At 36.8% G+C, this 144,179-nt stretch overlaps 4 protein-coding genes and 1 pseudogene across 8 annotated transcripts in view; 2 read left to right on the top strand and 3 right to left on the bottom strand.

Moving 5' to 3' along the window:
* The window catches only part of Pkhd1l1 (PKHD1 like 1), a 150,919-nt gene extending 122,204 nt beyond the window's left edge, over window positions 1-28,715 (bottom strand). For 2 of the 4 annotated variants that reach the window (XM_087190687.1, XM_087190688.1), the window contains exons 1-10: window positions 28,587-28,715; window positions 26,665-26,754; window positions 14,824-14,968; window positions 13,799-13,907; window positions 10,766-10,823; window positions 9,414-9,507; window positions 6,684-6,737; window positions 5,942-6,015; window positions 4,781-4,823; window positions 1,134-1,204 (exon numbers count right to left, since the gene is read on the bottom strand). In XM_087190687.1, coding sequence (XP_087046813.1) covers window positions 1,134-1,204; window positions 4,781-4,823; window positions 5,942-6,015; window positions 6,684-6,737; window positions 9,414-9,507; window positions 10,766-10,823; window positions 13,799-13,907; window positions 14,824-14,968; window positions 26,665-26,754; window positions 28,587-28,659 — 811 coding nt within the window. In that variant the 5' untranslated portion in view covers window positions 28,660-28,715. Of the gene's footprint in view, window positions 1-54; window positions 206-1,133; window positions 1,205-4,780; window positions 4,824-5,941; window positions 6,016-6,683; window positions 6,740-9,413; window positions 9,508-10,765; window positions 10,824-13,798; window positions 13,908-14,823; window positions 14,969-26,664; window positions 26,755-28,586 lie in introns of those variants that run through there. The other 2 variants (XM_087190689.1, XM_087190690.1) reach the window with 2 other exon arrangements.
* A 26,043-nt stretch (window positions 28,716-54,758) lies between these two features.
* Eny2 (ENY2 transcription and export complex 2 subunit) lies at window positions 54,759-64,586 on the bottom strand. Of its 2 annotated transcripts, none has more exons than XM_004850177.4 (5): window positions 64,405-64,586; window positions 62,878-62,954; window positions 59,475-59,545; window positions 58,218-58,292; window positions 54,759-55,720 (listed from the first exon to the last, which is right to left on the bottom strand). In XM_004850177.4, the coding sequence occupies exons 2-5, from the start codon at window positions 62,943-62,945 to the stop codon at window positions 55,644-55,646; spliced, it is 291 nt and encodes a 96-aa protein (XP_004850234.1). In that variant the 5' UTR covers window positions 62,946-62,954; window positions 64,405-64,586; the 3' UTR covers window positions 54,759-55,643. The 2 variants fall into 2 exon arrangements, with proteins under 2 accessions (XP_004850234.1, XP_004850233.1); XM_004850176.3 differs by having other exon boundaries at window positions 64,333-64,508.
* A 92-nt stretch (window positions 64,587-64,678) lies between these two features.
* Nudcd1 (NudC domain containing 1) lies at window positions 64,679-138,617 on the top strand. The gene is made up of 10 exons (XM_087190686.1): window positions 64,679-64,914; window positions 72,335-72,489; window positions 83,248-83,433; window positions 86,713-86,893; window positions 89,719-89,901; window positions 92,251-92,458; window positions 98,792-98,936; window positions 111,486-111,611; window positions 135,309-135,468; window positions 137,996-138,617. Exons 1-10 carry the CDS (start codon window positions 64,797-64,799, stop codon window positions 138,286-138,288), a joined length of 1,755 nt encoding a protein of 584 aa, XP_087046812.1. The 5' UTR covers window positions 64,679-64,796; the 3' UTR covers window positions 138,289-138,617.
* Window positions 100,471-108,290, bottom strand: LOC110348423 (uncharacterized). Its single transcript, XM_087190684.1, has one exon. It carries the CDS (start codon window positions 107,076-107,078, stop codon window positions 100,911-100,913), a length of 6,168 nt encoding a protein of 2,055 aa, XP_087046810.1. The 5' UTR covers window positions 107,079-108,290; the 3' UTR covers window positions 100,471-100,910.
* On the top strand, window positions 112,384-135,302 carry LOC147824088 (protein CDV3 homolog pseudogene; annotated as a pseudogene).
* Window positions 138,618-144,179: the final 5,562 nt, after the last annotated feature.

The raw sequence follows: 144,179 nt of genomic DNA, 5'->3' as shown, positions 1-144,179 counted from the left end.
GTGAATATGCCATATAAACCCAAATGCTTCAATTAGAAAAGATTTTCAAGTCACCTAGCCATAACACCACACCTAATGGAGTGCCAGCCGAATGAATTAGGTATTTCATTATCTTGTCTCTTGTGCAATGCTGCAAAGCAGACCATGAACAACTTTCACTGAGACCTGCATTCCAAAGGGGACCAGGCTTTAGTGGTGACCAGTACTAAAGAGATATGGGATAGAAGGTGTTAGGAAAACCTGAGCTGAGTATAGATATTTAGCACAAAACAAAACAAAAAACCAAGAAGACAGGTTCAACCACCTCTTACTCCATACACTCATGAAGAATGCATCTTATACTTATGGACCAAAATCTTATATTTATACTTTCTCATACAATAATTCATTTAAGTATGTTTAGACTTTTGTGGCTTTGTACATAAAAATTTTATGTATATCAATAAAATAGTCCAGTATATGACAGATGGCAAATTGTTACTAAAATATTTTCTTGTTAATGATATGAAAGTTCTACCTATTACTGCACACAAATTTTGCATTAAATAAATTTCTAAGAAAAGTTGGGGTATTTCCCATTTAATTCATTCCCCCCAAGGCACACTGTTTTTTACATTTTAATATCTTTGAAATCTGAACGTGCCTCTCCATCACTCTCGCCGGACCAATACAGTTCTTCAAGGAGAGTTTCTGTTGGGTTCTGCTACCCTCCTAGGGGCACTATCACATCAAACCGAGAGGAATTTGAAATGAATAAATTAAATAAAATTAAAAGCTGCTTCAGGACTCTTCTAAATGACACTGACAGCATAATTACAAATTTTGGCTTGTGACTCAAGCTGATATAGGAAACTTTCTGTCTTCCCTTCACCAACCACTAAAGTTGAAACATACAAGCTTCCCTGCTAGTGTTGTAAGTCTGGTTTTCAATCAATCTTGCATTAAGAACATAGTTTTTGGAGTTCCTGGCTTAATCTTGCAGCATCCTCCCCATCTTAGGTATTTTTCCTTTTCCAGCAGTACATAAAATAATATGGTACACCTTACAATCATTATTATCTTTGACTTGATGGAATTAAGTATACACCACCTCCCTCCACCCACATGCACATTGGGAGAGAAATGTCACATACCTGCAAACGTTTGAAACATTGAAATTTTATTGAGAGAAGAAACAAAATATGCCATTTTCTGTGGGAAACTCCTGTGTAAAAAAAATAAACTCATTTACATTCCTGACTCAAAAAAATAACCTTTATTTTAGGATTTTTTAAAACAGTAGTGATGGAAATCATCCCGTGGCTTACAAGGAGCATGACAGAACAGTTGGGCAAAGACAAAAACCTTCTATATCTTGATTTGCTTGTTGGTTATATATGTATATTCATCTGTCAGAACTTAATAACTGTATACATTGGATATGTACATTGTCTATGTAAACTATTCCTTAATAAAGTTGATTTTAAGATACTGTATGGACAAAAACCAAGCAGACTAACAGACAGTAGGACAGTCCTACATAAGGCTGAGCTCTTCTGCTGACTACCCCCCTCCCCCGTCTCTTCTCTTAGAGCCCCTTTAGGTCCTAGGAGAATCCAGCTAAGAGCTTTCAATTTCTTATGCCATTTGATCTTCCATCGACCCCATGAGGTAGGCAAATACTAAAGACTTTGCCTAGCTTACTTAAGATCATAAAGCCGGTAAGTGGTAGACACCAAATAGGAATCCAGGCACTTTGAGTCCAAAGCCCTGGTCCCTAGCCTGTGTGCCACACAGTACTCCTCGCTACCCACTAATATACTATGCAGTAGTGCAGATGGATGGGAGCAGATTAACAATGATCCACCAGGTTTATGTCATCCTTAATAAACACAGGGACTTAATATGTGTGCATATTTTCTGCTAGATATATACTTCCACTTCCATTACCTGGAGGTTAGAAAGGGAAAGAATCCTAGAAATTAAATGTTCCTCCCTTAATTAACTCTATGAAATTCCTAGCTTGAAAAATTAAGAAATTCAAATAAGAATTTTAAGACTCAAAACCCATTCAGGAAAATTTTAATACGCTGAACTAGAATCTAAAAGAATAATATAAGTCTTGTGATTGAGACAAGCAATGAACGCTCCTAAAACTTAACCCAGGCATTACAACATTCCTGTACAAGACTAAAGAGCCTTTGGAATTATTTTATGATAAATTGAGTTAAGACATTCATACGAGATTATGTATTTTTATGTTGTAAGACTTTAAGTTGATTTCCAAAGATCTGAAACCATGCTATCTTCAGCAATGTTATTTCAGGCCAGATTCTACATCTCAAAAATTAACTGTTCCTCTTAAGTGATTAGGAAAATTGTCTCCTGAAATAAAAATTTGAATGTAATTTATTTTGGATGACAGTGGGGTGATTTTCACTAATTCATTGATAATGACTGGGCATTCCTCAATTAAGACAGTCTCATCTAAACCTTATCAGTTTGAAACAGCTGTCATTTGAACTTGGGAAAAGAGCAGAGAGAAGGTTGGCTATTAAAAGAGACCCAGAATGGGTATCTCACTGGTCTTTAATTGGTTCATTTGATATTCAGGAATGCTCCTGATATTGGTAAAATATGAATTTTATAATTTCATAATTTCATTTTTTATAAAGATTTAACAGTTTAAAATGCCATGTAATCTTAAAACTTTGTTTTCAAAGTAGTAAATGTAATATCTTTAACAATTATCTTAAATTCCTAAGAATATTTTGCATAGAAACACAATTTCCTCAATTTTGAAACATTAATATTAAAGGTTAGCCATTAGGTAAATAAGGAAAAGGGCATTATAAATCAAGATCACAGGGTCAACAGTTTAATGCAGGTATATTGTCTATATTGAATGTTAATTTGGTAGTGTTTTTACATGGAAAAGTTCTGCGCCTATTAACAAACCATATTGATTTATGTGCACTCAGCTTTAACAGCTGTAACACGCTCAAACCACCTATTTTTGGATGATTATTTATCTGAGAGACATACGATGGATTTTGCAATTAATACTTTTCATACAGACTCAGAACTAAGAATCTATTTTCTTTTCACCTTAGGAAGAATGTGACCGAGAGCCTAAATGAATCAGACATATTTCCAGAAATAAATTAAAACCTAATAATTATTGCTGCTACATGGTTTGCTAATATTTTTGGTATAATTGTATTGCTGGATCTTAACAAATTATATGTAAATAGTGTTGTCCTTGAAGAAAACAGCTATTAAAATGTAAGGCTTTAGTCATTTGCTCCATATAAATACAAAGGTGTATCCTAGCACCGTCTGATATCTTCCACTCTGATTTGCTCTTGAATTGTACTATTCTTCATGGTTTCAGTCTAGTCTGTATTGGTGTATAAGAAAATGTCCTGTCTAGATATCACTTCATTCAGACTTTTTGCTTCTAGATGCCTAGCATTGGATGTTCTCTAAATACAATGACTGTGAATTTTGGTTCAACTGGAATTGCAGTTCCATGTAGGGACCAAATCTGACCTTCTCGTGCAACCAGTGAATATTGACCAGGAAAACAATACTCTTTGATCATAGCATTGCCATTCTTTTCAAACTTCTTATCATTAAGTCTCTTTTCAGACTCAAAAAAGAGAAAGAAATCAACAGATCGATCCTATTGTTGACCTACTATAGCCACATTGTACAATATTGTACACTAAATGTAAATTTATTTGGCTTTCTGACAATTCATTTTCTCAGTAAATAACATTATGACATTTTGGACAGAATATTTCATTTAGATTTGGCATATCATCATCTTGACCACTAATGCCATTAACATCCCAGTTACTGCAACAGTCAGGCAATGCCCTTACATTTGCAAAAGCTCCCAAGAGTGCAGTAATCCTATATAGTTAAAAAAAATTCTGGATCAGGACCATAAGTAGTGACGAGATGTGGTGTGCTGGTAGCTGGAACCTTCCAACAGTCATTGTAGAGCTTTGGAATGAAATCCTCAGTTCATGGAGTTAGACTACAAGGATTCACTTACTTTCAATGCGTCTACTGGCTGAATATCCTGAGGCAAATTACTTAACATTCTTCTCATTTTGCCAGTGGGTATCATGGGGTGCATGAGAGCATTCAATTTATAGGTTCTTTGAAGGATTGAACTAGATAATGTGTGTAAAGTCCTTACCACCATGGCTGCCACTAAATGTTTGCCATTATCATCTATAACATGAGATTTGCAACATGTGTGGTGATTTACATATTCTGATAGTTCCTTGAGCACTTGAAAATCTTATTACAATTAATATGCAGGATGTTCTAGTTTCTATTAAATGTTATAAATATATGTTATTAATATTTTGGTGCTAAGATCTTGCACAACTCTGTCTTAATATAAAAGAAAATATCAGGGAATATTAATCATGAGGTTCTATTTATTTTTATAGTAGTTCAAATCAAAATTTAATTAGTTTAGCTGTCAAAAGAATTATAATTAAATCAGAAGAGCCACAAGACATAAAATAACACATTTCAATATCACAGCTAAAGACTTTTTATTTGCTATTTTAGTTAGTGCTAGATTCCCAATAATTGAAAGGTCATGTATGAGACACAAATTATAAGTAAAAGGAAATAACTGACTCTTCAAATGCAAATTTTGGGAAGGAAAATGATTAATTCTTTAATCTCTAAATCTATAGCACAAAGTAAACATACCTTTTATTTTATTTACCTAGTTGAATCAATTATGAAAATTATTATTTACAAAATGGCCTACCTTCCATAATCACTGTCTAAGATGAAGCTGACATTGTGATGACCTGGAATTAATTAAAATACATAATTAATTAAATTGCCACCCACAGGAGAATAACAACTATATATTACAAAGGTGATGTAAAAGCAGAAACTGTACTTATAAATTACCTTTTACTCTTCAGAAAAATGAAAACTGAGCTATATATTTTTTCTTTTTATAATTTTTTTATTTTAGAAGACAGTAGATAAATAAGGAGCAGGGAAAAATGCAAATAATTCCCCAAATCACCTATTCCATTGTTTCAAATATATTTTAATATATATCCTAACTTGGTTCATTTACACATCTAATTTCTCTTAGTTCATGGAAAAGAAAGCTTTGTGCTATTATCTATTTGCTTCTTTTTTTGTAAAAGAGGATCTTTTCTTGTCTTTGTCTTGCACTATATTTTATAAGTACCTACACTATAAAAACATACATATGGTTTCTTGAGTTTGTAACTAGAAAAATCTGACAAAATATAATTAGGAATACAGAATAATATGAGAACAGATATGCAACTGAGCCTGAAATCCCTTTCCTTATTGTCAGCCCTAATTGTTTAGAGCCCCTGCTAGGGGTGGAGAGACACAGGATGCACCCTCCCTTCATCTGACAGCGCCTTGTCTGGGAAGGAATCAGTCAGTCAAGGCCAGGGGCACAGACAGAGAGCTAAAAACTGTGACAAGGCCACCAGGAAGAGAAAAGCGAGCTCTGAGAATGAAAAACAGGAGGCCAAAGGAGATTCTCCTGAGGACAGACATTTTATCTACAATTTTCAGGACAGGATGTTTAAAAAGGGCCTGAGAGAAAAGAGGGAAACTCATTCAAGAATCAAAAGGTCTATATGTCTGGAATATGTACAGCAAAGGGGGAATAAAAAACAGTGTGAAGTGAAGCCAACAGCTTAATAACTCGAAGAATCCTCTGTGGGAAAGAAGAAATGTGAAGTAATTTATATGTAAACCTTAAGAAAAACTACTTTTGTATACATTTACATGAGGCGAAAAGAAGCCAAGGAAGAAAGAAAATATTTAAAAAAAAAAAAAAAAAAAGGCCGGAGAGGTCAAGTAAAACACGAAATGGGGAAGTAGAGTCAGGCAACCAAAACAATTATGAAGAAAGACAATCAACACTTACCAATGTAAGTTCCAGTTATCTTACAAATCATAGAGCCCATGTCTCCATTTGGATGATCTAGTTTTAGACCATACCTAACAAGTATATGTGTTAATATCAAAGTATATCTTAACATTTAAAATACTGTTTTTTTCCTTTAAAACATCTCATTTCAGAATATGTATCAGCATAGAAACTATTGCTACAACAAAAATTTCTGTAAATGAAAATATTTCCAAGATTTCATTGAAGATAGTTAAATAAAATGTCACATAATAATGAAATATTTTGTAATTAACTTTGATGTCCACATTGATATCTCTTTTACAGATACTACCCAATGAAACAATGATTTGATAAAGATATTTCTGAAAGCATCTTTTTCTCATAATAACCTAAATATTGGTTCATAACGTACTATATTGGAGACGTATAAAGTATATGTTATAAAAAGTAGAAAAAAACTAAAAACTATACTTATAAATTGCCTATAATCCTCAAAGAAATGGAAACTGAAGTATCTTTAAAAAGTACCTACAATATAAAAATATATACAAAGTGTCTTGGGGTTATAACATGAAAAATCAGACAAAATATAATTAAGAATATTATAACAATATAAATGAATGCTACTTTAATATATAAAATATTATAAATTATACTGTATTTTACAGCATCTAGCTATGCAGTACTGCTAGCAATTATTTAAATTTAGTATGTTTATATCTGCTAATTATTTTTATATAGAAAATTAATTACTCACAAATCATCAGATTGTGGTTTGAGAAGCTCACAGGGCATTCCTCCAACGTAAACTCTGCATAAACATTTTATTTTAAAACATTGTTATGTTTAATAAATTATTGCAAAATACCCTCCTCCTAGGAAGTTCAATGGCCACCTTATATTTTCTCTATCTCAGTTACTTATTATCTGTCACTCATTCCTTCAACAAAGATCTACTGAATATTTTACTGGAAGAGACTAATAAACGTGATAATCCTAACATTTGGTGTGTTAGAAAGTGCTAAATGCACAGGAAAACATAGATAATGGACTTATCCACTTACAGTTCATTCAATTTAAATAAAAACAATATTCTAGTAAGATTCATGCCATAGGAATTAAACAGGGGAGTTCTCACAGCTCTCATGATGAACAGGCATTAACGGCATCTGTGGTCTCTTACACACTTACGTACACGGAGGAGCAGGAGGGGAGGAGGAGAGGGGAGGAGAGAAGCTGAGAAGAGCCAGGATGAGGCGGCAGTGAATGTATCTTCCCATTTCCTGGCTGATGAGCTTTTTAGAACTATCATGTGAAGGCTGACAGGATTCGATGCTATTGGAGCCTCACAGGTTCACAGGTAACTATGGTTTTGTGGTATTCACAACATCAGAATAAACCACTTAGCTTCTGTGATAGCAAATTCCAGATTCAAAATAAGGTCTCATAGATACCTGCACTATGCAAAACAAGGACTTCTGTTTGCAGGAAATGCTGAACTTTAAAAAAATACTTTTATACACAAGTCCTTTCATTTGATCATTGCATGAGGTTTGTAAAGCAAATAAACTGAATTGCTGAACCCATTATAGAAATACCTGGATTCAAATTCTCCTTTTAAACTCTTGCTTTATTTCAACTGAGTAATAAATTTAGCAGCTAACCTGTATAGACTCTTATTATGTTTAATCCTTGCATCCATCCTACGACTTATTAACTATCATTCTCCGTTTACAGGTGAGGAAACTGAGGCAGAAAGGTTAAGTAACTTGCCCAAACCTGCAGCTGGGAGGGATAGAGCAGGAATTCAAACCCAGTCTATGCTCTTACCCACAGCTGATAATTCCCATGACGACGTAGGTGAGCATATCTGAGAATACCACCCTATTTGGACTTAATGATGTATTTTTTTTAAATTTCACATAACTTTTAGAACAAAACCATCTTAGTAGACACCAGATCCTCTATCATCAGCATGTCCTCTATAATCTGCACCTAGAGTGAATTTGGAGCATCAGCCAAAAGGAAAAATCTGGCTTCCTGCCCAGTGCACAGCCCTTGGCTCTAAACTCCCTACTAATGAAACAGGCACAGTAAAATGACTTAGGAAGCCCAGGGTCTTAGTGAACATGGTGTAAATGACATCGAGTTTCTAAGAACATCTCATCCTCCCCTTAATAGGTGGGTAAATATTTTTCCTATACTTATATATAAGATATCGGGATTTTCAGGGTACAAGAGGTGGATATGCTCATCTTTGAGGTCCCTTTTAGGTGTGATTTTATGATTTCATAAGTTTCATTGATTCCATTGGTATGGAATAGATAAATTCTAGCCACTGTGGGAGAAAGGGACCGTGGGGAGCAATCTGTTTCGGAAACTTATCCATCAATATGGAAAAAAGATAACTGAAAAAAAGTCATCTTGGAATTAGTGTTCATAGCACTTAACTATCTTGAAATAGACAAAATCTTTACTTACACTAAATTGTATATATAAAATGTTAAATATGTTTTATTATATATAAGGAATCGATATGAACATTTTCAGCTGCATGTAAATGGATTTAATTGGAAATTCTACCTCACAGGATGTCAGCTAAGTCACCTTTGTTTCATTTAATAAAACCTTTTAAATTGCTTGTTTTATAAAATTATATATGCATACATATGTAACATATAGTCTTTTTAGCATTTAACAAATCCTATAATTTCAGTCTGAATTGTGTAATTTATCCATTCTTCTGTTTTATACATGTATTTAATAAACATGAAACATCTTGAAAGCCATGGTAGTATATCCATACTTCAGTGGGAAATGAAGAGGACTTTCAGTTTTCTGAGGCAGGGCTGATAGAGCCCCATCATGCTACAGAAGGATGCTCCAGGGACATTAGGTCCAGTACAAACTGTGAACTACTGCTTTCAGATGTTAGCGAGCTAGCCACGTAACCATCTGATCTACAGCTAGCGAACAGAGGAATCTTGCTTCAAACCCTGACCTGTCAGTGAGTTACTCTTTTTACTCTTTTCAGTTTCACACTCTCTCACAGTGCAATAGAAAAAGTGCCAAGGTGTGTTAGGAGACTTGGATCTACTACTCACTTTGACTAAGCTATGTGACTTCCAGGCCTCAAGTATTTTTAAATAGAGGCAGTTAGAGTAAATAATAGAGTCTTCCATTAGCAAAGTTCTATGTCTATAACTCAGTTACTATTAGACTTGCATTCATGTATTTTCTTTTAATAAAATCCATCACAGAAAAAGAAGAAATTATGTCTGAAAACACAAAAGACACAAAGGCGTGTGGACAATTGCTTCATGTCAAAGAATAAACCAATAGTCTATTTTTCCTCCTACAATATGGCTGAACAAACATTGGTTAGTTCTTTCACATCATAGTAGGTTTAAGATCATTGAACCGATTATTTATAGAATATCATATTTCATCTATGAGTCAGAAGAATATATTTTCACATAAAAATTACCTCAAAATCCTAACATTTTTCCCATTTGAGCTTAGTGCAGTGTTACTTCCATAGACATCGGTGAAAATTCTTCCTTGGATTGTAATTAGTGTGCCTAAGGAACAAACAATGAAAACCACACAAAGATTCCATGTAAGAATATCCAACCAGACACTTAATTCCAAAACACTGAAGTTTTCCCCAATAAAACCAGCACCCAGACACTTATATCTGATGTTCACCACTATTGTTTAGCACTGGTCTGAAAGTTCTAACAAATACAATGAAACATCAATGAGTACCTATCAGAATTTATAGAGGGGCCGGGGATTTAGCTCAGTGGTTTCGCTGCCCGCTGTGCAAGCACAAAGACCCGAGTTCAATCCCCGGTACAAAAAAAAAAAAAAGAATTTATAAATTAAAGATGTATGTCATGGAAGACAGGATAAATCGCTTAATAAATACTGGTTGGGTCAAAGAGTGATTTGTTTGAAAAGAAAAATCATTTCTACTTTATACAAAAAACAAATCCTAGGTGAAATGAAAATTAAATATAGGGCCGGGGCTTTAGCTCAGCGGTTCCACTACATGCGTGAGATCCTGAGTTCGATCCCCAGTACAAAAAAAAAAAAAAAATTAAATATAAAAAGTAAAACCAGAAAAAGTTCTGAAAATAGGTGAAAACTTTTTCAGGTGGAAATTTATATAATATTCACATAATAAGGATAGTGGAATTTTCCACAACATAAAAAATGATGGAAGAGAAAGCAAAGGTTAAGATCTATAAATTTGATCATAAAACTAAGAAAAATCACTAATAAATTTTTAAAGCAAATTACAAATTCAAAACACATTTCCACATCGGACATATAAATTGTAAATATCTTTAAAGTAAAAAGAGTCTTAAAACTCAAAGAAAAAATGATAGACTAAGCCAAGAAGATAAATAAGCAATTTATAAAAGAAAAATGCAAATGTTCAATAAATCTAAAATAAATCAAATAATAGTGACATAAATCAAATAATTTTTAAAAATCAAACCTAGTACATGATTCATATGAATACCTGAAAACAATTAGTACCTTCTCTGCCTCAGTTGATATTCTCACAAATATTTGTTGGGATTATAAACTGATATAATCATAGTTATCATAATGAACACTGGAAGATAGTTAAATACCCAACAGAAGAAAAGCTAAACACATTAGAATAGATTAAGATACAACTTTTGAAAATAATTGTTTAAAATATTGTAATTGTTTCATAGTTAAAAATGAGATTTATACATTTTGGGGTATTATAATAATTTTATATATTGAAATATAAATTAATGATCACAAAACACAGAACATTTAGGTTGTCACAGAGCAGACCTGGAGTCCCAGATGAAGGTGCAATGTTCCTTATTGTTGGTGTTCTGAAACTTTTTGCCTGTAAATCAATAATGTCAGTAAAGAATCTCACTGTTTTAATTCTGATTTTATGGAATAGATCTACATTATTTATATTTCAATAATATTACTGTCAAAATATAAATTTAACATATAATAATGTATAAAACATTTTTTATTATTCACTATCTTTCTACTTATCCCTTAAAAATTCTCTTTCATTTCAAAATATTTTTAGCCTGCAATTTTAAAAGTCAAGCGTCGTCTTATTAACAGTGTAACCCAAATCACAGTAATAAAAAGACTTTTAGGAATTTGATGCAATAAAATTAAAGAAATCTTACTTTTGGTTAAACCCCTGAAGATTAAAAAAAAAGAAAAGAAACGAATGTTTCAAAAACATAACACAGGGCCGGGGATTTAGCTCAGTGGTTTCGCCGCCTGCTGCGCAAGCGCAAAGACCCAAGTTCGATCCCCAGTACCAAAAAAAAAAAAAAACCCAAGATATTGGTGCACAAAAAATGGGAAACTTTCAAAAAGCTGATCCTTTATCATAGTTTAAGATAATTCAGGCTAAGAGAAAATAGAGACATGATTTCAAAATCTCAAGAGAAAGTTGTTTCCAAACTAGCATTCTATACCCAACTAAACTTTCTACTAAATGTGAAAACAGCATGCATGTTTTATTATTGGAAGGGTTCCAGTTTAATTTAGTAATAGAAAGATTTTACTTTCTAAGGACACTTCATCAATATAAAGAAATAATCAAGAAACAGGAGGACACGGGATTCAGGAAGTAAGCAGCAACAGGAGAGAGAAGGAGAAAGCACCCAGAAAACTTGTGAAAGGTGGCTATAGGATGATCCACTGCCATGCAGCACACAGAGAGCAATTGTACATATTGAACAGTCATGCAACTGACCCATGGTTGGATGAGCAACATAAAATTCCTGCTGCTTGAAGTCACTACTTTAGAGTAGTGTTATGTGGTGCTACAGATGTACGGATGTAGGATTCTAGCTACTAAATTCTCATTAGCTACACTTTCAAGATTCATAAAGAGCAACAAGGAAATTTCTAAGTAATAAGACTATTATTTGGAAATATCAACATACATAGCCAAAGCTTTTGGAAGTGGGTGACTCTAGAGAATGAAAATGAGGTAGGGTGAGTTGTCAAAGAACTGCTATTGATAATTATCCTGGGGGACCTAGCTCGGTTTTAAATTATGTACAAGTAAGGCTTCCTTAAATGAAGTTGTTAATTTTATGGATTATGTTTTCAGAGCACAACCCAATAAATTAGAAATTATTAAGAAAATTACTGTAAGTAGATTTAATTGCTTGGTATTAAATTTTTCTTTAGTTTTTATCTTAGAGAAGGAACATAGCACATCATGTAGAAAGTACAGTCTGTGCTCCTACTAAGTGCTAGATATTATGCTTATTCTTAGAAGCATAAAGATTAATAAAACCCCCAGCCCAGGGCAACACATTAAAAAATAATCACTGCTCAATTGTTCAAGCACTAAGATAGCAGGACATGGAGTAAAAAGGTAGAAAAATAAGTAGATAAAAACTAAAATTAGTACTTACTATAAGCCAGGTTCTTTCTGATCACTTTATTAATTTTACATCATCTAATTCTTACAATGCTATGAATGGTCTCCATTTTACAGGCTGTCAGTTTCATTCACCCACGTCACAGCTAGTAAATGACGGAGCCTTTCTCTAAACTCTGGATCACAGCATTTAGCAACTTTACAGCTGAAGAACCCAGTAGAGGAACTCTTTTCTCTCTGCCCGGGGAAATGCTAATGGTCCTGAGTGATGAGAGATGGGTCACTAAAGAGAACTGAGAAGTGTATGAATCCTTAGGGAGAAATTAAGAAGTCACATGGTTCCTGACGATGGTACAGTGAAGAAAACCCAAGACAATGGGTGAAGGAGGAAAAATGGGTGAAGGCAGGGAAAGACAGTAGTCTTCATAGTTTTGAAGGGTAACACTGAACACAGCAGTTACGAAGGACAGAGAGACACATTAAGAGGATATTACGACAACCAACCCAAGCAAGGAATGCCAGGAACGCTATCGAAAGAAAGGCCATATAGGTTAGAAGCCAGGAGGGTGAATTTGAGAGAAGTTCAGTGCAGAAGTATGATAATGTGGCTTCTGAACAGCTGTGGCGCTGAAGGCGAAGGCTCGCAAGAAACGAAGGATAGTGACAAGTTTCTAGCTTGAGGCGGAAGAAATAGTCAGACAAAGTGTAGGCTTCAGGAGGAATCCAAGAAGCCCAGCTGGGTGGTGCTGAGTTTCAGTTGTTTAGGGACCGTGTAGGGATGACAGGACTATGAGGAAACAGAGCTTGCCTAAGCAGCTGAGGAGCACGGGGAGGCAGAGGCACTGGAATCATATTTGTACGTGGGAATCAAAGAATCTTTGAGGATGGAAGTCATTACTGTTTTCCTCAGTGTTTCTTCTTAGATTGGAACATTATAGTCTTCAATAATTGATGAGGTAAGACCTAAATACCATTGTTAAGAATATCTGTGATAATGCCTAAAAAAAAATGTATTTTTACAAATACTTCCACTTAGGGGCAATGCAATTTTGAGTGACTTCTATGCTACATGCAGGCTCATTAGATTAGAAATTATATAGAAAGGAAGAGTAGTTATGTTTTTACTAAAAATAAAGTGGTGAGTCCTATGAAAATAGGAAACAGGAGAAATCAAAGTAAGAGCAGAAATTGAGGAAGGAAGATAGCAAGAAGATAATTTGGAAGTACAAACATTTCATTCATTAATAAAATTAATTTAAAGGAGGGAGGAAGAAAGCAGAAATAAAGGAGATTTGATTGCTATGGAATACTGGGGAAAATATTCCAAGCTACCTATGAATATAGTTTTAATATGGAAAGAGATAAGAGTATGTACAATTAAAAAATAAAAACCTAGCTCTGTAAAAAGGAAAACAAGCTCAATTATAGGCAAATTAAGGGGAGGACCCACATACATTGAAGCTGCAAGCCCAGCTGTTGACACGACCTTTACAGGTGTTGTTTTCTCCAATAGGAACCCCATCCACACTGACTCGAACAGCGTAGGAATCTTCTGGCATTGCTCTGGAAGGTAAAAGAAGAACATATGAGGAATGCAATAGCTTTCATTTAGTATATTAATGAAAATACTACCCCAGACTATACCGTTTTTTTAAATAAAATTGCCTAAAATTCTAATAGATGTAGTTAAATTTCATTTTTTATTATGAAAGAAGAGGTCCACCCGAGTCACCCTGTATTGTGAATTCTAACATCCTGTGCACAGGCAAGGGCCTCCTCTGACTCTGCATATTGGTGCTTATTTAAAAAGGACAACAAATGAAATAACTGCAAACAATAGTCCTAATGTCACCTTGGTATATTTAGTTATTTCATGCCATTTTTAAAATCAAGTTAATCAAGCCTCCCCATTCAGCAAGCTTTTGCTGCTGGCAAATAGCCAGCAAGCCTGAAGCAGATGAAAGGCTTTGGAGCATATGGGCCTGTCTCTAAGGTTGATATTGAAAGTCGCAACTGAAAACTATTTAAAATATTTTTCCTAAGTTGCTAATAACATACATCAATTTAGGCTGATAGCAAAGAACTTGAAATGTCATGAAGCAAAATGATCGTCTTTAATCTTAATAGCAATGTGAAGATTTTTTAAAAAATCAAACTGGACGGGAAAGCATAATTTTGGTAATTTGAGGAAGATCATTATAATTTAATAGTAGTCATTTATCTCCTAAAAGAGCTCGATAATAATAATAATTCTAATAACATGAGAAAAAATATAGAATATACTTTTATCATACCAATATATGAAGAGTATTGCAATTGATTATAATAAAGGTCTAAAATAATGTAAAGATCGGGCAGTTAAAATAACTACTAACCAGAAGAATATTACTTATAACAGTAAAACTAATAGAAGTATTAAAATACCAATATGTATAACTGCTTTCTGGCATGATATTATTAAACATACTTTAAAACAGACCTCGTATAGCATGTAATTTGAGTTGAATGACTTGAATCTTTTTCTACATCACAAGCAATTGACTGGAAAGAAGAAACTAATTGTACACTGTTTCCCAGCTCAGCATTATCAACTCCATAGTTAAACTGGTTTGCCTGAGAAAAACCTGCAAAAACAAGAAAACTTAATTATTATTAATAGAATTCTATTTTCAGAGATCTAACAATTATAACTCATTATTAAATCATCAATAAATAAACAACAATGAATAGTAAGCAGTTAGCACATTTCATATTTACCACTATGATTGTAATTTGCTTTGGAAGCATAAGAATTGGCTTTTTAAATCCATTCATTCATGAAAGTATTATATTAGAATATGTACTGTATGTGGTGTATGTGATAAGGAAAACTCTTATTTTTTAAAAAGGCTGAAGAACTAGAAAGAATGAAGGAGAGGAATACTACTTCATAAGTGATGGGGTTTATACCTCAAGTTCCCATAAAACAGAATCTTCAAACATAATTTATTTAGGCAATGATCTTTTGGGGATAAAGGTAAATAAAATTTGAAGAAAGAAAAGGTAGGACTGGGTGTGGTAGTACACATGCCTGTAATCTCAGCACTCTGGGAGGCTGAGACAGGAGGATTGCAAGTTGTAGCCCAACCTGGGCAACTCAGAGACTTAGTGAGACCCTGTCTTAAAATAAAAAAGGCCAGGAATGTTGCTCAATGTGAAGGTCCTAGGTTCAATCTCCAGTACTTCAAGAAAAAGACAAACAAAGGAGAGAGAGAGAATGCGAGAGAAGAGAGGGAGAGCCAGAGAGAGAGAGGAAAAATGGAAGAAAGAGGAAGGAAAGAAGAAAAGGTGAGAGGGTGGGAGGAAAGGAGAAAGGAAGAGAGAGAGTGAGGGTGGGGAGACAGACAGACAGACAACAGACATAGAGAATGGGGACCACTGAGAATGCCTGGGGCTCAATTTTGCTGGGAATTACTAAGGAAAGTACAGAATGTTTCTCCAAATCAAAGAATGGCAAAGCAGGAAATAAGTTTTCCTGCAGTTTTGGGTTCCAATGCCTCAAGTCACTGTATCAGAGAAGACCTTGCACTGTTGACAGACATGTGTGAGAATTTGAAGCAAGAAGCATAGATTGAATCAAAGTGCCACAGCTGTGGCTAGAATTAGGGACAAGAAGAGGAAGTGAGGAAGGAAGCTTCCCCGCCGCCATCCCACACTTCTAGGGCAGAGAAGGTGAGCCACGTGGGCGCCAGAAGCACACCACCACCCCACCCCACCCCGCCATGGAAATGAGAAGACACATAAACAAGCCTCAAAAACAGACTTCTGGATCACCTACAGCAACCCCAAAGGGAAACGAGATGGAACAATCTGACACTCAACCACCTGGTCTCTCTGAACTGGCAACAAAAGAGGATCTGGGAAAAATGAAATCAGAAATAATTACTCAGGTAACAGCAAAGATTTTGCTCATGGTGCAAGACCTGATTAATAAATCTAGAGAGGACACAGATAAAAAAAAATAGAGGATCTGAGGAACATGATGGAATCTCAACATAGGAAACCAATGGAATCCATAAAACAGATGCAAACAGATCTCCAGGAGATTAAAAACACCATCGAAAGTCTGAGCAGCAGAATGAACCAATGTGAGGATAGAATTTCACATATAGAAAAAAAGATTGCAATTAGTGACCAGGAAAAGAACAGGAAGTGAGGCCGAGCACAGAAGGCACCTGATAGTCCACCACTTGGACCACACATATCTGTTTATACCCTACTTTTTAAGCACAATCCATCACTAGGCCTTCAAGGTGATGGTCAACTGAGAGCTCTGCTGAAGAGGGTTAATGTGGCAAGCTATAGGCCACACTGCTATAACTGGCCCCGAGTCTATAGTTCATATTCACCATGCCCCTTTTCTGTCATCCATTGTAGATTTCCCTTACCCTTAGCCAGCACTGTGGCTAATGGGGTCACACTGGCCCTTATCTCTGACAGATCTGAACCAGTGATTGCTTTGCCTGTGTTGGCTTGTGGTTGCTACAACTGCCTAGTTGTAGTTATCACTGAACCTGGAAGGCAAATGATAGCCCCACAGGTACCTGGAATCCCAGGCATTTGCCTCCCTACCTGCATCAAATAAAAACATGACTCTTGCATGATAAGTAGAATTGATATCCACCATAGGATACTAAATATGCTTGCTGAGTTCACATTAATTAGGTAATAGCAGTATTTCAGCTCAGTTTACCATCCATATTATGATCCCTGGGGGAAGCATTTTCTACCTGGAAACTCATTCCGCAAATCTAGCATAACTTAAAAATGAAAGGACAGATAGCACAAATTCTGTGTCGGGATCACCAGGAGTGATGGTAAAGAGGAGCAACCCTTTATTTCCAGTTCCAGGCATCCTTTATAATGGGAAACGACAGAATATGTCTGCCACTGGTTCAGGGCACATGCTATACGACAGAGGACAGCAGGTTATTCCTGGGGTGTTGTTCCAGGCTGGCATCTTAGCCATGGCTTGAGCAGTCTTCTTCCATCATCCTGCTAGTTCGGATGTTTCAGAGTGACACAGGTTTCACGGTCATGTGCCCATTAACACAACTTTTTTCACTATAAAGTGATTTTCTTGTTCTGAGTCAATACTCTGTGGAGCCCCATGGCAACAAATCAGGCTCTGCGAGCTTTCTCAGGTCATGGTGCTTGCAGAGGCACTGTGGAAAGAGAAGGCAAAGCCCATTTTCGGAGTAGGAGTCAGTTTCAGTAACAAGGAATCTCTGCTCTCTATGAAAGAAGGGGAGGGACGCAGTCAACTTGTCACTAAATAACTGCTGGGCTTTGTGGGAGTGGTACCCCCTGAGAGTTCAGTGTGGGTCTCTGCTACTGTCAAGTCAGGTGGTAGTGTAGCTTCAGTGAAAGTGAGTCCATGCTATTGGCCCATTCCCAGCCTCCTCCCTGTGACCACTTTCTACGGGCCAACCACACAGCATTGATCTGGCCACGGAGACAGGCACCTGGATGTGTCATCTAATCAATCTGCTTATTCCACTCCCCTGTAGGGGACGCTTCCTATGGGAGGTAACTAAAGATACGTAGATCTGCATGTTTTGTTCTCATGACCACGAGTCCCTTTACCTACCTTTTCCCAACACTTTCTTGGTTCTTCTGATTCTGTTCCTTTTAGTCGTCTACCCCTGCCTAGGACCCCATGTACAGCCAGCCTTTCCTTGAACCACTTTTCCCTCCTTACAAAGTTACTGCCTGTGTATACTGCACACAGCTCTTCCCATCAAGAAGGCTGACGTGGAAAGTGAGTTAAGAGTCCAGAGACACTCTGTAGCATTGATGACGAAAATCAGAGGTGGCGCCATAAAGATGTGAAGTGAGGGCTGGGATTTAGCTCAGTGGTGCCACTGCCTGGCTTCCAAGTGCAAGGTCCCGAGTTCGATACCCAGTACCAAAAGAAAAACAAGATGTGAAGTGAGACACAAGAGGTATATCGTATAGGTGGTCATGGAAAGGGAGCGAGCCATGAAAGTATCTGAGGCAAGAGTATTTTAGAAAAAGGAAACAGAAGAACTGAGGCCCTGTGTTGGGACCATGTCTATGGATCCAAGTCCATAGAGAGGAAATATGGCAGAGAGGTAAAGGAGACCAGAAGTGGAGAAATTTAGATTATTTTTTTGTGGGGGGAATCACTGGAGGCTTTGAAACAGAGGAAAAGCAGGATCTGACTTATACTCTCCAAGGTTCACTAGCTGCTGTTCTGAGAAGAGACCAGGAGCAAGAGTGAAGACGCTTCTCAGTGAGCAATGGAGAAAATGATGGGATCAGTGTTTGGCCAGACTTCAATAAAAGATGGAAGAACCATACATAAGGGGAATAAGTATTGGTAATATTTTCCAGGAATATCACTGTACAGAGAAGCAGAGAATTGAGGGGGTAGCTAGCTAGAGAGGAGGGTTAATTGAAAGGAAGGTTAATTGAAAGGAAGGTTAATAATGTTGCTTTTATTTGGGGGACTAACAGCTTGTGAGCATACTGACAGGTATGACCTAATAGAATGTGACAAATAGATAATGGAAAACAGAAGACAATTATTTTACTCTTACCATAAATATGTGAAAATTCAAAACTATATTTAGAAGTAATTAAACATAAATGATTTTGTGCCACATAATATTTTATATCTTTAAAAAATATTCAATTTTGAATTAAACCCAAGAAATAAAACATACAAATAAGGTTAACTGGATAATAGTCTATTCATAAAACCCTACAATTAAATATTCTATTCAAATACATGAGATACTATTCTGTTATGCAACATGAAATACACACACCTGTTCAATTATTGTAAAGTTAAACTACTCAACAGTTTTTTTAGGTTATAAGGGATTACTTTAAAATTTAAATTTCCTAAATCCTGAGCTTTAAAAATATATGCATTTAAAAATATTTTTCTATGAATATCACAGAAGCTTAACCCTAAAATAACAGTATGGACAAATTGATGACTAACACTATTTTGAAACTGAAGATTTTCTTTGACAATAAAACATTTGCATCAATGTTATTAATGTAAATTTATAACCCATTTAACTTTTAGAATGTAATTACTACCTACAGATCATATAATCCTACAGTATAAACAACTCAACATCAGTAAACAAAAGAAATGGTAAATGCAGAGATGTAGATTTACCTCTTTAATTCCCATGTATAATACTATTTATAATACTATAAAAATACTTATAACAGAAATGTTTTATTTACAATGCTTTCAGAAAAAGATAACTATTTGAAAGTACTCATGTTTACCCTTAAAATGTTAGTAGTTTCCAAAAACATTTCAACAGAACACTCTTTACTACAATGTATTTCCATATTAAATGGTTTTAGTGGATAAAGGGGCAGAATGGAGCTGCAGTACAATTGTGGTACAACTCCTTTTTGAGTTACTGCACATTTCCAATGTTTTGCAAAGGTCCGTAACGTAATACATACATACAGATAATGTAAATACATATAGCTGAGTTTAGAGTAGGACTGAAGGTAGGATTTCACTGTACCAAATGCTCATCAAATAGCAAAGCCCCTATACTCCAACTCTGGTGAAGCCCCTGTCCACGCCCTTTAATGGAAAGAGGCTGGAGCCTTTCATCATGGGTTGGAACCTGAGCTCCAGCACTTCCTGCCAATATCACCTGCAGCAAGCCAGTCATAAACTCTCAACTTAGCCTCCTCCTCAGAAAAATGATCACAATCTATCTTTCTGGATTGTTAGGGCTACTAAGTGATAATTTCCGTGAAGTGCTTAGTGTTGTGCCTGGCTCAATAAGATAGGAAAAATCTCATTAGATACCTGTTCTTGTTAGTCACAAAAATTTTTGAGATTCATGTTCAGCATAAATATTCCTTTTAAAAAATAACACAGAATCAGTAAATAATCCTCCCTGAATTACCCGCCCCCCCAATTGTAGATATCAATGCTATTATTTGTTAACCCAGTGTCGGTTCTTACAGTCCCTTTCTTCTACACTTTTATCCTGCTCTTCCTTTTTATGTTAGATATGTTAGCAGAGTCTCAACAGAGGGCAGGAATCTTAATAAATACCACTTTATTCCTCAAAGTTTAAACCGTAAACAACAGATTTGTCATAGACTAACACAAATACATAGGTAAGTACAAATTTTACATGTGAAAGATATTTGTATTGAAGTTGCAGTTTTGAAACTAGAAAGATGGTTACTACTAAAGTGAACTGTGAAAAACTCAAGGAAACACTAAAACAAGCCAACTGTAAACTCACTCTTCTTTTGCCAACTTTTGCTTATCTTTGGACTTCACATTGAGTTTGGAACATACAGAAGGGCTGCTGGCAACTCAGTAAAGGATGGAAAGTTTTATTCATGGTGTGTTTCAGGATGTGATATATAAATTTATTTGTTTTTCTATTCAGTCCATGCCATTCAATGATAGGGTAATGTGGGTCTGTTCTTCAGCACTCCTAGTATAACTGTATAATTCTGATATTTTGTTCTTAGCTTAGGAGTAGTTACGATGTCAAACCTATGTACATGAAAATGTCCTATGAGTAAAATCCACTGGAAAATATGAACCAAATCAACAAGTTTGGCAAATATCATAAGTACATATTTTTCTTAAAAAAAAGAACAAAAATACAGAAATATTTTCAATTTTTACCTAATTCCAAAAAATAAATTCAAGAATTTGTTCAATTAATTTAATTAAATAAATTTAATTTTAATTATTTTATTCAAGAATAAATTCCAAGAAATAAAATAAATAAATTTTTAAGAGGATTTTAGTGTAAAAGTATAATTCTAAACAAATAATGGATTACAAAGAAGACACCGATGGAGGCTGAGGCAGGAGGGTCACAAGTTTGAGCCCTGGCTAAGCAATTTAGTAATTTAGCAAGCCAGTGTACAAATAAATAAATAAGAAAGGTACCTCTGGAAACCATGCAAAACACATAGATTACATGGAAGGGTTGGGTGTAACCTGGAAATGGAAAAGGCTGAGGCAATTTCAGATGGAAATTCCTGATGTTTTGATATATTTTTTTCTTCTGAAGAAAAATTAGAGACAGGAACTGCCAAGCGGTCAAGCCTGGGTCTCCTGATAGGAGCGTTCCAAAAGTAACGCCTTAGCTGCCCTAATGGAACACGTCAGTGTTGTTCAAGCCTCAGTTGTCAGGTACAATGCCAGCTATTTTGGTTTCTCTAGTCAAAAAAAAAAAAAACAACCTGGGTGGGAGTGTGGGAAAGAACTTAAAAATTACAACATTCAGGGCTGGGGATTTAGCTCAGTGGTTCCACCACCTGCCTTGCAGGCACAAGGTCCTGAGTTTGATCCCTGGAAACAAGAAAAAAAAATTACAACATTCAAAACAATGGGAAGGAAAGATACACCATGATCCATGGATGGTAACTCCCAAAGATGGAAACTAAGCCTATAACATAAATGCCAAGAATAATAAAAATAGGAAAGCTGTAATTTATACATCCTATATAATATAATGGGTACCATAAATACATTATCTTTTCAAATAGTCCCAAGAGGTAGGAATTAATATCCCGTTTTATTGGTGAGAAAGTCAAGGCTAAATAACTTGCTTGGGTCATAATAATGTGCAATGGTAAAGATGGAATTGAAAGCTTGTCCGACTGTACCAAAGTCTTATCTACTTTACATAATGTTGAAAATCTATACCATTCAATACTTCACTTCAACAAAAATGTTTGTGCCAGATATTGTTATAGGGAAATAGCTAGAAAAAAGACCCAAAAGTAAAATGTTCCTCCTCTCATATTATTGATTTTTTAAAAATAGAAACATGATAAATACCAAGAAAGACAACTGAGAAACAGAAGGTATGAATAGAAAGTAATGAGACCAATATAGTTATAAGTACTCCAGAACTTAACCAAAATAATAGCCAATCAAATTTGTCATTTCAGAAGGAGATACATTATTTGTATCATTCCACTACTCAAAACTTTTATTTTGACATCATAATTGTAAAATCATAAGCAGAGTGTTTTTGTTTTATTTTTTTGCAGTGCAGGTAATAGGAATGCTGTGTCTCAAGCATGCTAGGGTCAAGTTCTACCACTGAGGTACTCCCCTAATCCCAAGCACAGTACTTTTGAACAAAATAATTCAATCTGGTAGAAAATTTTTGCCTTTAAGGTCAACATCATGTTTGGAAATAGCCAAAAATCATCTTGATACATGAAAATGTTAGCAGAAGATTTTCTAGTGGGTGAAATTTCTGAGAACCTAACTTCCAAGTCAATGTTTTCTATAACATTTTACCTTTTATAAAAAGTTTAACAACATGACAGGGTATCACAATCCCCAACTTGAAACTATACTACAAAGCCACTGTGATAAAAACAGTGTGGTACTGAAAAAGAAGCAGACCCAAGGATCAGTGGAATAGATTGGAAGATGCACAAACAACTCAGACATACTCAGCCACCTCATCTTTGACAAAGGAGCCAACCATCCTTACTGAAGGAAAGATAGCCTATTTAATAAATGTGCCGGAAAAACTGGATTTCAACCTGCCAAAGATTAAAACTAGACCCATATCTCTCACCACACACTAAACTAAAATCTAAGTAGATTAAAGATCTAAATATTAAAACAGAAACACTAAACTTATTGGAAGATAAGTTAGTTAGAACTCTTGAAGACGTTGGCACAGGAAAAGACTTTATGAACAAAACCTCAGTAGCATGGGAATTAGCACAAATAATCAACAACTGGGATCTCTTCTTATTAAAAAGCTTCTGCGGGCCAGAGATTTAGCTCAGTGGTTCTGCTACCTGCCTCACTAGTGGAAGGTCCCAAGTTCGATCCTCAGTACCAAAAAAAAAAAAAACTTCTGCACTGCAAGAGAAACCACCAACAGAGCTAAGAGACAACCTACAATGTGGGAAAAAATTTTATCACCTGTTCCTCAGACAAAGTATTACTATCTAGAATATATGAAGAACTTAAAAAAATCAGACCCTTAGCCGGGGATTTAGCTCAGTGGTTCTGCTGTCTGCCTTGCAAGTGCAAGGACCCGAGTTCAATCCCTGGTACTAAAAAAAAAAAAAAAATCAGACCCCCCCAAATATAAAGATCCAATTCAAAAATGGGCATCTGAAATGAACAGACATTTCTCAAAGAAGTAAAAGCAGCAAATAAATATATGAAAAAATGTTCAACATCACTGGTCATTCGAGAGATGCAGATGAAAACAACACTGAGATTCTACCTCACCCCCAAAAGAATGGCTGCTATAAAGAAATCAACAAATAACAAATGCTGCCAGGGCTGTGGGGAGAAAGGAACCCTTCTCCATTGCTGGTGGGACTGCAGACTGGTGCAACCACTGTGGAAGTCAGTATGGAGATACCTCAAAAAAACTAGGATTAGAGGTCCCATTTGACCCAGCTATTCCTCTGCTGGGTATCTTCCCAAAAGAATTAAAAGAATCATACCACAGCAATATATACTCACCCATGTTTATAGAGGCACAATTCATAATAGCTAAAACTTGGAAACAGCCCAATTGCCCATCAACTAGAGATTGGATAAAGAAAATGTGCATTTTTAAAAATAAAATGGAGTACTACTCAGCCATAAAGAATGAGAAATTAGAGACATTTATAGCTAAATGGATGCACATTGAGGCCATACTCTTAAGTGAAATGAATAGGGAACACATGTGTTAATACCAAATAGTTTCTCTGGTGTGAGAAACTGAAAGTGTAAATAAGGATTAAAATGAATAATTGATAATGTGAAATAGGAAGAAAAGGTCCAAAGGGGTAGGGGAAGTAGGAGGGGTAGGGGAAAGGAATGAAGGGAAAGGAAAAAATATGAGAAAAAAATAGAAACAAAGCCTTTGTAAATAGGGAGGGGTGGAGGGGGTGAAGGGAGGGCAGGGGAACAGGGCAAAAATAAGAACCAAAATACATCATGTAAAGGTACAAGTTCCCAATGATGAATGTAATGTATTGTATACCTAAAATGTACCAATAAAAGAATTTAAGAGGAAAAAAAAGTTTAACAAAAACAAAACATTTTAAACAGTCCTATGGTACCAGCTTTTAGCTAATCATCTAGAATTTACAATTCCATTTGGAAATTGTTTTCATTGATAAATCAGCACTGCAGGCAATTATACATAAGGGTCTCTGTCCATCAGAGAGAGCACTGAGGAGTTATGTGAAAGTAGTCTTTACAAATCAATTCTTTTCAAGTTTATTTTTACTTTAGTTTACAGGAGCTCTAGTGTGTCTTGTAAATTCATTATTGTTGCTTTGTACTTATTCTGTATATATCATGGGCACCCCAAAATCTATATTTAAAGCAGTATTTAGTTAAAATTATATCAGGCTGGGGATTTAGCTCAGTGGTTCCGCTGCCTGCCTCACAAGCACAAGGTCCTGAGTTCGATCCCCAGTACCAAAAATAAAAAGTAAAAATAAAATAAAATTATGTTATTAAAGTATGATTCACATTCAAAATGCTGTATATATTATATTTAATGCACTGTATATAACTTGATCAGTTTGGGTATAAGTATGTATCAGTGAAACCATCACCACAAGCAATTCCATAAATATGCCCATCATCTCTAAGTTTCCTGCTGCCTATTTCATTATTTTTAAAAATTTGAAAATAAGAACATTTTGTTAGCAAAAAAGTTTCAGCATACTATATAAATTTCAGTATAGTATTATTAATGATAAGCTTTATAAAATACAGTAAATAGACCTCTGGAACTCATTTTATGTAACTAAAGCTCTGTGCTCTTTGACCAATACTCCCCATTTTGCTGTCTTTCAGTTCCCAATAACCACCATGTTTCTCTGCTCCTGCAAAGTAGTGAGAACAGTCTTTAGATTCAGCCTCTGAGAAACACATATGCCAATGCATTTTTAATCACTGATGATGTATGATTAAAGCAGGGAGAGGAAAGAAAAAATCAAGAAGAGGGTGCAGGTGCCTGTAATTCAAAGAGGATTTAACTGTTCTCTAATTCTCTGTGAAAAGCATTCAGAAAGAAGACTGATAGGAAAAGTAAATATTCACTACACTTTGTGCTTCATCAGTGAGTCCGGAGCCTAACTGACTCAGAAGGTCCACCAAAGAGCTGAGATCATAGCTAGAGTGACACGGGGCTCCTTCTCGACTCCCTTAAGAAGAGCATGCCTTGTTTCCTGTTTCTAACCAGGGATGTTTTGAGTATGTGTACTCAAACTCTAGTCATAGCTCCTGGATCAAAGGAATTTAGGTTTGAAGACACTTAACGGCTCAGCGTTTCAGCTTTCATTTGTTTTCTTTTAACCTGGACATTTCTCTGAAGTATATCATCTTAAAAGTTTACAGTATAAGGGAGATATGGTTAAAGACATTTTTAGAATCATCTTTAACAACTATATTGTTTGCAAGTCTTAACTCTAAAAGAGAACACTTTATTCCAAAGTATATTATTCCCAATTCAGGGGCACAAACTATTCTAATTATATCATTGAAAGGTTGATTCTCTAGAAATACTAGAAATATTATGACATTCCAATACATATGGCAGAATACATGTTTTGTTTTGTCAATGCTCCACTTCAAAAAAAGTTTTTCACTTCTTAAAGAACAAATAATAGATTTTGTTAATGTTTCTAAAACCATTTCTCATTTTTCAAAAATTCATGAGTATCTGAGTACTATCATTTATATCAGAAAGAATTTGTGATTGACAGAACCACATTATTTTTACTGAATCCTAGGACTAACTGCTCATTATGTATATATTTACTGATTGATTTCTATTTTTCCTTCTAAAGACCAGGCAAGGGGAAAGACTCATCCCTCAATCAAGCATATGATAAGAGTTAGGTGCCAGGAGAAACGAGCCAAAGGTTTGCTTTCTGCCACCGTTCCTTTCATTTATCATTCCATTCTGGTATCACCCTTTCTCACTAACATTCTGCCATGACCCTTCCACAATGTTTTATTTAATCTAAAAATAAGTTAAATTATTGTCAGATTCATGAAGAATAAGGCAAATAATTGCAGAGTTGGGTTAAAGATGTTCGTTTCAATTCAACCATTAAATTCAGATCTTAGTGCTTAGCAAGTAATTACAATAAGAACTCAGATGATTAGGGATTTCATTAGATGTCAAAGGCAAGAGAGTTTTACTGCATTGGCCAAGTGCAGAAATCATGCCAGTGTTTTGTTTAAATACCTCAGCCTTGACACAACACACAGACACACACATACGCAGGCAGGCAACCCTACCTTCTCCTCTGATAGTCAGCCTCGTTGCTCCATTTACACTACCATATTTAGGTATTACTTCTGTGACTTTGGGTATTAGTTTAGAGCCATCTGAAAGACATGAAAGTATAACACAGGTAGAATCACAGAGTTCTTCATTTCGAGCACCACATTCTGTACCCTATGTCAGACGTAGAATTCAAAGTAAAATACAGCCAGATTTTATTTTGGGCTCTACTGACCATTGACTTGACAGGGATTTAAGTCATTAACTTAGTTACTCCTCTTTGGTTTTGTGCAAAGAGCATAATGCATAATCATTTTTGTCATTCTTACCTATCATAAGATGCTTAGTAAACTCACAATTTTATGTTATGCTCTGTTGACTTTAGTTATGCTTAGTTATGTTGACATAGTTATGCTTAGCCAACCACATAGCAGTAGACAACAATGACAGGGAGAAATAGATCGTTATAAAATCATCTAATGCTAAGTAGGCTGAACAAATAGTCCTGGTACAGAGAGGAATGATATGTTTTAAGAAGAAATTGTTTGTGGCTGAGAGTACAACAAAGATAACTTCTGGGCTATTTCTAGTGTGCTCATGGTGTTGAATTCTGAGTGTCAAAGTCACTAATTCACTCAAACTTGGTTAGCTTCCTGGGGACATAGATTGTATATCAGTTTAACTTTCCAAAAGTTTAGTTTAAACAGTACAAAGTAATTGGAGGGAACACAGGGCCAGGGGAGACTCAGAAGGGACATTTCACTCACACTGTGTGGCCACACCAGTTTATAGAAAGAAGGATCCCTCACAGCATCTTGGAGAACAAATGAGAATTACTTAGCCTGAACCTCCATGAAGAGACACGAAGAGAATTCTGGACATACAAACACGGGGTGCTCATGTAAACACGGGGTGAGAAGGAGCTGTCTCTTTGAAGTAATTCTTTAAAACAGCTCAGGGGCCAGGGGTCTTTATTTTCTGATTAAACAGATCTGGTAATGTAAAATATAAAACAATTTTTCTGAGTAGGTAGAATTTAAGTGAGGGAAATGAAAATGAATTGCATGAAATGTATGTGTGAGAAAAGATGAAGGCAGTTAGGACAGAGCAATTCATTCCTACCTGAAATACGTGAAGTGTGGACTTCACCAATAACAGCAAAAGCTCCCCCACACATGGAGCAGTCCCAGCCCCCCGCCCCCAACCCCATGCCTCTGTGCTTAGGGTCCAACTTGGCCAAGAATTCGGAGACGTTCCTGCGCCAGGTACCTTGATAACTCCAGGTTCCAGGCAGGCAGGATCAGGCAGCCCCGGGTGGGAGCTGGATCCTATCTCCAGATGGGGCTGAGTCTCGCCGATCTCAAATCCATCCTCCCTTATCTCCTCAGACAACTCCAATTTCTTATCTTCTCAGTCTCCTCCCAGCTCTCTCCTGGGTATTACTTTGAAGACACAGAGCACCTGCCCCCTGCAAGTGACTGACACCCACCACAGAGTTCCTGTCCTAGTGGGGACACTGCCCTCTCTTCAGTGCAGAAAAGACTCCCCCTCGCCCCGGGAAAGGAAGGGAGAGGGAAGGGGGAGAATTCAGGCTGTGTCTGTCCACACTTCCCGTCCTCCTCAGCCTAACTGCAGTCTCTTTCCAACTGTGTCACTTTGAAGGAAGGCAGGGAGGCTCCACAGTTCAAACAGCAACATTTGTGCATTTGTGAATTAAAAGGAATCTCTCTCTCCCTCCCCCCACTTCTCTCTCCCTCTCTCCGTCGTCTCTGCCAGTCTTGCAGGTTCCGGGTCCCCAAGATCGCCCTAGAATCGAGCTCACAGCCTCTGCCCAGGGCAGGTGCCCGGTGGCCCCACCTCTCTTGCGACCCAGGGAGCAGGGCAGTGTCTACGCGGACCTCTCCTTATGTGCAGCCTTAACGCCCCGAGTGGTTACCTGTGTGAGAATCCGCAGCGGAGAGGAGAAGCCCCCAGAGACCCCAGGCCCCCACGAGCCACAGGTGTCCCATCGCAAAGCCGGCGCTGCAGAGTGCGCAAGCCTCTCCAGGTGGAGCCGGGCTGGGGACCGCTGGGCTGGCCCTGAGCGCAGCGAATTGGCCAGCAGGCTGCCCCGCCCCTCCCCGCCCCCAGGACAGGCACGGGAAAATCAGGCCGCGCATCTGTGATCATCCATCAGCCACACTCAGATCCCTGGTGCTGACAACCCTGCCCCACCATGGGGTCAGGGCTCTAATCCCTTTGGCCAGAAGGGTCAAGGGTCAAGTTCTCCGTGGGTCCCGCTTGCTTTTCTTATCCCCCCGTTATTTTCTTTTAAATTCTGAGCCTGCATACTTTCATTTTCCTATCTGCCTTGGTCATTAATCCTCCCCAAGTGGATTAATGGTGAAACCACTAAATACACAAATCCCACATATTTCCCCCTTTCATATTCCTATAAGATCATGCTACCGCTTCCATTGATAATCTTAATGCTATTTATTAATATCTCAGCATGCCCTACACACTGTGCTCACTGCACAGTAGACATAATTCACAATGATCCCAGTAGGACTGCTGTAAGTATTTATCCCCATTGCTCCAAGCAGTACATGAGACGCAGTGACATCAGCATCTTGCCCAGGGCCACAGGCTTGGTGTAGAGGAGGACCCAAGCAGGACTCCAGAGCCAGCATGTCCAAAATCAGCAGGCTCCTGGCAAGAGCTCACTGTTGGAGCAGAGGAAGAAAGGCCCTGCAGCCCCGTGGCTGAGGGTGCCAGGCAGCAAAGAATTGAGAACCGGAACTCAGGGAGAGCCCAGTTCCTGCTAGGTGCTGAATGCTCCCCCAGAGTTTCCAACTGTCCCTGGTCTTCACCTCCTAACCTCCTGTCCCCTCCTCCTGCTTTAACAGGAGGAGTGCAGACCCAGTATTAAGGGACACAGAGTAGAAGTGTCCATTCTGTGAAGCAAAAAAAGTGCATGGGGAGTTATTTCGTGTTGAAGTGTCATGATGTCTAGAATTCGCATAGTTTGATCAATGAAAAATATGTGAAATAAAATATGGAGAATTTTAATTTTAGAATTTAGGGGTAGGTATGATACTTTCCACTTTTCTGTATTTTTCAAAATTTTCAGAAATAGGAAATTTTAAATTCTCTTTGTTCCTTTCCTTTTTTTTTTTTTTGGTTGTTGCTATTATCTTTCAGGAAGCCTTTTTCTTCCATGACTTGCTCCATCCTCTGCTTGTGCACTTTTTCAAAATTCTTTCCTTCTCAATTTATTGTTCAACAATTTCCCCCGTTGTATCGCTTCTAATCAGTTCCCTTCCCCTTTCCCTTCTTTTCCTAGAAATAAATGCAGTATTTATATTTAAAATCTGAAAGCAAATCAAAAAGTCTTTATCCTTTAAAAAATTATAGCAAAGTCCCAAGTTTGTTTTTAAATTTCTTGAGTGAGCTTCCTACTTTAGTGAACTCCTTGCTCAAAGTCACTACCCATCTTTCTCATCAACTCTGTGGGCCATCTGTATTCCAGGCTCTGTTCTGAGGACTTCCTAGAGGATGGGGAGAGGTAGAGGTTGGTGGTAGAGCTGACAGAAAAAGAGGCCATCCAGCTAACTTTGCACCACATAAGAAAATAAACAAATCAATTTGTATTGAAGATAAATGCAAATCTCTAAGTACAAATACATCTTGTGCAATGATCAGGATATATATACTAAAATTATTCATAGTTTTATCTATAATTCAAATTCAATCCAGCTTTCTGTTTTTGTATTTACTAAATCTGACAACTCTAGTTGAGGAGGAAGAGAGAAAAATAGATGATAGGCTTCCAAAATTAGTTAAGAAAAAAAATTCCTTGTTCATGAGGAGTTTATATCTAGTTGGGGTTAAAAACTGTGTACAGGCCAGGCATGGTGGTGCACCTGTAGTTCCACCACTTATCCTATTAAAAAGCTTTTGCACAGCAAAGGAAATTACCAACAGAGTAAAGAGACAACCTGCAGAGTGAGAAAAAATTGTAGCCAGTTGTCCCTCAAAGAACTAAGTCTAGAACATAAAAAGAATTGAAAAACATCAGAAGTCCCCAAATTTAAAGACCCAATCCCAAAATGAGCATCTGAAACGAATCTCAGATGAAGAAGTATAAATGGCAAATAAACATATGAAAAAATGTTCAACATCACTGGTCATTCAAGAGATGCGAATGAAAACAATGCTGAGATTCTACCTCCTCCAGAAAGAATGACTTTTATCAAGAAATCAACTAATAACAAGTGCTGACAGGGATGTGGGGAAAAAGGAACCCATCTCCACTGCTGGTGGGAATGTAGACTGGTGCAACCACTGGGGAAATCAGCATGGAGATTCCTAAAAAAAATAGGACGAGAGGTCCCATTTGACCCAGCTATTCTCCTGCTAGGTATCTTCCCAAAAGAATTGAAAGGATTATACCACAACCATATATGCACATTCATGTTTATAGAGACACAGTTTGTAATAGCTAAATCTTGGAAACAAGCCATCAATTGATGAATGGATAAAAAAGATGTGGGTTTTTTTTTTATAAACAATGGAGTATTACTTGGCCATAAAGAAGGGTAAGCTTGAGATATGTATAGCTAAATGAATCACCATGAGATATACTCAAGTGAAATAAATCAGACACATGTAAATATCACATTATCTCTCCGGTGTGAGAAACTGAAAGGCCAAATAAAGACCAAATGTATAATAGATACTGTGAAACAGAAATTGTTCAAAAGGTAAGGGGAACTAGGGAGAGTGTAGGGGGAAAAGAAGGAAGAGAAAAGAAAAACATGAGAAAAGGAGGAAGAATGGAAACAAAGCTTTTGTAAATAAGGAAGGGAAGATGGGTTGAAGGGAGGGAAGCAGTTTGGGGAAAAAGGAATCAAGATATACCATGTTCAGGTACAAATTCCTATGATTAATGCAATCATTATATATATCTAAATTATATCAATACAATTATTAGAAAAAAATTGCATGCAATGTGGGTAATTATATTCATCTCATAAGTTTTGGCAAACTGACTAATTTACCACTCTACTGAAAACAGTTTCCCTACAAAGGCCAATGACCTTACTTATCTTGGAACTCTGTCCCACATGATATGGCCACCTATTTTTTTTTTTTCAGGGATTGAACACAGGGCCTTCTCACTGAGCTTCAGCTCCAGCCATTGTTCATTTTTATTTTTTACTTTGAAGCAGGTCTCCTGAAGTTGCTAGCATTGTTCCTGAAATTCCACTTCTCTGAATAGTCTTAGGTCTCTTTACACCTCTCTAATTACTTCTATTTCATAGTATTCTCTTCCATCTTCTTCCTTAAAGTTGATATTCCAGCAAGGTTTTTTTTATTCTTTCCTTTTTTTAATCTAAAAATAGGCCAATTAGCAGAAAATCAGGTAGTTGAATACCAATTTTCCAATAATTATTTACCAGATTTACTAAATTTAAAGATGGTATGTTAAGTAGCAATACTTAGCAACTTTACAAAGAATAATAAGTTAATATTAACAAAAATGCTCAATTTAAGTTATTATCTATGATATATATGTATGTTTCACTATTACTTACCAAAACAAAATTTTATGAAGGGATTTTTATATGGAATTGTTTGGGCTCATTTTAATTTCCTTCTGAAGATTTCAAGTTAAAATTCACCTAAATTAAATTTCGGGTGATGCACAAAAATTTAATGCTTTTGAATTTACACATTGAAATGGAGATGAAGAATAAGTTAAATGATATAAAAATGATATTAAAATGATTTTAATATTAAAAAGTTTTAACTGTCATTTCAAAACACTGTAAAAAGTGAAAAAACTGGTACTATGATATGTACTGAGTTTGTGATTTCTAATGAGGAGCCATTGAATTAAGCAGGCTTTCTTTCTTTTTTTTTTTGGTCGAGACAGGGTTTCACTTTGTTGTTCAGGCTGGCCTTGAACTCACTATGTAGCCCTGGCTGGCCTCAAACTCACAGTGATTCTCCTTAAGCAGGCTTTCTTATAGAAGAATCAATATAGTTTATTAAAAAAGAGGAAAACTGTTCTAAGTTTTAGATATACCACTGAAGTGATTAAGAACATACTTATCTTGATTTTCCTTCTGCCAAACTTTAATATTTTTAATATTCCATCATCAATTTTAAGAAAGTATATTAACTCACCGGGCATGGTGGTACATGCCTGTAATTCCAGCACTTGGGAGGCTGAAGCAGGAGGATCACTGTGAGTTCGAAGCCAGCCTGAGCTAATACTGAGTTCAAGACCAACCTAAACTACCTTGTCTCAAAAAACAACAACAACATCACAAACACCACCAACAATAAAACAGAAAGTATATCAACTAAAAAATGGCACACAATATTCAGTATGTATTTTGGTTACTTCTAGTGTGCCCTATTTTATTTTTCTTATTTTTTTTATTAAATTCTTTTATTGGTACATTGTAGGTATACAACACAATTACATTTCTCATTGGGAATTGTACCTTTACATAATGCATCTTGGTTCTTATTTTTTCCCCATTCCTAGCCCTCCCTTCACCCCCTCCACCCTTCCCTATTTACAAAGACTTTATTTCCATTTTTTCCATTTCTCAGCATTTTTCCTTTCCCTTCTTTCCTTTCCCCTGCCCCTCCCACTACCCCTACCCCTTTGGACCTTTTCTTCCTATTTTGCATTATCGATTATTCATTCTAACCATTGATACATTTTAGGCATACAATATAATGACATTCATCATTGGAAATTTGCACCTTTACATAGTCTCTCTTGGTTCTTATTTTCACCCTTGCCCAGCCCTCCCTTCAACCCCTCTATTCCTCCCTATTTACAAAGATTTTGTTCCTATTTTCCCATTTTCTCATATTAATCCCATTCCCTTCTATCCTTTCCCCTAGCCCTCCCACTTCCTTCCCCTTTGCCCCTTTTCTTCCTATTTCACATTACCTATTATACATTTAGTCCTTATTTACACTTTCAGTTTCTCACACCAGAGAAACTATTTGGTATTTATACATGTGTGTCCTATTTATTTCACTTAAGAGTATTGCCTCAATGTGCATCCACTTAGTTATAAATGTCTCTAATTTGTCGTTTTTTATGGCTGAGTAGTACTCCATTTTATTTTAAAAAACCACATTTTCTTGATCCAGTCTCCAGTTGATGGGCATTTGGGCTGTTTCCAAGTTTTAGCTATTACAAACTGTGCTGCTATGAACATGGGTGCACATATATCACTGTGGTATGACTCTTTTAATTCTTTGGGGAAGATCCCCAGCAGTGGAATAGTGGGGTCAAATGGGACTTCCAGTCCTAGTTCTTTGAGGTATCTTCATACTGATTTCCACAGTGGTTGCACCAGTCTACACTCCCACCAGCAGTGGAGCAGTGTTCCTCTTACCCCACAGCCCCACCAGCATTTGTTATTGGTTGATTTCATGATAGCAGCCATTCTTTCTGGAGTGAAGTGGGATCTCAGCATTGTTTTCATTTGCATCTCTTGAATGACCAGTGATGTTGAACATTTTTTCATGTATTTATTTGCTATTTCTACTTCTTTGTCTGAGAAAAGTCTGTTCATTTCAGATGCCCATTTTCAGATTGGGTCTTTAAATTTGGGAGGTCTGATCTTTTTAAGTTCTTTATAGATTTGAGATAGTAGACCTTTGTCTGAGGAAAAGCGGGTGAAGATTTTTTTTCCCACACTGTGGGTTGTCTCTTCACACTGCTGGTGGTTTCTCTTGCTGTGCAGAAGCCTTTTAGTAAGAAGAGATCCCACTTGTTGATTGTTTGTGCTAGTTCACGGGCAACTGAGGTTTTGTTTATAAAATCTTTTCCTACACCGATATCTTCAAGGGTTCTACCTAACCTCTGTTCCAACTGGTTCAGAGTTTCTATTTTAATATTTAGATCATTAATCCAGTTTGATTTTAGTTTAATGCATGGCGAGAGATATAAGTCTAGTTTTAACCTTTGGCAAGTTGAAGCCCAATTTTTCCAGCACCATTTATTAAAGAGGCTATCTTTCCTCCAGTGAGGGTGTTTGGCTCCTTTATTGAAGATGAGATGGCTGAGTGTGTCTGGCATTGTTTCTGCATCTTCTAATCTGTTCCACTGGTCCTCAGGTCTGTTTCTTTGCAAGTACCATGCTGTTTTTAATCACAGTAGCTTTGTAGTAGAGTTGCAGGTTGGGGATTGTGATACCCCCTGCCATGTCTCTGATACCTAGAATTGCTTTTGCTATTCTGGGTCTCTTCTTGTTCCAAATGAATTTTTGGATTGTTTTCTCAAGGTCCATGAAGTATGCTGCTGGGATCTCAATTGGAATTGCATTAAATCTATATAGCAGTTTTGGAAGTATGGCCATTTTCACTATATTGAGTCTTCCTACCCAGGAGCAGGGGATGTCTGTCCATTTTCTGATATCATCTTCAATCTCTCTTTTCAGAGTGCTGTAGTTTTCAGAGAAGAGGTCTTTGATTTCTTTTTTTAGGTTGATTCCTAGGCATTTCAGTTTTTTGGATGCTATTGGGAAAGGAATTATTTGCCCTATTTCTCTCTCAGTGAGTCTGTCATTCATGTAGAGCAAAGCTATTGATTTTTGTGTGTTGACCTTGTAACCAGCTACTCGACTGCATTTGGTTACTAAGTCTAGAAGACTTTTGGTGGAGTTCTTGGGGTCTTCTATATAGAGTATCATGTCATCTGCAAATAATGACAATTTGAATTCTTCATTACCTATCTTTTTTCCTTTTATTTCTTTCTCTTGTCTAACTGCTGTGGCTAATGTTTCCAGAATTATATTGAACAAGAGTGGTGATAGTGGACATCCTTGTCTTGTTCCTGATTTTAGTGTGAAGGGTTTCAGTTTTTGACCATTTAGTATGATATTGGCTGTTGGTTTTTCATAGATGGCTTCTATCAGTTTGAGGTAGAGACCCTCTATTCCAATTTTTTGTAGGGTTTTTAATCATAAATGCATGTAGGATTTTGTCAAATGCTTTTTCTGCGTCTATGGAGATAATCATATGGTTTTTGTCCTTGGCTCTATTGATATAGTGTATTACATTGATTGATTTGCATATATTGAACCATCCTTGCATCCCTGGGATGAATCCCACTTGATCAGGGTGTATGATCTTCTTGATGATCTTCTGCATTCTATTTGCCAGTATCTTATTAAGGATTTTTGCATCTATGTTCATTAGTGAGATTGGCCTATGATTCTCTTTTTCAGTTGGGTCTTTCTCTGCTTTGGGGATCAAGGTGATGCTTGCTTCCAGGAATGAGTTTGGGAGTATTGCTTCCCTTTCAATTTCATTGAAGAGTTTAAACAGTAGTGGCAGCAGTTCCTCTCTAAATGTCTTGTAGAATTCAGCAGTGAAGCCATCAGGGCCCGGGCTTTTCTTAGTTGATAAGATTTAATTACATTTTCAATTTCATTGATTGATATTGGGTTGTTCAGAATTTTTATGTGTTTTTCATTCAACTTTGGTAATTCATATATATCTAGGAATCTGTCCATTTCTTCTGTGTTGTCCATCTTATTGGCATATAGATTCTGGAAGTAGGTATTGATGATCCTCTGGATTTCTGCTGGGTCTGTTGTAATTTCAACCTTTTCATTCCTAATTGCATGGATTTGGGCCTTTTCTTTCCTTTTTCTGACAAGGTTGGCTAAGGGTTTGTCAATTTCGTTGATTCTTTCAAAGAACCAACTCTTGGCTTCATTGATTTTTTGTATCATTCTCTTAGTCTCCATTGCATTGATTTCTCCTCTGATCTTTATAATTTCCTCCCTTGTATGAGCTCTGGGGTTGTCCTGCTCTTCTTTTCCTACAAGCTCGAGGTTCAGCATGAGGTTGTTTAATTGGGCTCGGTCTATTTTCCTAATATACATATTCACTGCTATGAATTTCCCTCATAAGACTGCTTTCATTGTGTCCCATAGATTCTGATATGTTGTATTGTCATTGTCATTTAATTGAAGGAACTGTCTGATTTCTTCTTTAATTTCCTCTGTGACCCATTGGTTATTCAGAAGTGTGTTGTTCAATTTCCATGTGTTTATGAAATTTTTTGAGTTTCTTTTGCTATGGATCTCCAATTTCATCGCACTATGGTCTGATAATATACAGGGGATAACTTCAATTCCTTTGCACTTACTTAAACATGTTCTTTGCGTGAGTATGTGGTCTATTTTTCAAAATGACCCATGTGCAGCTGAGAAGAATGTGTGTTCTGGTTTTGTGGGGTGGAAGACTCTGTAAATATTTGTTAAGTTCATTTGTTCAAGAGTTCGATTGAGTTCTAGTATTTCATTACTTATTTTTAGTCTAGTTGATCTATCTATTTGTGACAGTGGGGTGTTGAGGTCCTCCACTACAATTGTATTAGTGCATATATGACTTTTCATGTCCGTTAGTATTTGTTTTATATAGTTGGGTGTACTAGTGTTTGGTGCATAGATATTTATGATTGTCATCTCTTCCTCTTGGATTCTTCCCTTTACAAGGATGTAGTGTCCTTCTTCGTCTCTCTTAATCAGTGTTGGTTTGAAATCTACTTGATCTGCAAAGAGGATAGCTACTCCTGCTTTTTTTCAGGTTCCTGTCACATGCAGTATTGTTTTCCACCCTTTAACTTTCAGTCTATGAGTTTCCTTTTGAATTAAGTGTGTTTCTTGTATGCACCATATTGTTGGATTTTGCTTCTTGACCCATTCTGCCAGTCTATTTCTTTTGATTGGTGAATTGAGACCATTAACGTTGATGGTTATATTTGCAATGTATTGACTTGTCATTGCCATGACTTTTTCTTTTTGTTGGGTTCTCCCCCTTTCCATTTAATTTCTTGTCATGCCAGATGGGTTCATTCTGCTTTGCTTCCTGGGGTTGTGATCCTCAATGTCTGTTCCTAGGATATTGTGTAAAATTCTTTGGAGTGCTGGTTTGGTATTCACGAAGTTCCTAAGGTGCTCTTTGTCATGAAAGTATCTTATTTCTCCATCCATTTTGAAAGATAGTTTTGCAGGGTACATCAATCTGGGTTGGAGGCTGTTTTCTCTTAGGGTTTGGAATATGTCACTCCAAGCTCTTCTTGCCTTGATGGTTTGTGTTGAGAAGTGTGCTGTGATTCTGATGGGCTTTCCTTTGTATGTGATTTGTTTCTTTTCTCTAACTGCTTGTAGAACTTTGTTCCTCTGTTGAGTTTCTGGAATCTTAACAATTATATGCCTATGTGTAGATTTTTTTGATCAAGGGTATTTGGAGTCCTATATGCCTCACTTATCTGTATGTCAAGCTCTTTTCCCCTGCTTGGGAAGTTTTCTGCCATTATTTCTGTGAAGAGATTTTTTTATGTCATCTGCACTCTCTCCTGTTTCTTCATTGAGTCCAATCAGTCTTATGTTATTCTTCTTTGCATCATCTAGCAGCTGCTGGATTGATTTCTCATGTTCCCTTATAATTTTGAAGCAATTTTTCTTTTCCTGGTCACTAATTGTAATCTTATCTTCTATATCTGAAATTCTGTTCTCACATTGGCTCATTCTGCTGTGTAGACTTTCAATGGAGTTTTTCATGTCCTGGAAATCTATTTGCATCTGTTTTATGGATTCCATTTGTTTCCTATGTTGGGATTCCATCATGTTCCTCAGCTCCTCTCTAGATTTATTAATCATGTCTTGCACTAGGGGCACAATTTTTCCTGTTATCTGAGAAATTATTTCTGATTCCATTTTTTCCAATCCCCTTTTGTTGCCAGTTCAGTGGGTCCAGGTGGTTGAGTATCAGAGTGTTCCATCTCATTTCCCTTTGAGGTTGCTGTAGGTGATCTGGAAGTCTGGTTTTGAGACTTATTCACGTGTTTTCTCATTTCGACTGGGGGGGGGGGCGCTGTTAGCGCCTGCACGGATTACCTCCTCTGAGCTGGGAGAGGTGTGACAGGGGCCGGGAGCAGTGGTCGTGATGGTGGCCCAAAAGCCCTTTCTTGTGCGCTGGGAGCAGCAGGAGGGATGGTGGCCAGAAAGCCCCTTCCTCTGGACCAGGAGCATTGGGATGGTGGCTCAGAAGCCCCTACCTCTGGGCTGGGAGCAGCAGGACAGGAGGTGGCCCAAAAGCCCTTTCCTCTGGGCTGGGAGCAGCGGCGGGATGGTGACCGGGAAGCCCCTTCCTCTGGACCAGGAGCAGTGGGACTCAGTACCATAGTCTGGTGGTCTGGTGTCCTCTACATCTTTGTAGTGTGGAACCAGGTGGCTGCCTGTCTGCAGCAGGGTGATTCAGTGTCTTCTGCGGGACTGGGGACCTCAGTAGGGCGTGCGCAGACCTGCCTGTCTGCAGCGGGGTGATTCAGTGTCTTTCGTGTGACTTGGGACCTCGGTAGGGCGTGGGCACACCTGCCTTTCTGCAGCAGGGTGATTCAGCATCTTCTGCGTGACTCAGGACCTCGGTAGGGCATGTGCAGACCTGCCTCTATTTTTCTACTTAACTGAGATTGCTCACCTGGTCCATCCATGTTCTGTTTTCCCCCTGAGATAAGCATACTTCCTTTCACTTAAACAAATATGTATGCATATATATGCATATTTATTTTATTATTGATACAATTAATAATATAACATCATATTAAATATTATGTGTGCATGTATTTGAAGTATATGATATATCACTATCAGTAACCAAAGTAAAAAATCAACGTTATATATCCCTGTACCACATATATAGTTATCATGAGCCAAAATAAAAAATCCTATTAAAATCTGGCAAATGTTTCAGTTAAATTACAGTCATTCAAATTGGCAAATTTTGCAACTTGGTCACTCAGCAAATTGATCATTCAGCTAACTGGCTTCAGAAAAGTTGATCTACAGCAAATAAACCTGCTTTCTTATCTTACAATGCTTATGTGTTTTAAAGAGCCAAGTAGCACAATTTACACATATAAATTTTTTAAAAATTTTTGTAGAAGAAATGTACATCTTTAATTGAGTTTTTTCCTTTAAAGAGTGAGGTTTTTAGTCTTGAATTACTAAAATATTTTGATGAGATAACGTGGCAATAAGTAATTATAAACAGATAGAAATTTATATAACCAAAAAGTGAAGTTGGGACCAAAAAAAGTGGCTATGTAGATTACATGGCTTATTATTTAAATTGCATTCATCTTTAGGATCTTTAAATCTATACAGACTCATAATAGGACATGGACATGAGGAAACATGTAAGGCAAATCTGAATCATTATACTTCATATTTCTCTTGTAAAATTTCAAAAATCTAGCTAAAAATACCCCCTGCCTACAGGGCCAGCATCCTGGACACCTGGATATCTGACTAGTGTAGACTCCTAGGGCTCCGTGCTTGGGTTAAGATTCTGCTATTTTTGTCTTGAAATCCTTAATACTTTTTGAGCAGATTTCGGTGACTTTCCATGTTCATTTTGCATTATCCCTCACAAGTTACATACCTTGCCCTGTCTGCCTGTGTGGTTAAAAAAAAATGACTGATCTTAACTTGATCCTTTAATTTGAATGCAATGGGAAAACGAGAGGGATTTAAGAGGAGCTCTGGTAGAACCACAGGGGCTCAGGGATTCAGTGGGCATGTTTCATTTGACTTAGAGGGACCAAAAGTATGAATCCATGAAAGAGCAAAAGAGAAGGTAAGCAACAGGAAATGGGGAGATGGATCTTTTGCAAATGGGAAGGGAACAAAGTGATAGAGGAAAAGGGAAGAGAGGGGAAGGAGATCCAAAAATAAAATAAATAAATAAATAAATAATGAAGGTATGTTATATACAGGTATCAACTCCCCAGGGGTAATGTATTCATTACGCATGGCAAATATGTATTGGTAAAAAAAAAAAAAAAAAGCAAGAAAAAATACTTTCTTTCTGTGTGCCTGGACCTGATTTTGAAACTGGACATAATTGGGCTGGTTATTTAGCTCAGTGGTGCTATGCCTGCCTTGCAAGCACAAGGTCCAGTTCGACCCCCTGTACCAAAATAAATAAATAAATAAATAAATATAAATAAGAAAGAAATTGGACATCATTGTGAGTGAAAACTGTGAGTGAAAAAAATTAATATGCAAAATAGTTTACTCTCAACAAATATTAAATTTCTTAGGTTAAAAGAATCTAGTAGCAATTTAAAAAAAAGATCCCTGTCCTCATGGAGCCTACATTCTTGTCTTGTGCTTGACAAAAAGAAACCAAACACCACAAAACAAAGAACAGCAACAACACAATCAATAAAATGCATAGATTTTGCTCAATACCTGGAAAGACGTTGTGTCAGTTAATTTTCATTGGCAAGTCTTGGCAATATCAAAGACATCCATTCCATTATTGAGAAAATTGTTAAAGAGTGTTAAAGTTGTTCAACACACAGTTAATTATGCAGTAATAAAAGTCTTTTAGAGTTGGGTCAGTTCTGTGAGCAGCAACATTTCTTTCACTTATTTATTTATCTCCTTCAAACTTTTTTTTTTTGGCAGTACTGGGGATTGAACTTGTGCTTTCAAGGCAGCCACAGTGCCACTGAGCTAATACCAACCCTCCTTCAACCATTTTTTGTACTTAGGAGATTGTAAAGAGGATATCTGTGATTACTATTTTATGAATATAGTGTGAATTTTAAAAGTAACTGTGAAAAAATTGTGAAGGATATCACAAATGAGAACCATTCTTTGTAGTTAAGTCATAGACACAGAATTCTAAGAAATTCTATGCTCAAGAATAGTCATATTTCTACAAGGGCACAGGTGCTTGGCTCCAGTAGAAATCTTGTTGTCTGAGGGTTAAGGAAATAGAAAGGATAAAAAGTGTGAATAAATTGAAAGAGATCTGTCTTGATTTTTGTCTTATAAATTACTTGAATATTTACCATTTACCTAATTGACAGATAAGTTACATCCGTGTTTCTGTGAGAATTATAAGCTTCATAAAAGACTTAAGGCTTTTAATCTGAAGTTCCAAAGTGTGACTTGAATCAAGTATTTTATTTTGTCATTATTTATTTTATGTCTTTGATGGATCCAATTTATGTTGAAATGCTGAAGAAAAGGATGATGATGAAGACTGGATTATAGTTTCACTTGCTTAATGTGATGGCTCACGGTATTGTTATTTCTTTAATTTTTTTTTTGTTTTTTGAACAAAAAAATTATTGTAATTGAACCCAGGGTCTTCTCATGAGCAACATCCCCAGTCCTTTTTATTTTTTATTTTGAGACAGGGTCTCACAAAGTCACTAATTCGCCTCAGCAGGGCTGGAATTTGCAACTGTCCTCCCTCAGCCTCCCAGAGTTCTGGGATTACAGCATGCCTGGCTCACACACTCCTCATCAAAAATCTTGAAAATAGTAGAATTTTTCATGCAAGAAAATCTGCGGATGAAAATGCTAGTATACTTGCAAAACTTCAGTTGAACAATTTAAAACATTATTTTCTTTAAGTTCCTGTAAAATCAGACAGACTTTAGTTCAGCCATGTGCAGTAGAAGTGTTCAAACTGATTTGGGGATGGGAATAAAGGAAAAATCTGGAAGAGGCGCTCTTGTCCAGTGTTTGTTATTGAAACACTGTACACTTAATGCTTCCGAAAAGGTCACTGAGGAGTTGAAAGCCCTCCCATTTCCCTTCTGTATGTACCTGGAGAAAGTCTGATTTTGTTGGACACTTCTGGAAACTACTAACACTATTGACCTTTGGGCCATAGTGGAAAGTTCTCTTATTGTTCTGTTTTATTCCCCCAAAGAAAACTTTAAATGGAAAAATGAAAGCATTACACTGCCTATGTAACTGGCTCTAACAATGCTTGGTAACAAGTCTGGTGTTTGCTGCCTTCAAAACAAAGTGAGACCCTAATGTCATCATCACTTTATGAATTTTGCCCAGTTACTAGAACTAAAGACTGTCCTCACCATCCCAAAGGAAGCTTTGTCAACAACCATAAAAGTCAACAAAATTATCTAAAATAGCTTTTGAATCATTACAGTTTAAAACATTATGGAATAGAATCATGATATTAAGTACAATTCACCAAATAGAGAGAGGTTCACTGATTTTCCAAGGCTGGAAAATTTTCTTATTTATTTCCTATCTGTTTTTTTATATATAATGAGAATACTTAAATCCATTCAGGGAGGTGTGGTAGTACATATCTATAATCCCAGCACTATGGGAGGTTAAAGCAGGTGGGTTGCATATTTAAGTCCAACCTAGGTGACTTAACAAGACGCTGTCTCAAAACAAAAATTGAAAAAAAGACAAGGGAAGTAGTCCAGTGTGAAGACCCAGGCTGGGTTTAATCCCCAGTGACACACACACACTCACAATCTACTCCTTTAGCAATTTTCAAGCATGCAAAATATTGTCACTAACTGCAGTCACTATGCACAATAGAACTCTTGAGGTTTTTCTCCTGCCTGCCTGAAATTTTTTCTCCATGGGCCAACATCTACCTAAAGCCCAGCCCTGGAAACCACTATTCTACTCTTTGTTATAAGTTACTCCACACGTGACAGGTAATAGGGAGAGGAGAGAGTATTGCTATCCAGCATAGCCAATATATGTAAAAGTGTACCTTAATTTATAATTGTTATACATGTTTATACTTTTTTTGGTCTATTAGTCTGGCTGTTAATCTGTGTTTATGATCATTAAATCATTAATTAACTCGTTAAATGTAGAGAACAGGGAAAGGGGACGTTACTAGAACCTCTGCAGTAAGTCCTAGTATCCTGTGAGCCATGGCAGCACAAGGCAAATTAACTTACTATACAGGAAAGGTAGAAAAAAAGAGACTGAGAAGAAGCTGAGCTTTGGGTCTGATCAGTGCTGCTCTGGGAAGCAAAGATGAAAGTCCTCAGCTTACCACACCTTTTATTTAATACATCAGGAGAAACAGATGTAACAAATGACTTGCAGAGAGTTCAGTACATGGGGATAAACAAAGGGTAACAATCCAAGAACAATGAGGAACTGAGTAGATGAAGATTTTGTTCCTCCCAGGATGTCTTCAGCTGGTGTAATCTGGTCCTGGAGCATCACAGCATCACCGGATCGCTGAGGTCTCAGTTGTGACCGGGGGCCAAAATGAAATTATGTCTCAAAATGCTGTAGCTGGCCTGTAGCCAGGAGAACTAGGCCTAATCAAATGATTTTACCCTAAAATTATGTAGCATTGCTCCTGACAGTTAAAGACTTAAAAATAAATCCAATGCTGGCAAAGGAAAAAATAAGTTACATCACATGTAAATGAGATTGTGTGGTATTTGTCTTTTGCAACTAGTTTATTTTATTTAACACGTTTTGCATATTTATATCATTCCAAATGATGAGATTACCCTCCTTTTTAAGGCTGAATTGTGTATATATACAACATTTTCTCTCCATTATTTATTGATAGTTTCATTTCTTGGTTATTATGAATACTACAGTGAACATGGAAGTACAGATATATGTTTGAGATCCTGATCTCAATTCCTTGGATATATATCCAGTAGTGCGAATGCTTAATCATACTATAGCTCTATTTTAAGAGCTTCGGGCTATTTTCCATAATGGCTATACCAATTTACATTCCCACCAACAGTGTACCACTGTTATCTTTTCTTCACTTGCCAGCACTTGGAACATTTTGTATTTAATAAGAGCCATTACAGTTGGTGTAAGGTGGTATATTACTTTTAATTTGCATTTCTCTGATAACTGGGGATGTCAGACATTTTTTCATATACCTGTTGACCATTTGTATCTCTTCTTTGGAGAAATATCTTTTCAGAGCCTTTATGCAGTTTTGAACTGAGTTATTTGTTTTCCTGCTTTTTAGCTAAGCTTCTTATGTTTTATAGATATTAATACCTTACCAGATGTTGGGTTTGCAAATATTTCTCCCATTCAGTTGTCTGACTCTTACTTTGCTGATTGTTTCCCTGGATGTGCAGGAGCTTTTAATTGGATATAATTCTATTTTGACTGCTTTTGTTTATGTTGCCTATGCTTTTGGTCCTGTTTTCTTCTAGCAGTTTTATAGTTTCAAATTTTATGTTTAAATCTTTACTCCATCATGAGTGGATTTTATATATGGTATGAGATGAAGGCATAATTACATTCTGCCATGTGGATAATCATTTTCCTAGCATATTTATTGAAGAGACTGGCCTTTCTCATTTTGTGTTCTTTATAGCTTTGTCAGAAATTAATTGACCATATAAGGTGGCATTATTTCTGGAGGGGCAAAAGATTTAAATGCTTGTTTTAATTGAGGACAAATACTTTAACTTTTCTGAAAGGAAGGAAATTCTTCATTCAGAATACTTTGGGGAGAAAAAGGTCATTTATGCATGGTCTAGCTCGTCTGGCAATTATTTTCAGCCATATGGATGGGTTAAAACATTCAAGTTCAGTATAGATTCTACATATAAAAAAATTTTGTTTTCTTTGATAGGAACTTGACTTGGAAGAGCAAAATAGATTGACTCCTTGTCAATCTTTGAAATGTTTCACTCTTAGATGACTATTATAAATTTCTTTGAAAAGAGAAATCTGTGAACACCTGGAAACTATTTAGGGTCCTTTCAGAAGTTACCTCTACCCTGACGGTATTAAAGTTGACCCCTATATCCAGAATCCTTTTTAGTCTCACATATACTGTGTTAAAGGCATTATCCTAGCCTATTATGTTAGTCGGCTTTTTGCCGCCATGACAGAATACCTGAGAAACACAAAAGTAGGAGATATTTATTTTTATTTCAGAGGGTCTAGTTCATGGTCACTTGGCTCTGTTGCTTATAGCCTGTGGTAAGGCAGAACATCATGGTAGAGCTCACTTCGTGGTGACCAAGGAACGAGACAGACAAAAGAAAAGGAACAGGGCAATATACCCTTCAAGAGTATACCCCTCATGACCTATTTCCTCCAATTAGGGCCCACCTCCCTCAATAGCACCTTCTCCCAAGAGCAGTGCCAGCTGGAGACCAAGCTTTCGACACAGGAGGCTTTGGGAGACATTTAATAGTATCCAAACCATAGCCCCTGTGATCTTGATCATAGGAGAAAAAATTATAGTTGGAGTTAAACTCTAAAAGCCTTTCAGAGTTAGGAGTCTTTTGAGACAAGATTGTCATGGTTTTGTAAAATAAGCTGAGGAAGCTTTAACTGCATGCTATAGTTGGAATGTTTCTGTTTCCCTAAACTTCATTTGTTGAAAGGCTAGCTTCCAAAGTGATAGTTGTGGGAAATGTAGCCTTTGAATAGGTGATTAAAACATAAATGTTCATGAGTGGGATTATTTTCTTTATAAAATAGGCCATCTCAATCCAGAAAGAATGGTGATCAAGATCAAGATGTCAAATGATAACAAATGCTGGTGAGGCTGCAGGGGAAAAAGGAACACTGCTGCACTGTTGGTGGGAATGTAAACTAGTACAACCACTATGAAAGTAACTAGGGCTATTTCTCAAAAAACTAAAACTAGGAACTGCATTTGACCTAGCTATTTCCCTTCTAGGTATCTTCCTCAAAGAGTTAAAGACATCATACCACAGTGACACATGCCTACCTATGTTTATAGCACAGCAATTCATAATAGCTAAATCTTCGAAGCAGCCTACATATCCATGGACAGATAGATAAAGAAAATGTGGTATTTACACACAATGAGTACTACTCTGCCATAAAGAAAAATAAACTTGAGTCATTTGTATGAAAATAGACATTCCTTGAGACCACAATGTTAAATGAAATATGTAAGACACACAAGCTTATGTATGCACGGTTTCTTACGCATGTGAAGCCCAAAGCATAAATAAAGAACAAACAGAAAGATAGATCACAGGAAGTAGGGAGATTGATCTTTCTCAAATGGAAAGGGGATCAAGAGGTGGAAGGACACGGGTGGAATGGAGGGAAGGAGATGAAAAAGGAATTCAGATGTGTCATGTACATGTGCCCACTCCATACAAGGAAGGTAAGCACTATGTACTGCCAATATGGACCAATAAACAAATAGATAAGTATAAATAAAATGGATTTTACCCTGAAAAAATTAAAATAAAGTAGGCCCAAACAAGTTCATTCTTCCATTTTGCCACATGATGGGACATCAAGATGTTTTTGTGAAGCAGAAAACATCCTTTACCTGACACCAAAGCTCCCAGTACCCTGATCTTATATTTCCAAGCCTCCAGAATGGTGAGAAATACATTTCTGTCGTAAGCCTCTCAATTAATGGCATTTTGTTATAGAAGCCCAAACAGAGATATTCCAACAGAAGATCGATTGAATGTAACAAATCAAGAATTTCAATATTATAGCCATTAAAACAAAAAATTCAAATTGATAAAGTGTCCAGTACAACATGCATGTTATCCTGCCAAAATATTATCTAGGCGTTTAATGTTCTTTTCCATGTTGAGAAATAATTTGAATAAGCCTTTATGCTGATATTTTAAATAAGATTTAAAATTTAAGATTATTTAAAATTAATAAATTTTAAACATCTATATTTAAACTGTATCATCTTATTTTTGTTCATGAACATTAATATCATGCATTTATTTTGAAATATTTTGATAAAAAATATTTTAATATAATTTCTTGTGTAATTCTGTGAGTTTTATTTTGTGCCTTTAAATATATTATTCTGAGAAAGAGTTTACAGCTTTCATTTGAGTTCCAAAGGGATGCAGGAAAGTTTAAGAATCCCTGATACAGAAAGAAGGTGAACATAGTTATGAAAATAGGTCAGGTCATGTAATTAGGATTTTGGAAACTCCAAGTTTGAGGTCTAGTAGAAGAGCTTAGCAAACAAGATTAGCAGCTATCAGTCAGGGGAAAGCAGGTCAGTTTTAGTGTATGGAAATCAAGAGAAATGTGTGTCTGAGCCCAAATTGAGTGAGTAGAGTGGGAAGTGAAACAGTCGAGTCAGTTCCTAAGTACAGACAATCCAACTAAAAAATATCTTACTTAGAATGGGGTTGTTCCTTGGGGCCGGGGATTCGGCTCAGTGGCACTGTGCCTGCCTTACAAGCACAAGGTCCTGTGTTCAATCCCTGGTACAAGAAGAAAGAAAGAAAGAAAAAGGGCCGGGGATTTAGCTCAGTGGTTTCACCGCCTGCTACGCAAGCACAAAGACCGGAGTTCGATCCCTGGTACCAAAAAGAAAAAAAAGAAAGAAAGGAAGGAAGGAAGAAAGAAAGAGAGGTTGTTCCTTGAGGGAGCTTTGTGATCAAGACATGGATTTTACACAGTATGATCAAACGTGACAAATGTTTGAATAAAAGTTTTACAAATTTATTACAGTAAACGACACATTACCATTAATCCCCTTTTCTCCTTGAACACACTTATTCTATCACTTATGCCACTTTCTAAAGCAGCTTACAGTTTATGTTTATGGCAATTTCTGTCAATTAAAAACTTTACATTGTGTGCTTATCCATTTTATTCACTGGATCTGGCACCATGTGACTTCTGGCTCTTCCTCAATGTCAAAATGACCATGAGAGTTTTGAATTGATTCAGGACATCAAAGAAGCTATGACAATGTAACTAAAGATACAAAAGAGAACTCCCAGCACTGTTTCAGAAAGTACCAAGAACGATGGGCTAAGTGTGTTCAAAGTGAGGGGGAGTATTTTGAGGAAGATTAATAACAATATCTTTTACTGTAATAAATTTTTAAAAATTTAAACATTCACTGTACATTCTGGTCACACCTTGTATAAAAGATGGCAGAAACGAGGTCAAGTGACTAATGCAATAAAAGGAGACACTTTTGATGGCAGAGGTGAGGGATGACTGCAGGAGGAAAGTCACTGGGAAACACAGAGGTGCTGGGATCCAGAGTACCAGTGGAAGCAAGGTTGGCATATGGGGCTCCATTCAGAATGGCCAATAAAATGGAATGGGATGCTACTGGGCTCTTAAACAATTGCTTCTGTTTCCTTGATGAAGCATCAGACAGTTATTGGTGCTGGAGAGGATTATGAAGTAGACATTTTGGCAAGTTGGAAAATGCAGATATGAGGAAAGTGTAGTAGAGTCTTGGGCAAACGAAAGTGTTCAAAGTTGCAAGCACTACTTCTTTTCAAATTATGTTCATGGCTTGGACTAAATATTCAGACATTTTAAAGCAATCTACAAGTTCAATGCAATCCTTATCAAGATTCTAATGATATTTTCCACAAAAATAGAAAAACTAATACTAAAGTTCATATGGAGCCATAAAAAAAGCCTGAATAAATCTTGAAAGAAAGGAACAAAGCTGGTGGCATCATACTTCTTTCTTTCAAATTATATTACAAAGCTATAGTAATCAAAACAGCACAATAATGACATAAAAATAGACACATGGACCAAAGGAACAGAAGAAAGAGCCAAGAAATAAATCCACACGTGCATAGCCAATTATTTTTGACAAAGGTAGCAAGAATACACAATGGAGAAAAGATAGTCTCTTCAGTAATTGGTGCCTGGAAAACTGAATTTCCACATGCAAAACTATGAAGTTGGACCTTTATCTTATACTATACACAAAAATTAATTCAAATTAGAGTAAAATTTAATGTTAAGACCTGAAATTATAAAATGCTTTTGAGAAAATATTAGAAAGTACTTTAACATTGTTTTTTTTGGGGGGGGGGTAGTTAAGACACTAAAAGTGTTGGTAACAAAAACAAAAATAAACAAATAGGACTACCTCAAACCAAAAACCTTCTGCACAGCAAGAGAAAGCAATTAACAAAATGAAAAGACACCTATGGAGAGGGAGAAAATATTTGCCAGTTGTGTACATGTACATCTTATAAGGGGTTCACATCCAAAATATATGAGAAATTCCTACAACTCATTAGCAAACACACAAACCCCCAAATCAAACCAATTTAAAACTTGGCAAAGAATCTGACTAAACATTTCTCCAACGAAGGCATACAAAGAACCAAAAGATAAACAACCAGGTACTCAACATCACTAAACTTCAGGAAAATGCAAATCAAAATCACAATAATATATCACCTCACAACTATCAAAATGGCTATTATCAAAATACAGATAATGTGTTTCTGAGGATATGGAGAAGAGAACCTTTGCACACTTTTGTTGGCAATGTAAATTGGCAGTTATTATAAACAACACTATGTACTTTCTTGAAAAAATTAAAAATAGATCTATACAGTACCCAGCAATTTGACTGCTGGGTATGTATCTAATGGAATTGAAATCAGGATCTTGAAGATGTATTTCCACTTCCACACTCATTGTAGCATTATTCACAACATCCTTGACATGGAATTAATCTAAGTGTTCAAAGGTGGATGAATGGATCAAGAAAATGGGATTTAGCGCAGTGGCACCGCGCCTGCCTTGCAAGTGTAAGGTCCTGAGTTCGATTCCTGGTACCAAAAAAAAGAAAAAATGATACACACACACACACACACAAATTGGATATCATTCAACGTTTTAAATGAGAGATAAATCTTGTCATTTCCAACAACATCAATGAATGTGAAGGAAATTATGCTAAGTAAATAAGCCAAACCCAGGAAGACAGATATTGTATGATTTTGCTTACATGCGGAATTGAAAACAAACTCACAGAAGTAGGGAGCAGAATGACAATTGCTAGAACTGGGATGAGGAAGAAACGGGAAGATGATGCTCAAAGAATACAAAGTTTCAGCCATGTAAATTAAACAAGTTCTAGAAATTTATATTGCATGTAACGAAAGTTATTTGCAGTAAATATATACCCTTCCATTAGATTCCCATTTCTTTTTACCCTTTCCTCTCTCATTTAGTAAGTATACTTCTTATTGTTGTTGTTAAACCATGTGAGAGTTAGTTATAAGGTAGCATTTCCTTCCTCATACTTCAGCACGGAACATGGTCACTCTTCATGAACATAGTTGTAAATTCAGGAAATTAATTATAGCCCATGTTCATAATTTTCCAAATGTCCTAACAATGCCATTGATAGTTACAATTTATTCATTTATCAAGAAAGACACATTACTTTAAATTCTACTCTTAGTTTTCTTTTAATCTGGAGCATTTCCTGCCCTTACTTTCTGCTTTCATTTTTTTTTTAAGTGTTTCATTCTTTAATAACACTGACATTTTTTTGTCAAATGCCAATGCCCATTGTTGCCACGTCAAAACCCAAAACAGATTTTTTTCAGAATGTCATAGCTGTGATTTTAAAATATGACTTATCAGAAAGATTGTAGCATTTTCTTCAAGTTCAGATGATCAGATATCTATAGGAAATAAGCTTTCTGGGTATGGTAGTTATGCTTAAGCAGCACTGTGTATGACTGGGAAAAAAAAGAGACAGACATTAAGGTAACTGTGAAGGAGTGCTAATGATTCCATCAAATCTTAGGATTTGGTAAGAGGAAAGTGAGAACATGAGGGCAGTAACGATATTGATAAAAGGGGTAGGTAGTTCACTAACAGTCTCTAATGTGGGAGCATTGGATCAGGAACAAGGGAAGTGCAGCTCATCAGTGAATATGTCCAGTCTTTTTCACTAAATACATCTGTAAGCCCAACTTTTATGTATGGGGTAAGATATAGAAGATAGACCCCCATACACAAAACTATGTAACGACTACTAGTGTTAAGTTTGACTTTATGGCATACTTCCCACAAGAAGATTCTCACACTTTATTATCCTGAAAGTGTCCCTAGCAAACAGATTATAGTGTTGATAGGTAACTGTCAGGTGGATCCTTTAGTGACTAATGAAGTCATTAAGACGTTAACAGTAGAAGTGAGAAGAGAAACATAGCACTGCAACACTCATCATTTCCGCCCAACTGAATGTGTCTCAAATCACACAGTGTATATTGTTACTTGAGTCTCCTGTACATCAGACAGGATATGGTTTAATGGACATTTCTTTTTCAATTATTCTATTTTGTAGCTCTTACTCATCAAAGCCTAACTTTGATATAAGTAGGTGGCTAAAAAGGATCCCTCAACAAAAAAATTGGGGAAAGGTATATGGCAACTGATCACCATTTATTATCACTTAATTCTGCTGTTCTGAGTACAAAACTGAAGCAATTATGGCTGTGACAAATGCTATTGTACACAGTTACTTTATGAGCAACCTTGCACCTTAGTGCAGATTCTGCATGCGCTCATTCTTTGATTTTTCTTTACTACTGTCAATGTAAGCCAATATACATTGAATGTCCTCAGGGTTTTGGTGCTATACAATGCTCTAGACTTTTACAAAGTGACTTAGTATGAAACAGAAAAGTATGGATATAACTTCCTTTTAAAACACTGAAAATTAATTTTTTTCTTTTAACAATCTCTTCTTTCTCAATAAAGTGAAATAGAACTACTGTATTGCTATACTTTTGTATGCTCTTTGAAACAACTTCCTGCCTCAATGACTGAGTTGGCTTCAGAAAATGATCCCAGCCACGCAATTCACTGTAGCTTCATCTTACTTTATACCAGGAGCACATTCTGAGGTTCTCACATTAAATTTTAATTCAGTAACACTTTCATCTTAAAAACCTGGATGGTCTGAATTGGAATGCAGGTTTGGAATGCCCCCTTGTGGCTGATATAAAGAACAATGAAATACAATTTGAAATCTAGAATGTTGGGTACATCTTTCTCTATTGCCACTTATTTAAGAGAATTTATCAAGAGCTTACTATTAGGCACTGAAGAGCAAAAGATAAGTGATGTAAACTCTGTCATAAGGAGTTCATAGAAAAATGAGAGTAAAAAAGATAATTTCAAACCTCCTTGCTAAGTATTATTTTAGTGATACTCTAATCAAGTCATGATGGTCATCTTTATTTTTGTAGGTATTCACATGGTATTTAATATTAGGTAGAAATCCCTAAAAATAAAAGCAGGGGCTGGGGATTTAGCTCAGTGGTTCTGCCCCTTGCCTTGCAAGCACAAGGACCTGAGTTTGATCCCTGGTACCAAAAATAAAAGCAATTATTTTCCATGCAAGTATAATTCATATATCCATATACTGTAAAAGTATGGGGAAAAAACCATAGTAAATTATGTATTTCTAGAGTTCTTGCTAGGATAACATGCATACTGCTTTTTCTGCTTTGTTTCTATTAGTACGTTCGTTATGTTTTTTAAAACATTATTTTAATTCCACCAGATAAGCAGTATCAGATTATCCAGATAAGGAAACTGAGGCAGAAGTCAGTCTTACCTGATAATTCAGTTTCACAGAAGAGGTTAGAATATGAATGGTCTGACTATACCATTTTCTTGGTAGATTCATCCAAAGGCTTTTGTGTAGTTTCTAATGGTAAATATGAGGGGTTTTGTGAAGTCACTGAGTAACATAAGTCTTCTACAAGAGTTAAACACACACAATACACACACACATAAACTGGATCATTTCCAACATCAGCTACTGAGCAGCAGTCACAGTTCTCGTGTTCAAGGAAGCTTTTTATCAAATTACGAAAAGCCCTGTATCCAATTATGAATCTCCAACCTCACTCAGTCCCCGGTTTGGCACTGCTCAGCCAAATGGTACGCTTGCAATACCAAAGCAAAGTGATTACATAAATAATTTAGCTGGGTCTTGTTTAATCCTACATTAAAGAAATTTAAGTAATCCTAATTAGATTCACCCAGTATAGTCATGTAACAATAATCCTACTAAATTTCCAACACTTAGTGTGAAAGGGTGCACAATTTCTTTTTTTTTTTTTGGTACTGGGGATTGAACTTGGGTCCTTGTCCTTGCGAGGCAGGCAGCGACACCACTGAGCTAAATTCCCAGCCCGGTGCACAATTTTTAAAGAATGTATTCCTTACATAAATCAATGGTATGAATCAAGATTTCAGAGAGAAATCTATAAATCCGATTTAAATCTATGCTCTTAGTACTTTAAATTGCTGTTTTTAATCCAGCTACTTTTTTTAAAAAAATCACATTTCAAAATGTCTTGTTTTCATTTTCACATACTATCTTACAAGACTGTTCTCAAGAGATTGTGAAACACTCTTTGGGAGGTTTTGATTGTTACAAGTTTCTGTCTCAGGCTCAAAACTTAAGCCCAATTGGTTCAAAGACTACATTTTAATCAGAAATTATTTCTGGGAATGGTGAACCAAAAATTAATGGGAAGCCTTTCCTCAGTTACACCCCATTTACTGGTTCCTTTTTTCACACTCTAGTGATGTTCATTCACTGGTTCAATTGTTCACTCATCTCCCCATTCCACTTACTCACATACAAGCATCAGAGAAACAGGTCATTTCTTCCTCCCCAGGAATGCATGCATTAAACTCAAGCACTGAGCTGAAATGTATAGCTGCAGTATAGAAAAGATGGTGGAGTATCTAAATCAGGAGTGGATCAGGATGTTTTAGCGAATTTTGAAGGGCAAATAGAAATGAGGTTAAGTAGAAGCAAAGAGCTAATGGATTTTCAGAGGAATTAAGAAAGAACCCCCTATACTTTTGGGGACTCGAGAAATAAGTAGATGTCAGATCTAGAAAGGCCTAGGTGCTGTGCCAAGTTTGAACTTTGTCCTTGCAATGAGATATTTCAAGTAGGGGAATAAAGTGAATAGTAAGGCCACTGAGGCGGTAGTGTAGAGAGGTGTGGAGGGAGGCATGGAATCAGAGCAAGAAATACTAGGAGCCTACTGCAATCATATGGACCTGTTAAAAGGAGAGGACAATTTAGTTTTAAACGTAAAGTGGTCCTCACTCAGCAAAATGCACAACCAAAACTCATACTTTTTCAGAAATACAGAATCTTGTGTGATATTTCTTACCTTCAAAATCAGCATTTTAATAAGTTCTTCAGGCAATCTGTATGTCTGGGAGGTACCGTTCAGATAAGGAATACAGCAGGGATAGTTAGTGGGGGAAAAATATAATCATTATTTTACGTTTGGTCAGTTTGAGGTTTGTGGTATATCCAAGGAAGCTGATCCACAGCAGAGGAGTATATGGGTCTGGAGGCTAGAAATACGTCTGGTTTGAAGATGCAGTTTAGCATTTATCGACCTGTGGTATTTGAAGCCATGGTTTGACCCATTTCTTGGGATTTTCCCAGGCAAGGTATATCCAGTTAGTCAGGCAGAGGGCTCAGGATAGAGCCCTATGAAACATTATTATTTAATAGTCACATACAGCAAAATGTACTCCACATGAAATAGAAGGTACTTCCAGTGGTAGGAAGAAACAATGTGAGGAGTGGGACGAGAGTTCCAACTGGCAGGATCCTCAATATTCTCTTTCCAGCAGAGGTCACATAAGAACAGACAAGTGTCCATTGGATTTGATAATCCTGATGTCAGAGTAAAGCTAATGGGTGGAGATTAATTCCCATTAAGTTCTTTCTTGACCTTAGTATGTGGGGATGCAATTTATAGATTCTGCTTTCAAAGTTCAGATGCGCAGAGCATGTGGGAGGAGCTTGGTGTAGAGCCAGCTTGCAAATGTTCTCTCTTCCAACAGATGGTAAATTCGTTGAAGCATAAGGAAGGCACATAAAGATGAGTAAGACCCAGTCTTAACCCTCCAAGTTCATAACAAAGAATAAGACAAGTAACTATAGTACAAGTAGGGCATTACAATTTATAAAATTATGGGGATTCAAAAGAGGAATACACTGTATGCAAACAAGCAGGAAAAGCTACTTCTCAGCTTTTAGCACAGATAATTGCACATACTAACACTTAAACCACATTAATTTGTTTCTCTCAACAATCTAGTGAATTAGTAATAAAGACAGAGTCCCATTTATTCCAAAATTCAAGCAAACTTCAAACTTATTCATGAGATATTTATTAAAATAACACATTTAGGGAAAAAAAATCAATACAATGTATACATCATTACTGAAAACTGTATACCATCATACAAAAAAGGATTTTATTTTGGGAAACTGATTTCTAATTTATGGCAAGTTTTACTTTCAGAAATAAAACCACAGAACAAAACAACCTAATTCAACCTTAAAGGCTGGCATGCTGAGCAAGGAATGTTCTTATTCTTTGTAGGAGTTCCTTCTTTACACTGTCAGGTACCAGGGCTGAAATACAAAAACAAAAACATCACTGTAGGAAGATTCCGGTACATACAAATTTGAGATTTGACATTTTATTCTGGATTACCAATATACACATTTCATAACCTTCATGGTTCAGTTAAAAAATACACATACACAAGTAAACACCCACACCCACACACACACCACACAGGTAAAGATACCTGAAAAAAAGATGTGTATTTTGCAACTCACTATTTTAGGAAACTATAGAAAACACATTTCATATTGCTGAGAAGAAAACACAGGAGGACTCTTCTGGAGAAAACCATTTTAAAGTACACAAGTATGATTTAAATATAACATTTTACACTTGATCAAAATTATTATAAGCAAAGCCAAAAGACAAAAGCTGAGGAAACATTCTTATAGAAAATCCTGATCTTTTACTATATAGGCAGCTGTTTCAAACTGGTAAGACCAGCAGGCTAACACAAATGAACAAAGGAGACAAAAGGAGAACCATAGTTCTTAAACATAAAAGGGGCTCAATCTCAAGGGAAAAAAAATTAAAATCACATTCAGATAGCATGTTCTACCAATCAAAAATCTAAAATCTGAAGGTTAATAATATGTATGAGGGAAAATAGACATTCTCATATTAAGTTATGGGAGTATAAACTAGTATGATGTTTAAGAAAATGGCAATGGGGAAACTAAAATGTCTAATACATTTGATTAGGTCCAGGGGAAATGGAAAACTTCAGATACAATTCAGAACACAGATAAACGGCAAATATTCTTCTTTTTAAACTGTTTAAATCTTCCTATAAACACTACATACTTTTAAAAGTCCACTGGAAAAGTAATTAATATGTATGAAGCATTTTTAGGTAAAATTTTAGTGACCAAGAGTAGATCAACTGTCTTAATATATGCTGTAACTACAATGGGATATCTTAGCCAGGAGTAGTAACACCTGGCTGTAATCGTAGCATCCCAGAAAGCTGAGACAGGAGGATCTCAAGTTTGAGCAAGGCATGGGGAACAAGGCAGGAAGGACCCTGTCTCAAAATGAAAAGAAATAAGAAAGGGCTAGAGATGTAGCTCAGTGGAAAGGCCCTGTGTTCAATTCCCAGTACCTCAAACAACAGAAAGAAAAAAAAAAAGAAAAAGAGCTATCTTGAGGGAATTTCTTGGTATAAGGAAAGTGTTTGTTAACCTGAGTACAGCAATGGTTACATGAACCTATACATCTGTATAAAGGTCATAAAACTGTACACTAAAAAAGGTCAATTTTATTATATGCTAAGAAAAGATTACTCTTGACAATAACAAGACTGAAAACACAAAATAATTTATTTTTACTCGTCTTTATATGCTCACTCTCTAGTGAGGAATCTACAAGACACTGAAATAACCAAGATATAAGTGTTGAAGAGGCAAAGGGTAATGTCTAACCCGTATAACCTGTTCCTAAACAATCTTAGGAGATGAAGCACAAATTACATAAAACATAAAATTACATAAATTATATATAACAGAAAAAGAAATTCAAAAACTTATCTTAAAATATAAACTCGTAAGGGGAAAAGAATACTTTTTTTTCTTTCCCTGAGATATACTTGAAGAAAAAAGAAATTATATTTTTCAGTTATAAACAAGATTTAAGAAATGGAAAGGACCACGGGATTCTGTAGCCCATTCTCAGCAGGTCCCAATTCAAATAATTAGTTTTCGAAAGTAATAATCTTCAAATTTATTTACTTTTTACACTTAAATTATTTTTACTATTTCTATGTGAGAAAAAAAATCTCATAGGTCATCTAATTTACTTGCTTCTACTTACAAACACACACATAAAACATGACCCTTACAAAATAATTTAAAATGATGTCACTACATCCAAGTTAACAAGGATACAGTTCCCGGCTTATTTATTACCTACCAGTGGTAATATAATATTCCTTATCTTTCCTTGCCTTCTATAAACAAGGCATTTAAAGGACAAATTAGGAAACTGGTTGCACTGTGAGTCTTACATATGGATTATTTTCAACATGAAGTTATGGAACTACTAAATTCTTAGACATTCAAGCAGACAGACCCTCGTTTATTTTTAATAAGGAAAGAGCAGAGTAATGACTCAGGGGCTGGAGTAAATCTTTGATTTATTAAATATTTGAGTGGAGTCAGGCCATATCTAATAAAGTTTATAAATTCTAACTTCCGGTGATATTTTCCTCTGTAAAATCCTGTAATTTAAAAATTTTCTCTCTATTAACAACTGTTATCAACACATCAGTACAGTGTTTTAGAATAGAAACATTTTACACCTATTGTCTCATTTGTTATTCAAAACTACTAGAAAGGCAGGCAGGCAGGCAGGCAGGCCATTATGGCTCTTCCCACATGAGGCAATGAGAGTGCCTAAGTAATTTTGGAAAGGGTGCTGGTTTTCCTTTTAAAAGAATATTTGAATCAACTGAAGTAAAGTATGTCTGCAGTTCACGTTTCCTTTGACACAATTTGCAGTCCTTACCTCTGCCTTTTGGAGTGATTTCAGCCACCAAGTCATCAACAGTAACGTGTTCTAGTCCTTTTTCTTTAATTACCTCTTATGCAAAAGCAAAAAACAAATCATATCATTTAAAATCATTATCTGTAAGAAAGATTTTCATAGAGGAAGGGTTAAAATCATGTTTTTTAGAGTACAGATCGGTCTTTTTACAACAAGAGGACACTTCTTTTTTTAAAATGAAAATGTAATCTTAAAAATACAGTATTTCCCAGATAAAAAAGATAAAGTCTGTTCATCTTTCAGCTAAATAATTTGTACCATTTACAATAAATTTGAACTTAGAATGTTCAAATCTAACAAGTGTAAAAAGCTGGAAACTTGTAATTGGACAGATCTTATTTTACTATAATCATACTAGGTTTTCCATAAATGACATGATTAACAAGAGGCAAAAATGTAGAACTACTTTTCTGGGTTCTCTTCTCTAGGCTGGGCTAAACAAAATATAAGAAAGTATATAATCAACTTTGCTTGACTTCTACTAGGTGTTTTAACTAATGTTCACAACAATCTAATGGGCTAGGCATTTTTTTCCACTTTACAGGTGAAGCTACTAAAGCTTACATCTGATCTGAACTTGGGTTGAAATTCATCTTTAGTCTTTTACCAGTGAAAGTTTATGACCTCAAAGTCTTGTTGTTTTACTGTGCTATAATGCCTTCTTAAAGTCTCTTATTATTTTTGTGTAGACACAATATCCAGAATTTCATACACCAAAAGCTGAGCCAGAAAAGAATCATCTTAGTGACATGTATAATCTATCAAGTGACATCTTCAAAATCAGCAACTTGAGAAACTTCCATCTTTTTAAGTGTACTTCTTTTAAGAGATTTTATAGATGAATACTTTAAAATTAACACTGTAAAGGGATAAGTTGTAATTCTTGTAAATCTGCCAACCCTCAAGAGCTAAATTTGTTATTAAGTGCATACTGAAAAAAATAACATGACTCTGTATTTTAATGGCAGAGAAAATCTTGAGTGCTCATGCCTCATTTAAAAGAAACCCAAACAAAATTCCTAAAAATGTAGAAATTAGGTCTACATATACCACTGAGAAGAGGAAGCCATTAATATGAGATTTAATTTGCTATCTTTTAAAAATTATGCTTGAGCACTCATAGTGTAAAATAATGACTATACTTTTATTCCAGTGAAGCAAAGACCAACCCAGTTTAGAGCAATGGAACTAGTTTATACACTAAGTGAAAATGATTACCTTTACAGTGTGCCTTCAACTGATCCTTCCAGCCACATTCAATTAATTTAGCTCGCAGCAACTCTTTGAGGCTGTAGAAAAAGAAGAGTTTTCAAGTTACACAATGACATACATCTTCGATATGAAGGTCTGAAGCAATATTTCAACTGTTCAACTAAAAATTCCCTGCCTTCCAGTTTTGACACTTTAACTGTGGCCTAATCTTGGTTCTATCACTAAGTTATTCTTCAATCTTATGCAAATCATTTAAACTCTGGGCCTTGCATTTAATATGGGCATCATTTAAGGAGTAAAATTAAATGAACAGGAGGGACTGAAATACTTCTCAAGGTCTATTCCATGGATGTCCAACCTTTTGGCTTGTTTGAGCAACACTGACTGAAGATGAATTGTCTTGGGCTGTATATGAAATATATAGTTAATGTCTGTAAATAGCAAAACCTCCTTTCTAAAAAATATTTTTTATTACAACACTGCAATGAAATAACAAGACCGTGGGCTACAGTAGTCTACTATCTGGACTTACTCTTTCCACTTCCCTTCACCATTAGGAATATCACGGGTCTTGTACAACTTCTAGAGGGCTTGTACCTCTGAACTTGAGATTGTACCACTGAAATCTTCAAGTTTCAAAATCCATTCTTTGACCAGAAATTCTGTTCTTTTAGCTCTCTTACTTCCCCATTATACCTCATTTAACCGTAGACTCCCCTTGCTTCTCTACATTTTAATAATTCAGCAATTGGCTATGCCTATCATAATTTAATTAGCAATATCTTTTTACTTAATGGTAAAAAAGTGTCTAATGGCATCATGGATATCATATTTTTATATCCCTTTGCTATACTCACTCTTACAAATCCCCAACCCTCCACCTAATTTCTTAAACGGATCAAATTATGCAAACTGTTTCTCTTTTGTTATTCTTTCCAGTATATGACATTTCTATCTTGGTATCTCATTAGGCTTTTCAATCTCAACAGGGCCAAAATCCAACTTCATATTCTCTACTATTTATCCTTTTTCAAAACGACAACTGATTCTTCTGGGTCCTTGGACTAGAAACCTTGGCAGCATCCTTTATTAAGCTTCCTTGTTCACACTATACATTCAACCCATGAATAAATCCCACAGATTTTAGTTTAAAAATATATACTCAGAATTCAAATGTTTCTCACCATCTCTGCCATTAATACCATCTTTTCTTGTCTGGACTATTACCCAACTTGCGAAGCTATCTCCTTGTCTCTTACCTTCTGTACCTCATTCTCTTCCCACTGCTCAAAACCCTCCACAGCCTCTCCAATCTGTTCAGAATAAAATTCCAAGACTTAGCCAGGAGCAGTGGCACACACCTGTAATCCCAGCACAGAGGGAGGCTGAGGCAGGAGGACTGCAAGTTGAAACTGTACTTAGAAACCTTGAGATCCAGTCTCAAAAAGCAAATAGGGCTGGAAATGTGATTCAGTGTGAAGACCCTGGGTTCAATTCCCAGTTCTGGGAAAAACAATTCTACAACAGCCCAAGTGATCCTCTACAATTTACCTTATCCTCAGCCATACTTCTAACTTTATCTCCCTTCTCTTGCATCCAACTTAAGTCTCCTTAGCGTCCACGTAACTCTCAAGTTTCCAGCAAGCTCAGCCTAGAACGTTGCTTCTTTGAGCTCCCTCAGTTCCTCACATCCTTATCTCTACTCAGTGAAGCTTTCTCTGCCTTTTCTATAGAAAATGTTACTCCCTCCCTTATTCTGCTTTATTCTTCTTATAATACTTATCATCTTTAACATATTACACATTTATCGTCTCTTTCCTAGCACGTAGGTTCCTTAATTTTATTACTGTAGCTGTGGCACCTAACGGGGCATGACACATAGTAAAAACTTGGTAATTTCAAGTTCATGAATGAAAAATCAGACAAAAACCATATATAATTCCCTATACTTACTACGAGTAGTACTATCCTTTCAAGTTACCCATGGTGCTTTTTCTCTTTCTTAAAATCTTTTAATAGTTCCCATCATGCAACAATAATGTCAGAAACACATGTTTTTGCAAACCACGGCACTCATATATATGATAGAAAAAACACTCCCACTCCCAGTAATATGAATCTGGGTAGAAATGATAGAAATATGGTCTAGGCAAGGCTGATCATAAATTTCCTATTAACTGAGATGGTAATCAAGCTAGGCCCTTTCCTAAGGAAGGCAGGCTGGCCTATTAAGAACAAGGCCAGCACAGAGAAAAGCAGAGATGAGAGGGAAAGAGACATTCTTGGCAATAACTTTTGCATGCCTAGACTCGATGGATGAAGTAATTTCAAGCCCTACATTTTTGAATTGGATGAACTTATATATTTCCATTGGTTAAGTCTGTCGCTGTTTCTATTATTTTCAATAGAATAAATTCTGACTTACACAAAATCCACTCCTCCTGTCCACTGTTCCAGCCACATGTTCTTATAATTTACCCTCTAGCTTTCTGCAAGTATTTTGCAGTTCTGTAATTATTTTCTAGTTCTCAGAGTAGTATCATGTTGTACTAAACTGTGACTTAGGTATTTACATATTCTGTTCTGTGTAGAACATCCTCTCCTTTATTTGTTTGAAGAACTGCTAATCCTTGAACCTCACCTGACATTTAATTATTCCATGAAATCTCACTTCAGCACCTTAAACCCAGAAAGAATTGAAAAGATTCCTTATGTATGTATTTCTCTTGTAAACTTTATCACCCTGCTTCTGGGCACCTTTCTTAATTCCTCAACCCTTTCTTTGTACTTCTCATTCCACTCAAATCCACTCATTCTTCAAGTATTTACCTGGTCAATTAGGTACTAGGCATAACAGTAGATGCTATATATACAAAGGGGTTTCTACTCTCATGGAACTTAGATCACAATGGAGGACTCAAACTAGTAAAGTTGGTAGTTAGATGACAATGAGATTAAATACTACGACAGAACAAAGTATTCAGGATTTAGTAGCTAGATTCCTTGAAGAGGAAATGCTTAAAATTTGCTACAAATGAAAGGAAGAAGAAAAGTATTTAAGAGAATAGAAATAGCATATTCTGCTCCATGGCTGAGAGAGCTTGGCAACTGAACGTGGTTCTATCACGTTGTCTCCCTGGTTATATTATGGCTTCAACTGCTTGAGTATGTATTTCTTCTTCTCCATTATACTTCTTTGAAAGTTAACCATTTCTGATTATCTTTCTACATTATCTTCATCCCTTGAATTCTTGCAACACTGAACAGACCTAAATTATTTCTTAGAAGTGTTAGGAATAGAAATTTTCGATAATCACAATTTTCTTTTCACTGACATGTTTGATATTTAGATTCATAGAACAATGTAAATGTGGTAAAATGTAATTTATAAACATAGTCTGTAACTTACCGTTCTCTTTCTCCAGTTTCTATTAACTTTTGGTTAATTGCTGCTCTCATCTGCGCATCTTTGTTCATCTTGCTAACCTGGACATCAACATATATGTTCAGATACAAAACACTTAAAAAACATTTTCTTCTAAATCTTCTAGGCAAACATCCTAACTTGTTTAACATTCTATCAACGGAAGGGCTGGTAAACTTCAAGTGTGCTAATGATGTCATCCCAAGAAGTCTTATTCATGTACTCGCTATACAATTTCCTTCCCCCACATACCTTTTTATTAATGAATCTTGAGATAACAGTTATTGCAACATTTATTAAACATTTAAGTGCCTGATACTAATTCTTTGTGTTTTTTTCTTTGTGGGTTTTTAAAAAAAATTACATTTAATTCCCCAAACTTAGTTACACATTACTAACATAATTTGCATTTTACAGATGAGGAAACTGAGGCACAGAGATAGAAAATGAAGGTAGAATTTTAATTCAGGTACTTTGAGATTCCAGTAGCCCTTGCATATAACTGACTGATGATCATTTTTGCACTTTAACTGCATTCAAAATTTGGAGAAGTTATATAATCTACATAGCAATGTAAGATTAAACACTATCAGTGAAAAAACGAAATTATCACACAAGACTATGATAAAGTGTTTTACTCTTCAGCAGAGTGTACTCAGAATTGTAACTGCTACACTACCTGCAAGTGTATGTGCGTATCATTAAGCACACATATTGCTGATGGGATTAAGTGGAAAATAAATCTGAAACTAATTCTTAGAAAATTCTCAACTTTCTGTAAAAACAGACAACCCAATCCAAAATGTTGGAGAAATGAGAGTAAGGTTAAGTTGTGTGGGCATCTAAGCCATTTAAAAGTTCAAGCCTTGGAATAAACTTAGCCTTCCCCCACCTAATCTGTCATCAACTTTAATACTTTTGTTGTCTCCTCCACAGGAAAACTTAAGAGTGGCAATAACTTTTCAGAGTTGGAATATTTTTTTCCTCCCTGGGGAACAAGGAAAAGGAGGGATAGAGAAAGAACTAAGAAATGTTTGCTTTTGTAGCTGGTGGCTAAGCTTTTCAATAACCACAAGGTCTGGTCAGCAGGATACTGAACTTGTTCTCGCCTTGGCTCCCCAAGCGTGGAGAGTGACCTTGGACAAGTCACTTACTTCTTCAAGGCCTCAGTTTTCTCACTGGTAAAAACTGGGCGCTAGGGGATCCCTCCCGTTTCAAACGCTTGGGAAACATAACAGGGCGGAGACTGCTGGAGGCAGGAGGGGAGGAGCCAGAAAACAAAGCGAGGACTGGCTCCAGGCCAACTCCAGGAGCACGCCCAGTCGGAGAGCCCTACAGGCCCACGAGCGCGGGTCGGGGAAGCTTAGGGAAAGACAGCACATCGAAAGGAGCCTGGGCCGGGCCCGGGTCCCGGCCCTGAGGACCACGGGCATAGCTCACCACCATCACCGCGGGCGAGGGCCGTCCCTTCCCAGCGACGAAATGACCCTTGCGCTGGCGACCGTTACCTACCACACTCTTCGGCTGCCCGGACTTAGACCCTCAGTAGCTCGGGCACCTAAGCACACAGAAAGCTAGAACACGCATTTCCGGGGCGGGACCTCGCCACCCTGCCTATAATATGAGAATTTAACTAGCGCGGGCCGCCTCCTGGCCGCTCAGCCCTCCGGGTAAGAGAGTCCAGAACCTGCCAACACTTGGACTTTACGTCCTCGAAAAACTACATCACCCAGCATGCAACGTGGGGCGCTTTCTCACAGACACTACATTTCCCAGAAGGCATGTTGAGGTGCAGTGCTTTCTGGGATGGGAACCACGGTGCCTCTCAGACTTAAGTCTAGGAGTGAGGCGCGGACCTTTTCACAAGAGCTTTATTAATTCTCACGCTAAGATCTTGGAAGGTGATGGAGGTGGCAGCTAATTGTTCTCTGCGGGTGAAGAGACCTCTATTGGACCCCCGCTTCGAGGGTTACAAGCTCTCTCTCGAGCCGCTGCCCTGTTACCAGCTGGAGCTTGATGCAGGTGGGAAGCAGCGGCGCCCCCTCGCATTCCGTTCCTTTTCCCCTTTCGGCGCCATCGCCCCGAACCTTCCCACTTTTTCTTTCTGTTGCGGCCAAACAAGGTAACACGGCCTTCCGTACGGCCGTCCCGGCCGGATGCACCGTGGGTGGGCCTCCCAGAGCCCCGCGGAAGCTGTTCAGCAGCAGGACCGTGGACTGGGTCTCTGCTCTAAAGTCGGCCACCCGGGCCGCCTGTGCGCGCCCGGCCTCGTCCTCCTACGGGGCAAACTAGGGGCGTTCAGCCTGGTCTGCAGACGTGTTCCCCGAGAAGCCACACCTTCTTGGAAAATCCCCAACTCCCGTTTCCTCTGACGCAGAGCCATTTCTTAGAAGAGAAGCTACGTTGTGGACAAAGAATATTTTCAATTACACAGGTCCCGTTACACTAAGGACTCTCGTCCAGAGAATCGCTAGACATTTTTGAAGAAATGATGATTTAGTAACCGCGCTGCTACTACTTGTTTATACATTTTTGTTAATGATAAGAGCCCAGAGATCTGAATTTTTAAAGTACATTTCCTGCGGGTTCTCATGCATGTTGTCAGTAGATCACATTTTTGAGAAATGTTATCTATAGTTAATTAGTAGACGTTAAGAGTATCAAACAAGTGTTCATTCTTTGATTAAATTCAGAAACATCAAGGACCGTTTTGTGTAACATGGTATCAAGATGAGTAAGACACGGACTGTAAGTGCGTGACAAAGCTTTTGTCTAGTGAGGAAGAAGTGTCTGAATAATTATAAAATAATGTGGGGAAGCAGGGATAGGGGTATGTTCAAAATACAGTGGTAATACTGAGTGTTTCCTGAACGGGGAAGGCTTCCTGGAGAAGTTGGTGTCTAAGCTGAGGTTTAAAGAATGGGTAGGAGTTGAATATGAGAAAATGCACTTGATTTTTCATTTTCTTTTCTCTCATTCCCACCATGCTTGGTTTTTTTCCACTCTTTTTGTCAGTAAATACTTCCATGTTGTTAGCTAATTCATTGAAAATGAGATGAAACTCAAAACTTCATGGCTCAAATGAAAAAGCACTTGCTTACAAATGTATGGGTAAATGAGGTGGTTCTTTTAGTCCTAACTGGGCCCATTCACACGTTTGTTCACTTACGGATCTGCTAGGCACCTCTGCTTATCCTGACTTCCTGAAGTTTGAGAGTTCCCTGGCTACAGACTCTTTTATTTCATCTGATTTGCTCTTCTCTATGTGGTCTCATTCAACAGCAGGATGGATAGCTTAGGCTTTTCCAGGTGGTGACACTGTCTATGTGCTTTTCCAGTCTGCTTCCTGCGTTGTTTATTATTTTATCATTGCCCAACACAAATGTAATATTCAAACCTAGTCAGTTTGGGAAGGATGTACTAAAGGCTGTAGACCTAGGGAGGCATAAAGATTGCGATTGTTAGTGCAAGTCTATATAGTTCTTCATGTTGGAGTAATCTTTAGTGTATTTCTTTGTTGGTTCTATCCAGTTTTTTTAGCAAATGGATTAAATTTCACATTTTAATTTCTCTATGCCTTCATCTTAGTCATTCGCCTGAAATATAGTAGTCTCCTGACTAGCCTCCCTGCCTTCTCTTTGGAGCTCCTTCATTCCATTCACCATAAGACTAAATTATTGCCAGGTGTGATGGCGCATGCCTGTAATCCCAGCACTCAGGAGGCAGAGACAGGAGGATCACTGCAAATTCGAGCCTAGCCTGGGCTACATAGTGAATTCAGGGCCAGCCTGAACTACAAAGGGAGACCCTGACTCAAAAAAAAAGACAATTATTTTAGTTTTAATTCTGTATTTCTTTGATGGATGTTTCTTCCACTAGACTGAGTTCCGTGAAAACTGCATAATGTTTCTCTCTTATACACTGCTTTTTCCCTAATTCTTGGTACATGGAGTACTAGGTGCCAATAACGAGTTGAAAACATGAGGAAAAACATGAGCAAAGGGAAAGAGTTCTGTGCAGGACACTATTAAGATCTTACATTGCAGGTGCAAAAAACCCCCAGCAAACGTGAGAAGAGTTCGATGAGTAAGGACCCATTGGTCTTTTGGACATTATCCTGTGCTTCTGAAACTTTTTCATTGGCTATTACAATAGAGATAAACTTCAACTGTCTAGTTTTGCCAACTTTTTAGCTTGCTAAGTGGAAATGTTTCTCAAAAACTGTTATGTACTCATTTGTCTTTTCATAAATAGATATTTTAACATAAAAAGCAAGAATTGAAATCTCCCAATAAATAGCCTTCTAAGTTGAAAACCTTAACATTTATTAAAAGCTCACTAGGTTACACCTCCCTACCCTAGTTTCATCTGTGTTGATCTTAAAGCCTGTGTTTAAAAAAATGCACAGTTTGGGCCGGGGATTTTGCTCAGTGGTTTCGCCGCCTGCTGCGCAAGCTCAAGGACCCGAGTTCGATCCCTGGTACGGAAAAAAAAAAAAAAAGCACAATTGGAGGCGATATGCTATTTGGAGGTTTTAAGTATAAAGGTACATGGACAGTTGGATAGTTTACCCTCAGGCTCCATAAAGGTTGAGTTTGGAAGACAGAAGCTTTTGCAATAGTTCATATGGGGGCCTTTTATTAAGAATTACTTTTAAAAAATTACTTGAAGATGATTTTTAACTCTTTTAAAAATTATCATTATGAGAAATAGTAAGATATAATTGGAGAGCTCCTAACAATTTGATTCCTGTTATCCTAATCTGAGGAGTTCACTTTAGTTCAGCAGTTTGGTAGCTACCCCTTGTCTATGAAACACTGTGTTTAAGGTGCAAGGATGAAGAGATGTGGTCTCTTGGTCAGAGAGCACAGAATAGAGGTTTACTCTCTTATCTTAATGTTATTAAATTGTCCTAGAATTCTCCCTAGTATATAAACAGTAATTGCCTTTTTCTGTTCCAGAAAACTAGGTAAAGAACTTTTTCATAAAATTATAATTGCTCTTTGATCCAGCAATTCTATTTTTGGCCATTTATTTTATAGACCTCCTTCACATAGAATCTTCACCTAATACATCTTTCTGGGTTTTCCTCCTCTATTTCACCTAGCTAGTGCCTACTTTGCTCTTTCATTTGGGTTTACATGTTACTTTCTCAGGGAGTCTTTCTTGACTACCGAGTTAGAATCTATACTGTAAAATCTGGACAAGTTCAAATCTACCTTATACTTTCCAGTAGTACCCAGTACTTCATAGACTTTATCAGACTTCATAGCGTTCAATGTCTTTTTTCTCTGTCAAGACTATTCTGCATTGAAGAGTCACGAGTCTTTCTTTTTCAATCCTTTATCTCCAAGGTTGGAGCACGCCTGCTGAGTAAATGGGTGATTTTCTGTCACAGACACATTAAGCAGCTTTACTGAGATCTAATTGACAATAAGCTACAGTTTAACAAGTTTACGTATACACCCTTGAAACCATCACCATAATCAAGATACTAAACTTAGTTATTATCCCCCAAAATTTCCTTGTGCCCATCTATAACCATTGTTCTGTTCCTCCCACATTCCCCCTTCCCCAAGAAACTACTGATCTACTTTATACCACTGTGAATTAGTATGCATTTTCTAGAATTATGTATGCATAGAATCATATGATAGTCACTTAATTTTGGTCTGTTTTTCCTTATAGTTTTATCAGTTTTTGCATCATGTTTAGAAGTGCTGTTACTAGCTTTAAAAAACATTATTGATTATTATGTCCTCTTGGTAAGTTGATCCTTCATCATTATGAAATGACCTTTATCTCCAGCAATATTTTTTTGCTTAGGAGTCTGTCTAATATTAGTCATATCAACCTTTTTGATTAATTTTACCATAGTGTATTTATATTTTTTCCATCTTTTTACTTTCAGCCTGTTTGTATATTTTTGCTTAATATGCATTTCTTAGGTAGAAATAGTTAGGTCTTGCTTTTTTATCCAATCTGACAATCAATCTCTCTTAGACTTTTTACATTTAATGTGATTATTGATTTGTTTAGGTTTGGTTTAGGTTATTATTTGATTTGTTTATTCTACTTAGTCTTTAGGAGAATGTAGTTTTCCCACTTTTCTTCCTTTTTTTATATTGAACATTTTTAAAATCAAGTTTTCTTTTTTTTGTTGGCTTTTAGCTGTAGATCTTTATCGTAGTGATCATTTTAGGGTGTACTATACGTTCAAAACTTACAGTACAGGAAACATTCAAATGATAGTAGGCTATTTAAGGAATAAGAACCTTAGGCTAGTATACTTCGATTTCTCTCCTCCAGGTCCTTAGGCTGTTGTCATACATTTTACTTTTGCATGTCATTGAAAACTTCATAATATTTTGTTACTATTTTTTCTTTAAATAGTGAATTGTCTTTTAAAAAGATTTAAATAGAAAAAAATCTGTGTATTTAGTCATGTAGTAGCTATATGTGTGCTTTATATTCCTTTATGTAGATCCATATTTTATCTAGTAAAATTTTCCATCTCCAGAAATGACTATTTTTGTCATCTTCTGATAATATATTCATCTCTTCAGCTTTTGACAACAACTTTCTGAAAGGATTTTTGTTTTTCTTTGATTTTGAAAAGGTATTTTTGCCATGTGTAGACTTCTCGGTTTTCATTCAGTGCTTTAAAGATATTGTCCTACAGTGTTCTTGATTGTATTATATTTGCTGGAAAGTCTGACATTATCCTATCTTTGTTGGTCTGTACATAGCATGCCTTTTCCTGTGGCTGTTTTAAGAGTTTTCTCTTTTATGTTGATTTTGAGCAGTTTGATGATGATATGCCTGAGTGGTTTTTTATGATTCTTACAATTGGGATTTTTTTATTTTATAAACTGAGTTTATAGTTTTCATCAAATTTGGAAAAAAATTTTGGTCATTATTTCTTCCATTTCTTTTCCTTTCCTTGTCCTCTCCTTTGAAGACTGTATTTACCCCTTTTTAGATTGTTGGAGGTGGATACCCACTCATCAGTGCCTTTTCATTTTTCCCCCCATTCTTTTTTTTCTTTTATTTTGGGTAGTATCTGTATTCATGCCTTTAATTTCATTAATCTTATTCTTTTTCAGTGTTAATTTTATTAATCCTATCTGGTATATTTTTATTTTAGATACTGTATTTTGAATCTAGGAACTTGATTTTAATGTTTCTTACATCTTTTATTCCCCTACATATTTTGAATATTTAGACCACTTTATGTGGTCTCTCTAGGCTATTTTTTTCCTTCAAAGCAGTGAAAAGTTGGTAAAGATTTAGGGTGTAGTTGAAGTAAAGAAAGGGAAAGGACCATGTAGTCATATTTATGTAGAGATTTCTATAAAACTTCTCTATCTACTGCTACAGAGGACACTATGGGGAAGACAGCTAGATGGACATGTTTTGATTACAGAAGCATTGTATAAAACAGTTTCATAGGAGCAGTGCTTGAGATGCTGGGCCTGCCCTGTTCCATAAGTCTTGCTTCAGAACTCATATGAATTTGTACAGTACTCTTATGCAAAACAAGTAAGTACAAGAAAATACTTTCTAGAAGATGACTGGTCCAAGAAGCGACCTTTGTAAGTTAATGTTCTTTGCTTTTCTCACCACCCCTTTTAAAAAAAAACTAATGTTTTTACAGAAATTTTAGATTGAATATTAATGATTTCACGTGGTTCAACATGATAGTGTATTTTGAGAGAACAAGAAGCAGCAGTAACTATCACTGTTAGCACCAGTACGGTAGTAGTCAGCTCAGCTTCACTTGCCAGTGTATACCCAAAGCCAAGTGCGGTGTCTGGTACACAGTGAACATTTAATAACTTACAAGTGAAAAGCTATAAGTTTTTGAGGCTCCATGAGGCTTTGATAGTTTTCCTGTAAAAAACTGTATTATCTAAGGTTTATAAGAATTTTGGAAGGATTAGAGGAGAATCTCTTGTGAGGCCCAAGGTTTGTTTTATAAAGGGCTAAAAAATAAGGATTTTTTAAAAGCAAAGTTTGTTTCTAATGCAAGACACCATCAAATAATGAAACACTTCTTACACTTACTTTTCTGCAGAAGGGTTCTGCTCAGCCATTTCAGGGATCCAAACACAGAATAGAGCCTCCCTGCTCCCACTCCCTTTTTCAGAGGGTTTCACAGAAGAGCTCTGCTAGTGCTTTTCTATTTTCAGGTGCCCTGGCTCCGTCCTTTATACTCAAGATGATTGACAAGATACAGTTACAGCTTTTGATTTTTTCATTTAGGGCCAGAGAAGCAGCCTTTTTCTACTAACAGAGTTGTACAAAATAGTAACCATGTTATATTCCATATCCTCATGTCATAACAGGACATGTTGGAATGCCACAACTAAAACTCTGGTCTCCTAACAGTGGTTTTCCACTTTTTTTTTATATATGTTTGTAGCTCAGGTGTTGTAATAAAGCAAACGGCTAAGAAGCCCCTGGCTTGTTTATAATTACCTAGGTCTCTTTGCCCAAATATGAGGAAAATATATTTGTTACATTATTGTCTAGTATCAGTACTTCAGGCTATTATATTACCATGCATATTTCCTCCTTTATGAATTTCATCCACACAGTGGTGCTAGCAAACCACTCCTGGTCAGTAAAATATATATTTCTGACCATTCTTTATAGTATAAATAGTTCTTTGAGTTAAATAGCAGTTTCCTCAATCTCTACCAAGTCACTCATAAAATTATGACTTTTAGCTCCGAAGTTCCTAAACTCCAGCCATCACTCACCCCGATGGCTGCATAGTTTCCTAAGGGACATTCCTGGACGGACCCCTGCTGTAGTACTTCTTGTGCTATACTACTTGTGCTATACTATGGCCTCCTTTAGTTGAACACAAGTTTTCCCTCCTACTTACTTTTGCCTATTTTCGTTTTATCTGTAATGAATAAAGGGGTATATATGGATGTGTAGGTGTATTTTTTTTCTTAAATTCTTCCTTTTGTATCTTGATGGCATCTTAGGAAAGTTGTCATTAGTCTAAGTCAATTAGCTCTCTATGTTATGTTATTGTACCCATAATTTTTCTTTATAACATCACAGTGTAAATATAATAAAATTTATTATATTAAAATTATATAAATTTATGTGATTGACTAATAAGTATTAAATATGAATTATATAATAGAAAACCATTTTTAAAATATAAAAACACTTTCTGAGTTGGGCTTATTGTTTGCCCGGAAGACAGGAAACACATCTTTTTTTTTTGGATTTCTGTTCTACTTATTCATAATTTAAGAAGTTTCTAAAGAAAAGAGAGTTGAGTGAATCATACAATGAATTGTCCTGAAGGCCTTTGTGTTTGGCATTGCATGATTTCTTTGCCTTGTAGCCATTATGTAAAAAGAAGCAATCTGAGGTAAAAATCTTGATGATTATGTATATTTATTTATTTGTATTTCAGCTGTGGCAGAAGTAAAACTTCGAGATGACCAATATACACTGGAGCACATGCACGCTTTTGGAATGTATAATTACCTACACTGTGATTCGTGGTATCAAGACAGTGTGTACTACATTGATAACCTTGGAAGAGTTATGAATTTAACAGTGATGCTGGTAAGAAAGACATATAAAGTATATTAATTTGAACAATTTTTGATCTTTGATTTTCCTTTTTGAATCTGAAGTTCAGCTAATGGAGGTACATATATCTTTAGTATATGGAGTCCTGTTACTAGTCTGTATAAGGCTCCATTTCTGTTTAATTCAATTTTAATTTGTTCCTTTGTTCCTGGTACTTACTCTTTTTTTTTTTCTTTTTAAGTTTTTGTGAGACAAGGTCTTGCTGTATAGTCCAAGCTGGTCTTAAACTTGTGGCAGTCTTCCTGCCTCAGCCTCCTGAGTGCTGGGATTACAGTTGTATGCCACCATGCCTGATTGTTCTTGGTATTTTTACTTACACCTAACTAACTACTCCTACTACTGGGCAACCACTCTAGTGGAATTTATATTTAATAACTGCTTGCTTTTCTTGTGTGAGGTATCCTCAACTCTAATAATGGATTTGTCTAGTTTTTTCCTTTTACTTAATTTTTGCATATTTATGTATTTCTAAACTATATTAGTTGTGCACAAACATTTAGGATTGTTTGATGTGTCATGAATTGAATCCTTTTGGTATTATGAAATATCCTTCTGTATCTGTAGATTCCTTATAATTTTTGTCTTGAAATCTTTTTTTTGCACAGTGTTTATATAGTCATTGCTGGCTTTTTCAGACATTGGTATTGGTATATTCTTTTTCCTTTCTATTTTATCAGTTCTCGCTATAAAAAGTATGTCTTTTACAAAGATGTGGCAGGTGGGTTTTGTTTTTTATTCATTGTGACAGTCTTTGTCTTTTATTTTTTCATTATAATATCCAAATATGTAATTTTAGAAGAAGCAGATGTTCATATCATGTGAACAACAGAAAATTAGGAAAAGGATTTAGTGGAGTCTCCCTATGTGTCCTGTCTTCAGTACTCATTTCTGCTGAAACTTCTTCATTACTTTTTTGTTTAGCCTTCCAGAAGTGGTGGGGATTTTATTTGCTATTTTACATATAAACACAAAGTGATGACTCTATATTCTTAAAATAAACTTTTCAACCTGGCACAACCAATTCATACTGCCTTTTCTCCAACCTTGTCTTTTGGTTACTACAGTCTAGCAACTCTTGCAGCTCCTGAGACAGGCTCTGTAATTCTAGTAGGAAGAGAGCGCTCCTTTCACCCACACACACTGAGTGAAAGCCCCGTGAGAACTCAGTGACAGGGTGGTGTTTCCAAGCCAAGAGGAGAGCCTCCCCCAACAACTGACCCTATTAGACCTCGGTGTGGTACTTAGAACTGTGAGGAATTTCTCATAGTTAAACTGCCCAATCAATCTATGGTGTTTTGTTATGGCAGCTCTACCAAACTAATGTAAGTATCTATTGTTTTAGGCCTGGCTTTGCCGTGGACATACTAACTGCCATTTGCCAAGTCACTTCTTCTTTTTGGGTCCCCATGTCTTCATGAGAAAATAAACTTGATCAGTGTTGTCTATGAAGCCCTAAGCCCTACAAGATTCCTTTCAGTTGCACAAGCAGGCAAGGCCACCAACCCCTTATTCATCCCCTTAATTGCCTGTGTTTATCATTTCCATGTGGATTTTTTACAGAAGAGATTCCCTGGCAAAAGCAAGCCTGACAATTGGATAAGATGATCTCTAAGGTTCATTCTAGTAGTTCATCATATTATTACATAAATCTTAAAGCTTTCCAGAAAATGTGTTATTTTTTGAATTTTCAGTTATAATGGTCATTTTACTGTTTCTTATAGAATGTAGCTTTCTATTAATTCTAGCCTTTGAATTTGCTGCCAGACAGGCAAATTGGCTAAAAGCTGTTGCTAATCTACAGATTGGATTATATTTCTGAAATTATCATTTGACTATATAAATTAAAAAACTTGTCAAACAGTTGCTTAAAGTTTCTATGTGGTGATTGTTAAGAGTCATATGCTTATTTACTTAAATTCAGTGAGGAATAATTTAAAAAATGAGTCAGTCTTTAATAAAATTAAAGAAAAACTGAGTTGTTAATATGGCATGTGCTTTCATTGTCTTTCTTATGACTATTAATTTTGTAAAAAGATGATTCAGGCCACTTAAATCCAACTGCCTCTTTTGGTCTTTATCCTCTGAATAATGTTTCAAATTTGCTTACATCATTCACTTAACATTAATTTGACCTACTTGTGGCATCTATGTAGTCTTTAAATGTTCTCACTGTTATTTTTCATTGAAATTTCATTTCTTCCTTTTTCTCTTAAAAATTTTTTTTTTTAGTAAAATAGAAGTATTTTGCTCTTGGAAAAGGATCATTTTCAGTGAAACCCAATGGTAGGCATTTAAATAAATATCTTTTTTCTTTTCCTTTAGGGAGAAAGCTTTTTTAGGTATCTTTCAAAGACTTATCTGAGACCATTTTTATTTGTTCACTTTTACTAGTTTTTTATTTCTTAGTATTTACTAGAAAAAAATCCACTTGGAGACACACTCATTTAGTTTGTTTAGATAATTTTCCATTATAATAACAAAGTTTATGGGATTAAAATTTAGTGACTTAAACTTATTTGAAACATAGATAAGTGACATAGACTGGTCAGTGTATTTTTTCTCCATTCTTTTTCCTGTTTTGTCTTTCTCTGGATAACGTAGAGTAACTGGTTTTACTTATTTAGTGTTCTCTTTCTGTGTGTGGACTCATCAAAGATAGTGTATACATGTACAGATTCTGTAGGCACCATGTATTTGAGTAGTGTGTACATAGAGCCATGTGCCTAGTAAGTCATTCCAGTAAGTCATGGTGACTCTGTTTCCATTACATGATTATCTGTGTCCACACTCTGAGTCTGCATAGTTTGCATTATATTGTCATTTAACTTTAAAACTTTTATATTTTCTAAGTTTTTTACCATTTTATTTGTTTAGGAAGACAAATTTAAAATCTGTAATTTCACCTGTGGAAATTCTATAAGAATGTTGACTTACAGAGTCCAACTCAGTCACATATTCTAATTTATACTAGTCTTTCAACATTCAGTTATTTATTGAGTGCCCTCTATGCAGCATGCTATAGGCTCTTGGGAATGCTGCAGCACACAGAATAAAATCTTTCCTACTTTTTTTATTTTACCACAAAATATAAACCACTTCTTTTCCTTTTCTGTGATTTGACTTTAACATTGAAATAGCATCCTTTCTTGATACATATTCATAATGTGTTCAAAACAATGTACATTTGTATTTAGTTTCCTGATAAAATTAGAACTTTTAAGCATAATTTAGAATGATTTCTGGAGGTTTCTACAAATTGCCTTTCCTATTTCTTGGTTATCATTCTCTTCACTGATCTAAAGGACACGTCATATGTTCTCTCTGTTTAGCAATTGGATTATTTAGCTGAAAAGACATAAGGCACTCTAAAAATAATTTACTGGATTCTTTAGGGAAAAGTCCTGTCTCATAACTTCCCTCTTCCCGCACTAATAACACTGTGGGGTTGAATGCCCCCAGTTGTTGGTGTCTGTAGGTCTTATCTTTTAGATTGGCAAGCGTCCCCAGAGAGGAATCCTTCAGTTTCTTGTTGAAGAGGTATTATACGGCCTGATCCTGGCTCTCTTCAGTGCAAGCAGAAAAGAGTTCTTGCTCTCATCTTTTAATATATTGGCATTTACTGGTTCTCTTGTGTTTATTCAATGGTATCCTTTATTCCTGTGCCCAGCTCGACCTAATGTCTACATTCAGTCTATTTTAAACTTTTGATAAACCTGCAGTGGTTTTTTTGTTTTTTTTTCTTGGCTAGGGTGGGGAATTTCTATTAATTTAGAGAAGATAGCATTTTTATGGCTTTTTTTTCCCCACTCCAGAACATAGTATGCCTTTTTATTTATTTAGACCTATGTTTATGCTCTTAAGTAAGATTTTTATAGTATGTTTATGTTCTTTTTATTGATTTTTAAATACTTTATAGTCTATTGTGAATTGAACATATTTTATTTCCTTTTCTAGGTGGTTATTAATAGAAAAATGTCATATTAATAGCTACCTTATTTGATAATTCAGTAGTTTTCCTTGATTTTTCTAAGTATACAGTTATATCACTGGGAAATAATTTTATCTCTCCATTGTTTATAAAAGTGGAAATAGCGTTTGCCTGTCATTTTTGTTGTTTCCATTTGTACTTACTGTTTTATTTGTTGCTAAATTTTATCAAATGTCGTTAAGAGCCTGTGCTTACTGTTAGTGATTGTGTGTTCTTCCAGCCTGGGATGGATTGGCCTTACTGATTTCAGGCCCATGGCAGTGCAGCACATCATGATGACAAAACGGAGAAGACTGGGCATTGCATGGTCGTCTCCCCCGCCCTCCGCGCCTCCTCTGGGCCCTACTTCTTATGGGTTCTACCACTTCCCAGTGGCCCCAGGCTGGGCAACAAAGCTTTTAACCATGGGATCTTGGGAGACATTCAAGTCCCAAATGATAGAAGTCCGTAATTCCCTAAATACTAAATTCCTAGAATAAACCTTTTTGGTAAGAGTGTATTCTTTTGATACGTTATTGGATTCTGTTTCTGACATGTTATTTAAAACATTTCATTTGTCTTTATAAGTCCATGGTTTTTGTGATATTTATCAGATTTTGATTAAAGGTTTTTTATTTTTCTTCAATGAATTACAGGACTTTTTTTTTTTTGAAGACGAACAGTTAAAGATTAGAATATTCTGTTCTCTGTTAAATATCCTCTTTGGATATATTGTGGTTTGTTATTCTTTTCAGTAGTAAATCTCTAATTACCTCCTCAGCTTTTTCTGTGGTTATCAGTTTCAATAAATTTTGTTTCTTGGATAATTTTTAGTATATATTTTTAAGTGAAATCATCAATTTTCTCTTAAATGTTAAATTTGTTACTATAAAAATATACATTATACTTATAAGATTCGTCTCTTTTCTCTTTTTTCTCTTTCTGTATTTTTCTTTCTTCAGTCAAGTTTTAAAAGGATTATATTTTTAAAGAATCATGTTTTAGGTTCTCTTAGTTGTTTTCTGCTTCATTAATTTAGCTTCTTTGATTTTCACATTCCCAGAATCACTTGGAATAATTGACCCAAACACAAGCTTATTTCAGGATGCCATGCCCAAAGAGTCTCACGGAACAAGTCAGCATGTGCCATAGATTGGGGATCTGAATTTTCCAGAGCACCTTAGGTGATGTTTGTGCTCTGATGGTGACCAAGTATTAAGGAACTACACAAGGAGTACTGAGGAAGACCATGTTTATTTCTTATTTTACTGTTATCAAGAATGGAAATCATCCTATTTTTTGAGCTTCTGTGTTGGGAGCAAGGGGAGAATGAGGAGAACTGATTAGTTTGCTTTTTATAGCAGAAAGCAGGATTCTGATATTCATTTTTGCGTCTGTTTTTTGTTTGGAGTCAAAGGCCCAGATGCATAGTTACCACTATCCTGTACTGGTGTGCAAGTGACCACCTTTGTTAAACACTTTAAAGTGGGAGGTTGCTTAGAGCCCAGGACTTGAAGTCCACACTTTGTTTGCTCATCTGACTTTGTTAGAGCCAGCAGGTGGCAGCAATTCAGCAGTTTTATAGACGGATTGTACTTCCACGTTTTAAATGTGGATTTACAGTCTTTAATTTTTGAGAATGTCATTTGGGAGGAAGTTTGCCTAAGAAGAAAACATCTCAGGAAATTAAAAAAATTCTGATTATATTATTTTATGGCTCATTGTAAGTTAGTATATTTAGTGTCTTAATATGTAAGCTATTGTGTCTTTTTCTTCCCCATTTACTTACAAAGCTGTCTTGTTTCTGCTACTGAAGAAGAATGTCGTCTTGTGGTGTCTCCTTAAGATCCAGAGATTGTTAGGAAGTTTCATTTGAACCCGTGTATTTGTAAAGTTGTTTTGGAGTGACAAGTTAGAACTATTTTTTAGTTCAGCTCTGTGTGGCAGTAGGCCTGTATCTGCAAGCCTAAATCTCAGCTTACTTTTAACAATTAAGTTAATTATCAAGAAGCTAGTTATTTACCGTTTTAAAAAAAAACTGGCAGTGGGTGGTGCATGCTTGTAATCCCTGCAGTCGGGGAGACTGAAGTAAGAGGATTGCGTGTTCAAGCCTGGGCTGGGTAACTTAATGATATTGTGAGACAGGACTAGGGAAATAGCTCAGTGCAAAGGCCCTGGATTCAATTCTCAGTGTTTTATGTGTTTAATATTGTATTGAAAGATTCATTTTATATAAAGACATTAAACTGTAATTGATTAAAATGCCTAGTCTTCAAGGTTTCGCAAAAAAGAAGGAAAAAGAGAGACTAGAGACTATCTTCTAAATGAAGATAATAATAATTAGTGATAAAAGCTTTCCTTCAGAAAAAGATCACTTCCTTTTAAAAGGGCAAAATTTTAAATGCCAGTGTGTAATAATATTGGTAAATGGCATCCCTACTTAATTTTGCCTGATCAATTTTTAAAGCTTGAGTGGCCCTTTGTTATAAATGTGTATGTATTAGAAAAATATTTTGTTCAAAGCTTTTTTACTTGTAACTGCAACTGTGAGGGTCTTGAATTCTTGGCATAAACATGTGGCTTAGGTATTAACGCTTATGTACCTTTATTTATAATATCATTTATATGTAATATATGGACATTAGAATCTTGTGTTACATCTGATTGACTCAGTAATTTTAACTGAAAATACTGTATAATAGCCTGAAAAAAGTATGATAGTTTCAAAGTTGGCGTTCTAGAAATTGCATTCAGGTCCAAAGTATCAATTGTTTTGAAAAATGTAGAAAATATGTTTTTCTGTAGAAAATGTGAAATAGAGGGAAAAAGTACCAACTTTTGGAGTAAGGTTGACCAAGATTTGAATCTTATCCCTACCATCTTCTAACAATGAGGTTTCAGGCAAATTAATATTTTTGAACCCTTTTATCTTAAAGTAGGGGAAATAATTTCAGTTGCAAATGATGATTAAATGAGCGCAAAAGTCAAAGCACTTATTATGCTTATACATTATAATCATAATCATTCAGTAAGTGTTCCATTTGTCAATGAAATTTTAATCCTGAAAATAAGCTGTGAAATGTTACCTCAGAATTATTTTTCAATATTCTTTAACATAGTTACATTCGTCTTTTTTGGGGAGGAGAAAGAAAATGGGTGAACTCTGGATACTGTAGATCCAATCATATATGTAAGGTGTTACTATGAGGACATTTAGTAAAATTACCAGTGGAGGTTATTCAGAAATAATTAATGCTCTAGTGTAGGATTTACAGAAGAAAAAATCTCATTGCTGATAGTACAGTTAAAATTAAAATGTACTGTTTGAGAATTAAATTTCAAACACCAGGAACAGTAGATTGCTTTCACTTTAATAGTCATCTAACTCAGGTAAGAGGTGCTGTATGTTTTCTTTTTGTGTTTTAGGCTAATTTTAGTTTCACATTTGAGTATCTTAATTAGATACATGAGTATCTTAATTATTCTATGTATTTAACAGAAAATGGCTTACAACATTTATATTGTGTATGAACTGGAGAAGAGTGATTTAACAAGTTTTCCCCTGCATTTCTCCTAATAGTTCTCTTTAGATTAATACAGTGAGCGGCATGTAGTAGACCACTAGAGACCTTTGCTTTGAAACAACTATTTTGAAGAAAGAACCCCATTTTATTTTATCATATTAATGTCTTCTAAATTATATGCATGTCACTTGTAAATTGGTCAGTATAAAAAAAATGCGTATTTGAAGCAGAGAAAATGTACTTTTACTCCTGCTCTCCCTATCACCAGTCATCCTCCAATCCTATTTTCCTTCATGATGGTAAATATTACCAAGTCAGCATGTGTCTGTCTGCACCTTACTGTGTGCTGACATATCACAGTGTTTACTTCAGCCTATATCAAACATTCTGCATCTTTCTTTTTTAGCTACTATCTTGTTGATCTTTTTTGTTTCTTGTGGGTTTTTCAGTCAGCAATATAAGCCTACTTCAGTGTATTTTAACATTCATTTGGTATTGCATAGAGATGTTCTGTTTCCCTGCCAGTACTTTCCAGACAAAGACACCAGGCACACCTCTGTGTTTGAACAAATTGGATTTATTACTTTTTGCAGCAGGGATAATGTGCACCATAAAGGAACCCACAGGGTGCCATAGCAAAAGGCTTGGAAGCAGTGATAGTAAGAATTGGGCTGGCTTGCATTAGGTAGTTGATGGGGGAGGGTTTAAGAAAGTGGAACTTGAGTAGATACAGTAAGAAACTCGGTTATTCTTTGGTGTCTATCTTAGTAAGCATCAATCTAGAAGAAAAGGTAAGACAGGTTCAGACTGTAATTAGCAAGGAAGCTTCAGTTGCTCATATTGAGAGTCATAATTGTAGTTGTGAAGATGTTCATGTTTCATCTGTGTTCAGAGATCATTATGGAGTTATACTGTTTTTGTCTTATTCCATCATAGTCACAATATATGTTCTGTAAATTGTTTATGTTCGGTACAGCAATCCTGTTAGTGCCATGCTAGTTTACAGTAAAACCCAGACTTGGCGGATACTACTAGGCTGGCTTCACAATGTCAGGGCTGCCTTTTTCCTTGTTCCTCAGCTGATGAAACAACATGGTTATGCCCTAGTTTTTATTGCTGCAATCTTACATTTGCATAGCTGAAATGAGCATTTCTATGACATGCAACTTTTTGTATATATGCAAGTATTTTTATAAATTCCTACAAGAGGAATTGTATCAAAGTGTATTTAAGACATTATAAAACTTGATTTATTATCACCTCTTAAAGGCTGTATATATTTCTACTCTTACCAGCAAGGTACTTGAGTCAAGAAAAAACATTACTAGTCTAAGATTTTTTTTTTCTGGCTAATGGGGGAATCTTATTTTAATTTTTTTTTTTTAACTAGTAAATTTGGCCTTTAAAAAAAAAAGTAACTATAATTTTCCTGTTCGTCTTCTTTACCTGTTTAAACATTTTGATGGATGCGTATTTTTTTTTTTTTTTTTTTTGGTATCGGGGTCAAACTCAGAACCTTGCGTATTTCTTATTTTAAGGACTGTTTATATATATATATATATATATATATATATGTTATAGATTCTTATTTTGTGTTTGTGACAAATGTTTTTCTCTTTGTAGCCTAAATTATTTTTTATTTATACATAGGAAAGTATTAACACCATGAAATGATAAAAATACTTATCTTCTAACAAAGCTATGTTACTATTCTTTTAACACATTTAGATATTATCTGGTATGGAATATTTCTGAGTATGGTGAGAGGAAGATATTAAATATAACTTTTTCCCAGAGGTTGTCTAGTATCCCAGTATCATTTGTTGACTAGTCCGTTTCTTCTCAGTAAGTAGAAATACCACATCATGTTCTTCATGCTGGTTCAGACATCAGCCTCTGGCAAAATTTTTCGTAACTGACCTCCATTTAATAGCTGGATTAACTGATATTTTTTATTTTTACTTTAAAACATGTAAACTGGAGACCACAGTAAATTTAATGTTTACTGCTGATAGGTTACTCAGCACTATGTTGATACAATTCTGTTTCTTATTAGTTTAGTTTAGATTATTAATACTTAGATTAGGTGTTTCTTTAAAACTGTGCTGGCTGTGCTTGCTATTTTATATTTAATATTTAATTCAATATTGTGCAAATTAGTAAAAGAAGAAATGGTGTTTTAAAGAAAATTAAATTGGATGTTTTAAAAAGAATGGGTTGCTAAAGAACTTGTGACTGAAGATATTACATATTTATTAAACTTTCTTAATATGTCTATAGATCCAAACAGTTCTAGGAGCAAGGAATGAAATAATAGAAATCAAGGATGACTTTTGCTCTATAAGAAAATCTTAACTACAAGTAAAACGTGAACCACAAAAAAGAAAAAAAATTGTCATTTCAAGCTCAATTTGGTTTATGTAAAGAAGCTTATTTCCTGACTAGTAAGCCTTTTGATATGTTTCCTTCTAAAACATTTTAACGATGTAACCCACCTCATAGCTTTAAATTATAAGGGTACAGACATGATTAAAAATTTGTAAACAAAAACCTAAGTTTCTAGTAGTATAAATGTAGAGATTTCATACTGCAAGCTGATGTCTGTGTAGGCTTTTAGAACATAATGAGGTATTTATAACTAGTGAATTAAAATACTGATCATTAACTCTACAATTAAGAGAAAGAAAATCAGATTACTTAATAATATTATCTATTGCTGTATAACAACTTGAGAAATTAGTGACTTATTTCTCAGTTTCTGTAGTCAGAACTCGGAGTTGTTTAAGTGGGTGGTTAGGCTCAGGAATTCTCGTGAGCTTATGATGACAGCTAGGATTGCAGTCATTTGAAGGCTTGATTAGGCCCCCAGGATACATTTCTAAAAATATCTTACTCATAGGGTGCTGGATATTGGCCAGAGCCCTCAGTTCCTCCCTATATGGGCTCTTCTGAGAGCTACTTGTCCATCTTTACAACATGGCAGCTACTTTCACTTAGAGCATGTGATCCAAGAAAGAGAGCAAGGAAGAAGATGAAAGTGTTTGATGGTTTACAGGCCTTGAGTTTACATACCATCTATCCTGTCTGCCATATGTAATTCACTAGGAGTAAATTATTAGTACAGCTTATACTCAGAGGTGGTGGAATTTGACTAAAAGAGAAACTATTACACTACATCATGTGTGTGTGTGGATCCTGGAAGAGGAAGGGAATCACTCATAATGTTTGGTTTCTTTTTAGGACACTGCATTAGGAAAACCACGAGAGGTATTTAGACTTCCTGCAGATTTGACAGTATATGACAGTCGCCTTTGTGCATCTATGCATTTCACGTCATCGACCTGGGTTACCTTGTCAGATGGAACTGGAAGATTGTATGTCATTGGAACAGGAGAACGTGGAAGTAGTGCTTCTGAAAAATGGGAGGTGAGTGGTATTTTTTTTCTTTTTATACAAAGTCCAGAAAGCATATGCAAATTAGACTTTATTTATTTTAATAACACTTTCAAGGGCAGTCTACATGTGCCCTTTTGATTTTTCTCATATAACATTCTATATCTGTAATAAATTTATGAGATATACCTTTTAGAAAACAGGTGTTCACCATTCCTGTTTTGATCTAGGATCAGTGCCGTTGTCAAGAGTTAAACATTTATATTTTTGCAGATACCATACTGAGTGTTTTATGTGTATAAATCCCTGCCATGAGCATTGAGATTGCCTCCTCTCCCTGAAGCAGAATTGACAAAAGCTAACATTGCTATCTTTTTCTTCTCTACATTCATGTTAGGTTTCCTCATATATTTGTACTGCTCAGATTGTTTACCAGAATGTTCCCTTATGTTACAGTATAAAATCTAAGAGGGGATAGTCAGGATTTTAATGCTAATAACAAGGAATTAGCTTTTCCAAAGCCTGTTTTTGAAAGAAGAAAATGATAATGAGTTATCAAATGACTTAATATTTTAGCTCTTTTAAATTATACTAATAAATACATGTAGTGCTGCTGCTATCTAAATCTCAGCATTAATTTTTAATTTGGGTAAATAAGTATAAATTTAGTATTTTGAGATGTTATAAAAATATTTTTATCAAATCAAGAGTTGTTATTAAATACAAGGGCTTTAATTATTTGAGAAAAACCAAGGAGACCTTACCTATTTTACCAAGTTTTACGAAATGCTATGCTATCAAGTTGTAATATGTTCAAAACACACAATAAATAGTCATAATAATTGCTTGTTTAAAAGAGGTCTTGGGGGCTGGAGATTTAGCTCAGTGTTTCTGCTGCCTGTCTTGTAAGCTCAAGGTCCCGAGTTTGATCCCCGGTACCAAAAAAAGAAAAAATTAAAAAAAATAAAAGAGGTCTTGGGGCCAAGGATGTCGTTCAGTTGCACAGAGCCTGCCTGGCAAACGTGAGGCTCTGACTTCGATTTATGGTACCAATACCAAAAAAATAAAAATAAAAATAAAATAAAATAAATAAGAGGCCTTGAATTCACAGTTTCAAATATTCATTCGATATTCTGGCGTTTTCTACTCTGACCTCCAGTATTAGCTTTAAAAAAAAATTGAGACACTGTGATGTGTTTCAGGTTTAGATATTTGAACAATAGGAAAGGGTTTTGAGAATGATGGATATGAGAAATATAAATGAGAATTTATTATTGTACTCCGAGAATTCTGTTGGTTTTGAGCAGGAAGAAACAAACTGACTCAGCTTACTATCAGCTTAAAAACAGCTGACTACAGCGTCAGAGTCAGCTCATAACCACAGAATCAACTAGAAGAGGTACATATGGATTCATAATTCTTTTGGTTTCTGTTATATGTTTCCTTAGCATACATTAGACCTTCAGTAATTTTTTATAATCACTTAAAAATTTAAGTCTAGAGGCCGGGGATTTAGCTCAGTGGTGCCACCATCTGCCTCGCAAGCACAGGGTCCTGAGTTCGATCCCCAGTACTCCCCCTCAAAAAAAATTTAAGTCTATCTTGTGCCCTTTGTACTATATACTGCTGTAATAAAATAAGCATCCTTCTGAGACATTTTCAGTTGATAAAAGGTTTTGGGTACTTGGGGCAATGGAAGGAGAATGGAAATTTGGCATTAATTGAGGGAAAAGGGATACTGTAGAATACTGGTCATGTTAAGGAACAATTCAGAAAAGTTTTAAGACTTTGGGGGAATTGGTTTAATAAAAAGGAAGCTAAAGGTGGGTGTGATTAAAGGGCATGCTAAGGTATAAGGAGGGCAATGATGGTGGCAATGATTAAAATGTAGAAAAAGAAATTAAAGGAGAGAAGACTGCCTACTCTCGAGATGTGTCACCGCTAATATAATACAGGTGCTAGATAGCAACAGTGTCATAGTTGAGATGATAGGCTTGTTGAGACTAGGAGCCTCAGATCCCCTTTTCATTTACAAAAGATCTGTCTCCCTGTTTTCATAAAAAAAATAAAGGAGACTACTAAGGGTCTTTGTGTGACAGTTTTTACAAGTTTAGTCATCTCTTTCTCTAGCCTCATTCCATTTCTAACTACTTATGGAAGGAAGAAAAAGGAAGCAATAAACTAGCTGCTTGTACCTGCCAAAATTTATCATTTTCTCTTCTTGCCTTTAGTTTCCACTAACCCCCAAACATAAGCGAAACTCCGTCAACCTATTTAAAACTGTCTTCATCTGTCATCTTGGTTTTGAGTATTTGAGTGTGTGTGTGTGTGTGTGTGTGTGTGTTTATGAAAGGACTACTATTTAAACAACTTGAGCAGAAGTGCTCAAACAGAGAAATTGATGACATAGCTCAATTTTCTTTATTATGCTTTTAAGTAGGAAGAGATATATGAAACTTCTCCATACAGATTTAGAAAGCGCTGACCTTTTTAGTTAGATTTTCTTTTCAACTGTTCATGTTTTCATTTATTTAGAAGTTGTGTTTATGAATCAGTCTTAAAACTTCTAATTAATGTTTTAATAAAAATTTAATAGTCCTTTAGATCTTGTGTTTATGGTATAAAAAATAATTTGGTAGGATTCTGTGTGTCTTTAGATTTGCTTGGGGTGGGGAGAACATCTTGATTGTATTTTAGAATTTGTTGAATTATCTTTTAAATGTAAGTGTGCTTTTTTGGTTTTACATTAAGAAAGTTTTAGTGATTTGTTTTCTGATGCCTTTTATTTTCTTTGAAAACTTCTAGAAAATAAAAACAAATGAAAACGATAGGAAAAAAGCTTACCTCTACAGCCATGTACACTTGCACTCAGTGTCTAGACTCTAAGACGAAGAAAGGAGAAATAAATCATGTATGAGACAGGGGAAAAGATGGAGAAATGAACATTGACCTGCCTGTGTCCTTTCTTTCAGTGTACAACACTTTTTCCCCTTCATAACTCTTTTCTAGAAGATTACTTTTAAGTCCTTTTTCTCCTTTAGATACTGTTTGGATGCCCTGTAATTTTCTTTGTTTTTAAACCGGGATTACTGATCTGTTTTTTTTCTCTGTTTTACAAATACATATTCTTTTAAAGTTCTTTCTTCGAGGAATATTTATGTAAATGCAGCCTATATTTAAATGCTCCTTTTATTTTTTAATTCTTTCTAATAAATAGTATTCAAAATAATTTTATTGTCAGGATTTTATGTATTGTTCCTGTACTATCTGTTCATGTAAATGTACATTTTTGTACATCTAATTATTTTGTAGATTGTGTTCAGTGAAGAACTTGGGAATCCTTTCATCATAATTCACAGTATCTCTTTGCTAAAAGCTGAAGATCATTCGATAGCTACCCTACTTCTTCGAATAGAGAAAGAGGAATCGGATATGAAAGGAAGTGGTTTCTATGTTTCTTTGGAATGGGTCACTGTCAGTAAGAAAAATAAAGGTAAAATAAAGTGAAATTCTGAATTTCTAGTGGTACCATCATTTGCTAGGCTTTGAAATACAAGGCTATCCCTGTAAATGCTCTTTGCTTTTTCTTAGGCTTTGTGTTATGATTCTAGCACCTGCTCCTCCAAGTAGGATGATTATCTGTAGTTTGTCCTGATGTCTGACTTATATAAAGACCTTAGTATGTATATTTTTAATATAGACAGGAATCTACACACAAGAATCATATATACATAAAACCAACTGTAAATGAATGATAAACTATCATGTAATTTAAATGTAAATAAATAAGAATACTGAGATGGAAATACTTTTATTTCACTGAGCTTTGCCTTTTGCTTCTACCCTTCACAAAGCTGTTTCTTTTCTCACCTAGTGTGACTCCATATGTAAAAAAGGCCTGAGAGTAGGGCCACTTGAACCTGTCATACTTTTAACTTACATTAAAAATTACTCTCTCGTGTATTAATTAGGGTTTCTGTAACGGTGAGAGCATGTCCTTGGCCTTTCTTTAGTTCTTACTGACTCTCCAAGTGTTTTTCTTTTTTTCCATAATTGAGAGCCAGTGGAGCTTTTTTTCAATGATGACTCTGCTCTTTCTCAGTAGTTTTTATTAGCTTACTAAATTAACTTATTCATCACTACGGAAAAATATTTTCTTGGAATACAGCTAGTTTATAATTTAAGAAAGGATATCAATATTTTTCTAAGAGATCTTTTCCTTTAATTCTGAAATAACCTCTGCCACCAAGAGAATATCTGTGTACTTACAGATATGCAAATCATCAGTAAGCTGATTAAATTTCTTAGATTTGTTCTTTAGGTATTCAGTATGATTTATTTGTTCTTCCCAGGGCTTAGTTTCATCTGTGGAGGAACACAATAACTTAACACTTTAGTTAAGCATTGGAAAGTTTTTCTGCAAAAGACCAGATGGTAAACATACAGTCTGTGTCACAGCCTTTTAACTATGTCACTGTGGTACAGAAGCAGCCACTGACAATCCATACAAGAATGAGTATAGCTGTGTTCCAATAACAGTTTGGCTATGGATGTTGACATTTGAATGTTACATGAATTTTATCCATATTTAAATATTCTTTTGACTTTTAACCATTTAAAAATAAAATTCGTAACTCACATTCAATACAAAAATAGATCTCAATTCAGCTTTGGCTCATGAGCCATGATTTGCATATTCCTACTATAGAAAATAGAAAGATTGAATTTTTAAAATTAAAAACATGAATCAGAAAAAAAAACATGAATCAGAAATAGGAGAAATCATCATGTGTATTCCTTTTCCCTTTTCCCAAGACACTTAGTTCTGTATTTTAGCACAGTACACAGTATCTCAACAAATTGCCTTCGAATACAGCATTGGTCTACTTTGAGTTGATCACCTCATCTTCATCTTTGTTTCCCCACCTCACCTAGACAGATAGATTTATGTCTTTTTTTCTTCCAAGATTGTAATTGTAGAAACATCTCTTCTCTTTATGGTTCCCTTCATCATTCTCAATATCTTGTTCTCTTTCCCCCTTAGCTGTTATTAATATAATTGTTACCTCCTTTTTTTGGCATACTGGGGATTGAGCCCAGGGCCTTTGCACTGAACTGCATTCCCTACCCTCCTCATTTCTCTTTCCAGATTTTGTTGAATGAAACACTGAACTAATTATATATTGTAGTCAATTGAAATTGAAAACATGTATATACAATAAACATCCCTTTTACACTTTAAGCATAGTAGTTTCTAAAAAAACTTGAGTAAAAAGAGAATTTAATTTTAACCCAGAATTTCCTAACGTATTTAATCGAGTCCTTTGTTTAAGACCTATTACTGTCTGTCCCACATATGTTGAGAAAAGTCCTTCTATAAAATGTAAAGTGCCTAAGTTTGCATGTTCATAGGACTCTTTATCCTGTGTGTATCTGTAGAGGAAGTATAGTTTTTGTTCCTCCATGAAATTACTAGCCTGTTCTTAAATATATATGAATGGCATGTGTGAATATGGGTAAAGTACAAACCATGGCAAATGTTTTAGAACAAATTATATTATTATATTTAATTCATAACAATATAATACTGGGTTGACTTTACTCAGTTTGAAGCTTACAAATACAACCCACTTTACAGAGTAACAGTATAAGTAAAGACATGGACTCAGGTGAAAATATTTAAAACAACAAAAAAAATCCTGTCTTCACTGGAGAGTAAATTTAGTTAATTTAGCAAATTTGGGGGATATACTTAATTGTTTATATCTTTAAAATTATAAATGCTATTTGAGGGTGATATTTTAGGTAAGTCAGTCACTTTGAATATCCAGAGTTCTACTATCCACTAGAAACTTGTGCGAGATGGACACATTTTATGTGTATGTGTGTCGCTCACTACATATGATAGCTACTAGCCATATATGGCTATTGAGCAGTTGAAATGTGACTAGTTTGCCGGAGAAGTTGAATTTTAAACTTTGCTTAATTTTAACTAAGTAGCCACTGTGGCCAATGGCCATCACATTGGACAGTAGATTTTATAAGACTGAATATTTTAAAATAGCGATTTATTTATGGAAAATGAGATTGTAAAATTTTTATTCTTATGAAAAGACAATAATACATGCCTTTTAGTAATGCATTTAGAATACTTAAAATTAATACTCATTAATTGTAATGTTTTGTTCTAAAATACTCTATTTTCGGGCCAGGGATTTAGTTCAGTGGTTCTGCCACCTGCTCACAAGCATAAGGTCCCGAGTTCAATCCCCGGTACCAGTAAATAAATAAATACATACATACTTTATTTTCTTACAGATAATGTAAAATATGAAATTACTAAGCGTGATGTTCTTCGTGGAAAGTCAGTGCCACATTACGCTGCCATTGAGTCCAATGGGAACAGTCTAATGATTATTTCCTACAAGTCCTTCAGATTTGTTCCTATGAGTCAAGAGTTTGAAGAAAATATGGATGAAGACATGTCAGAGAAAAACAAAGGTGCTTTTGTGTTTAATCTTCATAGCTAGAGCTGCTGTGTATTTATGCACATACATGTTTGTCTTCGCAGGTTATGGATTCTACTAGGGCAGGACAGGTGCTAAAGTTTTCTTTATTTTCTACTGTATTTTCCAAAGAAATCTTTTGTAAAATAGACCATCTGAATAGTATAATCTGGCTTAATTTCTTAATTTTGCAGTTGTCAAGCCACGCGTGGTGGTGCATACCTATAATTCCAGTGCTCTGGGAGGCTGAGGCAGGAAGATTGACCCCAGCCTGGGCAGCATAGCAAGTTAGCAAGACCCTGTCTGGAAATTAAAATTTTTTAAAGGACTGGGGTTATAGATCAGTGTGAAGTCTCGGCATTCCATCCCCAGTACTGTACCAGGAGGAAAAAATTGTAATTATCAAAGTTTTTTTATTATTATTTTTAGTAATTTCAGCAGTACATAATGATTACTCTTATCGTGGGGAGTTGATACATGTACATGGTACATCTTCTTTTTTCATCCCTACCCCACTCATCCCTAAAAAAGGCTTAGTTTGCTTGACTAGATGTTGAATGAATACTCACCAAATAAATAAATGATAATATTGAAAGTGGTAATCTTTTGAGATAAGCTAAACTACTGTACATGTTCTTATCTTACTGAACTGGTAGTTCATTCCTTGAGGGCAGCATCAGTATATTTTCTTAATATTGAATGAATAAATAAAGGTCATGTTTTAGGATGAGATTAACAAAATCTTTAGAAGAAATTTATATATGAAAGATACATATTCTTTTAAGGCTATTCAAGAGAAGAACATACTACTGTTTATATTTCTGATGTTCATAGCCATATATAGCCAGAGAATATTATATTTATTTGAAATTTTTACAATATGTAAGAATTATACATCCTGTTCTTTGGATCTACTTTTTCTTTAATGATAATTACCTAAAATTAGTTTCACGGCCTGGGGATTTAGCTCAGTGGTGCCGCTGCCTACCTCACAAGCACAAGGTCCAGAGTTCGATCCCTGGTACCAAAAAAAAAAAGTTAATTTCACTATTTTTGTAGTTAAAAAAATGAATAATTTGAAAAGTCTTTAAAATACTAAAGTAATAAATACTTTAAAATATCCCCAGGTTTATAAATATATGCACCTCTGAATACAAAACAGTGGTCCTTATTGGCCTAAATACCTTTGTATCAGTCTCTTAATACGTACACTTCTTTCCTCATATACAATGCGTTTTTTGTTAGGTTATCTCTAAGATCCCTTTCCAAATAAATACTACCATTCTGTCTTATGATGTTAAACTCTCCTAAAACTTTTGCAAAATAACTGTTTAAATCCCTAGACGATATGCCCTTTTAAACTCCTTTGGTAAATAGGTGCAAAGGAATGAATAAATGAATGCTTTGACCATTAGACCCATTCTGTCTAGATAGCCAAGGACCAGGAAGTTCTAAGACAGATTACAGCTAAGTGGAATACATGTGTTTAAATAACTGTGAATCCAGGTATCGGTTTTCTTACTGATACCTTATATTATAACTTGACTCTTTTTTTTGGCACAGAATTTTCACAGCAAAGGAAAAGTGTTAAAATTTTTTAATATTACAGATAGTTTATTAACACACTTAATACTTTTATGAGTATACATATTGGTTTTGTTTTTCTGTAAACCACAAGAAGACTGGTATTATCTATTGGGTATTTGGTATTGTTAAATAATACAAATAATATTTTCTTTTAAAGACCTAAAACCTGGTCTCTAGAGACACAAATAGACATTCAAAGCAACTGACATACACTTCATTGAGGAGATTTAAAACGCCTAGCCTTCCCCTTAGTCTGCTTCCTTGGCTTTTATACTCAAAGCTCATGTGACTTTATAGTCACCTCCCATCCCCATTGTCTGACAAGTTATCAGTTGAGTGATTATTATGTATTAACTGCTTTGCTAAGTTACGATGGAGGTGTATTTTGTGTTCTTTCCAACTAAGAATCTACTCTGTTGGTGGGGTACTGTAGGGGAAAGAGGGAAAAAGGAGGGATATGAGGCAGAGAGGGAAGGAAGGGGAATAAAGAATTACTGTCAATGTATTTTATGAATGCTTGTCTTCTGCGTCTTTAGGTAAGATGAAAGAGGAAAATGTTGCATACAGTTGCTGCCAACTCTTTGAGTGAAAATTCCCCAAAGAACTCTGTGTGTTCATTTATAATTTTTTTTTCTGAGATGATCACTAGAAAGTGTGCTGAGATTCTTTTAGATAGGTGTTTTTCTTATGTTCATCTCTAATTTTGTATGTTATAGTCTCATTTTTATCATTACATAATGGATTTATCCTTTCCCAGTGGAACCTTTGTATTACTGGCAACAGACTGAAGATGATTTAACGGTAACAGTACGGCTTCCAGAACACATCACCAAGCAGGACATTCAGGTAGAGTTTTTACCTGATCACATCAGCATTGTGCTGAGGAATCTCCAGGTTTTGGAAGGAAAGCTCTACTCATCTATTGATCATGAAAGCAGTACGTGGATAATGAAGGAGAATAATAGGTATTTTTTTATAGTTTTACATTTGAAAGTTTTATTTTTTTTACATTTTGCTCTGTACAATAGTTGCATCAAGTATGAATATTCTGTTTGTGTTCCTTACTGTTTTTTCTACGATATATTAAAAATGCAATTACTACATCAAGGAACATAATTGTAATTAAGGTTAAAGAGATTAGTATGCATAATTATCTTGCAGTATACGGTATAGTAGTGCTTTTCATTACTGGCCGTGGATATGGTAATAACAAGATAAAAGTAGTTACTGTAATTTGTGCTTTTAAAGTTTTGTAATAGAAATAATTTTTTTCTATTGAGTTTAATTTGCTTACTAAATACTACATGACTATGCTTTAAAATTTAAAATACACAATGGGCTGGGAATTTAGCTCAGTGGTTCTGCCGCCTGTCTCGCAAGCCTAAGGTCCCAAGTTTGATCCTCAGTACCCCCCCCAAAAATACACTCTATGAAACAAAGTAGAATGAGAAGGCTCCTTTCAACCCAAGCCTACCAGTCACATGTCCCCCACCCCGTACAGCGTTTATTAGTTTGCCTCCACAGTTATTTTGTGTATCTTAGTAACATGTATATTTTTCTTTTTTTTACATATACCATGTGTACATTGGTGTATATTTTTTATAAATTTTATTTTATTTTATCCCAAGCCCCCCTCTCCTCCCTATGTACAAAAGCTATGTTTCCATTTTTTTCCTTCTATTTTCACTTTTGCTTGTTGCTTACTACTTTTCTCTCTCCCTTCTCCCTTGTTCCCCTTCCCATTTGAACACTTTGTTGTATTTTACTGTATTGATTAAATCATTGTTTAAAAAATTGGTTCTTGGGGCCGGGGATTTAGCTCAGTGGTCCTGCCACCTGCCTCGCAAGCACAAGGTCCTGAGTTTGATCCCCATACCAAAATAAAAAAAAAAATTTGTTCTTCATTATTGGACATTTGGATTATTTTCAATCTCTTGCTAAAGTGAATAACTATATGTCATTTTACATATGTAGAAATACATATGAAGGATAAATACCTACAAGTGGAATAATTAACATTCTTTAATAATTAATATATTCTTTAATTAGGTCAAATACATTTTGTTTCTTATGTAAATTGGCTGTTTATTTCTTTTATGAATTGTGTTTTAGGACAGACACACAAAAAGTACATGATAAATTAGATTTCAGCCAAAAATATTTTGTAAATCAAAGTTGAAAATTTCAGCCTTTCTAAAAATGCATTAAGAATACAAAAAAGGGGGTCAGGGATTTAGCTCAGTGGTTCCACTGTCTGTCTTGCAAGCACAAGGTCCCAAGTTCAATCCCTGGTATCAAAAAAAAAAAAGAATACGAAGAGGTAAGACAGGGACTGGAAAAAATATTCATGGTATTCATATTAAACGAAGGACTTGCATTACATACTCATAAAGGGAAATCCAGTTTTTAAAATGGTCTAACGATTTTAATAGGCTTATCACAATAGAAATTACGTGAATGGCTAGCAAACACATGAAATCTCATTAGTCATCAGAAAAATTACATACCTACTTGGTTACCCAGCAGTTCTATTTCTCAGTTTTCAACCATGAAAAATGAAAATGCACATTGAAAAACGGAGCCAAAAAAGTTTGTACAAGTATATTTAGAATCTTTACTAATAAGAGCCAGAAGCTGGACACAATTTGGAATGGGTAGAACAGAATGTTTTCAACCACCTACCAGTACAGTCTCTGGTGGAAGATACTTTGATGTCACTTTCTGCTTTATTAGTAAAGTTGTGTCTCTCTCTTCAGAGCTACAGGCAAATTTTTATAATGAACAACCAAAATTTAGTGCTGAATTAAGTGGTATTAAATATCCAGAAGTTATTTTGATGTGTGAAATTACAAGGTGCCAAAGTCACAAGCGGCATAAGAAGCTTTTCCATAAACAAACAAGGGTGTCATATGAAAGCTGCTTTCTAAAAAGAGTAAACACACGCTCCACGTAATAACAAATTCAGGCAAAAAGTTAAGTGCTATGTTTAGAACATCAAATTAACTTCAAATGTTTCAATGTTGGTTTGCTCATCTGAGAGCATGCTGAGGTGAGAAAATGTCCCCAAATTACAGTAGGGGAAAAATTATGATTAGAAATTCCAGCCAAAGTCTTTAGATCATTTCTGTAATATTTTATGGGTTCATTTTGCCTGGAAGAGCTTACACTGAGGGAGTTTGTCCTGTTTTGGAGGTTTTGTACATTGACTGATTGATTTCATCATGGTGGGGTGGAGCCTACAGTCTTTCTGTGAGCCACTCCCCCAGTCCTTTCTGTTTGAGACAGGGTCTTGCTAAATTGCCAGGGCTGGGCTTGATCTTGCAGTCCTGCCTCAGCCTCCTGAATAGCTGGGATTACAGGTGTGTGGACTGCCCAGCCTGCAGGTGATTTTAATTTTGGCTGTTGTATGGAAAAGATGGACCATGTGGACGCAAGAAGCAGTTTTCCTATAAAAATAGATGTTTAGTTTGTAAAAATATCACTGTACTTTTCTCCACACCACTGGTACACATGTGATATTAATGCTGAACTGTAACACTCAGGAATCAAAATGTGAGTCTATAATTCAAACAAAAACAAGACCTATAACTTATGTAAAAATTTTCAACTTATCCATTATGCAACATTAATATAAAAAGATTCAGAATGCACTTTAAATCAACCAAATACCCATTTTTGCTGAACTCTGACCATTTAAAAACTTAAATGCCTAATACCATTCATTAATCTATTTATGAACTCAGCAATTACTAAGATTTAATCTATAATGAAAGAAATTTAATAAACTCAAATGATTGATGAGTGAACTATCTCGGACAAGATACTTGTAGAGAGGGCCGGGGATTTAGCTCAGTGGTTCTGGAGCCTGCCTCACAACCGCAAGGTCCCGAGTTCAATCCCATTCTAAAGTTTTTAAAGATCATACTGTATCTTGGCTGCTGTTTCTATTTCTAAAAGTAATGGTTTTAAAATTAACCAAACCATCAATTTCAAATCTAGCTTGTTTTTGTCAGAATACATTTTGAGAATACCTGGTATCAAAACTCACCATGTGTTGCAATACAGGTTATACTTCCTCTGTCCAAAAGGCTGAATTTCAGAGTCTTCAAAGAGGACAACCCAATAGCTCAACTTCATTTTTTTGTGCTAGTTCAATTCATTTTCCATAGTTTTCTTTAGATTGGTTACTCTGTGGAGCAGTATATATAGTTCTTGACCAGCCGCATATGACCCATGTGAGTCTAGTAGCACAGTCTAAATCATGGGATTCTAAAAGATAACCAGTTCAAAGAAAATTTTTAATTTTAAAAAGATACACCGATTCATTTTATTACTGGAGATGTTTGATGACTTGGTAACTTTTTTCAGTTCATGAAAAATAACTATCTGAAAAATTCTTTACAAATATTGTATATGTTCCCATATTCTGTTTCATTATGTTTATGTGAATGGGAGGGGTTTCAGGATAGCATTTGTAAATTAGCAAACCAATTAGAACACTGTAGGGAACAGGGGAAGGGGACGTTACCAGAACCTCTGCAGTGAGTCCTGGTCTCCTGCGAGCCATGGCAGCACAGGGCGAATTACAGGAAAGGTAGACGAATGAGACTGAGAAGAAGCTGAGCTTTGGGTCTGATCAGTGCTGCTCTGGGCAGCAAAGACAAAAGCCCCCTAGCTTGCAGCACCTTTTATTCAGTACATCGGGAGAAACAGATGTAACAAGTGAAAAAGAGTTCAGTACTTCACATTGGGGTAAACAAGGTGTAACAAAAACCTGGGGGGCAGTGGAAATCTAAGAACAATGAGGAATTATGCAGATGAAGATTTGGTTCCTCCCTGGCATCTCCCCCAGGTGTGGTCTTGTCCTGGAGATTGCAACATGGGGGGGGGGGGGCGGGGGATCACTCAGGTCTCAGTTGTGACCAGAGGCCAAAATGGAATTATGCCTGGAATGTCCTAGCTGGGCTGTAGGCGGGAGAACTAGGCCTACTCAAATGATTTTTCCTAGAATTATGTAGCATTGCTCCCAACAGAACACATTGTTAAATGTAAGTCATCAAGCAGTAACCCAGCAAAAGTCCAGGAGAATAGCTGAACTTCATACAAATTAGTTTCAGTATTCAATACATGAACATAGGCCAGTATTGTTTTTCTAGTAGATTTGAAGTGCTTAAATACTATTTTGTGTTACAAAAGATAATTACCATAAAGTGTAGGTGGTATCATTGGTTTAGAAAACACATGATTTTTTTGTACTTGATTAAATTATAGCTCTAATTTTCAAATAGTGTTTTTTCTCCCTTTGGGAGGATTTGTTAAACTAGTTTATAATTTAATCTGTATGGTATATATTTCTGTTTTGCTTGGATAGCAGGGTATAGTTCCAGTTTTAAAATGTAGAAATGGGAACCGGGCGTGGTGGCTCATGCAATCCCAGCACTCAGGAGGCTGAGGCAGGAGGATCTTTGTGAGTTCAGGGCCAGCCTGGGCTACATACTGAGTTCAAGGCCAGTCTGAACAACAAAGGGGGACCATGCCTCAAAAAAAAAAAAAAATGTAGAAATGCAGCTAGGCTAAAAGGGCTGCATTGTCTAGGTGTGCAAATTAGCAGTGATTCAGAAATTCTTCTTATAAACCCTTTCAGACTTCTTTAGTTAGCAGCCAAGGACATAGTTTATACCTTCTGGCTACTGAGTGAAAGTTCTTTAAAAGTTATTTATGTATCTTTTTTCAAACAGGCAGAATAGTGCAATAGTGAAGAACATAGACTTGGAGCCATACTGCTTTACTAGCTTGTGAACTTGGCAAGTTACTTCACCTCTCAGTGCTTTTTTTTTCACTTTTAAAAGGAGTATGTTAAGAGTACCTACTTTATTTGCTTGTGGTAAGCAATGAATGAGTTAAAACATGTCAAACTCTTAAGCTACTACCCTAGGAAATGGTAAGCATTAGGGAAATAAAAGCTGCTGTCATTATTTTATTATTACCTTCATCATCACCAAGGTGAGCCTTTTTCATAGAAAATATAACTAAATCTGAGCATTATTGATTGTGGTGGTAATGATAAGAACTGTTACATAAGAGAGGTATTATTTTGCGTGGTCTCTTAAGATAAGTACTTTCAAAAAATTTTGAAATGGTGTAATTAATTCATGAAGTGATGATAATTACAGCCTTGAAAATGAGTGGCTGGTAAGTTTACATGTTCCATTTGACAAGTATGATAATAGGTATTGTATTCTTGTAATTGTTTGCTTGCATTTGTGTTCCAGGGCATGGGTTAATGTGGCACACATGTACCAAAGATGGCACATAGAAAAGTTTGGTTTAGGGCCAGGGATTTAGCTCAGTTGTTTCGCCACCTGCTGTGCAAGTGCAAGGACCCAAGTTCTATCCCCTGTACCAAAAAAAAAAAGAAAAGTTTGCTTTGCTGTTAACAGCTACCAGCATCTCACTTTTCAGTCTGTCGAAGCAGTGGCTGCTCATTAAGCATTTCACTTGAGTTTTCTCTTTATTCCAATGGGACATGGGTCACAGCCCTCTTCTTTCCTCATGGTCTGCCTTCGCTCAGCTTTCTTTCCTTTTCCTACCACTTCAGTCAATGACCTCAGGGCTCTCTCATCAGCTCTTTTCAGTGCATTTGGAATTTCTATTAATGACTTAATTATACAGAGTTTTATTTTAAGTAAATTAATAGAGACCACATTAGCATCTTTATTCCTTTATTACTGAAGTGTTTTTTTTCTAAAGTCTACATATTTTTTCCATTCTTTAGAATCTGTTTTTTAAAAATTAACAGTTCTATGGATTTAACCTGTCTGAGCTTTCTATTGATCATATATTATGGCTGTTGGTTTATAAAAATAAATTCTTGGCTCCAGACAGCAAGAGGTACCCTTTAGTTGTAGACCCTCTCCTTACTTTATGCCCACTACCCTCAGTTTTCCAATGCTTTATAGATCCGTGCTGCTTATATTTGTTACTTACATTTAGTAACACACTTGACACCTGGACTGCAATGAGACTGAGTGTTCTCTTTCTTCCTAATCACTTCCTTCTTCAAACTATTTGGTACACCATTTCCAACTAATACTTAATTATTTGTTTATTAAATCAAGATTATTTACCTTTGAGTTTTAAGTCTTCCATCACATATAAAATTAAAGTGAACAAGGTTTTTGATAAAACATCTGCTGGATACGAGGAGGGTAATCTCTGTAGAACCTTCTGTTTCTTATTGAGCGGATAATTTTTATAGTGGCTCAGTGTAACATCACTTTTCTCATTTAAACTTTTAGCTTGGAGATTTCTTTGATTAAGAAGAATGAAGGAGCCCCATGGCCAGAAGTAGTGGTCAGTGATAAACAAGGGGAACTTGTAAGAGATTCAGCCCAATGTGCTGCAATAGCTGAGCGTCTGATGCGTTTGACCTCTGAGGAACTGGTAAGCACTTGCAGTAGTAGTATGACTTCCCAAGAATCCAAAACTGTTATGTGAGGATTCTGGCTATTTTTTTAAACATTATTTTGACATTCTTCATATAAAAGGTACAGATTGGGTACCATTGACCTAATTAATGTTTTAATATGGCTTAAAAGTTCTAACACTATTTTAATTTCTTAACACTTATTTCCTGCACTATGTGAATACATACATATATATGTGAGTTTATTGTTTAGTGTATGTACTTGTGTATAGGTATGTATTTATATATCTCTGTCTACATGTATTCTCCTTTAGAAGAATTAATGTCCCTGACCAATGCTAACAAGGCCAAAAATCATATTTTACTATTCCAGCACTGATAATCTACTTATCATAATTGAAATTTTCTAGGTGATCTTAGAGTATCACAAGGATATATATGTGTGTATTTTATATAATAGTTATTTTCTATTGATAATCTCTTGTAATAACCATACAGTACTCATCCATGAGGTTGAAAATGTTCCCATGCTGAAGGCTCTATAAGATCATATTGAGAATTCAAACAAACACAGTAACTATGCTCCAGGATGTCAGTTACATGTTCATTTACCAAAAATTATTATATATAATTATTTGTAAAGTATCTGATTTACTGCCATTAGGAAGATCAATTATTTATCCCATAGTTAGAAAAGAAAGATTGGAATATTGGAAGTGGATGTCCTTTTTTTTTTTTTTTTTTTGGTACCTGGGATCAAACTTGGGTCCTTGGGCTTGTGCAGCAGGCGGTGAAACCACTGAGCTAAATCCCCGGCCCGAAAGTGGGTGTCTTTGACAAAGGGAAACACCCAAAATAGAAATTGTTTGCCAGCAATGATTGAATATTGTAGAAATTCTGGGAATTCATATGTGTAAAACCACAAAAATTCTGATTTCATCCCCATTTTGCAGCAAACCATTTAAGGTGCATTGCTTTATGTTCATTCATTCAGCAAGTATTTATTGTGACAGGCTCTAGGAATATAATATCAGTGATACTAGTAGAGAATTGTTCTGGAATCATAAGTAATTCTCCTAATAAGCTTCTAAACTTGATAGTTTCAAAGAAGTGTTGATTTTTATGAAAAAGTTACTTATACCTGAAAATCAATGTTTTTGTTACATTTTTAAAAAGACATATAATCTTGTCATCTACAATTGAAGACAGCTTTGAGTTTTTCTAATCTTTAAATGTGCCTTCATGTGGTGATTAGGACCTCTGTTCCACTACTAAATAATAGTGAAAATGGTAAAAACAGACATTCCTATCTTGTCATCTTTGGGAAAAGATACTTCATTGTTAAATATAGTACATTGTTTTTATACTATGAGGGAATTTTATTCCTAGTGTGCTGAGAATTTTTATCGAGAATAGTGATAGAGTTTTCTACATTTGATGGGATAAGCCCTACTTGGTCATGATGTAGTTTCTTGCTTACATGTTGCTGGATTCTATTTGCTCATACTTCATGAAGGATTTTTACATCTGTTTCTGAAAATATTGGACAGTGTTTTGTGTTTGTGTGTGTGTCTTTTACTGATTATAGTGTCTGGTGATGCTACTTAAAACAATTAGGAAAGTGTTCCCTCTTCCATTTCTGGCAGAGATTATATAGAACTTGCATTATTATTTTTATTATTATTTTAACCATCTGTACTTGGGAGTTTTCTTTTTGGAAAGGTTTTTAACAATGAATTTGACTTCCTTATTTTGGGCATCTGTTTCCTATTTACTTTTTAGTTTTTACTCTCTTCATTTCTGTTATTATTTTCACCTGTTTGCACACTTTGAATTTATTCTGTTCTTTTAATGTTTTTGAAGGTTATTGCTTGGTTGATTTTTAACCTTCCTTTTTTTTTTTGCATATGTACCTTTGATTTTATTTCGAAATTGTTTTACACATTGTAATTTGAGAAAAGTAATTTATTTTGTAAGCAATGGCAAAGGGGTCACCCTGCTGCCTTTGTGGATTCCTCTGCCTCTGAGGGGGCTTCACTGGTCTCCCCTGTGTTGTTGTCCTCATCGGAAGAGTCGTCATCTTGTAGCTCCTGCACCATGCTTTGCTGCTGGATGTCGCTGAGAGAGTCAGGAGAGAAGTCCTCCTGACTGTCCGTTTCTGCTGAATGCTTCCTTCTCTGCCCACAAATGCTACTTGATGTCCCTTCCTTAGCTTTCTCCGAAGCTGTTCTGTGGGAGCAAATCTCAATGAGGCAGAAGATGAAGACCAGAAGTGTCAAGGCCGCCATGACCGATGTTGCCACGATGAGCTTATTCTTGTAGGTGTGTCCCAGCACTTCCTGTGTGTGGTCCCTTGGCTCGCCCTGCACCTTCTGATTGCTGGAGGCCCCCGAGCTCTTGTAGGTCTCCTTGATGTGGGCCTGGGCCACCGCCTCTTCCTGCTGCTCACTGAGCAGCTTCATCAGGAGGCCTGTTCTGGTGATGAGCTTGGCACAGGCCAGGTGCATGCGGGGCTCGGAGCAGTCCGTTTTCAGGGTGCGAGTAACGTGAGAAATGAGCCTCCTCACCTCCTTGTTGGGAACGAGGAGGTGAAGCTGCTGGTTTAGCTGGGATTCGAACCCATCTCTGGGGGAGGACAGCAAGGGGACAGAGGTTTCTGGAGGGGGTGGCTCAGTGCTGGTGCTGGTGTACTCCCAGTGCCTCTCATTGGTGTGATCATCGGATATCAGGGTGAGGGCAGAATCCGTGGCAGAAACGGGAGAGTTGATGGTAAAAGCATTTTGTTTAGAGGTGTTTTCTGAAGTTTGGTTTTCTACAGCACTGCTGCCTGTGGAGGTTTTGGATGGATCATATAATTCAGGGAAAGGATGGTCCTGGACACGTGGCTCTCCAGACGACGAGCGGAGCCCTTGGGAGGGGGGATGGGGGAGGTTCCTCGGTGCTGAGAATAGAGGTCCCTCCACAATTTTCGGCCTCCCATGTGCGTCTTCCTTCGTGAGCTGCTCCCTGGGGTTGGCCTTGAGTATTCTGTGGGCCTTGAGAGAGGCAGTTGTATGAAAGCCATAATGTTTTTTGGAAGGTAAGCTTGGCTTAAAAGCTTTCATGCTTTTAACTCTCATGCTGGCATTTTCTAAAACCCAAATGCTGTTGGTGAGGTCTTCGGCTCCGTTCCTCACCCCATGTGGGGCTTTGGCCAAGGCGGAGGTGGCCGACCTGCCCAGCAGGGGATCCTGCAGGGTGGGAGACACAGGCACCTTCTGTTCTGTATGGAGCAGGTTCCCAGGCCCCAGAACCCCCTCATTCTGCCCCAGCTTCCCTGTGCTGGGGCTCCTGAGGCTCCGTCCATCTTCGGTGTTTTCGGCCAGTGGCTGGGTGCTCTGCTTCTCCCTGACCACCTGTTTCTGCCTCTCTTTGAGCAGTCCTTTCCGTATGCCCTTGGGGCCCTTGAGGACCCTGTGCTCTGTCCGCAGCCTTCTCTCTTCATGCTGATCTTCCACCAGGCTGTTTTCCTGTGCTTGAGTACTTGCCAATTTCTCAGGAACGTCGGGAACAATTTGCAATTTGGGACTTGAAAGGCTGGACTGCATAAGCATTCCTGTTTTCTTTTTTTTCTTAATCTCCTCAATTTTTTCCTGAATTTCTGCATCTAACCAACTCTGTAGAAGATACTGCTTCTTCAGTTCATTTCTATAAGCCGAACTGCTGGACACAGGTTGATCAGAGGGGTTTTTCATATTGCCTTTCATGTAACCCTGAGGATTAGCTTCATTTTGTATATTTGAGAAAAGGCGTTGGATGAGTGGCAATAATGGATCTACACCTTCTAGATTTACCTCTGAGAAATTTGGCAGGCTGTAATTGAGTGCTCCAACCACATCATTTTCATCATTAGAGTTAAGCTCCTCATCCATGAAGTCTGACCAGCTGACATCGCTTTGTTCGGAAGATGACTTTCCAGACTCGATCACCAGCTCGGTCTCGGTGTTCTTTTTCCGGGCCTCTAACGCCCTCATGAAGACTCCTTCTGCGTTCCCTACAGGGGCTTCCTCAAGACACTGCTTGGGATTGGTCACACACTCACTGTCACAGTGCAGCTTGACTGTCTTGCAGACAACCTCAATATCACTTTTAAATTGGCAGAGGCAGCAGGCCATGGGCCTCGGTATGATCAGTGTTTTCAGTGTAAGTGTCATCATGATGATGTTCTGGACCACTGGAAGTGGCGTGTATGTTGTCCCCAAGTCTAGATATCGTAATGCTGGCAATTTAAAAAGATAGGAATCTTCGACACTCGACAGAGGATTGTGATTGAGGATGACTTTGTGCAAAAACTGCATTCCATGCCATGCCCTAAACGTCCCAAAGCTAATCTGTTTAACTAAGTTGCAGCGAAGATTTAAAACCTGCAGAAAGGGTAGTGCTTCAAAGGTTTGTGCTTCAATAAACTGTATTTTATTACAGGATAAATCTAAATAGTGGAGGGACAGCAGGCCTTTAAAGGAATTTTTATGTAATGCAGTCAGGCCATTTTCACTGAGATTTAGTTTCTCAGCCCACCTGTATGTTGTCCAGCTAGTCTCACCGATGTGAAGAATATTGTTTTCTTGGAAATTGAAGGTGGTAAAGGTGTTGTTGGGCTCTAATACAGGCACTTGGTGGAGCTTGTGCTTTGGGCTGAGACCAGCACACGACAAGGTCTCATGCTGACAGGTACAGAGCTCACATATGTCAGTGTTTGTCGTGGCATTCTGCTTCTCTTGCACTGTGGAAGCCTTTCCTGGAGAGTGACTCACAGAATACTGAGTGGCCACAAATTCCACATCCAAAGGCTGAACAGTGACTTCAGCCGGGTTTGGATGCTGAGCCTGCACCTGCTCAGGCTGTGTAAGCATCACCTGAGGCTGCTCTGGAGGAGGAGACGCAGCTTCCTGCAGAGGTACAGAAACCTGAGTCTCTACAGTGAGTACTGCAGTTGTGAGCTCCGGGTTCAAAGGTTGGTCTGTGACTGTGGGTGATGTTGGATGCTGAGCTGGCTCCAGACCCGGAGTTACAGCTTTCACCTCATGAGACGCCGGAGTTTGAACCACCTTAGGTGGTTCTGGAGGCTGAGATGGGATCTCAGGCATAGTTGGAAAAGATCTAACTTTTGCACTAATTCCTGGAGCGCTGATAAGCTTCTGGTGCAAAGGTCGAACTGTGAGCAGACTGAGTTTTGAATGCTGAGTCTGAACCCAGTCCGGAGGTGGAAGTGTCACTTTGTGGTGCTTCAGAGGAAGAGCTGTAGCGTTCTTCAGGGCTGTGGAAAATTCACCATCTGTAGTACGTTCTGGAATGATGGTGGCTTCCAGGTTCAAAGGGTGAAATGCGCCCCTTGGCTGCTGAGCTTGACCCTGAGCTGGAGTTGGAACTGTCGTCTCAGAACGGGGTGGAGGGTGAGCTGCGCCCTCATTGGGTGGCTCACTTGGAAGCTGAGGGAGCGTCTTGGGCAGGGTTGAAGAAAGTTCTACCTCCTCAGGAGGATCTGGAGGAGTAGATGCGGCTGGTGGCGGTGCAGGAGATGGTTCTTCCTCTGCACGCTGAGGTGGGGTCATCTTCTGAGCTTGAGAAGATGGCTCTGGAGGAGGAGACGCAGCTTCCTGCAGAGGTACAGAAACCTGAGTCTCTACAGTGAGTACTGCAGTTGTGAGCTCCGGGTTCAAAGGTTGGTCTGTGACTGTGGGTGATGTTGGATGCTGAGCTGGCTCCAGACCCGGAGTTACAGCTTTCACCTCATGAGACGCCGGAGTTTGAACCACCTTAGGTGGTTCTGGAGGCTGAGATGGGATCTCAGGCATAGTTGGAAAAGATCTAACTTTTGCACTAATTCCTGGAGCGCTGATAAGCTTCTGGTGCAAAGGTCGAACTGTGAGCAGACTGAGTTTTGAATGCTGAGTCTGAACCCAGTCCGGAGGTGGAAGTGTCACTTTGTGGTGCTTCAGAGGAAGAGCTGTAGCGTTCTTCAGGGCTGTGGAAAATTCACCATCTGTAGTACGTTCTGGAATGATGGTGGCTTCCAGGTTCAAAGGGTGAAATGCGCCCCTTGGCTGCTGAGCTTGACCCTGAGCTGGAGTTGGAACTGTCGTCTCAGAACGGGGTGGAGGGTGAGCTGCGCCCTCATTGGGTGGCTCACTTGGAAGCTGAGGGAGCGTCTTGGGCAGGGTTGAAGAAAGTTCTACCTCCTCAGGAGGATCTGGAGGAGTAGATGCGGCTGGTGGCGGTGCAGGAGATGGTTCTTCCTCTGCACGCTGAGGTGGGGTCATCTTCTGAGCTTGAGAAGATTCCATCTCATTGGGTGGCTCTGAAAGTGGAGCTGCATCCTCCTCCTGGGGGACTGAAAATGGTTCTGTGTCCTCAGGTGGCTCTGAAGGCTGGGCTGAAAATGTTACTCTTCCTGTCAACAAAGGAGAAAGAGTAACCTTCCCGGGGAGTCCTGAAGACTGAGCTGCGAGCTCTTGCTGCACTGGTGAAACTGCTACACCAGAGGAGCCTGGGGACATCGCTAAGCTCCGGGGCTGGTCTGGGGAATATTCCCCAGCAAGCTCTGCAGGTGGAGTTGGAACCTTGCTGTCAGATGAAGAGAGTTCATCCTTTATGGCAGGGTTTGGCTGTGGAGTTGTAAGCTCTTGATTGTCTCCTAGAGATTCAAACTGCTCAAGGGACACTGAAGACTGAGCTGGGGCCTCCTGTGCAGTTGAAATTTTAATTTCCACCTCACTAGACAACAACTCTGCAGGAGTAACAGCACCACGGGTCAGTGTTGGAGGCTGAACTTGCTCATCACCTAGAGGAGAGACTGTTTTCTCCTGTAGTTCTGGAGGCTCAGGTATGAGTTCATTAGGGAGCTCTGGAGGCTGAGCTGCAGCCTCTTGAGTGGTCCAAGATGGTTCACCCTCCTCAAAAGTGTGTGGATTTCCAGCTTGGGTCTCCTGCTGAGCAAGTTCTGAAGATGTAGCTGGAGCCTCCCGGTGAAATTGTAAGAGCTCAGCTCCTTGGGAAGGCTCAGAAAACAGATTTGGAGCCTCTTGCTGACTTATAGAAGGTTCCACATCATTTACTGGAGTTGAGGGTTGAGCTGCAGCCTCGGGGAGCACTGGGAAGTTTCCCTCCTCTGTGGTGGGTTCTGGGGTTATGGCAAGCTGCAGATTCAGAGGTTTACCAGTCACATGGGTCAAGTGTGGATGCTTAGCTTTGTGATGATGTGGAGTTGGCAATCTTTCTTTACCATGCTCCGAAAACTGAGCTGGTTGCTTCAGCTGGGTTGGAGAAGTTTCCAGCTCTTCAGTTTCCCAATCTGAGGGCTGATCTGGGGCTTTCAACTGGATTTCTGAAGGTTCTTCTGTCCTAGAAGACTCAGAAAGTTGAGCTGGCTTTGTCTTAGTGGCAGAAAGTTCAGACTCCCCAAGAGGGCCTAGAGGCTGAGCTGGGGCCTCTTGGTAAGTTGAGGGAGTTTCTGTTTCTTCAGAGAGCTCTAAAGTCTGAGCTAGGATTTGTTGTTGGGTTGAGGACGGTTCCTCCTCTTCAGGACTCTCTGTTGGTTGGGTCAGGGTCTGCAGTTGGCTTGAAGTAGGTTGCGGCTTTTTCCCTGCCTCTGTAGATTTGGTAACCTTCACGTCCACAGGTCTCACTGTGACAAATGCCATGTTTGAATGCTGAGTTTCATTCCTATTTCCAGATGGCACATTTGCCCCCTGCATCAACCGCTGACCTGTATTCTCAGTACCAAGTTCATACTGAGCGTGGGCATCCTGCTGGGTTATAGAAGGTTCAGCTTCCTCGGGGGGCTGTGAGAGTTGATCTTTGACTTCTTCCTGAGGTAAAGAGGACTGGACCTTTGCAGGCTTTGAATTTCGAGTTTGGGCCTCCGGCTGGACCTGAGGAAGTCCTGGGGCCAACTCCTGGGAGGGAGCAGACGATGCTAGGTCATCGTACTCCGGCTGTAACCCCGGAGTAGGGTTATCAGGCAATGCTGGCAGAGGAGGGAAAGACCGGGGCTCAGGGGATAACTCTGGCTTGGTGGTCAGCGGGACCCAGTACCTTTCTGGAAGCGGGAATGCCAGGACCAGGAGCCACAACTGCTGCCAGATGAGGAGTGTGGGAAACCAGGGGCACCGCAGGAACATGACGGGGGTGGGGGGAAGGACCAAAATGAGTGCGATATAGCAATCTAGGCTAGTGAAGTGCAGGTGCTCTGCCCTGTAGGGTAGAACCCTTCTGGCAGCCACTTGCCTTTGAGCCTTGGGAACCCGGACTGTGCTGCCCCGCCCTGTATTTATGACATCTTTGCTAAGGAAACCTGTATTACATCAGGCCCAAGTGACCTTGCCCCACATGGGGGAACTTTCCCCCCTCAGTGACCAGGTCCACCTCCCCTTCCCCAAGAGAGCTGACAGTGGCCTCTCACAGGGCAGCCTCCCCAATCACGAGGCAGGATGTGGGGCTCAGACTGGGTGGGACCCAACCACGGGGTAGGGTGGGGTGAACAGGACTGGATCTCTGGCTCCTCAGAATTGCTGGATATTTAGTTTGCTTCTTAAAGGTTGTTACTGAGGGCTGACACAGGTGGAAATCCCAGCAGATGACCCCAGAAGTGAGAGTCTCACAGGCAGGGCTGCCCAGGCCGGGAAGGCTGAGACCAATCACATCCACTTCTTATGAGCAAGTCTAGGTCACAAACAACTCAGCTGGGATTTCTCAGGGTCTCAGTCTTCAAGGCTTTGAAGCAGGAAAGTATTTCTGGTCAGGGTCTCTCTGCCCCTTCTCAGGCTTCCTTTGAGCAAGGCAGGTAACGTTGGCCATTTGATAGCTGCCCCTTCTGAGGCTCATGTGAAAGTGGCTGATTATTATATAGGCCACATTCACCCAGTATGTCAATGCCATGAAAATAAAGACTACATTCTTGATTCAGCGGAGTTTATCTGGATGATCTACTCTGACCAAGTTAGCAATTTGGCAGCTCTCGGCATCGTAGGTAGTTCAGGGCAAAGGCCCCACGTCACTGCCTGTGTTTGGTCCCAAGACGAAATTGCACTAGGGGGTTCTGGAAAAGCAGCTTCCTATCACGGGCCTTTTGGGCTCTTTGAGCATTGCTCACTAAGTACATTTGGATGGCATAGAAATAGTCCAGAATGGGCCACTATGGGATTTGGGAGAACCCAGTCTGAGTGCAGAAGACGAACTGGGAGAATGCTGTGAACAGAATCCGAAGCAAGGCCCCGGCCGAGGGTCCAGAGCTCTGCTCCTGCACCGGCAAGGTTTTGTCACTCTCAGTGGGAACTGCAAGAGGTACCAACTGCCACCCTGCCTTCACTGCGTCTGCCGTGTGAGCCTTTTAGAAGACAATTTTAAAGGCAGTCGTCCATGCTGTGCCCTTACATGGAGACACCAGGACTGAGGAGAAAGAGGACATTAGCAGGACAGGGGTTTGAGCTGATCCCACGTGTTCACAGTGTCTGAGCAGGAATAAGCTTCCTTTTCTAGTGAAAGCTGCTACAGTTTGGATCTTGAATATCCCCAAAGGCTGTGCATTAAAGGCTTGGTCTCTAGGGGCCAGCTGTTGGGAGGAGGTCTTTAAGTCTTGAGGCGCCTGTGCACAAGGGGAATAGAAGATTTGGCCCCTTTCATTCTCTTCTGTTTCCCATCTTAGGTGGGCAGTGCTCTGCCATGCGCTCTTGTTATGCTATACTGACTGCCATAGGCCCACAGCAGCAGGGCCAGTTGATCATGGACTGGAATCTCCAAAACTGAGAGCCAAAAGAAACCTTTTCACTTAGTGAATTGATTATTCAAGGTTTTTGTCATAGTAATTGAAAGTTGATCAAAACATTAAATGTTATACATTTTCTTCAAAACCCTACTTTAATTGCATTCTCCAAATTTTCAACCTATCTTATGTACCAATAAATGTTTTGCTTCCAAAAAAATTCCCTTACAAATTGATTTGACCTGATCTTGGGTTTCAGCTGTTGCTTGGCTGATTTTTTTTTTCCTTGCTTGTTTGTACTCCACTTCTCATATATGTCAGTGGAAACCCTAGGATGTTTACAAGGGTTCTCCTTCATCAAGCCCAAATTCTTAATTTTCATCTCCCAAGCACTTTGATCATATGCAGACTCAGCTTTTTAGCCTCTTATCAGATGCCTTTTGGTAATCTTTTTCCCACTTAGCTTGGACATCCGTGTATTCCTCTTGGAAAACAGCATAGAGCTATTCCTTTTCTCTGTAATCTTGTCCTAAGAACTGGCTACCTTTGATCATTTTAAAAGTTAAACATTTGGCCTTCTGTCCCTTACATGAATATTTGGAAGGAGGAGGTATAGAGGAATGTGGAAGAGGCTTTCTGTATTCCACTGGATACGTGCAGTATCTCCTTGAGTCAGTGAGATAGAATGGCACTAAGACATTGAAATAGAATGGCACTAAGACATTGTGGAATTGCCTTTGCAACCACCTGCTGCAACCATAATTGTTCCACTGCTGTTTAGACTGGAGCCAACAGCCACGGTTAAGTAGCTCCATGTCCTACCTGAGACATGGACATATTTTGATCACATAGATTCCTGAGTACTCCTATCCGTTTAGTTTCACCGAATCTCTCAGGCCACTTCATTAAATTCTCAATAATGTACTTATTTAATTTCCTTATTGTTACTGTGAAAGGGATGTAAGATCAGTTAGAGATCCTTGTATTCAAGCAAGAGTACATACTAAAATTACTTTTATGATTCAATTATCTCTGTTTTTGGCTTATTATTAGCCATACTTCTGTGTTTTTATTTAGGTACATATTTGTGTGTGGAGTAGTGGTTGTTGTACGGTATCAACCTTATCACCAACTATTTTCAAAAGAATATTATATTACTTTCCTTATAACTTAAGAACTTTACAATATATTTCCATCCTTCTGTCCTTTATATTATTGTTCATATATTTTATTTCCATGTTATAAAAACTTCATAAGATATCATATTTTAGCCTTAGTTATCCAGTTCTTTCTTGAAGAGATTAAAATGAGGAAAAAGTCTCTTTTACCTCTATACCTATCATTATCTTTGTTCTCCATAATTCTGTTGTTGATTTGAATTTTATCTATTTTTTTCTTCCCTGAAAAACTTCCATTAACATCACTTCTCGTTTGTAAGTCTGACAAATTCTTGTAGCTTTTGATTGTCTGCAGAAATACTTTTGGCTGGAAGTGGTGGCACATGCCTGAAATCTCAGCTACACGGGAGCTGAGGCCCAAGGATCACAAGTTCAAGGCAAGCTGGGCAGTTCAGAAAGAAGCTGTCTGAAAATTTTAAAAAATGTAAAAAACCAGAGATATTATTCAGTGGCAGAGTACTTGACTAGAGTGTGTGAGGCCCAGGGTTCAGTCCTCATAACTATAAACAACAGAACATTTAACTTGTCTTCTTTTTTTCCAAAGTTATTTGTGTTACATATATAACCATATTAACAGCGCCCCCCCAACTTCAAAAATCCTCCGTCATATTTTAGGTTCCATCATTTGTAATGAGAAGTCAGCTGTCTTTTTTAATGTCTGCTTCACCTTATATTATACACTTTTTTTCTCCTCTGACTGCTTTTAGGATTTTCTCTTTATTACTACTTTTCAGTAATCTCATTATTGTGACTTCTTGTGATCTTTGATTTTTTTTTTTTTTTAATTTAAACATTCCCACCAGCTTAGACCACCAGCGGTATATGCATAGCTGGCCCATTGGGGAGTTTGTGCCACCAGTGGTACAAATAGATCTAATCACTTTTATCAGTCTTTTTACTAATAAAATTAGTAAAAAGCTGCCTGATGGGACAGTCATGCATGTACCGCCAGTGGGATCAGGCTATCAGCCAGCAAGACATACGAATTATGACCCCATCACAAACATGTTAAAAAACTTTTATGCTTAATGTTCTTTGATATTCTTGAACTTATATGATTATAGTTTTAATAACATTTGAAAAATTTGGGGCCTTTTCATTTTTTTCCCAGTTCTCTTCCAATTACTCGTGAGTTAAACAAGTTGATTTTCTTTTCTTTTTTTTTTTGGTACTCGGCATTGATGGACCTTCTGTTTGCAGGGCAGGCGGCGGCACCACTGAGCTAAATCCCTGGCCCCTAGACTATTTAATATCATTCCACAGGTTACTGAAGTTTTGTGTTTTTGTTTTTGTCTTTGTCTTTCATTTGAGATAGGCTCTTTCTGTATTTCAGGATCACTGGTGTTCTTATGCAGTGTCCAATCTGCTGCCAGTCCTATGTGTTTTGTAAATTCTGTCTCTCAACATGTTTGTATTTATTCACCTTTACATCGTTGAGTGTATAGAACATGTTATAATGGGTGTTTTAATATCCTTTTCTGCTAACTCCATTCTGTCATTTCTGTCTCTTTTAATTTTTTTTTCATTGGTAATGGCTCAGGAATTTGTTGTTAATTATTGGTATAATTATAACATTTCCAAGGATAAGTAAATCTATTTCCCTATCATTATTTGTTTACTTATTTACATATTTTATTTTCTGGCTTAAGAATCCAAGTCCAGATAAAGAAAAACCTCCTTGTAATGCTCAAGAGTTAGAAGAATGTGATATTTTCTTTGAAGAGAGCTCCAGCTTATGCAGATTTGATGGCAGTACATTAAAAACTACTCATGTGGTAAGTTCCTGATAATATTATTTCTAAGAATTTGTGAAGAAATAGGAGTTACTTAGATGATACTTGCCTGACCATATGACAATACGTATGTTTTGCAGAAAATAGCCTGATTGACAGACACTGATTAATAAAGCCCATCAATCCATAAAGTAGTATGAGACCCAATGAAACAGTGTTTTATTGTTTAGGTACTACTGTGTAATTGTTATTTTTTAATTGTTTTTTTTTTCTGTGTCAATTTTCAACATACACTTTGTAATGTATGACTTCATATCTGCTTTTTACATTGAAGATTAAGATGTAAATATTTCCACTTTGTTTTAATCCTTGATTAAATGGTTGGATTATATTATGATATTGTTGATGGGGGTCTATATGTTTGTTTAGTGATTGTTCTGTACATTATAGTTTACTTCTTTAATAACTTTAAACATTCCTGATGCTATTTTAAATTTTTTTTCTTTTTTCAATGAAATGTTTTCTATATTTAGGGCTATTTTTGTAAGAAAGAACTAACAGAAGTCAAATTACCGAGTCAGAGACTAAACTATCTCTGACAAACTAATTTCTACTTTATATTCTCATTAGTAATATTTTTATTTATTGCTTGCTTTACTGCATCTTTACCTACACTTTCAGTTTTCTATTTAATCTTTACCAAGTATACAAGAAACAGGATCTTGCTTTCTTTTTAAAAAGATTCTTAACTGTTTCATATATATATATATATATATATATATATATATATATATATATACGTTTCTTCTTTTGTGAACAGTTTTTTTGTTTGTCTTAGTATATTTTTTACTGATTTGGATAACTTGTTTTATACTTGGAAAACTCTTGCATTCTATATCCAGTGATTTAATTTTTTCCCTTTTACCCATCTTGGAATATTTTTATTCAACTTCTTAACTCATCTGAGATTTTGTTTCCTCCTCTCTTTGGGTTTTCCTGAGTGTATAAATATTTTCCCTTAGAGTTACATTCTGTTTCAAAGCTTTGAGAAGTGTTCGTCAGTAACAAATAGTATTGCCTGAAGAATTGGTTCAGACACTGCATTCCAGGATTGGTTCTCATCTTAGTTGTTTCTGTGAGAAAGGTCTCCATAGCAAATTGGTGACTAACTCAGAGCTGTGCATGTAGAAATTAATTTAATGTTATTACCAAAACCAGAAGTGATAAGACCTTAGGTGATTCAGTTCCAGGAAAAGCAATAGAATAATTTGATCTTTTGTTATTCTATTTTTGGACTTCTGACTCTTTGATAAAGGGTTTAAAGCCTTTGTTTTCAAGAAAATCTTGAAACTTTCTACTCTATTTTGCCTAGAGTGTTTGTCTGTCTTGCAGGGGATTGGGAGAAAGTGCATTCTAACAGAATTCATGGAGTCAAAATTAAAGATCATTTGAACTTGTTTTACCAGATTTACTAAGTTCCAGCTCAAAAACTCAGTGATAAACCAATGTTAAATCTCTTTTCCTCTCATTCACTTACTATTCCTTCCTACTCTTTTTGTTTTGTTTTGCTTTTGGCTATTTACCAGCTTTCTTTAACTGATGGCTGGGAATAATCAAAAAACTTTTTAAAATGAGTATTTCTAGATTATTCTAATGTAGACAGATGAGGTCGAATGGCATAAGACCAGTATCTAGCCAAAGCTGTACCAAAATTAAATACTTGCACTTACAGTTAATTTTATGTCTGCATTGCTTTCCTTATAACCTATCAAACCAAAAAGCTCTTAAAAATAAAAGCATGTGGACAACATCTTGTTCACAACATGTCTCCAGTTCCTGATTCATTGTTTTAATACATAATTTTAGATTTATCTCTTGGTAACAATCATAAAAATATTTAAGAGTTGCTTTAATTCCATCTTGGATCTCTGGAAATTTTCTTGTACCTTTCACTTCCCTCTTCTGACTTTGAATTACACTTCTATTTTGAAGAGTAATTGTTTTCAGGAAGTTTGTCATATCTAATCAGGGTACTGATTCAAACCCAGATCATCAGAGCTGTTTAGGTTTCATAAGAATTTTGTTTCATAGATATTTTTAGTTTTGACATATCCTGTAGATGATTCCTTTAATCATGAGCACACAGGGCTATCACATAACTGCTTATCTCAGTTATGTCTGGGGTTCAGTTTTAAAGAATTATTCCCACAACTGATTGATAGAAGACTCTTAAATCTGACTGACTGAACATTGTATGTTTTGTAATGAAGAATATGGTCAGTCTTCCTAAAGTTGTAGTCCTAGGAGCTATAACTTCTAGTTACTATTTTCTACCTAACTTATATAGGGAAAGCATTTGATGTGAGTTGTTCTAAACTGCTGTATTTTTAAGAGTCCAACAATTGTGATATAGATTTCAAATTTTTCATATTGCAAAGCTTGTGATACCGTGAATTTATTCTCAGATGGTTTTGTGAGAAAACACACCATCAAAAAATAATTTTAAAAACTAAAAGAAATGTTGGTGTTTTCAAATAGCACATAAAATTCAGGCAGACCAAAATAAAAGTAAAAGGTGTTACTATGCTCAACTATTATAGTAGTAGTACAGTCAGGATATATTTTAAAGTTATAAAATGTGGACCCATACATGACTAAATAATTTATTCATATGTATACATATATAAATATATAGATATGGCCTTTCCTCTCCGACTGTGGGGCAGGCGGGATCCTGCACCGCTGTCTCAGGGGGCCGCCTGCCCTGCTGCTCAAGCCTCGGGGACCCTGCGGGGCTGAGGCGTCACCGCCCCCGGCAGCATGAGCACAGAAGCGGCCTCGACCCGAGCTCCCAGCCCCGCGGGGCCCACCCATCCGAGCCAAGGCGGCTGTGGCCATGGCCAAGATGGAGGAGTGGAGCCTGGACAACTTCTTCGCCAAGAGGGACAAGAAGAAGAAGGAGCGGAGCAGATGCGCCACCAATGCCGCGGGCGGAGCAGCGCGGGGCCAGGCCGGGCAACCGCGGGGCTGCGGGCAGGCACGGGGACTGTGGGCCCCACGGCCGTCACGAAGGTGGTGATGAAGGATGAAGATGAGTGGAAAGAATTTGAGCAAAAAGAGGTTGATTACAATGGACTCAAGAGTGCAGGTCATGCAAATACTTGAAAAGGAAAAAGATGATAATGAAAAAGAAAAGATCCAGGAGATAACTGGGGAGAAGGTGGAGGTGGTGGAGGTACAGAGAAATCTTCAGGTCCTTGGAACAAAACAGCTCCGGTACAAGCGCCTCCTGCTCCAGTAATTTTTACAGAAACCCCAGAACCGCTAATGACTAGTGTGTATAGGCCTCCTGGGGCCAGGCTAACCATAACAAGAAAAACGCCAGAAGGACTACCAGAAATACATAGTGATACACAGTTTCCATCCTTGCAGTCCACTGCCAAGCATGTAGAAAGCCGGAAGGATAAAGAAATGGAGAAGAGCTTTGAAATAGTAAGACACAAAAACAGGGATGGGGTTTCAAAAAACCAGGCTCTTGAACTTCAGCTAGACAACCAGTATGCTGTGTTTGAAAACCAGAATTGCAGCCACACACAGTACAATTAAGGAGTAGTCTTTGCCAACCCCTCTAAGGTAACTAGACCACAGCTAACCACTATGAACAGCCACTCATCATCTGATCTCTGTTGGAGCTACAGCAACGGATGCAGACCATGCAAGTGACCAGCTTGTTGCACTAGGGAAGTTTAAAGTGTCACAACTGCTCTTTATGTATATTGGGTTTAGGGGAATTTTCATTGTTACGTTTGTGAACTAGATTCAACACTTTTTTCATAATCACTCTGCAAATACCAAAAAAACAAAACCTGCAGTCAGTGGTCATTTGGAAAATCTTTTTATGTTCAGATATTGAGCCTTTGTAAGGTTTGACTACCTCAGATTTGCTGCACTCTTTGTGGACCTCATGTGGATCACAATTTCTGGATAAGAAGGTTACAGCTATCAAAAGTGTCGATGTAAACCTTGAAACCAGCCCTACTGGATTCCTATCAGAAATCCTGCAGAAAGCCAGCCATCTGGGTTTTGATTTGCTGTAAAAGATGAAGATTTAAGTGACCTTAATTAACCTGTCCTGTGCCCTACCCTAAGGAGTACTCTGTAGTTAGCTGTGGCTATATTAGACTTTTGGAACATGCCACTTTCAAAAGAACTTATGTATTCAGATCATCTGAGTAGGGCTGTGATTTATAATTTCAATTTTTAGTTACAGTCTGAAGTAACTACAAATTAAATTCTCCCAAACTTGGGTCCACCAAGTGGGAAAGGGGGTGAGCTGGGGAATAACTAGTTTCCTTTAGTAGTTTTTTTTTTTTTAATTTGGATAGTGCTTTTTCTGTGTTCCACATTAAGGCCTTTTTTGCTTTGACTTGGAGTAAGTTCTTTGACAGAGCATATGGCTTGGTTAAGGAACCTGAAATACGCATTCAAATTGTGATGTCTCATGAATTTGCCATTCCCTAGTGTGGAACCAAATAGCCTTTGATATAAAGGGCAGTGGATGCTGGAGGCTCTACTTCAGGTGCTGCTACAGCCTCCTCTAATCAGGTTTAAGTTGTATGGCAAACTGCTGTGGAAAGAGTATAGTTTCTGCTCAGGCTAAGGCAGTGGTGGTGAACCTACCTATAGCACGTGTACGGCAGCAGGCTGTTTATCATTGAAAGCGCTAAAAGATTTGCCATCACTAGGCTAAGAGATTCACTGACATGTCCTACAGATTAAAGCCACACAAGCTAAACCTCACCTAGCACCTATTTCAGTTTCATGGATCTTGTGTGATCTTTGAGAATTCCATATATATTTGTGCCCAGATTTTTAAGGTATTGGCCATTCTGTAGATGCAGTGATTGTCCCAACTAGCTCTGTTACCAACCCTTGGTGTCTTCATAGCGTTCATTTGGACAGGCAGGCTAAAGACATGGATGTAGCACTTCTGCTTTTAGTAACTGCAGATTACAGACTCTCCAGTAGTATATAGCAGTTCTTACAAGGGACTTGAAGCTTCTCCAGATTACTGAACTTTTTTCCATCTAATGAGATAGTCCTAGCAGTTTTTCCCTGGTCTGGTCTGTTTGGTTCAGTAGAAGTATTTCATAGTGGTAGTGACCACTTGATGCAGTCTGGGTTTCTCTATAATAAATCCCTTTGCCAAAAGCAGGAGTTGCAGACATGCTACTGGCAAGAGTAAAGCAAGTGGGTAAGTAAAACTATCCTGGTGTTGGGGGCATTTTCTTATAGGGTTTTAGTCTTGAAGAACATGCTGGTGCATGAATCGGACTCCTAGGAGGGTCACACGCCATTCCTCCTGACAGCCCCTGGTGGCCACTGTGGGCAGTAATGTTGACATTATTTGAGGTGGCAGGTATGATGCCTGCCTTCTGGTGTATTTGGGTGAGTAGCTGAGCCAGCGAAAGGAGTTTGGGTGATTAAGTGAAAAATAAGAGATTCTTGGTTAAGCTGAAGATTTCATTTGGGAACCAAAAACAAGTAATCTCTTAGACCTTGAGTCACATATTTTCTTTGAAAAATATGGATTGTCCCACAAAATTTTGTTGGGGGCTATATTATTGAGAGGTGGAGTGAGTTGAATATGAGGTTTTATTTAATGGCACACTGTACTGGAAATCTGAAGACCTATAGCAGATTTAAATTCCAGCTCTTGTTATAATTTTTTAAGATTGTGAAATTACAGAAATGCACATGAATCAAGTTTTAATATACTGTATGATGGGTGGATGAGGCAGTCCATTGTACCATTTCTTTCTTTGGATTCTCAGGCATGGTTTGGCAGTGCAAGAACTTTGGAACATTAACAAATTCAATAAAAAGTAAATAATATGGGAAAAAATAAATATATAGATATGTAAATATGTAGTATTAACAGTTTATTTTATGCAGTATTATAGAGACTGTGAATATGGGTATGAATTAAAGTGTTATGATTTCAATAATACTTGGAGTTTAGTTTTAATAAAATAAAGGCATACAGCAAGATAATACTTAATAAAATGCTATTTTTAAAATTTAGCCTCTCTGAGAATTTCAGTTCATCTTAGAACTACTGTGTAGCATTGATCAGTAGTTTAATGTTGGTCATTAAGAGACCCCCAGTTAGTGATTTCCCTTCATTTTGTTTGAGCATATGAATTGAATCCAAGGAGTGACGGAGGACCAAAACAGAAAATTTTATTACTGTTTTAGTACAATATGAAGGCCTAGTGGATCTACTCACTAAGCCCTTCAATTTAGCAGATTTAACCGTAGTCATAGGCATTGCTGAGGCAGATCTGGCTGGCCCTGGAGGGACAATCAAGATCTATTATGCCCTCATGCCTTATAACCACTTACAGGCAAGAGTCACAGAACTGAGCAGAATATACCCAGGTTTTTCCTCTTTCCAGGCAAGTGTTACTTCACTCCTTAGGCATTTGTGAAAGCTGGGACATCTTAGCTGTCAGTCTTCTCAGGGTCACAGATGGAAACATTAAGAGTGGGGAAGCAGCATTATAAACAGAGATAACTCTTCTAACTCTGAAGAAACTCTGGTTTTATAGAACTGTGTTTCATGCCCATGGTGTGGTTATTAGGCTAAGCTGAGATGGATGAGATTTATATGAGACCACTGATAGAGGCAGTGTTAAAACTAGATGTGTGGGCTTCCAGTATGCTTTGCCATAATCCTCCCTAAACACCAGTATTATAAATTGGAAGTTGAAGGTCCTAAGCCATTGAGGTCAGTTCCTGCTTCTGAATGAAATGTGTTCTTAACAAGCACAAATAATAATCTTCTGTCATAAGCAGGTTTTATCCTGCGAAAGTTAGAAAATTATACAGATAGTCCTTCATTGCACCATAACACATAAGAGACAATACTTAATGAAATTTTTCCAGTATTCACTATTCCAGTATTCTGTATACAATACTTACTGAAACTTTTCCAGTATTCTGTATGTATTTCTTAATTTTTTTAAAACATAGTACTGGGGAACCCAAGGCCTACTCACTGAGCTACATTCCCTAACTCCTCCCCCTTTTTCATTTTAGTTTTGAGACAGGATCTCACTGAGTTGCTGTGCTGCCCAAGCTGGGCTCCAACTCGAAATCCTCCTGTCTCGGCCTCTCAGAGTGCTGGGTTTACAAATGTGCACCACCACACCTAGCTTCTTTATAACTTTTAAATAATAGTTCAATGTTTAATTGCTTGTTGAAGCCTAATTAGTTTGTAATTAAAAATAAAGATTTTCTGGGCTGGGTGTTTAGCTCAGTGGTTCTGCCACCTGTCTCACAAGTGCAAGGTCCCGAATTCGATCCCCGGTACCAAAAAGAAAAAGTAAGTAAATACATAAAGATTATCTTTGTTTCAGCTGGATTTAATTTAAGAACAAAATGAACAATATAAGCACTTTGATTTTTCTATTAGAAATTTTTATAAATTTAGACAATTGCAGTGAATTAATGCATAAACATTGCTATTCCTCTATAAGTACAGTGGTAGAAATAAAAAATGTAATGGCTCTAATTAAATATTTTGATTTATATAGAATATTATGTAAAAATTAAGATCAACTTGCTCAACGGTAGTTTGCCCTTAAATAATTTCTTCCTGTATCCAAGAGGGTACCAGTTGACTTCTCATTGGAGGAAAAGAATAAGGGACATTGTCATATTTGGGATGTTTCAATGGTGCATTAGTTTAGGAGCCAAACTATATTTTATGGAGAATTTTTATTTTAACTCTTACTCATTTTTGCAATATTACTCCAATTGTCTTTTCTTGATTTCATTTGCTATAACTTTGGATAATTTGAAATTATGTGGAAAGGTCAATATATTATGTGTCCTCTTAGTTTTGGAAAAAAATAATGTAATAAAAAGGTCAGAACATTATATTTTAAATGACACATTTCTCAAAATATACATTTTCCTGAAAGAAATGGATGATTTGTGATTTGGAAAAGAAAATGTTAAATCAGTGTATGAAACAGCTCAATAAAAGAGAAATATTAATAAAAGTAATAAGATAGAGTCATAGACGTGAGAAGGCCAAATTAGAATTAAAATAGAATTGAAGATAAATTGAACTACCCAAAATATTAGCCACTGGCTAATTCAAATTCAAATCTGGCTCGTCTTAATTGAAATGTGCCTGTGAGTACAAAAGACAAGCGTATTTTTAATACATTGTATGAGAAAACAAAATATATTATTTGTCAGTTTTCATATTTATGTTGAACTAATAGTTTGGGTATGTTTGGCTAAAAGTAAAATATATTATTAAAATTATGTATGTATCTCCTATTTTATTTCATTGGACAACACTGATCTGTAGTGATCAAATTAAACATTGATTTGAATGGCCAAAAGGTGATAGATGTTCATTAAAATGAGATTACGGAAAGATAAAAGAAATTAGATACAGAGACTTCCTCAGGAAGTATTTATCAGATACTGGTTAAGACATGAGATTGGAATAACTGAAAAGAATATTGCAACAAGTTATTGTGGCATGCACCAAACACCTAGTTAATTGGAAAGCTGAGGCAGGGGAATCACTTGAACCCAGGAGATCAGGGCCAGCCTGTATCAACAACAACAAAAATACATATTTGCAATTTTTAAATAAACTACAATACAGGAAGCAGAGACATTTCAGGAAAACACTTCTTTTAAGATAATGTCATTATGAAAGAAATTAGGAATAGCATGTACTCTATATACTAGTAATTCTTTCAAGATATTAAGGATGGGGCAGAAAATATAGAGGAGAAAAATATATTTAGAAACAAGTGGTTCTCAAACTTTTTGGACCTCGGACCCTTTTATATTCTTGAGCTTTTGGGGGTATTAATATTTATATTTAGAATATATTTCTCAAAATTTACCATATTAGCAATTAAACTGAGAAACTTTTGACATATTTACTTAAAAATAAACAATTTCTTGCTAATATAAGTATTTCATAATTAACATAAGGACATTTTCCAGAGTTTTCCTCCCCTCAAAAAAGTAGGAGTGCTATGAGAGAAGGGATAATGTTGGGTTTTTTTCTTTAATATTTCATTTAACTTGATAAGTATTAATTTCTTCAAGATTACTTAGAATATGGAGTCTGAGACCTATCAGTGAACTTTTTTCACACTCTTTTACTATAAAATCCATTAATTTTTCAGATACTTTTAATGCATACTTTACCTATGCAGATTATTTGGAAATACTGGATCTTGTAGGTAGATTTTCCAAAGTTGATCATCTTAGTTTTCAGTATGAACACACACACACACACACACCACACACACACACACACACACACACACACACACACACACTTTGTTAATATACTGTTGCTCTTACCAGAAAAGTATATAAAAATTGGCAGGCAATCATCTTCATAATGATGAATGTAAGTTTTCCCAAATTCTGAGTTTAGGTCAAAAGGACAGATTTTATTATTGTCGAGAAAGTCTTCCAAGCTCTCCTCGAAGTGACTGTAATTCTTGAGAAAATGTTGCCAAGTAACCAATTCTGAATGGCTGAAGTCTGTTGGTTGTTGATGATATTCCATGAAAAAGCAGTCATTTCAGGGTTTGTGACTCAGATAATTGCATAAGTGTTTTTCCTTGATGTAGCAATGATCCCCCTATCTTGTGGACCCCTGTGAGAAGCTTGAGCCCCAAGAGACCAGATGTGGTCACACGCTGCCTGGAGGTTTTAACACAGTTGTATCTGACTGTAGTGCTCTAATATTATATAGGGAAAGGACAAAGGCAGAAAGCTAAAAAAGTATGCCTGTGTATAGTAGCAGTTTCCTCAGGCTGCCTTCTAGTTCCAAGTCTTTTTTCTGGTGTCCCTTTAGAGTCCTGCTGCCATCTTCTTGTCCCTGAGACAGTTGCTACTGCTTGGAAGGCAGGTTCCTTTCTCAGCACGGCATGACTGTCTGCAGGAAGCTGAGAAATTAAGAACGAGTTAGAGAAAGGAAATAGTGTTGGTTGAAACACTAGCTAGGTCTTTTAGTATTTTTCCAATTTTAAAGGAGTCCCTGTTACACTCCAAGGCATTTATTTGGTTCATCTTAAGTTACTGAATTTATTGACAAATGTTCTTCAGAATAGTCCCGTTACCTTGCAATGTTTGCAGGAGCTGTAGTAATGGCCCCTCTTTTGTATTTGTTATGTTTCGTCATCGTCCTACCTAGGAATGTATCTATTTTATTGATCTTTCAGATAATCCATTTTTCTTCCATTGATTTCCCTGTTTGCCCACTTTCTATTATTCTTATTTATTATTTGGTCATCTTTACCTATTTGGGATTTAACCTGCTCATCTTATTTAGCTTCTTAATAGGGAAAGCTCAGGTGATTGATTTTTAGCTCCTGCTACGGTTTGAGTGTTTGTCCCCTCCAAAATTCGTGTGAAAATTGAATTACCACTGTGACAGTAGTTACTAGAGTTTTAGATGAAAAGCTCTGATTCCAGACCACAACGGGGACCTGGTTAGGCCACACTAATCAAGGAGTTGAGCTGTGGTAAAGGGCAAGAAAGGAGCTTTAATTAGTGGGGCCACACTGGGAAGAACAGATAAAGAGGTTTAAGATCTGTCCTCAAAGGGCAGACAGAAACTTTAGAGTTTTATAGAAAAGGGGAACAAAGGCCAGGGTTGGAGATTTGCATAGGAGAGGGGGTTGCTTAGCTGCCACCGTCATGGTGTGGTCTGCCGGGTCTGTTTTTCCTAGACTCTTGAGGGACTGCAGGTTTAAGACAATAACTGGAAATTTCTAAGCACCACTCCCAAGGATCTATAACAGAAATTAGTTGTCAGTGCAAATCTTGAGAATGCCTGTTACTCTTTCAGTCTTCAAGGGAAGGAGACAGGCTAAGTAAATTTAGGGCTCATAACCCTAAGTTATTAGTTTAGGTTGTATTATTAGTTTTTAAACAGCTATTTCTTAAGTGATAACATGTCTTTGGGCAGACCTGAGCAGGGATTGACCCAAGGTTTTTTTTTTTTTTGGTACCGGGGATCGAACTCGGGTCTTTCCTCTTGCGACACAAGCGGCGAAACCACTGAGCTAAATCCCCAGCCCTATCCAAGTTTTAAGGTAATAAAATAGACAGATAAAAATGAAGGCAGAGGAAGTAAGCTTTTCCTGCTTTTGGTTACCTACTGGGTATCTGCAAGACAAGCCTCTAAGTCCCTGTTATGCTTTGCCTAGTGAAACGAACTCTGCTGAGCTTCAGCAAGTCTTTTGTCTGAATGAATATTACTTTTTTATACTTTGAGCTTTACAGTCTGGGGAAGAGAGAACTTTCCCCCTCTGCTCTCCAAAAACTTGAAAATTTGCTGGAATGTACTGATAGTAAGTGAAATAGGAGAAAGGGTATGAGAATTTCATATGTACACAGTGGCAATTAAATAATATTACCCACTAATCCAGCACAATTCAGAAACTTGCCCCTTTTCTATAGGATTGGGGAGAATTGGAAACGTAGACAATTTTGAGGTGTCAAAAATGATTATTAGGTGAATGGTGGGTCCCAGAGACAAAAATTAACTTTGAAAATGATTCTCTTTGGAATTTAAATGCATATAAGGATAGATATTTTCTTGTAACGAAGTCTGTCCTGGAGTAATATTTCTCAGTGCTTTTTATTTTTCTGCCATAAATAATGAGATGCTGGGATGCAGATGGAAAGCCATTGTGTTCTTTTCAGTGGGTGTAGTCTTAAGGAAAATAGGGACATATCAGAGTAGAGCCCTTGCCAGTATCTGCTGATTTTTAAGGACCTTTAATTTAAACTGATCAGTGTATCTAACTGCCATGGTTTGGAATGAAATTCCTGGCTTTGTTTCCAGATACATTCATGCTTTCACTTTAGTTTGGGCTTCCCTGAGAGTACCCTGGCTGTCAATTTGGCTAAGAGGCTATTTCTTAATTTTATCATCATTTTCCATTTAAAAGTCTAGGAATCTTTGAAACCAGGAAGTTTTGGCTTCTTTCCTTTAACAGTTAATATTCCATTTAGCATATCTCTCCATTTGTATTTTACTATCTGTGGAGAGGATCAACCCAGAGGTCCTGCCAACACTTTTATTTTTTTTCCACATTTAATAATCAGATTCACTCTTACCTGTTTTAATTTCATCATTTCATGTTTAATTTTAATGGATGCAATGCTTTCTTTTTTTTTAGCATCTTAAACATATGCTTGAAGATATATTAGATTAATGATGGTGCCTTTTAGAGACAAGTGCCAGATTGCAACCCAAAACCCACTTATTTATTACACAGTGCCAACACTGTAATTAAATCTGAACACTGAAGTTTTAGTTTAGAAAAAACAACTCTACATTAACATCTTTTGTCTAAAAAAAAAAAAAAAAAAGACACTTGCCCTAGGTTCACCACCACTGTGTTAAGTTTTTCAAATGCGCTTTCTCTGATGTGAATTTCTGGTCTGTTTATTAATTTTAAGGTTTGTTAATTTTTAAATTTTTGGTTTATAGGTTTGAATCAGGGATATTTTTACTTCTGCTTTCTTTTAATTTTTGGCAGGCCTTCTCTTAATCTTTTGTAGTTGTTCCCATTAGGCTTCTAGACCTTTATGGCAGAGGCAAGTCCTAATGGGTTTCTTAGTTTGTCTGTTTAGGTCTATTTTGAGCAGGAAACATGACTCAGGTCTAGGCTAGGAAGGTATATCTTGCATATAATTACATTATTGAAGGATATGAGAAATACAGATGTGAGAGAGAGGGGAGTGTAAGACATTATTTGAGTATCGGTTAGCATCATGATCATCAATGGGGAAATATTAAAATACATTATTTGTATATGATGGCACGTCATATATATGATTTTAGATAGCTTTGAATTCTGAAGTCAAATGATGTGTAACTGAATGCAGTGGGTTTCCCTCTGGGGAGGGCAAAGCCAATAAGAACAACCAGGAGATAAGAGAGAAGAAAGTTCTTTACTTGCAGCAAGTTAGGGGTATACTGGAGATAAATTTCAAAACAGTGCCTCCCAAAAGAAAGCAGGAGACTTATTGGGGAAACTTATACTTAGCACATCTAGAGGTAGCTACATTCCTGAGCATGCTCAGTTCAAGATCCTGTATCACATGTTCAAAGTAATGATGGACTGGCAGGAAGTTTACTTTAGGTTACCTACAAACAGTGGGTCAGAGTGAGTAGTCTGGTTCCCTGTAAGTTTCACTGGACGCCCTTACCTGTCAAACAACAACAACAAAAAACTTTGTAGGAGTTTAATAATCATTTAAAGGGACAAAAACTCCTTCCCCCAAGCATAGGTGATTGCACCTCATAGTACCTACTTGGGGCTAATAACAAATGGTTAATATAGCATTAGAAAACAACACTTCACTATTGTTAAGTAATATATTTGTTTAGCTTTCACTGTTAGTGTAGGGTAAGATCCCTGAAGGCAGCTTTTGACAGGTAGCAGAAAGATACACATTCAGCAACAATCTTAAACCTTTTAAACCTTCTGTGTTACTATCGATTTAAGCGATATGTCAAATTATTCTGTGAAATCCAGTGTAAAACCTAGCCTATGTCTATCTAGTTTTTCATGAATGTGTCTTCATGAGTAGTTCACCTCACCTATTAAAGGTAATCATTCATACAGTGCATTAGCATTGACACCATTGCTGCATTTAATTCTCATGGTTCACTGTAAGAAGGTTTCATTGTATTACTGTCTCCCTTCCAGAGTAAATTGGCAGTCGATTTGCATAAGCCAGTTTTACACTCAGTAATGACCATAATTTCTTTAAAATTTTTAACTCTACTTTGAAAAAACTCAAACATTACTAAAAGTTTTAAAGTAACACAGCAAACTCCTGTAAATCTGAACTCATTTGCTAGAGCTGCCATAACAAAGTACCACAGACTGGTGGCTTAAACAACAGAAAGTTGTTTTCTCCTAGTTTCAGATGCTGTAAGTCTGAGCTGAAAGTATTGGCGGGTTTGATTCCTTCTAAAACTTGGCTTATTGGTGGCTGTTTTCAACTTTTGTCTTTTACACGAATTTTTTCTTCTGTGTTTCTGTATCCTAATCCCTTATTTTTGAGGGACAGCAGTCATACAGGATTAGCACCCACCTTAATTACCTTGTTTCAACTTAATTACCTTTTGAAGAACCCCTTCAACTGTAGTCACATTTTGAAATACTAGGGTTTAGGACTTTCACGTAGGAATTTTATGGGAGCACAACTGAGTATATAACATCCTTTGTAGATTTTTAGCAGTTGCTAGCATTTTGCTGCATTTATTTTTTTCTCTATTTTTCTTCCTCTTTTTGCAGAAGAATTTAAGCGTGAATTACAGGTACCATATCCCTTTACCCCTAGTAGTTCGTATACATGCTGGAAAATGAAGGTAGTTTTTATATAACCATAACACAATGAAGGAAATTTAACATAGATATGATACTTTTAGCGACATAGAATTCATATTCAAATTTTACCAAATGGTCAAATAATGTGCTTTACAGCAATTGGTTTTTTCTGATTCCTGATCTAATCCCATGTTGCATGCTGCATTTAGTTTGGCCCTTTTGTGTCCTTCAACTCGGAACAACTTTTTGATAGTGGCTTTATGTTGTACTCTATATACTACCTGTGAATTTAGAGTTGTGTAATATTTTCTCAATAGATTCAGAGCACTTTTGCCAGGAATGTTGTTACCAGAATTGGGGGTTGTCCTGGGCTCAGTGATGATCTGTGTCCTTGGCAGCTCTTGGATCCCCCCCGGGAAGATTTGTGAAGTGCTGCACAGGAGGGACTCAGTCAGAACGTGGAATTTTTGGAAGCTCTTTATTGTATGACAAGCAGAGTATACTCTTAAGCAAAGCTAACTTTTATTTGAAAGGATAGTATACTTGGGAGAGATACAAGTGGGGAGAACCTGTACAAAATGGAGGGAGGACAGAGCCCAGAAATGATAGCCAAAGCAAGGTCAGGGTTGATTTCTCTTTGAGTTGAGGGAGTAATCATGGATGGGAAGTAATGAGTCTTTCTTCCAAGTACTATCTAGAAGGAGAGGCACTTGAACTTACATGGTCTTAGTTGGAACAACTATGGTGGTCAAAGTCCGTTAGGGAGTCAAAAACTCCAATGTAGATGTATGTAGGTAAGGCCCTAGAGGATCAGCGTCAGGTAACCCGGGGCCTGGAGCATTGGAGTGTGCATGAGCAGGCCCCTGAATCATAACTGGATACATATAAAGAACCTGAGAGGGGTACAAGGTGCCTAGTTCAGAAAGCTTACGAGACTACTCACTCAGGAAACAGACTGCTCTCTACCAAAGGTGCACTCCTTCCTTTAGCTCACCTACCACATTGCCTTCTGCTGTCCCTGTCTAGTAGCTGCCCATCTATATAAGTACTTTTTCTTCTCCAGTGAGTTGCATTAGGAGGAACTTGGTGCCATTTTTTTTCCTGCTTTTGTGGTGTTAAATATGGCTGTTTGGCAGCCATCACATTTCCTTGCTCTAAAGTTTTCATCTTCCCATTTGAATTAGTAATAAATTTTTGTGTGAAGGCAAAAGTAACCCTTTAAAGAGAGTCTAGTAGATTATGTCATTTTCCTATTCCTATCCTGTGTAATGGCTTTCTCTGTGTCATGTCATATTAGGAATAGTGTCCAATGTTTGCAAGTACCCTTCAAGCTTTCTGTGAATCATTGTATGTGATACAGTTTAAATTGAAATCAATACACCTATACACAAATGTATAATCAGCTGATGAAGTTTCACAAAACAGTACTACAGTTATGTGAAAAGTATGCTAGTACTTTATACTATTTTTAATACAGTTAAATACAAAATTCTGGGGCTGTTTGGTTTCTTTGGTTTGTCTTTCTTGCCTGTTGTCCTGGGGCCTCACAACACTAATCAAGCACTTTACTAGTGAACTACACTCCCTGCCTGAAAATTCTGGTTTTTATCTATTAACTTGATTTCAATACTGTTTGGGGACTCATAGTTTAAAAGACACTGGTGTCCTGTCCTAATAGTCTTTTTGTTTGCTGTTTTTCCCCTACCTTTTCTTTAGCTATGAGTGTACATGGCCTTTCTTGGGATTCCCCCAAATTATTAACATACTTTTCCTTTATGACTTTTGCATTTGTTTTTCTGTCTCCCAGAAATGTTCTTTTCTCACTGTTCCCTTATTTTATTCATATTTATATTCACATACTACCTTCCATCTCCTATCTTCTCACCTGCTTTTTTCTGTGTAGTACTTTTTATTTTCTCATATATTTCTGTTATCTGATGCATTTATATGTATTCACTGTTAGACTAGTCAGTGAAGTTTGATATTATGATACATCACAGCTGCAGATCAAATTGATAATTTTGGAAGTGGAAAAATTATCACTTTTTTCTTATATTTCTAAGTAATTATTGTTTTACAGATTTTTATAAATAAAATACTTTATAATTACCCTTCCATTGTTTTTTACACCACTTTGCTAAGATCTGATATCTTCCTAGGATCTAGACTTTAATTATACAGGAAAATTAACATCTTCATGGTAAAGGACTGAGTACTTCTAGCTAAGACTAAGATGTCTGCTCTTACCACTCCTGTTAAACATCATGTAGGAGGTCCCAGCTGGTGCAGTGAGTCAAGAAAAGTAATGAAAGGCATAAATAATTATCAAGAGATCCCATACCACTATGAGAAAAATGAAACCTTTGTGTAGATGTTAAATCTTTTTTCTTTTTAAGTCACTGGAAGGGTTTATTAGGCAGAGATTTTAGGACACACTCAAGTTGATGCTGGGTGCTCAGAAATGAGGTGGTCTAGATGTTACCTTAAAAGCATTTGTCCATTACCTTTGTCCATTCTTTGATGGAATTTTTTACTCTTAAGTGTAAAAAACTTAAGATGGAATTTTTTACTCTTAGTGTAGGCTTGTGTCCTGTATGGAAGCTCACTAACCTAAGAAGTATAAGATGTCTTTCTCTGGTATGACCAGAGAAATAGCTGTATATAATACTATACTGGATTTTAGAATGAAGGAGGCCAGAATTTATTAAATAAAATAAATAATATCACACAACTTCTTTCTACTTACAGAAAGAATTCAGCAATTCCTTATACACTCCCCACCCTTTTCTCAGTTAAGATCTCACTGCACACCCCAGGCAGGCCTCAAACTAAGAATCTTTTGCCTTAGCCTCCCAGGTATTATTAAATAGGAGTTTCATTCCCACAGTAACTTATTCTATCCCATTACTATCAGCAGAAATAAACTAGTTTGTTTGCTATATTTTTAAAGTTTCAGAAACTTAGTTTTGAGTATATTTTAAAGGTATAAATTTTATATGGAAGATAACTTTGTTCACTTTTTGGGAAGCTGATCCACAGACTGAATACTGAAATGTAGATTGTAAATGGAAGATTTAAAATCAAAAGCAATAATAGCAGCCATTCTTTCTGGAGTGAGGTGGAATCTCAGCGTTGTTTTCATTTGCATCTCTTGAATGACCAGTAATGTTGAACATTTTTGAAACTAGTGATAAAAATACTGTTGTGCAGGTATTTAAGGTATACTGTTTACTTACAACAGTTGTGAAAACACACTGTGATTCAAAATTATATGGGCTGGGGCTGGGGATTTAGCTCACCTGCCTCGCAAGCACAAGTAAGCACTAAACCTAACCTAAGTTTGAGCCCCAGTACAAAAAAAAAATTATAGTAAATGTTTTTAATTTATTACAATAACAGAAACATTGTCATTAATTCTTCTTAAAATACTCCCCCTCTTCAAACAAACTTAGTCCATCATTATTGCCACTTTCTGAAGCAGTTCTGGAAGTCCTCTTTCCTGAATGTCTTTAGTGTGCTGTCGGGGCTGCCCTCATGTCCTAAATTGATTCAAAATGATTACAATTTCTGTCAAAGTGATGTGTCCTCATCCACTGTATTCAGGGAGTCTGGCACCAGGCAACTCCCAGCTCTTCCTCAAAGTCAAAATGACCATGAGAGTGGTCTCAGTCATTTCTCATTGCTGAGACACTGCTTGACACCTAGAACTTAAAGGAGGAGAGATTTCTTTATAGTCCATAGTTGGCCAGTTCCAAGACAGGAAGGCATGGTGGAAGAGCTCTTTCTCACTGGGCGCAGGAGGAGCTGCTCACCTCATGGTGGTCAGGAGGCAGAAAGGGAGGGATTTGGGGAGAGCGATACCCAGGCCACCCCCACCCCACCCCTGTGATTCACCTCTTCGAATCAGGCCTTACCTCCTAACATCACAATTAGCTATAGTGTTCCCATGATTCAATCACTTTTCAAAATATAAGCACATGAGACTGGGGGTACATCTAGATATAAACCATAAAGTGGTTATATCTAGCCCCTGGCCCCCACAAGGCTTATACACATCTCTTTAGGCAAAATACATTTATTCTTAACAATTTTAGCATTGCTGATAATTCCAAGTCCAAAGTCTCCTGAGACTTAAGGCAAACTTTTATCTGTGATCCCGTTTAAAAAAAATAAACACTTCCAACATAAAATGACACAAGATAAACAAACATTCCCATTCCAAAAGGGAGGAACGTGGGGGATAGGAAGGAATAGAATCAGCGTGGTGATACCAAAACCCAGCAGAGCAATTGTTAAATCCGATAGCTCTGCACAGCACTGGTTAGGATGTAGGGAGATGTTTACTCCAGATGACTTGGGTGGGTGGCCCTGCCCCTGCAGTACCACCTCCCAGGGCCCTTATGTCTGCTCTCTTAGGCAGGCTCTAGTCACTGCCTCCACCCTCCTTAGCAGATATTTCACACATTCTTGGCTCCTCTAACTTTGCAGGATCTCCACTGGCGGTTAGGCTTCACTCTCAAGCTTCATGCTCTACCCTTTCAAGGGCACAACTGCCTGGTTTCACAGGCTTTCTGAAATCTGAGTGGGAAGTCTACCTGACCCCAGAACTCTGGCATTCTGCGTGCCTGTAAAACCAGAATCACATGGATGATGGCAAGGTCAGCTGCCAACTTGAGCAGTAGAGTTCAGTCCTCTTGTTTCATGGCTGCCATGGCCTCTGAGTACATAGATGGCTAAGCACTGTGAACTGAATCCCAGAAAATCAGTTCCTCAGGCACCCCTTTTGGAGCATGGCGCCTATAGACTCTCTTCTCAAATGAAAGCTTTACAGCTTTACATGCTTATACCTGTTGGTAGGTGGGTAGGTGGGTGGGGGTGTCTTGGTTTGCAGATTCCTCATATGCCCTCAAGGCATCTTTCCTGTTATCCTGATATATAGCATTTGGCTTCTTTTTAACATGTTCACAATGGGCCCATAATTTGTAAGTCTCACTGCCGGATAGCTTGAACCACCAGCGCAGTACAAGCCCTCTGATTGGACAGTAACACCTGTACCACAAGTGGTTCAAGGTAGCAGGAATGTGTTAATGCTAATCTTCAGCAACCAACCTGTCCTCCACTCCATCTTTGCAGGCTCTTTCCTTCTGGCGACACTGAAAACTTTGAATGTACTTTTTGCTCTTGTTTCTCACATTAAATTAAAAACAACAGGCAGTGACCAGCTAAAGCCTGTATGTTGGGCTGTCTTGAAATTTCCTCCACCAGATTCATTAGTTCACTGCACTTATCGCGGTTTCCTGCAAAGTCTCAGGCATAAACAAAATGTAGACAGATTTTTCTGCCAAAGCATAACACATGGCTTTAAGACCAACTGCCAATAGACCAATGGCATCCTTGTTCTCAAATGAAACCTAAAGCTGGTCTTTACTATCCATTTTGGTTTGTTTGTTCTATCATTTTGGGATTTTTTAATCACCATTCTGGTTTTCTGAGCTTCAACCAGAATCTTCTGTCAGGCTCCATTTACAGCATTCTAGGGCTGCTTCTCCAGCTGCTGTCTCCAAACTTTCCCAAAATTCTCCCATGAACCAGTTCCACAGACTTCCAAACCAAATGGCCAGGTCCCATAGTTTGTTTTAGTCACTTTCACATCACTGACACCCACAACTTGAAGGATGTTTATTCTGGCTCAGGTTTTTTGTGCATAGTTGGCTGGCTTCAAGGCAGGAAGGCATGGTGGAAGTGGAGGAAGCTGTTCATCTCATGCAAACCAGGAAGCAGAGAGAAGGAGAGAACTGAGGAGGGAGAGACACCCTTCCAGGACACAGCTCCAGCAAACTGTCTCCTCCGACCAGGCCCTCTTCTTACATTAAAATAAGCTATAGTGTCCCCATGGTCAGTCACCTTTGAGAAGTCCCACCTATGCACACGTGAGAATGTTGGGGGTGGGAGGGGTCTTCTAGATAAGAACCATAATAAAAGGCAGATGTTTTGAATCAAGGCAGCCACAACAGCACAACTAAGGGCAAAAGAGGACTTCTAACACTGCTTCAGAAAGTGGCGAGAATTACAGGATGTGTATTCAAAGCAAGGGGATGTGCTTAAAGGGGACTAATGGCAGTCTATCTTACTGTATTAAGTTTTTCTATTTTTATTTAAGCATTAATTGTATTTCTATCACACCCTGTAAGTACTGTTATTACTGTATTTATAAAAGAATAAAACAAGAATTACATATCCTATCTGAGGTTGTAGTTCTCACTCTCAAAGATGATATTAGTGAAATAAGGAGTGAAGTTCAAAAGATATGCATACAACTTTTATGATATATTATCTTTTTATTAACATTAGGAAAAGCTTCAAAGAAAGATTTCATCAGTGTATGACATAGTATATAATCCGCAAGATAAGCAACAACATGAACAAAGGAGTGGGAAAGTAGGATAGTTTTATAAATTATGATCTCATTTTGCTAAATGTTTTGAGGTGAGTAATAGCCAATATTTCGGGAAGGTATTTTTGGATTAGATTTTTGAGAAGCTTTCAGATATGTCATTCAAAGCAGTTTGGACATATTTCTCTAAGCATTGGAAAGCCAAGGGGAAAGATTATTGAAAAAGTAAGATTTTCAGAGATGACAGCTAAAAAACACAGAGAGCTTTTCACTTGTTAAGTCTTCAAGCTCTGAACTCTAGTAGAATTATTTACATGCCCACCCTGTGAGTATTTTTTAAGAACCTAATCATAGTATTTTTTCCCTTATAAAAATTTAGTCCCAAATAGAACAGTTTTTTCTCTTGGTGAGAAAAAATTTAATCATTTTCTACACAGTATTCATTCTAAAATCATTTATCTAGAAAATAGACAAAAGAAGACAAACTTTTGATTCTCAATATAGTTAGTCTTGTAAGATGGCTGTTATGTTAGGTTGCTATTGCTGCTGTAACAGATTTAGGGACTAAAAAATTTATTCTTACACTTCTAGATAGCTAAAAATTTATTCTCTTACACTTTTAGATGGTCAGAAGTCCCAAAATGGGTTGCCAGAGCTGCATTCCTTTTGGAAGCTCTGGGAGAGAATTCATTTCCTTGCCTTTTCTAACTTGCATTACCTGGCTTGTGACTTCATCCTTTATCTTCAAAGCCCACACTAGCATTTTCCAATCTCTCTATCCCTCTGCTTTCATGGAACCATTGCCTTGTGTATCTGTAATCCCTGTAAAAAAAAGTCTTGCTGATACACTAGGACCACCCACATAACCCAGCATAATCTAGCCCTCTTAAGATCCTAAACTCTATCCCATCTACAGAGGGGGTCACAGGGGCTTCAGATGTGGACATCTTTGGGTAATAATATTCAGCCTAACACAAATTGCGTACACATGCAATGTGACAGATAATTTGTTAGGAGTAATAGACATGACACTGGGTATTTTCAGAGTTCAAGAAGCTTGTATAAGCATAATAGGAAAGCTAATGGTAGAGCTACTGAGTCTTGGTAGATAAGTAGGGATCCATCAGATTAAAAAGGTGAAGAGAAGTCTAGGTAGAATGTCAGGTCAAAGGCAAGACAAAGGCAAACATTGCTGGTTTTATAATTAAGAGCGCTTTGACATAATTGCAGTAGTGGAAATACATTTAAGTAAGTGGTAGCCAAAGAGAACGAACATCTAAGTCGGAATAAGAGCTCGTCATAAGACCTTTATCCTCATCCTCTTATTTTTCATAGACGATCTCCCTTGGTCCTCACTTGGTAGTGCAAGTTCCTTTATTCTTTTCTCAGTACTGCCCATTCAAGTATAGCAGGCTCAGACCAGTCAGTTATATCATTCACACTGGTAATACTCCCTAGGCTCATGAAAGTAAACACATTTTTATTAAAGTATTATTTCCACCTGTATTTATTTCCATTGTTTTTTTTTTTCCTTCTGTGAAAGCCCTTGCTAAACAAGGGAGACTATGGGAATAGAGGTACAGGGAAGAGACCTGAAACACTGTTAAGTCTATCATAAAAGCAGTTAGCTGGTGGTAATTTAAAAATAAACCTCACTTAGCCACCGATGATCAGAAGCTAGAGGAAGGAAGAAATAATCCGTGGTCTCTATGTGGCAGCCCATTTCCCTTGTGTAGAGAGCAAGCCCCGGCCCTACCCAAAAGTCCCACTTACAAACATTACTTTGGAAGAATATCTGGGTTGCTCTGTCATTGGATTCTCTCTCACCCCATACCCTAGGTTGGCAGAGTTGTACCAATAAATCCCCTCGCTGAACACCCATCTCACAGCTTCCCATATAAAATACAGGTCAGATCCCTACTTCTTATTTAAACAATATTTTATTCTTACTCTTCTCTAAAACTTACATAATCATTTCAGTATTTATCAAGTACATTATGTGTTTCTTATTTTCTACATTTGATGTGATTTTGGTTGGAATATAGTCTGACATTTTAAACTTTGATAATAACATTTCTTTGTTCTTTTTTTGGTACCAGGGATCAAACTCAGGATTTTGCACTTGTGAGGCAGACACGGTGCCACTGAGCTAAATCTCCAGCCCAATAATAACATTTCTAGTAAAGAAGAATATCGTTGCAACCTGTCTTCATTAAAAGTTTTTTTTTGGCCAGAATCCAATTATGAATCTTAATTTGACTATTTTGTATTAAATGAATTCCTTTAGGCATCGATATTGCAATAACAATTATTGACATAATATTACTGACGTTAATGCCCTAATGTAGTATAGTAATTTTTAAACAGATCTGTTTGAATCCCAGGATTGTGATATTTCTCTGTAGCCTATTACTTAAGCTCTCTAAGATTATTCTTTTATCTGTGAAATGAAGACAGTAACAGTCTTGTGGGTTGTTGAAAAGATTAATATTTGTACCATGCCTGTCATATAGGATATGCTTAGAAATTTTAATAGCTGGCAAGGTTAGCTAGTAAATTTCATGTTTATATTCTGTGGTTTAAAACTATTTAGCTTATTGAATTGATGCTTTTTATCTATCACATTTTAAACTAGCTCCTATCAGTTGAGGGGTAGGTAGCATAGTGGTTATGAATATAGACTCTTAGTCCAAATTTCATCTCCATAACTTATGATTAGGCTGACCTTGGGCCGGTGAAGTAGGCTGTGCATCACTTCCTGCAGCTTTAAACTGAATGTAACAGCATATTTCTTTCAGGAATGCTGTGGAGAGTAAATCAGAATAGGTTTTGTAAGAGTGGAAAATAGTTGCTGACACTTAGTGCTGGGTGTGAGTTTTTGTCATTGTTATTAATTTTGTTGTTGAGTAAATTAATTTTTTTGTCTCCTTTGAGGTAAATCTTGGAGGCAACCAGTACCTTTTCTCCGTTGTAGTGGATCCTAAGGAAATGCCCTGCTTCTGTTTACGCCACGATGTTGATGCCCTCCTCTGGCAACCACACTTCAGCAAACATGATGACATGTGGGAGCACATTGCAACGTTCAATGCTCTAGGTATGAATGAAGCAAGCTCTTTCACAGCATTTCATATTATACCAAAACATCTTTTTTTAAAGTTCATTTCTTTTTAAATTGAATGATCCTAATTACATTTAGATTGATTTGTGCTGAGATTGGGTTGCTTGTATTGTAGTTGACATGGTTAGTGCTGTTGGAACACTAGGGCTCATCTCTTCTTAGGCAAGTGAAGAAGATCAACATAGAATGGAAATGGTTATCTGACCATCATTTTCTTCTTTTAATTCTGTAAGCTATACAGAATTAGACTATGATTATTATAGAATTAGAATAGAAGTATTAGAATAAAAACAAGGAGCTTAACAGAGGCCTGGGTGGAACTTGTATTTAAGTTCTTCAACCTGTAAATAATCCCAGCATGCCGGAGGGCTGAGGGAGGAAGATCAGAAGTTTGAGCCTAGCATGGGCAACTTAATAACTAGGGAGACCCTGTCTCAAAAAATAAAAAAGGCTGGAAATTTAGCTTAGAGCAAAGGCCTGGGTTCAATCCCGTTACCACAGATAGATAGATAGACAGACAGACAGACAGACAGATGTTACATTAAATTTAAAAGGGCTTTGGGATATATCTCCATGTAAAGGCCCTGCATTCAGTGCCTAGTACCACACCAAGAAGTTTCTTCAGAGTAGTCATCAAAGACCTCGTGGAATTGTTCTAAGGCATTGCATATTAGGAGTCACCTTTCATTGAACTTAAGTGCAAAGAGCCATCATAATGAGAACAAAATAAATGTATTTGATAGGACAAAATGGAAATACTAGTTTAAAACAAGAGACTGAAAATTTTAAAACTAAATAATTGTAGACTTTGTACAATCTTTGATTTTATGTCAAAATACATTAGCATTGCATGGGACAAAATTTTTAGTGTGAATTAACCAGGATTATTGCTTTAATGAAAGGTTATTTTAAGCTGACAGCAGGAAGTTAAAAGTATGCCTTTTAGTGAATATCTGTGCACAACACTTAACTATAGAGATTTTTGTTAATAATGTAGACTGCTAAACTGGCTAATTCAGACTCCAAATGGATTTTTATGACCTGAAATACAAAATGTGATTGACTAATCTGATCACATAATTTGTAGTCTTAGCTTCTGTACTGTAATTTCTATGTTTTTCATTCTCTTCCCTTTTTCTTCCCTAAAAGGAAAGTTCTGTTAGATGCTCAGGTCCTCCATTTGTATGCCCAAACCTCTGTTGTGGAAGAATTATATGCTTGCATCTTAGTTAAATCAACTTTACGTTAGATAAGTACTTGAGATATTACATACATTACTAGCTCTGTGAAAGTTAGTCTGAACAGCTAATTCTAAGCTACTCAAATATCTACATCCACTTCACTTTTCATTCTTCAAACCCTACTTAATTTGTAAAAAACAGTACTGATCTTCCTGTGCCCCATGGCTTTGTTCATTTGTCGTTTGATAACATCTCAGTTTTCACTGACATTCAGTTAACATTTTTATTTCATATTATAATATTCAATAACCATGTTCCATTTTTTTTTTTTTTTTTGGTACTCGGGATTGAACTCGGGTCCATGTTCCAATTTGAAAATCCTTAGTTTTCATGTTTTTTGTTTTGTTTTGTTTTGTTTTTTTGGTACTAGGAATCGAACTCAGGCCCATGTTCCAATTTGAAAATTCTTATTTTTCATGTTTTTTGGGGGGTTTTTTGGTACCGGGGATTGAACTTGGGTTCTTACACTTGCAAGGCAGGCGGTGGAACCACTGAGCTAAATCCCTGGCCCAATCCTTATTTTTCAGTATGTACTATCCCTTTAATCTGAAGAGATGTTTTTTCAACACGTACATGATTTTAAGACAAGATTAAGATTTTTTTTCATTAGTTTTCAAGGATATTCTAATTAAGATTTTTGAAGGATACTTGTGTCTTTTCAGTATGTAGTGGTCTCAGGGTTCTACTTCTAAGGCCTGAAGTATACTCAAATCCTGTTACAATGTTGGTATTGTAAATTCCACAAACATTATAGGGATGATGAGAGAAAGCCTTGTGACCAGTGCCTTCAGGCCTGCATTATGAACAGACTCCTGAAATAACTTTATGATGCTAGTCTATAAACAGTTCTCATTTATTTGATAAAAGAAAATGATTTTGTGATACCATATCTGTTACTCATCAATCTACATATTAAATTGGCATTGAAAGATTTTTTGGCATATATTGTTTTAGATTTCACCTTTTTAGTATTTTATTAATAGAAATTAAGTGGGACTGTATTGTGCTTTTCTTGAAGAGTTGAAAATATGTCCATTTTGTTATTTAGGAAATAAACTTGTGTATTTGCAACAGTTCGGAAAAACTGGTTAATTGTTAATGATTCTGAATTATAATGACTATTTTGAGTATTTATGGTATATGTTCTACTTGGGTACTTTAATTTGTAATAGTAGTTATAGAATGTTAAATGTTGAATCATGATTTTTCTCCCTTCTGTTTAATATATAGTTTTTCTTTTCTTTGTTCTATGTTCTTGGCAGGTTATGTGCAAGCATCAAAGAGAGACAAAAAATTTTTCGCCTGTGCTCCAAATTACTCCTATGCAGCCCTTTGTGAGTGTGTCCGTCATGTATTCATCTACCGGCAGCCTACTCCCATGTCTACCGTGCTGTACAACAGAAAGGAAGGCAGGCATGTAGGGCAGGTTGCTAAGCAGCAAGTAACAAGCTTGGAAACCAATGATCCTATTTTAGGCTTTCAAGCAACCAATGAGAGATTATTTGTTCTAACTACCAAAAACCTCTTTTTAATAAAGGTAAATACAGAGAAATGATTTCTCTACTATGTTGGCTTCTCTGTACTGGAAAAGTATTCAGTGGTAGCTAGTTATACTGTAACCTATTAAATTTGAATGTGTTAAATAAAAATATCTTATGAATTTTTTAATTTTTAAAGAATATTAGAAATGTATTAAGAGATTATGATTCTCTAAAACATAGGAAATTAAGCTTTAGATTTAGGGAACACTGGCTTCTGTAGAAAATAAAAATCACATGTTGGCAAGTATGCTTATTTTTTTAAAAACAGGCTAAAATCTCATCTTTTATGAAACGTACGGTTATGTGTTTAAAAATAAAAATATTTGTATACTTTATTCATTAATTAGGTTGGCATGGTCTGTACCTATAGAATGTACTAGGGTAACAGTTAAAGTGTTAACATTAAAAATACTTCTTTAAATGGACCGAACAATTGAACCTACATAAAAAAGGGAATTTCAAAAGTATAGCAATCATGTCTGCTGAGCGACCTTAATTTTTTAAATTAAGCATAGCTTCATTTAATTTTTATCTATTTGCTATAACACACAGAGTAGGCTCTACATTATTGTCCATTGTTTCATAACAAAATGCTCCAAAGGGCTCGTTTAGAAATAAGACATGACTTTTCATAGTTCTGTGAGTGGAATATCTTTGCTCTGCACGGCCTGTTAACCTTCAGTCGGCTGAATTGGGCTTCTTCCCATGATAGTGAAAACATTCCAAGAGTGCAAGCTTCAGTGTACAAAAGCTTAGCACTCTGTTCTCCATCATACTTGCTAATGATTCATCGGACAAAGGAAGTCACATGGCCAGTCAGTGTGAGGGGGCTACACAGGGGTGCAGGTTGCAGGAGGTGCGAGTCACGTGGGGCCACTAATGTAGCAGTCTGCCACACAAAGAAAACTATAATCAATTCTCTTTATTAAATGAGTACTATTTTTCTGAAAGTTTAAAGGAAAGGAGTCTGTTTATACATTAAACTTTTTCACCATGAATTTTAGTTGTTCATATATACAGTTTTCCCAGGGTTTTGTTTTTTGGTTTTGAGGGGCATTTTTGGCTTTTGTTTTGTTTTTGTTTTTGTTTTTTGCAGGACTGAGAGTTGAACCCAGGGAGTGCTGAGCTACATCCCCAGGACCTTTTTTGTGTTTTATTTTGAGACAGGGACTCATTAGGTTGCTCAGTTGACCTCAGGTGTCATTCCCTATGCCTCACCCTCCTGAGTAGATGGGATTTCAGGTGTGTGGCACTGCCCCCAGCTTTCCAGTTATGTTTTAATTTTTTAGATACTTTTTATAGCCTTTTGAGGTATGTATCTTATATAAACCTCAATATGATTTTCATATTTTAATAAGGCATTTAAGACCCTAATTTAAGGGACAGAAAATGAAGATAAAAAACTAGAAGATAGAAAATACTTGTTCTTAATAGGTCTTTTATCTATTTGGCCAAATATTTTGCTGAATTAAATTTTAATGAAAGAAAGAAAAGCAGGCTTGAGAGACAAGGAAGGCAAAAGATGAGTACGTGTTACATGAATGTTCTAACCCAGTAATGGTGAACCTTTGGGAGCTTTCAAATGGCTACAAATAGCCTGCTGGAACATGCGTGCGACAGGTTTGCCACCACTACGGTTTCCTAGAGAAAAAGTTAAATGGCTTAAAAATATATTACAGATCCTCCCTCCCATTTCTATTTAGAGTAAATTTTTGGGCTTGGATATATGGAAAATGTCAGTCAAAAGGTAGTTTCAGGTTTGAAAGATCCCATTAATTTATTTTTATTTTCTCTCTTTGGTACCGAAAAAGTTGCTTTCAAAATTCTTTTCATAAATACACAGTTTTGAGTCACTAAGCTATTTTTCAGTAAAAAATTTTTTTTCTCTTTTTAAAAACCAGTTGTAATTTATTAGGCCCCTATTTTCATTTAACTTATCCATAAAATCAAATATAAAAATACAGACTTAAGTCTCCAGAGTATAGTTACACAATAAGAAAGTTTTCACTATGAAGTCAGACTTCTGGTATAAGTAACAGAAAATATGACCTAAATTGACTTAGAGAGAACTTAATGGCTCACATTACCAAAAAATCCAAGAATAGATTTGGTTTTAAGTACTGCTAGATAGGACCAGATGATACAATCAAGGTCCATTTTCTGCTACAGCCACTTGGTACCATCCTTCTGTTAGCTCCATATTTTGAGAAGTTCTTGCTTTACTGTACCGACAGATATGGTCTTTACACCCCTTCATTCTCATAGCCGGGAGCAAGCCTTTGTCCTAGAAATCAGAGCAAATGCTCATTGTGAATCATTGGTTTTAAATAGGTCAAGTGCCATTTATGAGCCAGTCGCATAATAAAGGATTTTTCATTTACAGAATACCCACAGGCTTATCTTTAGGTGATGTCTATATCTGGTGCCACAAATGAATGAAGCCTATAACACACAAATATATGCAACTAGAAAGAATGGTAAAACTTCCAAAATAAAGGGGATGGGTGCTGATGCCCAAAAGTAGAGGAAAGGTATGCTAAAATGCCATTGAATTTCAAGAAAAGTTGATAAAAAGCACAGTGACAATCATATGCTTATATTAATAGAAAATTTTGACAATGTTGAATACTTGATTTTTTAAAAAAAAATTAGCATTATTGAATTGGCTCAAGGAAAATTAAAATGAATGGAACATTGAAAGAGCTTTTCAAAATGGGGGTAGGAGGCTAGATTTAGGCACAATCCAGATGCTGCCTGGAATATGAACTTGGGTATATCCACCTTTTAACCACACACATCTAGAACCAAGAACAATTACATTGTGCCCAGGGGGGCTCAAGATGCATATGAAGAAGTCATCAGACTATTGTTTTATGGAAATGTCCATTCTACTTATACATTCTTACCTATTTTCTCTTAGTGACATAGCTCCTGTTCTTCCTTAACATTCAGTAACCCATGGAAGCTCCCATTTTTCCTGCCATCTTGGAACATTGATTCAGAATTGTCTGAATCTATCTCCCGAATTGCAGTTCTTAAGATCTGGCCCCCCAAAAAGTCCTCACATTTGTGGTGTCTTGAGTTTGGTTTGAGTGATACAACATACAGGAAACTGCGTGTTTAAGGTATTGTGATACTTTGTAATTCATATTTGGTCTTCTATCCCATTTCTTGGGATTCAGCTTAAATCCTTGGGATCTTCAAAGTGGTAAGTGTCTTTTTTGTATGCTAATAATTTGGCTGATAACTGGCCACTGTGTAGCTTCAGGATGAGGGCTGGACACAAGACAGATCAAGGCATGGCAAGGAGTTTGGGACTTTTAAGTTCCACCTCCTAACCTCAAAGGAGGGATTAAAGGTGAAGTTGATCACCAGTGTCCAATAACTTAGTCATGCCTATCAAATGAAAACACCATAAAAAATCTGTTTCCTCTAGAGTTTATAATAGCTCTCAAACCCTTAGCCAACCTTATCAAAAAAAGGAAAGAAAAGACCCTAATGTATGCAATTAGGAATGAAAAGGGTAAAATTACAATGGACCCAGCAGAAATCCAGAGGATCATCAATATCTACTTGGAGAACCTATACGCCAATAAGATGGAAAACACAGAAGAAATGTACAGATTCCTAGATATGCATGAATTACCAAAGTTGAACCAAGAAGACCTAAAAATTCTAAGCAACCTAGTATCAGTGAAATTGAAAACGTAATTAAAAACTTACCAACTAAGAAAATCCTGGGCCCTGATGGCTTTGCTGCTGAATTCTATAACACATTTAGAGAAGAACTATTGCCGCTGCTGTTTAAACTCTTCACTGAAATTGAAAGGGAAGCAATACTCCTGAATTCATTCCTGGAAGCAAGCATCACCTGAGTCCCAAAAGCAGAGAAAGACCCAACCAAAAAGAACTATCGGCCAATCTCACTGATGAATATGGATGTAAAATTCCTTAATAAGATACTGGCAGGTAGAATGCAGAAGATCATACACCCTGACCAAGTGAGATGCAGGGATGCTTCAACATACGCAAATCAATAAATGTTATCCACTATGTTAATAGAACCAAGGACATAAACCATATAAGCATCTCAATAGATGCAGAAAAAGTGTTCAACAAAATTTAACACACATTCATGATGAAAACCATACAAAAGAACTGGAATAGATGGTCTCTACCTCAGTCTAATAAAATCCATCTATGAAAAACTAACAGCCAATGTCATAATGAATGGTCAAAAACTAAAATCCTTCACACAAATCAAGAACAATTCAAGGATGTCCACTATCACCACTCCTATTCAGTATAGTTTTGGAAACATTACCCACAGCAATTAGACAAGAGAAGTAAAAGGAATAAAGATAGGAAATGAAGATGTCAAATTGTCATTATTGGCAGACAACATGATATTCTATATAGAAGACACCCAAAACTCCACCAAAACTTCTAGACTTAATAACCAAATTCAGAGTAGCTGGATACAAGATCAACACACAAAAATCAGTAGCTTCCCTGTACACAACACACTCACTGAAAAAGGAACTGGAGAAACAACTTCTTTCACAATAGCATCCAAAACACTGAAATACCTAGGAATCAACCTAACAAAAGAAATCAAAGATCTCTTCTCTGAAAACTATAGCACTCTGAAAAGAGAGATTGAAGATGATATCAGAAAATGAAAGACACCTCCTGCTCCTGGGTAGGAAGGATCAACACAGTGAAGATGGCCATACTTCCAAAACTGCTATATAGATTTAATGCAATCCCAATTGAAATCCCAGCAACATACTTCACGGACCTTGAGAAAACAATCCAAAAATGATTTGAAACGAGAAGAGACCCAGCATAGCAAAAGCAATTCTAGGTGACAGGGACATGGCAGGGGGGATCACAATGCCCAACTTGAAAGTATACTACAAAGCTACTGTGATAAAAACAGCATGGTACTGGAAAAGAAATAGACCTGAAGACCAGTGGAACAGATTAGAAGATGCAGAAACAACTCCAGACACACCCAGCCATCTCATCTTCAATAAAGGAGCAAAACACCCTCACTGGAGGAAAGATAGCCTCTTTAATAAATGGTGCTGGAAAAATTGGGCTTCAACTTGCCAAAGATTAAAACCAGACCTGTATCTCTCACCATGCACTAAATTGAAAGCAAAATGGATTAAAGATCTAAATATTAATATAGAAACACTGAATCGGCTGGGACAGAGGTTAGGTAGAACTCTTGAAGACATTGGTGTGGGAAAAGATTTTATGAACAAAACCTCAGTTGCATATGAACTAGCACAATCAACAAGTGGGATCTCTTCTTATTAAAAAGCTTCTGCACAACAAGAGAAACGACCAGCAGTGTGAAGTGACAACCCACAATGTGGGAAAAAATCTTCACCTGCTGTTCCTCAGACAAAGGTCTGCTATCTAGAATCTATAAAGAACTTTAAAAAATCAGAGCTCCCAAATTTAAAGACCCAATCCGAAAGGGGGCATCTGAAATGAACAGACAGTTCTCAAAGAAGGAGAAATAGCAAATAATCATATGAAAAAATGCTCACCATCACTGGTTAGTTGTGAGATGCAAATGAAAACAACGCTGAGATTCCACCTCACTCCAGAAAGAATGGCTGCTATCATGAAATCAACCAATAAGAAATGCTGGTGGGGCTGTGGGGAAAGAGGAACCCTGCTCCACTGCTGGTGGGAGTGTAGACTGGTGCAAGCATTGTGGAAATCAGTATGGAGATACCTCAAAGAACTAGGACTGGAAGTCCCGTTTGACCCAGCTATTCCACTGCTGGGTATCTTCCCCAAAGAATTAAAAGAGTCATACCACAGTGATATATGTGCCCCCATGTTTGTAGCAGCACAATTTGTAATAGCTAAAACTTGGAAGCAG

This window comes from Heterocephalus glaber, unplaced genomic scaffold (assembly GCF_053883595.1).
Source record: "Heterocephalus glaber isolate CG9 unplaced genomic scaffold, H.glaber_assembly_v1.0 deba00001555, whole genome shotgun sequence".
Taxonomy (NCBI): domain Eukaryota; kingdom Metazoa; phylum Chordata; class Mammalia; order Rodentia; family Bathyergidae; genus Heterocephalus; species Heterocephalus glaber.
The sequence above is the reverse complement of the archived record's forward strand: the minus strand, read 5'-3'. Positions and strand labels throughout refer to the sequence as shown.

What these genes read in the sequence shown, in the direction of transcription:
- LOC110348423 (XM_087190684.1), bottom strand. Translation starts at nt 107,078, where the DNA reads ATGTTCCTGCGGTGCCCCTGGTTTCCCACACTCCTCATCTGGCAGCAG.
- Nudcd1 (XM_087190686.1), top strand. Translation starts at nt 64,797, where the DNA reads ATGGAGGTGGCAGCTAATTGTTCTCTGCGGGTGAAGAGACCTCTATTG. An exon ending in CCAGCTGGAGCTTGATGCAG is followed by an intron (nt 64,915 to 72,334) that starts GTGGGAAGCAGC and finishes TTTGTATTTCAG; the next exon opens with CTGTGGCAGAAGTAAAACTT. An exon ending in TGTCAGTAAGAAAAATAAAG is followed by an intron (nt 86,894 to 89,718) that starts GTAAAATAAAGT and finishes ATTTTCTTACAG; the next exon opens with ATAATGTAAAATATGAAATT.
- Eny2 (XM_004850176.3), bottom strand. An exon ending in GAAACTGGAGAAAGAGAACG is followed by an intron (nt 59,546 to 62,877) that starts GTAAGTTACAGA and finishes CTTTTTCTACAG; the next exon opens with CCTCAAAGAGTTGCTGCGAG. An exon ending in GTTGAAGGCACACTGTAAAG is followed by an intron (nt 58,293 to 59,474) that starts GTAATCATTTTC and finishes CTTTTGCATAAG; the next exon opens with AGGTAATTAAAGAAAAAGGA.